Raw genomic sequence first — 143,293 nt, 5'->3', positions numbered from 1 at the left:
ATCCCTATATTTTTTCCCTCTCCAAATCCTACAATTTTTATTTAAAAAATTTTTTTATTTAACTCGGTGTTTCTGAGATATTTGAGTGGATTGTTTAAAATGGGACATCTTGTATTTCTCATTACTCTTGATAGCATTGCAGGCATAATAAATACAAAATATATTTTGTATTTATAAAAAATTATAAAGTAAGTAATTTTCCCAACTCGCCAATATACGCGCAACGCGCAAAAGTACAAGTACAGTGAGTATACAAAGTACAGTAAGTATATAGATACAAAAATAGAGTGTCAACTACTGTAAATTATTTTAACACTGTAAATAACAGGTGTAAAAAAAGTGGTACAATAGGGCTCCAGGTGACGATCCACTTAAAAAAAAATCGAACGCGCCATAAGTGGAACCTCAAAGGTGGTGCGGAAGACCACTACTTATTAATAGTACTAATAAAATTACCAATCTATATCTATTTGACTGCATTTTTAATATGCTACTGTGTTCCTCCACTAATCTCCACAGTACATGTATATGTAGTTACTGCTGTAATCTTGCTAATATGCAGTAGTTTAAAATAAATAATTAAAAGCTTTGCAGGCGTGTAATCTTTCATGTTGATAAATGTAAAATAACAAGCATGGCTAAACGAGTAAGGCGAATGGCAAGAATATTAAAAATCTCGTGTTTGAAAACTGTGATTTTGTAACTTTTTTTCCTTTTTCGATATTTATTTTAAGTAAATTATTAGATAATGTTTTTGGCTAAAAGAAATTATTTTATCTTTATTAAAAATATTCACATATGTTAAATTAGCACTTTGTTGCAACATTGTAAAATAACTTCATTTTTCTATTAACAATAGCAGATCTGTATTATTTCTAAAATTGTTAGTTTAATATATACGAATATTAATAATAAATAGAAAATATTATTTTTTTGGGCAAAAAAATATTATCTAATAATTTACTATGTTAGAAACAAATGTGGAAAAAAGAAAAAAAAGTTGCACGAAGCAGGTCTCGAACAGGTGATCTCTAATATTCCAGCCACTCGCCTCAGAATTTCTTTTTTGAATCAGAAACGCTTGCTTTTAACATGCAAGTAACATACATTTATCGTCTGTTGTGTCGGCTCGGTGGAAGGGAGACGTTCGCTCTCTTCCATTGGTTGAACGGCCGAGCTCACACGGATACGTGACGTAGCGCTTCTGTAAGGTTGTGTGAGGCAGCGGAGCCGGAACCGCTGTGGGAAATATCGCATCACTGCCTGTAACCTAACCGGCAAACTGCTTCTCACTGATTGGTTGATTTTCAATGCTTAACAGTAACCATAACCGTAACCGAACTCGCAATCTATAGTATGATTACGCCTTAACGATATTAACTCCGCCTTTTGCCCAAAAAGCGGGAAATTCAAATGTAAAATATCTGAGAATAAGTTAAGGTTAAATATAAAAACAATATCATTATTATCACAGACTTAATAATTTTATTATAAAGAAAGAAATAATGTTATAACGTTATTATAAAAATAAAATAAACGTAAATGCATTGTAACGTTATAATATAAAATAATAAAATAATAAAATAATAAAGATGTGTTTACCTTGTTGGTGTTAAGTTATTTTTAGATTTGTTCATTCTTTTTGGATCAAGATCTTGACCACTTGGAGACATTTCTGTCGTTATTTCTCTAACTTCGATATATTACGATTCAATTAGGCATTGATCATCATTGATCACATCTGTACTTAGCAATGGAATTTCTGGCGTTGCTGGTAATATTTCTATTCTGTAATTTACAATAATTATACTAACAGATTTACTAAATAATAGATGTTATAAATGTTCACTGTAATTGTAATTATATTAATTGTATTACGTTTGTTTTTGGGCACGTGGAAAAATAGATGGAATAGAATTTGGTTTTAATCGAAATTGTTCATAACCGAAACGTTCTATACACTCTGATGTAAAGTGTAATCAATCAACAAATTACCTTTTTAAAAAAAGGTAAAAAAAAGGCGCCAAGTACACGCAAACCTTCCAAAAAAAAGTTGTTGTATACACGCAAACCTTCCAAAAAAAGTTGTTGTATATATAAACACGCAAACCTTACAAAAAAGTTGTGTATTTTATATCAACAAATTACCTTTTTAAAAAAAGGTAAAGAAAAGGCGCCAAGTACACGCAAATCTTCCAAAAAAAGTTGTATACACGCAAACCTCCCAAAAAAAGTTGTATATATAAATAATAAATGGTAAAAAGAATTGTCATATATAATCAAATATTTTATTAAAATATGTTCACTGATGACGAAAATCTTTATGGATAATCAAATATATGTAAAAAAAAAGAAAATAAAGAAAGTTAAGCCAATGACACGTAAATTAGACAAATACAATGGCCTAGAAACGATTTGTTTGATATTTACATAATTATATATAACTTTATATTATTACAGCATTAATCAAAGAGGACCGTTTTATATGACGGGGGTAGTGGTGGGACTCTTTAGCAAAATCTAATTAATTATTTCACAATTGTTATTTCACTCTGAAATATCAATATAAAGTTTATATATTTAGTAATATTTTTACTGAAAAAAAGAAATGATATCCATCAATCAACAAATTACTTTTTTAAAAAAAGGTAAAAAAAAGGCGCCAAGTACACGCAAACCTTCCAAAAAAAAGTTGTTGTATACACGCAAACCTTCCAAAAAAAGTTGTTGTATATATAAACACGCAAACCTTACAAAAAAAGTTGTATATTTTATATCAATAAATTACCTTTTTAAAAAAAGGTAAAGAAAAGGCGCCAAGTACACGCAAATCTTCCAAAAAAAGTTGTATACACGCAAACCTCCCCAAAAAAGTTGTATATATAAACACGCAAACCTTACAAAAAAGTTGTGTATTTTACCTAACAAAAAAGTTGTTGTATATTTGAAAATCAACAAATTACCTTTTTAAAAAAAGGTAAAGAAAAGGCGCCAAGTGCACGCAAATCTTCCAAAAAAAAGTTGTTGTATACACGCAAACTTTCCAAAAAAAGTTATTGTATACCAAAAAAAAGTTGTTGTATACACGCAAACCTCCCAAAAAAAGTTGTTGTATATATATACACGCAAACCTTACAAAAAAGTTGTTGTGTATTTTACCTTACAAAAAAGTTGTTGTATATTTTAAAAACCTCCCAAAAAAAGTTGTATATATTAAAAATCAACAAATTACCTTTTTAAAAAAAGGTAAAGAAAAGGCGCCAAGTGCACGCAAATCTTCCAAAAAAAAGTTGTATACACGTAAACCTTCCAAAAAAAGTTATTGTATATATAAATGTTGTATACACGTAAACCTTCCAAAAAAAGTTGTTGTATATATAAACCTTTCAAAAAAAAGCTGTCGTATATATTAACCTTCCAAAAAAATTAATCTTCCAAAAATAAATGTCGTATATATATTAACAAACCTTCCAAAAAAAAGTTGTTTATATAAACACGCAAATCTTCCAAAAAAAGTTGTATATATAAACCTTTCAAAAAAAGCTGTCGTATATATTATATATTAACCTTCCAAAAAATTTATCTTCCACAAAAAAATGTATATATATTAACAAATAACAAACCTTTCAAAAAAAGTTGTTGTATATATAACCAAATAAAAATTTGCTATATATTCTGCCTATAAAAGACGTGATATCAGAAAATGACGCCAAGTTTAAATAAAAAACCTTTCAAAAAAAGTTGTATGTATATATTTGAAAAAAAGTTGTATATACCAAATAAAAATTCGCTATATATTCTGCCTATAAAAAAGGTGATATCAGATCAGAAAATGACGCCAAGTTTAAATAAAAAACCTTTAAAAAAAACTTGTATGTATATATATTACGAAAAAGGATTATATTTATTGCGCTTATTGCGCTTACAGCTTTTTAACCAATAAGCATCAATAAGATTGTATTTAGTTATTTTTGCATCTTTATCTAGTTATTTATTTAAAAATTATATTCATATCTACAATTAGTTAATTTTTTTTCAAGTATACATTTTAAAATAATTGCATCTGTATCTAGTTACTTTTGCTTCTATATCTAGTTATTTAAATTTAAAAATGATATTTGTGTTTATATCTATCTAGTTAATTTTTCTTAAGTATACTTTTTAAAATAATTGCATCTGTATCTAATTATTTTTTTTATATCTGTATCTAGTTAAATAAAATAATTTTTTAAATAAAAGTATTTAATTCAAAAATAAAAAAATTTTTCAAATTTAATCAAAATAAAAAAATATTACAAAATTTCGCAAAAAACTTGGCGCTGCTGTACTGAACTATTAACTTACATAAGATTCGCATCGCAATACTTTAACATGTTCCTAATCATTCCAACATACTTTAATCTATAGTATATGTGACGTAATACTATAGTTTAGTTTGGAGTATTAGAGCGAGTAAGAGCATGTTAGAGCAAGCGATGCAAACAAATTTCGGCTCAAACAGGGTTTGTTCGTTTTAGCTGCACTGGGGCAGCTCTGGGTCTACTCTAAACAAGATAATACAGGACAAACTATTTATCTGTCCTGTATTGTCCTGTGTAGAGCAGACCCAGAGCAGCCCCAGTGTAGCTAAAACGAACAAGCCCACAGACTAGAGCGACGAAGCGGCAAGTGGCGATGCTATAGCCAATCAACTTACAATTTTACCGTAAGAACAAGAGTTTAATTGGCTATCGCGTCGCCGTTTGCCGCTCTGGTCAGTTTGAGTCATTATAACACTTAATCATGTAAATTGTAAAATTATTGCTCATTTTCATTCTTTATAATATTTTAAGATGTATTTAACATGTAGTTCAGTACAGCAGCGCCAAGTTTTTTGCGAAATTTTGTAATATTTTTTTATTTTGATTAAATTTAAAAATTTTTTTATTTTTGAATTAAATACTTTTATTTAAAAAATTATTTTATTTAACTAGATGCAGATATAAAAAAAAATAATTAGATACAGATGCAATTATTTTAAAAAGTATACTTAAGAAAAATTAACTAGATAGATATAAACACAAATATCATTTTTAAATTTAAATAACTAGATATAGAAGCAAAAGTAACTAGATACAGATGCAATTATTTTAAAATGTATACTTGAAAAAAAATTAACTAATTGTAGATATGAATATAATTTTTAAATAAATAACTAGATAAAGATGCAAAAATAACTAAATACAATCTTATCGATGCTTATTGGATAAAAAGCTGTAAGCGCAATAAGCGCAATAAATATAATCCTTTTTCGTAATATATATACATACAAGTTTTTTTTAAAGGTTTTTTATTTAAACTTGGCGTCATTTTCTGATATCACCTCTTTTATAGGCAGAATATATAGCGAATTTTTATTTGGTATATACAACTTTTTTTAAAATATATACATACAAGTTTTTTTGAAAGATTTTTTATTTAAACTTGGCGTCATTTTCTGATATCACCTCTTTTATAGGCAGAATATATAGCGAATTTTTATTTGGTATATACAACTTTTTTTAAAATATATACATACAAGTTTTTTTGAAAGGTTTTTTATTTAAACTTGGCGTCATTTTTTGATCTGATATCACCCTTTTTATAGGCAGAATATATAGCGAATTTTTATTTGGTATATACAACTTTTTTTTAAATATATACATACAACTTTTTTTGAAAGGTTTTTTATTTAAACTTGGCGTCATTTTCTGATATCACCTTTTTTATAGGCAGAATATATAGCAAATTTTTATTTGGTTATATATACAACTTTTTTTGAAAGGTTTGTTATTTGTTAATATATATACATTTTTTTGTGGAAGATAAATTTTTTGGAAGGTTAATATATAATATATACGACAGCTTTTTTTGAAAGGTTTATATATACAACTTTTTTTGGAAGATTTGCGTGTTTATATAAACAACTTTTTTTTGGAAGGTTTGTTAATATATATACGACATTTATTTTTGGAAGATTAATTTTTTTGGAAGGTTAATATATACGACAGCTTTTTTTTGAAAGGTTTATATATACAACTTTTTTTGGAAGGTTTACGTGTATACAACATTTATATATACAATAACTTTTTTTGGAAGGTTTACGTGTATACAACTTTTTTTTGGAAGATTTGCGTGCACTTGGCGCCTTTTCTTTACCTTTTTTTAAAAAGGTAATTTGTTGATTTTTAATATATACAACTTTTTTTGGGAGGTTTTTAAAATATACAACAACTTTTTTGTAAGGTAAAATACACAACTTTTTTGTAAGGTTTGCGTGTATATATATACAACAACTTTTTTTGGGAGGTTTGCGTGTATACAACAACTTTTTTTTGGTATACAATAACTTTTTTTGGAAGGTTTGCGTGTATACAACAACTTTTTTTTGGAAGATTTGCGTGCACTTGGCGCCTTTTCTTTACCTTTTTTTAAAAAGGTAATTTGTTGATTTTCAAATATACAACAACTTTTTTGTTAGGTAAAATACACAACTTTTTTGTAAGGTTTGCGTGTTTATATATACAACAACTTTTTTTGGGAGGTTTGCGTGTATACAACTTTTTTTGGAAGATTTGCGTGTACTTGGCGCCTTTTCTTTACCTTTTTTTAAAAAGGTAATTTGTTGATATAAAATATACAACTTTTTTGTAAGGTTTGCGTGTTTATATATACAACAACTTTTTTTGGAAGGTTTGCGTGTATACAACAACTTTTTTTTGGAAGGTTTGCGTGTACTTGGCGCCTTTTTTTTACCTTTTTTTAAAAAGGTAATTTGTTGATTGATGGATATCATTTCTTTTTTTCAGTAAAAATATTACTAAATATATAAACTTTATATTGATATTTCAGAGTGAATTAACAATTGTGAAATAATTAATTAGATTTTGCTAAAGAGTCCCACCACCACCCCCGTCATATAAAACGGTCCTCTTTGATTAATGTTGTAATAATATAAAGTTATATATAATTATATAAATATCAAACAAATCGTTTCTAGGCCATTGTATTTGTCTAACTTAAGCGTCATTGGTTTAACTTTCTTTATTTTCTTTTTTTTTACATATATTTGATTATCCATAAAGATTTTCGTCATCAGTGAACATATTTTAATAAAATATTTGATTATATATGACAATTCTTTTTACCATTTATTATCAAAAGATATGATCAAATAATACCACCAATTACTTATCAATTTTCTGTAAGAAAATGATACATATATCTTTAGCGCCTCTAGGCCATTGTTTTTTTCTAATTTGCGCATCGTCAGCTTCAATCCAAGTATTAGACATTTCTTCTCTACATATACTTGTGTAATGACCATTTTCGATACATGATCCATGATGGAATATAGCACTCATAACTTTGTAGAATTGTCCAGCAATATTTATATTAGTTGTTGAGACAGCACGCAAAGTAAACTTATCTGTTTTTGTTGATATACCGTCTTGAATTGCTATTAAATGCATGACAATTATATCTCCGGTTAATATTAATTCACTTTTACATAATATGTCATTTCCTGTACAATTTTCACATGATTCGTTGTGTAATTGACACCAATGAGAAAATGTTACATTTAATAATTCATTAAGATCAAAACTTTTTTTCTTCCGTTTATTAACAGGAATTGAAAGAAGGATATTTTTATTAACAATAGTCGTCGTATTATGACAATTTTTACATCGTTTAATGGAAGTGACTTGATGCTCAACTAAATTTTTTATATAATCGTATTTCGTGCAAAGAGCTATAAGAAATTCACATGCATCTTGTTTAACATTTTTGGAGAAAAATTCTCCTAAACTTTGTCGTATTACATATGTATTCAAGTTAGGCAGTTTGTTTTCATATTGATTTATTAAAATACCTAAAATACTTAATTTATCATACTCAAATGTTAGTTTTCTAATAACATTTAAATGTAAAAAGCATTGCAATACTGCATTTGCATAACACGAACTCTTATCTATATTTTGAAAACCATGTGTGACCCAAGTAATATTTTTTCGAACTTTTTTATGTGATTCTTGAACAGAACTAATTATTTTGGGTTGTACCCATAAAATATCTTTTATTTTACGATACTTTTCTTTTGAAACAGAAATTATATCTGTTTTGGATTTGTGTATTCGTTTTAATCGATTATATTCAACAATAGCTTCTTCACTAGCTTCTATAGATGAAGGGTCAAAATTGATCAAATGGAATCCATCTGAAGATGTTACTCGTGACAATGCAACATAAACTTGGCCGTGACTAAATACAGAATTACCTATGTCCATAATAGCATTCTGCAAACTCAGGCCTTGGCTTTTATGAACAGTAATTTCGTAACTTAGACACAATGGAAATTGTTTTCGAATAACATATGCTTTCTCCATCACCGCAAATTTGACATTTACTCTTTCAATTAAATATTCTAAACCTGATGGCAAAAGAAGCTTAATTTTTTCTATATAACCGTTAGAAATATCTTGTACAACTGAAATGACTTTAGCAATTGTACCATTAACAAGACCCAAACTAGCATCAATATTACGCCTTATCATAACTTTTGCCCCAATTTTTATAACAATTTGTTTCGAAAGCCCAGCTGTTTTAGAATTATCATCATCATTATTTTCCAACACTTTTAATATTTTCTTTTTTATATATGGAATACATTCGATTGTATCTTCAGCAATTAATAATATTTCTTTCGAAGCAATACGACTTAACATTGCAGCATTCAAAACGTCACACATGTGACAAGTGGGCAATAAACAAACGGTATCTGATGGCAAATTGTTAATAAAATCACATAATTCATTTAATCTAGATTCGAAGGAATCTTCTGTAAAAGATATTTTCCTATTTTCCAAAATTTCATAATCAGACTTTGTTAATAAACCAATACGAATTCTTGACAATAATTCACGATAAGACTCATCTTCTTGCTGGCGCATATTAATTGTCAACTCATCGTAATCAAATAATGTAGTCCACAAATTTACAGTCTGTAGGCAACCGATATATTTGTTAACTTTTTTATTTGACAAATCTTTAAAGACAGAATCTTCATGTACAGGAGGCAATTGAAGCAAATCTCCAAACAAAAGAATATGCCTTTTACCAAACCAGCCATCATCACAATCACTTGAATCAAATATTTCAGACAATCGAAGATGTATGTACATTAAAGTCAAATTAGATATCATTGATACTTCATCGATTATAAAAAGAATAACATCTTTAAGTTCCGCTCGTAAAAGTTTTAACACATGATCAGACAATCGTTTATATTTAGGAGTATTACCATGTTCAACAGGTAATTGAAGCAATCTATGAACTGTCAAACCGTCTATATTAAACGCTGCTATGTCAGTAGGTGCTGCTACAGCAGTATCTTTTTTGAGATTTTGTTTTATCCAGCACTTAACAGTTTTAATTAAATAACTTTTTCCAGTACCACCTTCTCCACTAACATATAATCGCAATATTGATTTATCTGACTCTATAATAGTAATAACTCTATCGAATACTCTTTTTTGATCTATATTTAATTTCGCAATCATTTCTGATACATCAATATCTTTAATATTTTTATCACCGAGATCCTTAAAATCTTGCATCGCTTCACCAGCTTCTATATTTTGAACACCTATTGGATTGTCAGGATCATCTTGCGACTCATGTTTTTGTACTTCATCTAAATGTTGCTGCACTAACTCTTTAGCATTTTCAAATGCTTTTTGCAATTCTTCTAGTTTTTCGTGATATTGTAATGCTTCTGTTAAATGTAGTTTTACCTTGTGAAATGATTCTGCATAAGTATCACATCCATTTCTAAGCTCTTCTAATTCTCTCCACGGTTCGAACAGAAGTAATAACGCAAAGAAATACTTTTCCGGTTGTGTATTAACATTATATCTATAATGATTAATAAGATATCCACGCTGTCGTCATCTAAGATATCCATTTTTAAATTTATAGAATTCAACAAACTTATTTTGTGGTTTGATTTTTGTAATATCATACCATTTTGCAAACTCATAAAGAGACATACATTCTAATTCTTTTGGTCTCTGTGGATAGTGGTTATCTATCAAAGATTCACAAAATATATCTGTCGATTGATCATCAAGTACTTCAATCTCTTTACGAGTTTTCAATTTTCTACATCTTATTCGATTAACATCTAACCATCTAATAGTTGTATTTGGATCAGTTCCATATAAAGCAATACCCAGTAATGTATCAGCAGCTTCAAGAGCTCCACATTCTCTATTACTCGTGAATCGCAAGGCAATACTCCAAAGATAGCTCATCAATGATTTATTCGTATTAATAATAGTATCAGACAACTCACATTTTCCCGCTTTATTCATATATTTAGTAATGTACCAGGTAAGCAGTGACGACTTTTCGCCAATAAATTGTATATCCATATTTCCTTCCCATGCAGTAAGAAGAACAGGATTATAATCATTTATATTACTTTCATCTTCAGTTCGCGGAAGATCATAAAGCCTGCTTCTATGTTTTAATTGCTTTCTACCTGCTATGGCAGTTGTGACATCTCTTATACTTAACGTCTCAGTGACAGGACGAGGAAATCCAAAACGACATCTCCGAACAACTTTACGTCCAACTTTTTTAGAACGGAGACAGTAATCATTATGTTTGTGTCGTTGATGCGTATTAACACGTCTATACAATAATGGTGAAATATTTTTATCTGGCATTTTACAGCTTATATATTGTAAAATAAATTTGGAAACTTCTTCAATAGAAGATTCACCAAAAATTGGAGCATTTTTTATCCAAATTAATAAATGAAAATGTTGTATGCCTCTACCTTGGTATTCTCGTCGCCAAAAATAATGAGTGACTTCTCCGATCGGATGGTCTTTGGAACAAATAAAGTCAAGCATCGCACGAAACGTATTATCGAGAAATCTCGATGTTGACACAGGATCTCTAGCAACAAGTACACTGGTGCATGCCGAAGAATCGCACCATCCATTTACTTCACGAATATATTCACCTAACTCTTCCCATAACCATTCAGCGGGACTTAATGTTAGAAACCTTGTTGCAGGTCCGTAATGTTGTGTCATACAATTTAAATTATTTCGCGGTTTACTCCAAAATTGTTCCGTATTCCTTAGTGTCGAAAATATTGTGGTTAAATCGGATTCTAACAATTCTTTGGACATTGCTTCTAAATATTCCGCAGTCGTATAACGAACTTGTAGATTAGTTACATTCATCTTATGAAAAATTCCACGATTTAATTGACGGATATTCGTATTATTTAACAAAAAGAATAGGTATTGTTGATTTAATCTATACTGTGGATGTTTAGACATCAAACGACATTTAACAAATTTATGATCATGAAGCTTGACCTGCCTAGTTTCGTGCTGTCCATTAATACCAAAAGAATATAAATCTGGAAAACATAATAAATCCAAAGATTTCTCACGATTATCCAAAGGTAAATCATAGACTTTTAACATTTGATATAAAGCTGTTGCAGTTTTATTTGTTCTCTTTTCATATAATGGATATATAGTATATTGCTCATAATAACCATCATTTTCATCATTAATAACCTGAGTTAGTATTGCCTCATGCTGATTGAATGCAGCATCTTCAAGATTTTTTGTTCCCTGTATTTCGGTTTCTAAATTATTACTTAATGACACATGCTCCTCATCCAATACATCTTTTGCAACATTTTCATCTTCTTGCATCTGGAATTCCAGATTATTTAATTTTTCCAAAGATAATTCATTATGACTATTTGGTAATATTATTTCAAAATACAAAGGATTATTATTCTTTAACCATATTAATGCATCAAATACTTTTTTAACATTTACCATCTCTTCCCATATAATTTTTGATTTTGTGGGAATACCTCTGACTAAGATATATAATTCATGATTAATATTTATCGCATCGGTATTAGAACATAATTTGTTTAATGTCTCTTGTATAGGAAGTGGTAAATGAAATGTTCTACCTTTAACTTTTTGTATCATTTGCCTTTCAGGTAATTTTTTGTTCATAACAGTTGTCATTTTAACAACAGTTTGAAATGCTTTAGCTCTCTGTATAAGAATCTTTTCAAATGTATTAAGAGATGATATTACTTCAGGCACATTATTTGTAAAAAGATTATTCAAAATGCAATACGCAGGCATTAAACCTTGACAAAATTTTTGTTTACAATAAATACATATATATTGTGCATTAATTTGTTGTTTCTTCACATGTACCATTAAATCTTTCCAAACTGGATTATCTATTTTTGCTTTAATGATTTCAGAAACATTTTTTTTATAACAAAGCTTTTCGCATGATACACAAGCATAACGCGGTGTATCCATTAGACGTTTTTTCAAGGCTTTAAACGCATTCTTATACTTAAAAAAGATATCATCATCACTTATAATTGCATCGGTTTGTTGATGTTTGTATATATCTGCTTTCTCTTGTGCAGCAATAACAGTTTTATTTAATGCTTCCAAATCAGCACAATTTAATGCTTCATCTAAATTCAACATTTTTTGATACAAATTTATAAGTTGATAAATCAAACGCCTTATATTTCTCACTTTCGGAAAATGGGGCGATAACAATAGAATTGGTAGAAACATCGCTCCACAAATAGTGAAATTAATATAGCAACTCTGTGCATGACCAAGTTTCGTATTTGATGTTTTTACTGTACATGTACGAATACTTTCTATCAATCTAGGAACATTCTTTACAGTACATGTACTAACAGTTTCAAGAAATTTTTCATATCGTTCAATCAAAACTGGATTGTCAATTTTACATGAGGTACTGCACGACCACGATTTTTTTGCTAGTGCTGTTATCAAAGGTAACACATTTACAATTTGCCCTTCCATGTTCATTACTAAAGATTCTTCCAAAATTGCATTACGATATGTAGACTCTACAAAATAATTTTCAGATGATGCTGTGTGTCTAGATATCCCACATAACACATCTAATTTTTCATTAATTCCACAACACTTATCAACAAGAGTCAAGCATACTTCTGATTTCTTTTTAAGTACAGCTAATATATTATACATCTTGCGAATATAACTGTTCCTAATATGTATACACCAACGTATTATTTTCTCGGCTTCTAATTGTTTTTCGATCTGACCTGTAATATTTAATTTATTTGAAATATTTTTAATAATTATTGTGTGTCAAAGAAGTATGAAGTTTTATTGTTGAATTCTGACACTGAAAATTTTTATATTTTTTAACAATTTTATTTGCAACATTGCATTTATTTATTACAAATTTGCTTTTATTCTCTTTTCTTCTTTCTTCTCTTTTCTTCTCGTAATATTGTCTGTTACAACATTTACGCTGTAATATTTTTTGTCTACTTTGTTTGTTTTGCGAGCCTATAGCATAAAATATGCATTGTTGTGTGCTTTTTTCAACAAAATCTTCTTCATATCGCAATCTTTTTTTAGCGCAATTATTTTTTAAATCACTTTCATCTTGAGACCGTTTTTCAGAGCAACATCTTTCTAAATTATTTTTCTTTTTATATAGACGTCGTTTTTTAGCGCAATTTTCTTCCAAATTATTTTCAAATTGACGCCGTTTTAAGACATTTTCTACATTTTGTTTATACTGATCTTGATTCTTATATTCATTTTTATTTTTCTTTCGTAATTCTTTAAATTCAAGATTTTTTTGCAATCGATTTGCTTTTTGTTGCTCCGTCTCTTTTTGACGTTTTATACGTGCACGAGTTGCTAAAGCTTCTCTCTTTTTAATTATTGCTAATGGAAGCACTTTTTGAAGAGTATTATTTAAATCCTGAGGGAAGTGTTCAATCACATTAGATTTAAAAATTTTTATTAAATGAGAACGCATTAAACTATGATCATATCTCACTTTTTCAGGTTTAATATTAAATAATAATGAAATTGCAAAAGCTATAGCAAAAACACCGCAATCATTACTATTCGGTTGTTTTTGTACAGTAGGAAACTTGACAGGCCGCTCATTAAAAGGATAAGTTGGAAATAATTGTCTTAAGAACTTTTCATAATCACTGTGCAACTTTTTGTTATTTAATGAATCATAGATAAATAAATTTTTTCTATCATAATAACTGCATATCCAATGATTTGTGCTATGTAATATCTGTATAAGTTTTTTGTCTTCTGGTATAGGTTTTATATACTCAAGACGTTGCAATTTCCATGTCTCTTCAGGTCTATAATGTGAACAATTTTTTAAAAGTTGGTTAAAATGATCCATATGTTCATCGTTTAACCAACCGCCTTGAACAATAATATCTTTCTGATCTGATAACTGCGTAATCTGTACAGTTTCTGTTTTTATCTTACTAACTTTTTGATTTTCATGTTTATTTTTATTTTTCTTTCGTAATTCTGTAATAAATTCACGATTTTTTTGCAATCGATTTGCTTTTTGTTGCTCCGTCTCTTTTTAACGTCTCATACGTGCACGAGTTGCTAAAGCTTCTCTCTTTTGAATCATTGCTAATGGAAGCACTTTTTGAAGAGTATTATTTAAATCCTGAGGAAAGTGTTCAATCACATTAGATTCAAAAATTTTTATTAAATGAGAACGCATTAAACTATGATCATATCTCACTTTTTCAGGTTTAATATTAAATAATAATGAAATTGCAAAAGCTATAGCAAAAACACCGCAATCATTACTATTCGGTTGTTTTTGTACAGTAGGAAACTTGACAGGCCGCTCATTAAAAGGATAAGTTGGAAATAATTGTCTTAAGAACTTTTCATAATCACTGTGCAACTTTTTGTTATTTAATGAATCATAGATAAATAAATTTTTTCTATCATAATAACTGCATATCCAATGATTTGTGCTATGTAATATCTGTATATGTTTTTTATTTTCTGGTATAGGTTTTATATACTCAAGGCATTGCAATTTTCATACCTCTTCAGGTCTATAATCTGAACAATTTTTTAAAAGTTGGTTAAAATGATCCATATGTTCATCGTTTAACCAATCACCTTGAACAATAATATTTTTTTGATCTGATTTTAACATCATCTGTTTTTCTATTTTGATAGACATTTTTGTTTTATTAATATTATTAAAATTATTCTATATTTTCTATATTCTAACAGGCACACAACAGTCTTACAGACGCACAGCAGTCGATTTTTGTTGGCGCACAGCAGCCAATTTTTATAAGCGCACAGCAGCCTTGTATGGGCGCACAGCAGCCGGTCTTTATAGGCGCACAGCAGCCGGTCTTTATAGGCGCACAGCAGCCTTGTATGGGCGCACAGCAGCCGGTCTTTATAGGCGCACAGCAGCCTTGTATGGGCGCACAGCAGCCGGTCTTTGTAGGCGCACAGCAGCCTTGTATGGGCGCACAGCAGCCGGTCTTTACAGGCGCACAGCAGCCGGTCTTTACAGGCGCACAGCAGCCTTGTATTGGCGCACAGCAGCCGGTCTTTACAGGCGCACAGCAGCCTTGTATTGGCGCACAGCAGCCGGCCGGTCTTTACAGGCTCACAGCAGTCTTGTATCGGCGCACAGCAACCGGTCTTTACAGGCGCACAGCAGCCTTGTATCGGCGCACAGCAGCCAAACTTTATACCAAACGTTCTTAATGTGCACCTTCTTTTTAAATTCTGAAATATAAAAAAATTATATTAATTTTATATATTTATACATATAAACACCTTAGAGATAAACTGTTAACTTTATGTTAATAAACATCCCACTAAACAAAATTTCGTTGCAACGACATTGCAAGGATGTTACATTCAAGCTATGCGACTTTTGTTGTGTTGTCGTGGCGACGTTTATACAACCTCGTAACAACCAGAAATGTCCTCACACATTTACTATTTGTATGGAACGTTTCATTTGTGACGTTTGTAGAACGTTTAATAAACATACATATAATGTTACTATTCAGTTCGTGCACATCGTTCCACGTGCAACGTTTATAAAACGTTTATAAAATACATATAAAAATGTTACTAAAAAATTTATTTGCAACGTTCCATTCGTAACGTTTGTAAAACAATTGATAAACTTATTATTGAACGTTATTATAAAGTTTGTGCACAACGTTCCATATGTAACGTTTTTGAAACTTTGTTAAACAGTCGGGTTATTGCCAAAACCAGAGATAATTTTCTATTTTTTCATTATTTGAGTTGAGGGATAAAAAAGATGACATTTATTCTCCGGTAGAAAATAATTAACAAAAAATTATTTATTTTGTGTTAATTATTTTCTACAGACAATTAAATATCATCTTTCTTATTCCTTATCTCAAATAATGAAAAAATAGAGTTATCTGGTTTTGGCAGTAATATTCTTGTATAGGGAGTGTCGGGTGTATTCCGAAATTTATCGCCAATAGTGGAAATCGATAATATACGTGACGTGAACTATAGATATAGATATAGATTTTCAGTATTAGCAGTGAATTTCGGAATACAATCAAGATATAGCGCAATTGGTATATAATACATTTATTCATGTCATTTTATATATATATTTTTTTATATCTATCAATATATATTTTATAGACATCACAGTTTTATATTAATTTTTTAAATTGCATGAAAATTACTTAAAAAATACGAATACATTTAACAATATTATCACATATATGGAACCGCATATATATGTATATATGTCTTACAATTAGTCAATTGATTTCTCAATAGACTTCTCAATAGACTGGAGATAAAGGTAAGCTCGAAATAAGCGCATTTTATGTATCCTGAAGCATGATCGCTTGGCATTCCGGAAATTATGATAAATTGATAAATTCCAAATGGCCTCTTTTTCTCTCTCTCGATACATATTTTTTTTAAAAATTCATTATATTCAGTTTAATAAAATAAAATATATAAAATATAATGGAAAAATCTATGCCAATTTTTTCAATTAAAAAATAAATTTGGCACAAAAAAAAGTCTTAATTATAAAAATATAATTTATTAAATATAAAAAAACGTACAACGTGCAAAAATTTTACGAAAAATCAAAGAAAATGGAAAAAAAGAGAACGATCTTATTGTTACTTAAATTATAACGAGAAATACCATTTGAAGTAAATCAATCTGATAGGTCTGATTCGTTAGATTACTTATTATCTACTTATACATATATATTATTGTTAGATATATATATATATATTAAAATAAACGGTTTGTTTCTCTTCAACGTATGCTCTTTCAAAAAGAGGATAAATCATTATAAAAAAAACGTACAACTTGTAAACATTTTATGAAAAAACAAAGAAAAAAAAGAAAAAAAGAACAATATCTTATTGTAATTTACATTATAACGAAAACTCAAAAACATTATTTCCAAAAAATCAATCTGATAAATCTGAATCGCAATATAATTATCTACTTATATTTTGTCAAATATATATTAAGAATGGTTCGTTTCTCCACAACGTGACTATAATGCTCTTTCAAAAAGGGGAGAGATCATTACCGTTACACTATTTACCGATCGATATGGTCTCACTTTCTTCCCTTTATATCTATTCCCCCTTATTGTATCTATTCATCGATATTTTGGTCGATGTTTTGCTGTCGTTTCTCTTGGCCTGTAACAAATATAGATTTTTTTAATAGTGTTAGAAAATATATTTTGAGAACAATATCATGTATATTTATTAGTCATGAAAAATATACCTGCTTTTTCTCTCAGACGTCTAGTATTTGCGTATTTAAACCATGTGGATACATTATCTTGAAAGTTTCTGTTTGTGTACGTATGGAAATGTTTTCTTACTGCATCTATAAAAGTAATCAAAGATTATGTTGTTTTCATAATTAAAAAAGAAATTTGCAAAAAATATATAATTTTCTTATTTTTTTAACTAATAAGAGAAACGATAGCAAGCAAATGAAATGTATAACTTCCCTTTGTGTCATCAGTGACGAAATTGTTAAAAGTAAAAGATTAAATATAAGAGGAACAAAATATTGACTTCTACACATACTTTTTAAAATTTCCATTATATATAATGAGTTCAACTGATAATTTCCTTTGCGTCCAAACCAAGAGCATTTAGACCCCAGCTTGTTGGTAAACATTTTCTCCAATCCATTTTTAATTTGCATTTGAGCAGTATGTCCTCCTAATAAATAGAAAAACATTTCCTACACAAGAAAGAAAAAACAATTTATGTTACGTGTAGCATCAGACTTCATTTTTAATGTAATTATAATTTTTTTAAAATTATTTAAAACAATAATTAAAAGAATTTATATTAATTGTTTTGATGCGACTATATTTGCTCTCAAGTCATCGTCAAACTCTAACAATTTTCTATATTTATTAAAAGGCTTTGTGGGAATTGTATTATTAGTCATATGCTCTATGTTTGGGTTTGTTGCAACAACTGCGTTTGAAGCAGCATCGATATTGATTCGAGACTCTAATTGTTTTAAAAATTGATTTTGCTGTTCTACCATTCTCCTGGTTGCCACAACATTTTGTAAAATTTTTAATATTGCTTGATTATCTGAAAAATATTTATTAAATAGTACAATATTTGTTACATAACTATTTTGTAAGTTACATAAAATATAAAATGTATTTTTTATGTTTCACATTTTACACTTATTTAATAAGATATATAAAGCTTATTTAATAAGATATAAACATAATAAGTTTTTAAATATTAAAATTAATAATACCTGTTGGTAATTCTTCAATAATGTCCTCCATTGCATAATCTTCATTTCTATTTGGTGTTGCAGCAATATTATTTTCTTGGGTCCTTTGTTTGTTGACTTTATCTGATGTTTTTTCGGTTGGAGTGCCATTATTGTTATTGACATCACTCTCTTCTTCAATGGCAGTATTGTCTTCGATATTTTTATTATAATTTGATTCCTCTTCCCCGGTTTCTTCTATAATTTGATGTATTGAGTGTTATATGTGCAAAGACTAGATAAATAAGAAATAACAATTATTGTTTATAAAAATATATAATAATAATAACCATTATTGAGTTCTTACTGTAAGCGTTACGTTAGGTAATTACGCGATACGTACGATGCACCACCGATGGGTACGGCACGTACATCTACGACCGACACTATTCTCACAATAGCAATGGCGATACCGGTAATTACATAAATGTCCACTCGAAATTACTTATCGAGGATCTGTCAGGATCAAAAGGCAGGACGGTATATTAGGTGCAAACACAATAATACAATAACGATATTTATTAATATCATTAACACTCGCGTACATACATCGTGGTACTGATTACCGAAAAACACGACGGACGTGTTGTCACACGAACTGCTCAAACGGCAATTCCCCGGCACACATGCCGTGACACGCTCAAGGATCGCCTATTGCATCAGCTAATCCTGATTGGCCCTTATTAAGGATATTCCTACGCCTAGGTCGCTAGACGCAGCGCATTAGATAACTCGCGCGTGGTCGCGAGGACCGCGGGAAAGGGGGTACAGTGACGCTTAATCGGCGGCGCTGCACCGCATTGCTTACAGTTCGGCCAGCCTGCATTTACATTCGACCCGAATGTGTTCTGACCCTAAAGGGTTTACAAAATAACATATTGCAGGAACTTAAAAGAAATTGGAACTGATCAACAATCATATAAAGTTTAAGTCATAAGAAATAGAAAAACAAAACTTGCGTAAAGATAGGACACGATAGTGTACTCAAAACAGAAGTCAAAATTACGTAAGTAACAAAGGGAGAATTCCCAAATATAAAATATGAAATATCTGCTTTAGCAGAAACGCTGATATACTTAACCTAAATACAAAAATATAAACACTAAACTTAGGTCTAAAGAAACGCAATCTTAATTCAAATACAAATTTAAACTACAAACTAAATGACTGGTTTGACCCACGGCTTGATCCGATCGGGAGATAGTATCGAGTTATAAGGGCGAGGAGTTATATTAAAACCAGGGATGTCCTGTATCACGTAACGGTTATTATTTAAAACTTTTGTAACCTGGTACGGCCCTTTATAATTTGTTTTAAATTTTTTGTCCTCTCCGGATTTAATTATTGTATTGCGGATGAGAACGTAATCCCCGACGTTATACTGAGTGGGTTTACGATGACGTTTATCGTAATAAACTTTGTTGTAATTGCGGATCTTATTTGAGACTTCATGAGCGATTTCACGACAAGCGTCTCTTTCTTTGTCACAATCCAACTCGACTTTAGCGATCTGATTTAAAATACGCACAAGATGTGCATCGGAATGATTCCGAGCATCGTACCCTAAAAGAAGTTTAGAAGGGGTTGACTTTAGTGACGAGTGATAGGTGTTATTAATGACGTATTGAATGGCTCTAATTTTGGTAGACCATGACGTCGGATCATCGATAGCCTTTTTGAGCGATGATTTTAAGAATCGATTGACTCGCTCTACAAGACCGTTGGCCCAAGGAGCTGCAACAGCTACTAAGCGATGTGAGATGTTTTTAGAGTCTGTAAACTCAGAGAATTCACGAGAAGTGAAAGCCGTTCCTCTGTCCGAGACAATTGAGGAAGGATTTCCAAAAATATCAAAAACTTTCGTGAAATTTTTTATCACTTCTATAGATCCTGTTGATTTGACTGAAAACAGCCAAGTGAAACGAGTGAAGGCATCGATTAAAAGCAAGATATGCTTATGTCCTTCAGATTCGGTAAGAGGACCGAAATGATCACAATGCATGATCTGCATTGGATACGATGGAGATTCTACTTGCTGAATTTCTCCTTCACGGGAATGAACCGATGAATTTGAAATCAGACAATCTAGACAATTATCTAGATGATCACGGACTTTTTTACGTAGGGAAGGAAACCAGTAATTCGAAGAAATTCCTTCAACCGTTTTATCAAAACCACAGTGGGCTTGCTCATCGTGATAAATCCGAATGATGTTTTGAATCATAGATTCTGGGACAACAAAACGAGGTTTGTCTGGTCCTTTTTTGAAGATGAGACCATCAATTAAGTCGAATTTATCGTGGTCTTCAAATTCCAGTTTATGTACGATTTCCTTTAAGTAAGGATCCTGAAGTTGTTTAAACTCGAGTTCTCTTTCGAGAGGCATATGCTCAACGTAACTGGAAACGCGACTCAAGGCGTCGACGTGGCACATTTTATGGCCAGCTCGGTGAGAAACCTGGAAACGATAATTTTGAAGACGTAATGTCCAACGCGCAATGCGTGGATTTAAGTGAGCCTTATTCACGGCGTACACAAGAGCATGACAATCGGTAACGACCGTGAAATTCAAACCGTAAAGATATATATGAAACCTTTCGATTGATTTCAATACGGCTAGCATCTCCAGCTCAAAGCTGTGATACTTTGACTCAGCTTGGTTAGTTGTTTGACTGTAATAGGCGACCGGGGCCCATTTACCTTGACTTTGCTTTTGAAATAAGATTCCAGCCAGAGCAATGGAACTGGCATCCGTGTGCAGCTCAGTTTCTGCAACAGGATTGTAAAGACGAAGAACCGGAAACGAAACAAGTTCTTTTTTGAGAGTCTCGAAGGATTGACAACAATCACTATCAAAATTAAACTGAGTAGCTTTCCTCGTTAAATTATTCAAAGGCTTTGCTATGGCAGCGTAATTTTTAATGAACTTACGGAAATAATTGGTCAAGCCTAAGAAGCGTTGAACCTCTACAAGTTTTTGAGGCTGAGGAAAATTGCGTATGGCCTCAGTGTGGCAAGGACTTAAAGTTATCCCATCTGGGGAAATAATGTACCCTAAATATTCGATTGTGGTTCTTAAGAAAGAACATTTCTCATAATTGAGCTGAAAAGAATATTGTTTTAAAATCAAAAGTACTTCTTTGAGAGTCTTGAGATTCTCTTCCACTGTTTTGGAAGGTATTAATATATCGTCAATATAGACGATGACTTCGTCCTTTCGAATAAAGGGTTGTAAAACGTGTACTATACGTTTTTGAAATTCCGCGGGAGCTTCACAATATCCAAACGGAAGTTTTTTAAATTCGTATTGCCCATCAGGCGTCGCGAACGAAAAATACTTTGTATGATCTGGATGGACGTCTATTTGATGGAAACCATCTTTAAGGTCGAGTAAGGAGAAAACCGTTCGATCCGATAACCGTGAGAGACAATCCTCTATTTGAGGGAACGGATATTTTTGTTTCTCTACCCGATCGTTCAAAGACCGCAGGTCAACGCAGAGACGAAGAGAACCGTTCTTCTTTTGCACCGGAACAACCCGCGCACAATACGGCGATGAACTATACTTAACAATATCTCGGGTTAACAAATCATCGATTAGTTTACGCATCTCTAAACGCTCATTAAACGCGAAACGTCTTGGCGCAAACGCATATATTGAATGATCTTTCAAGTTTACTTTAACCGAGTAATTGTCTTTTATTGGCGTGACCTGAGAATTATCAACCTCAGTCAATACAGTTAACAATTTAGCTTTTATTTGATCATCAAAATCTGTTTTTAATTCAACAGATTCAAAGTCGTTTTTTAACGGCTGCTCAATAAAGGAATTAGCGAAAGCTATTTGACGGAAAAACTTTAAGTTATTTTCCGCGATTTTTGCAGAAGGCAAAATAAGGATGCTAATGTCGTGTTTATTAAGAAAGTCACGACCTACAATTAATTCAGCATTAAAAACATTATTATGTAAAACATTTAACTGAATTTGTCCGTTGAAATCTGGTAATTTCTCAAAACAAACAAAAGAATTTACAAAACCAGTTGTTTCAATAGGAAGACCATTTAGGCCAATCCACGAATCTGAATTATTGTTGATCAAAGTATTAGGTCCTTGAATAAGTTCTCGCTGTTTCTTAAAAGATGGCGTAGCGGCACTCTGTGCATGGAATTTCGTACGGAAACGCATCAGCTAAGTAGTACTATATGTAACCTCAAATTCTAGTAGATACAGTTTACCACAGTGTCAACCACGTGTTTAATTACCTATTGCGAAAATGTCTACTTTTGTGCCAAATAAAGTGTTTTTGCGGGGAATTTTATTGCACTGCTTTATTCAAAAGAAATCTGCAGCTGAAGCACACAGAATTCTTGTTGAAACATATGGTGACAATGCTCTGTCGAATACGACATGCAGAGACTGGTTTAGGCGCTTTAAAAATAATGACTTTGACCTTGAAGATAAAGAACGTTCTGGAGCACCGACAAAGTTTGAAGACGAAGAATTGGAGGCATTGCTTGATCTAGATCCATGTCAGACGCTAGTAGAGCTCGGGAAAACATTGCAAGTAGATGCGTCAACAGTTTCAAAACGTTTAAAAGCGTTAGGAATGATCCAAAAGTCATTTTGTTACATGACAATGCTCGGCCACATGTGGCAAAACCAGTCAAAACTTACCTGGAAACGCTTCAATGGGAAGTTCTACCTCACCCGCCGTATTCACCGGACATAGCCCCCTCGGATTACCACTTGTTTCGGTCGATGGCGCATGGTTTGAGCGAGCAGCGCTTCCATTCTTTCGAAGAAACCGAAAAATGGGTCGATTCATGGATTGCGTCAAAAGATGAATCGTTTTTTCGACGGGGGATTCAATTACTGCCAGAAAGATGGGAGAAAGTGGTCTCTAATGATGGACAATACTTTGAGTAAAGTTATTGTAAGCCTTATATTTTAAATTAATGTTTTTTTTTAACAAAAAAAACAGCGAGAACTTATTCAAGGTCCTAATATTTCGGTTAAAATATTTTTGATACAAGCGAGGACTTATAAAAGAGACTGGACTACCAGAATCTACAAACGCTAATAAATCGCACGCAATATTATTCAACGAAATAATCTTTACAAGAGGAGGATCAGATATCTCCAACCTTTTTTGTTGAACCACACAAGCTACCGTTGAGGAAGAGGAAGCGTCCTTTGAAGGCTGTCGATTCTCTGCACAAGAGACTGCAACGGGTGTTGGTTTGACGACTGGTTCGGCTGCTGCGACAACGTCAGAAATCGGTGATGTAGAAGACTGCTGCTCTTTTCTTTTGAGCTTGTAGCAATCAGCACGAATGTGTCCTTTAATTTTGCAATAATTGCAAATTATGTCTTTGTGCACTTTTGAAGAGTCACTGTTCCTTGCAGAAGTGTCACTATTCTTTACCGAAGTGTCATTTGAGTCTTTTACTTTCCTTTTGAAAGGCGGTGACTGTTTTCTGTTCACGTCACACATAACCGTAATGTCGTACATGTTTTGCAAAAATTCATCAACTGACTTAGCTCTTAATGAAATGGCAGTTGCTTTTAATGATGTACTACCAATTCCACTAATCAAAGCGTTAATCACATCACAGTCAGGCAGATCAAGATTCTGCATAAGCTCTATTTTATGAAGAGCATAATCTTGAAATGTCTCTTTCGCGAAGTTCTACTTACGCGCTTCGACTTTCTGCATGGTCACAAAGAACGGGACACGACGACGAAATCTATTCGTTACTGCTTGTTTGAGCGATGACCATGAGTCGTTAATTGTTCCAGCGTCCAAATCGAACCATTTACGCGCGGATTTTGTCAGCTTGCTAGAAGCAGCTAGCAAAGTGACGTCATCAGATACTCCATGTATTCGCGCGATGCGTTCTACTTTTTTCAACTACAGTTCCACGTTTTCTTCTTCCGATCCACTGAAACTGGGAATTTGTGACGCCAACAAATTGACTGCTTGAGCGGCTGATGCCGTTGAAAGAATAGAACCACCTCTTGACAGGCCAGAGGTGTTAAAGTTCGGAATAGCACTCACGAAACGATTTTGCCCACTTGTAGGATCAATGTTTTGATCAAAACCGTACGGTGAAATCGGCGGGTTAACGGGCCTTAGTGAGGCTTGCGGAATAATCGGCGGAACAACCGGCGGAACGACCGGCGGAAAAACCGGCGTATTAACGAGCCTTGATGAGGCTTGCGGAATTGCACTAATCGCAACTAGCATTTGTTGCATCATGGCGCACAAACGCGACAATTCACTTTGTGACGGCGCGGCTGAGTCACTCGGCCCTGCAACGGATGTTTCGGCACGAGGATTTTGCGTCGTTAAAGCGGCACTACCCGCACTAACCGTAATATCACTTCGCGGAAACGGACCAGCCAATGACGGCGGTGGATAAAGCGAATCGGTATTTTGCGGTGGCGAGACACTGTCCGTAGAAACCGCACTTTCATTTAATTGTTCATTGTCCTGAGACGACCCGTGTCGTTCGTAATATGACATGATTTGGTCAATGAGACTCGAACGCGAATTATCACGCGGTAATATCTGAAGGCGAAAAGCCTCAGCACAAAGCTCTTCGAACGAGAGTCTGTCCAAGTAATGACGATCCATCGTCAATTACTAATCACAAGCGTTTACTACAGAGGCGAATAAGTCACTCACACGAAATGGCGACTCAGCACTACGAACGCGACGTATCACGAAATGGCGATGTTCACACGACCACGTGTAACGCGCACAAATATTGTGTTTGCAGGACAAACGGAAAATAATCCTGGATAGGAATGACAGGATATTCCGATAAACGAACTAAGAAGACGGGAGGTTTAATAATAACAATTATCAATCTTATCCCACTTCTGAAATATTAACGTACCCGCTGTAAGCGTTACGTTAGGTAATTACGCGATACGTACGATGCACCACCGATGGGTACGGCACGTACATCTACGACCGACACTATTCTCACAATAGCAATGGCGATACCGATAATTACATAAATGTCCACTCGAAATTACTTATCGAGGATCTGTCAGGATCAAAAGGCAGGACGGTATATTAGGTGCAAACACAATAATACAATAACGATATTTATTAATATCATTAACACTCGCGTACATACATCGTGGTACTGATTACCAAAAAACACGACGGACGTGTTGTCACACGAACTGCTCAAACGGCAATTCCCCGGCACACATGCCGTGACACGCTCAAGGATCGCCTATTGCATCAGCTAATCCTGATTGGCCCTTATTAAGGATATTCCTACGCCTAGGTCGCTAGACGCAGCGCATTAGATAACTCGCGCGTGGTCGCGAGGACCGCGGGAAAGGGGGTACAGTGACGCTCAATCGGCGGCGCTGCACCGCATTGCTTACATTACGAAGGCAAAATTGCTTCATGGTGAAGTAATTTATCGCATGGATCTAAAAAATAGTAATACATATGTAAACACGCATGTATTAAATGTTGTTTATGATTTGGAAAAAATGTGAGTTATTATATTAGTGATATCTATTTGAATAAATTTCAATAATTGGTACATTATACCTGTGCATGTATCGTGAGGAATGGTTATAGAAGGAGGCGGTGTCATTCTCTGTGTAGATTCGCTATCGGAATGGTCAGTGACATCTTGGCTTTTGTGCTTTTTTCTTCGTTTACCTTTTCCTAGCTGGTAATATGATGTGTCCGTCTCTGAATTTGATTTCTTTTTCGCATAATTTAAAGCTTTCTGATAGGAATCTGCAATTAAAGAAAGTTACAGTAAAGACAGAAAGATATACTTTTAATGCATTTAGGATTGAAATCATTATTCGTGTTCTGCCTCTTGTGATGACTTATTTGGTTCAATTTGTATTAAAGACAGATCTTCGACATGTCATAAAGTTCTTTACAAATCATTGAATTATTAAATATAAAAATAAACTGGGTATTTATTTTTGCAATTTATATATTATCAACTTGAACAATTCTTACCACTTTGAATCAAAACTTGCACTCTGTACTCTTTCCAGCTGCTGTCCGGTTGTATATTGTTCCGAATATATTTCCTGGGATTTTTAGGCGGCCATTTACATAAAGTCTTTTGCTTATTCAATACAACTAGCCATGAAATTGGTACAACTTCTATTTCATGTAGTTGTTCCACAAATTCTACGACAGACCATATCTGGAACCCATATGCATTTAATTTCTCGCATATGGAGGCCATATCAAATTAAATTTTTAATTAAACTATATTAATATTTGAACTACTATATTAGTATATTTAATTACAATATTTAGTATTAGTTATATTTCATATTACATTTTATATTTTGTTATATTTTAAATATTTATATTTTAATTTATATTTATATTTTATATTTATATTCATGTTTTATTTATATTTATTTTTGTAATTATATTTTACTTTTATATTTATATTTTTAGATTGTTATTTTTGTTATACTTAATGTTATACTTTATATTTTTATTTATATTTCATATTTTATATTTCACATTTTAATATTTTAACATTCTGCAGTAAAAAATTATTTGAAAGCCTTTCTAAAAGTACCCTTTGTATTTTAATCTAATTATATTATTTTAATTATGTAAGTTTTAATTTTCATTTACACATTGGCTATGTATTATCGGTAAAATAATAAAGCCATTATTGTACGGATATTTGATGCACTTCATAAGTATATTATCAATATTAATTGTATAAGAATCATTAGCCAAGTTTTGCACATGTTGAATATGGAATAATTGAGAAGAACACGGTGAATTAAAAAATAATTTAGATGCGATAAATCTTTTTCCTTTTACAAATATTTCTGACGAATCATTATTTTTACAAATGTCTTCAATGCAAAAAACAGATTTGTCTTTCAATATGACACAATTATCTGGATTCGATGTATTTAATCTATACTTTTCAATATCAATCGCTTTAAAATAAGTATAATTTTGTCCATTCTGAACTTGGATTCTATATTGTTTCCGTAATATTGGATATTTCTCATCATTAACTTGTCCCACTTGTTCTTGTTCTTTGAGTCTGTTACAAATTTGCTGTAAAGGATATCGTGATGTGTGTTTTTTTTTAATTTCGAACAAATAATTTTCAAATTTGAAGCAGCTAAAATTTTCTAGTGGACCATGTTCAACACAATCTGCAGGCAAATGTATTAGACCATGTACGTTATGAGTGAGATATTCATGTCCATAAATTATTGTATATTTCTGTACAAAATATTGTAAGAGTTCTAGAGCATATTTATTATATGTTAAATATAATTCAGAACTGTTTAAAATTCTAATGGCACACGATAGAGCCAGAAAATGTTCATATACATTTTTGTTTGCTATGTTTTTTAATACAACAAGTCCGGTATACAATAGAAACAGTCGTAATTCTGTGGCTTTATAATATTCTATGTCTTCCAAACTTCTTGGTAATCTTACAAAGTCTGTTGGCAAATAGTTTCTAAATAATAATAGCTCATCGTTAACTTTTTTTTTATCACTTTCAGATAAACAAATATTTTTTTTTCCTTTTATCAACAATATTAAAATTCGTTTCATAACCCCCAAATATATAAGATGCATACCATCGAGAGGTACTTGTGATACTAAACCCATATTCAATTTTTCAAAAGGGCTTACACCTTTATGAAATTCTTCGTCCAATTTATCTTTAAAACTTATATCATTTCTTAGCTGTCTATTATTCTCTAAAAATACAACTTTTCCATTAATAAAAGTTCCTTCTTCGGTACATTTAGTACAACTAGAGTAGCCTGTGTGACCTTTAATGCATAGAACAAACGATTTTGCTGGAGCATCGCAGAGAAGTTTACTAACTTTTATTTTAACATTTATCTTAAAACCATTTTTTTCTAAGTTCACAAACTCGTTTATAAAAGCATTCATAAATTGATGTGCATCAGCTGGTTTTTTAAACCCATGGTAAATTCCAACAGTAAATGGCTTTCGCCATTTTTCACTAATAGTATACAAATTTATATAACAAAGAATTGGCCAAAATTGACTGCCTGAACTTCTCGATATTGGCAAACCATCAATATTTATGCAGATAGGTAATATTACTTCATTATAATCCAGAAATAGTTTTTCTAAAATAAAACTACTGTTAAGTATTCTGCGTAATCCATTTTCTATTCCCAGATGACAGTAAAAACCAGGATAGATATTTATAATTTCATAAGGACATGAAGTAGGTGTTTTCAAAAGCGTTCGCGAGTCTTTTGGAAATTGTGGAAATGGCAATCTTAGTATACTCAATAAATCATTTATAGCACATTGACTTAGTAAGTGTCTATATTTCAAGATCCATTGTTGAATCGCATTTATTATAAAATCATCAACTGCAGGAAGTGTGCCACATCGTTCTTCAAACACTGACGATTCATCTTTATATATATTATCGTCATCAATATTTTCAATATATTGTATCGACTCTAATAAATCATTATCGACTAAAGAATTATCCTGAGAAGCAGGAGGTGCTTCATCAACGGTATCGCTTCTTACATTATCGACGAAAACATTATCACCCGTTATAATATTGACGGAAGAGTTTTTATCACAAGAATTCTCATTTTGTATAAATTTTTTAATATTATCTGTTTGTATTATTTTCCGATTAATTTGTAACATTTGTATTAAATCTTTTTTTATTACTCGCCGCAAATGTCTTTGACTTGTAAAACATTTCTTGAATTATTATTTAGTCATTATTATATATTACACAGTCATACAAAAGTTGTTTAAATGTTTAATAAACGAGAATGCTAAAAGTACATCACACGTCGCACAATCTAGAATGATTGAAATATTGCAGGTTATGTATAAATCTTATACACGTGTTTACATATGTATTATTAAAAATATCAATTAATATCCTTACGTTTGCTGAATTCTGCAGGTTACTTGCACTATTCGAATGCATATTTATTACACGTAGATAAATTTTGGCTCTGTGTTTCTAATAAACGAGAATGCTAAAAGTACATCACACGTCGCATGACCTAGAGAATGATTGAAATATTGCAGATTATGTATAAACTCTTATACACGTGTTTACATATATATTATTACAAATATCAATTAATACTTACGTTCGCTGAATTCTGCAGAGGTCACTTGCACTATTCAAATGCCTATTTTATAAAACTTCACGGTATATAACACACTACTAAATGAAACTGCAATGCGTACCAAGGTGCCTTGCTACATACACAGGCTATAGATGCGCATAATGGCGGAGGCAGTGTCGCCACGCGCGAAAAACCCGCGGTCCGTTTAACAACAATGACTGAACGTTTAATAGCCCGTTCGTCTTGCTCGCTTTTTTGTTGAAAGCATCAGTTTATCTTTCTTGCTCATTACACAGTGAAAAAAGATAGAATGACACTTTCAGCACGAAAGCGAGCAAGACAAACTTAGCTTACTTGTTAAAACATTTAATCTAGTATTACTGATACTTAAGTATATTGATTAGTAATACTAGATATGTTATTGCAATGTTTTTCGATCTTCCAAAATAAACGTTTTACATGAAAGATTCATGTAACGTTCTATTATGAATGTTTTAGAAACGTTTCATATATAACGTTAAACTAACAGTTTTAAATGTTACTAATGACACGTTAAAAAGGAAATGTTCTCTAAATGTTGTAAAACGTTTACTATGTGACGTTACAAACTGGATGTTGCTTGAACGTTATGCAACGTTTCATTTTAAAAGTTCTAAATATTTTTTTTAATTACCGAAATGTAATATTCTTGCGACGTTCCATAGACTTTAGAAATAAAACGTTTTACCACAACTTCTATGCAACATTGCATAAATATTTATTATGAAATGTTTTAAATAAGATATATTTTTCTCGAATGTAACATCACCTGAAGGTTTCATGTTTAGTGGGTATAGTTTAAAATAGTATTTTTAATATTTATTTAAAATATAAGATTTTATTGTATAAAATGTATATATAAATTTTATATACCTTTTTCACTTGACTCTCCTTCTTTCTTTTTCTCCTTTTTCTGTCTTCTATTCTCTTTTTCTCTCTTTCTCTCTCTCTCTCTCTCTCTCTCTCTCTCTCTCACTAATATTCTTTATTTTCTTCTATATTCTGTCAGATTTTAATAAAAAAATTAAGAAAATGTACATTTTAACATTTTATATCATTTTTTTCTTTAAAATATAAAATTAATTTTAAAATTCTTAATTTATTAAATATATATTAGGTACCGCGGAAAGTTCGTGTCGTTTTTTCCGATGAACGACATCTCTTAGAAAAACGACACGAACTTTCCGCGGTACCTAATATATATATACATACATATATTTTATTTACCTTCTTTATTCGACCTTCTCTCTCTTTTTCCCTTTTCTATCTTCTATTTTCTCTTTCCAAAATATTAATTATTATATATATATAATATAATATATATACTCCAATTACTCCAGTAAGTGTCAAATCTGACGTGACAAATATATATTGTCAGGGAGCAGAATAAATAATGTCCGCGAAAACAATTTTGTTTATTATCGATTTGTTGTCATAGTAAATGTTGTCATAGTAAAATACAACAAACATTATTAATCAACATGGAAAGCGCACAAGCCACCAGCTCAAAAATTAATAAGGGAGGAATAAGAAAAAAGTAAGTAAAATAATAATATTATTTTACAATACAACTTTTATAATACAACATTTTATAATACAACATTATGTACATCTTTATTTTTCAGAATGTCAAAACTGGGGATAAATCCGGATAAAGAGTTATTGGAAGACGACCTATTAAAAGACGTAGACATGGTGGAACAAGACATTCAGCTGCACGATGCAGCTGAAAAAATCAAAAAACTTGAAGAAGAATTAGAATCTTTAAAAAAAATAGGTAAATACATTACACATATTAATACAAATGTTTGAACGCATTTTATTTAACTACAGATTTTTTACTTTTTGCTGTTGAGTTAAATAACGAAAAATATCAGGATTAATACACAATGATCTAGTCTTGCGCAACACGCAATTATTCGACAATCATTAATTAATATCTCAATTATTATTTTTAAAATTACAGAATAGCAAATGATTATTTATTATTATATTTTTACATTTGCTATTCTGTAATTTTTAAAATAATAATTGAGATATTAATTAAGAAGGATTGTCGAATAATTGCGCGTTGCGCAAGACTATATATATATGTATATATAACTAATTAAATAATTTTTTCAAAATTTACAGTAGCAAAGAAAAAGGAAAATGAAGAAAAAGGAAAGAAGGAAAACGAAGAAAAAGGAAAGAAGGAAAACGAAGATGAAAAAAAAAAGGAAGAAGAAAAGAGTAAAATGGAAAATAGATTCACAAGTGAGTAATACATAAATATAATATTAAATAAATAACAAATAATAAAATAAATAAAATATTAATAACAAACTTTTTATAGGACCAAGATGGAACAGAGGTGGTAGGGGTCAACGTAACAATAAGAATTCTTACAAAAAGCGCGGTGGACGCACATTTATTTTTAACATGTGATTTAACATATAATATTTTATATTTAACATATAATATTTACTCTGTATTATTAGGAATTATTTTATGTTCTGTATTTTGAGAAATTCGTAGCAATATTTTTTTAGGTTCTGTATTGTTTCTATTCGGTATTGTAGCAATCCATACATGTTCCAACGTATTGTTATCAACTAGTTTATATTGTGTATGTTGTGTATTATTAGCAATTTGTCCATATTCTGTATTGTTAGCATTTGAAAGAGTAATAATTCTCATAGCGATTAACACTAATTCACCATTTAATAAAAGTTTTCGGAGTACCATATTAATGTAATTTTGAATTCTGATCTGTAAGAAAAACATTGTAGTTTGTAGAAAAGAAAGACATATGTAACATTCAGTCCTTAATTTTTATAAAACAAGAAAAGATAAATATTGAAAAAAATTGCACTTATTCATGCCGTAAAAAATTTTATCAAAAAATTATGTAAGGAACATAATACACACTGAAAACTTTTTTTTAAACATAGAAATAGAGAACGTGGAATATATAAAATATACATAATTTTCGAATATAAATATAATAAATGTAATTTTAGTTTTTTTTTAAATAAACATGTTTTACAGACAACAAGGCTTCACACGCATATATTTTCTTAGACGAATGAGATAGACTCAATTTTTTTTAAATTGTTTCTTTAAGCTGGACGTAATTATCATATATGTGGCACGTACCTATATATTTGATTAACATGAGAAATTCATAGCTTTTAAATTTTTTGTAGTTTGTTTGTTTTTCTCAGGAATATACTTAAAGTATGCAAAATATTATCCAAATTGTTTGAAATTGAAAAATATAACTGTTGATTTTAGAAATATCGAACTAATGCATTCCTAATAAATTTATGATAAATGTTAAAATAATTTCTTCGACAAATACAATTAATCGTTGTGTATCTTGTCATGCAATGTAAGGATAAGAGAACAAATGTTAAGAGAAATATCAATGTCGGTAAATTTGAAATATGTGCTTTCGAGAAACTAAAACTATACGCGTGATTTATATGTATTCTTCTATATTTTAAAAGTGAAATATAGAAGAAATATAAAACAAAAAATTATTTGTTGTTAGTTACTCACCTATATATATTAATTAAAATAGAAGTGTTTGTTGCAATGCGCAAATTTGTAAGAATAATACGCCTAATACCGCTTCCAATTGGGAACGTCAAGAGACATATAAACCTATTCGCGATATTTCCATATCAAACAATCATCGAACACTGAGGAAGATATCGGTGACATACACACTTTATGCCATGTAAACAGCGTTAAGAAGCTCACACTGAGCATGACGCTACTTATCGATGGATGAGAATAGAAATTAAAAAATGTAATGAACATATATACGTAAAGTACAAAAATTAAATTGCCACGCAATTGTAATATTGAATATATAATATTTTCAAATAAAATTAACGTTTTGTGTATATAATAAAATTAATCATTCATGACAAAAAAATTTAATTTATTCAATTTCTTTATTGACTGAGAGCGTAGATAGTCTTAGTTTTTACAATATAATACAAATACCTTATGTATTATAAAATTAAATTCTAATGAAAATGGACTATTTTATCGTTGTCAGATGTCCGTCCATGTCCTTTGTATACGTATTTTAAATGATAATTGTTTTTGTCACTAACGTAATCCTTTTTCATTACTCATCAAAGAATGCAAATATCTGCGTTATTCAAAATTTATAGCATTAGAAATAGCAATAATATAAGGGTATTAAAAATAATTAAAAACAAAAATTAAATAATTATAAATACTTAGATATTATTTAATAAAATCGAAGAAAGAGAATTACAACAATTACCGATACATGATTATGGCTGAGAAACAGTGAAGTAAGTCTTCCACTGACTTAAATGTTTCGCTATTTATTATATTTACTGATACTTAAGTAATACCCGTAGTTGTTGACAAGTCTTACGTATTCCAATTTTCGTTTCTTTATTTTTTTTTCAACATCTCTTGCTATTTGATATCGCTTTTTCGATGAATATTTGGTTATCTAAAACAAATTTTTTGAATAATATCAATACATACAGATCTCTACATTGCAATTTGATAGAGTACAGTGCATAGTATTGTATACATAATTCACATCAAATATGTCATATATGTAATAAATATATGTAGACATAAAGCTTTATATTTAGATACCAGGAAATGGGTATGTTAGTGTAAAGTGCAGAAAGTATACCTCGCTCATGTGCTTTTGCTCGTGCACATGTGTAATAATTACAATGAATGTTGCAATTACTAGGTGCGCAACTAAGTTTCCGGGTTTCACACATGAATGGCGCTAACGATACATGTAGTCGATATACATGTCTAAAGTTGTGTTTTTTTATTAACTTGGACATCTGTCAACAATAACCAGTTATAATACCAACACATATCGCAACGCAAAAATTTTTTTTCTAACAATAAAGATGTCGAGTTTTGTGCCAACTAAACAGCATTTGCGGGAAGCTTTGCTTTTCTGCTTCAACTTGAAAGAAAATGCAGCTGAAGCAGGTCGTTTGCTTAAGAAAGCCTACGGCAAACATGCACCATCGAAAACTACCTGTAAAGATTGGTTTAAACGCTTCAGAAGTGGCGATTTCGACACTGAGGACAAGGAGCGCTCCGGAAGACCAAAAACATTTGAGGACGCCGATCTGCAAGCGTTATTGGATGAAAATGATACGCAAACACAAGACAACAACAACTGATAAATTTGAACCATGCATTGCTCGAAAAACGGCCAGAATGGGACACGAGACACGAACGAGTAATATTGCAGCACGACAACGCTCCGTGCCATCGCACTTCCATCGTCCAGGACACCATCAAAACGCTGAAATGGGATCTGCTACCGCACCCGCTGTATTCACCAGACCTGGCCCCTTCCGATTATCACTTGTTCCGGTCGATGGCGCATGGCTTGGCTGGGCTACACTTGGCCAATTTCGAAGAAGTGCAGAATTGGTTGGATGAATGGTTTCGATTCAAAGACGCGTCGTTTTATCGTCGCGGTATTCATGTATTGCCAGAGAGATGGCAAAAATGTGTAGCTAGCGAGGGACGATATTTTGAATAAACCGTTTTTTGTATTTCTCTTGAAATTTTCCATTTTGCATTGATAAAAAAAACCCGGAAACTTAGTTGCGCACCTAGTAAGTCATTTCTTCTACAAAAACAGAGAAAAACTAAAAAACTGATAAATTTAATAGTTGTGACAAATATTAATAAATAATTATTATAATATATTTAAATGATTAAGAAATATATACAGAGTATATTTAAGAAAAACGTATATTTAAAGAAAAATGTTATTACCTATTTGAATCGAAAGTAACTTTTTCAACAATACTGAAAACAAAATTATACAGTTCAACTTGTTTTGCATGTTTTGCAACACTAAAAAAAAATGCATATTCGGGCTGAGCTCTGCGCTGTATTAATTCCGTTAAATAATGGCGAATGATAGCAAGATCTTCAGAGCAAGATAGGTATTCTAAAAATCTTTCATCAAACGTTGCATTCCATTTCTTCCATATCTCGTTCCAAATAGCGTGGTTCATTGGTATTAAATTATGACAGTATGTTCGTTTCATCTCCATCGAATTTTTGCATTACAAAAAAATATCTTATTGCTACAAATTTGCTTACATTTTGAAATTTTAATTATAAAATAATTTATTCAGCATGATACAAAAATGCAACAACATTCTGATGAAATAAATATTATACTTATAAAGTAGCTTACGAGTTGTCTTCAGAATATTTAAACTCTTCTAATAATTTCGAAGCAGCATTTCTTCGGCACTCAGAAATACCAAGAATACATGCCCATTTTACAGCTTCTTGTCTTAAATATATAGTGAGAGTGTGGTCTGTCTATTCGTCAAAGTATCCTATTTTTGTAAGAAGTCCATCTATTCTGTTTTTCATTGTTTCCTAAAAATCGTTAAACTTCAATTTAACACTGTTTATTTTCGTTTATTTAATATATTTTATTTTATTTAGTATGTAAAATGTAACTTTTTTTTATGGAAATCTATCATTACCTACCATTATCAAATTACCATATTCAAGTGGAAACATACAAGTAAAAGATTCGAAAACTTTAATCATAGGATACCATGTAACAAAATTAGTATCTCGTATTACGAAGTTCGTAATATATATATACTTATACACTTATTTCACTTAATACGAATTTCTAACAAATTTAGTCACTCGCACTACACTGCTCTGGATACTCTTAAGTATACATAGTGCAAATGGCCAAATTTGTTAGACCGAATTCACTATAATTACTTTTTTTTTATTTTAACACTTTCTGCACTGAAAGGTTATGTAAATGCCAAACAAACGTAAGCGCGCGCCGCGCGGCTTCTCAGCGCCATCAGCGCACCTAACGTCAGAAACTTGCAGATTCCACCATCTGCACAAAGTACACTTTCTGTCCACTAATTAACTAACTACAGAATACTGAGAGTGTACACTTCTGCACTTTAAGATCGAAAAAAATTTTTTTTATGAAAAATACTATTATTTTTGATATACACTATCTTTATTCGTCTTCACAACACGTTATCGGTCGTAAAATGTATAAACATTTTACGACCGATACTAATATATAAATGTAATTAATATATACATCAAAACTGCGAGCTGACAGGTCTGAGCGCCGCCATGTTAGAATAACGCTGACCAATAAGACACGAGCGACATACATCTCAACGCGACATCCTAGCGAGATGATGATTTTCTAGATTTCTCGACTTTGAATGCATATATTTATTTTTATAAAGCACACAGAGCAAAAACAAGCAGACTTTTCTTATGTAATTTGGGTATGCGCTATCGATTGAGCCTATTGCCAACTTAATCGGCCCAGCCGTTATCGAGATCCGATAATCTCGGCTCGTCTCAACTTTCGGGCTCGCGTAAAGATACACGGTCGGTCTTGCGCTTGCGTTGCGCGCTGCGCGTGAACTTGGCGCGAGACACTACCGTATCTCTTGAAATGTAGATGCGACTACTTTTCGGTACATTTCGTGCACTTTCTTGTTTATTTAAAGTTACTAATGCTTCGATCCACTTCTCCTTAAGACTTGGATTGCTCGGAAATCTATTATTTATATGTATGTAATTATTCTCTCGAATTATATAAACATCACGTTATTTTATTAAGATATTTAATATGTTTATTATAATATGCGACAAGACAAAATAAAAACACTAAAATAGTATGTAAATGAATAATAATAACTTAAATTATTAATACTTTGACATTAAAAGTTAAAATTTCAGTGAGATAGATATTGATTTCTTCATTGATTTAAGCAGATAAATATTTTTACTTCGTAAACTACACATTTTAGAAAGTATTCTAGTATTATACAGATTAGAATCACACAAACTATAATATACCCAAAAAATCGCAAACTGATATCATTATCGTCATGTTGACGTTTATATTTTGAACTATTGCACCTTTCCACAAAACAATAACGACCCATTTTTTAATTGTATAAAATAAATAAACTGATGAGGACTCCGGCTGTTGATCGTTTTCGATCATGCTTTGTATTGTGTGACGCATGTGACGTCATGATATTTTAGTTCTTAGGTAAGGGCCATGGTGGCGTTGTTCATTACACTCTTATTTCACTACTAGCAGAGAGACTGAAGCCCCTTGCACAATGCCAGGCAACAGGCAATAGGAACAGGGAACAGGAATAAGAAATAAGAAATTATCGCTCCCAATGCAGAATGATGCGATAGCGACAAGAACCAACCAATCAGAACTTTTGAATTTTGTCGGCTGCTTCGTAGTGTTTATAATTGATCCCAGCAACGTGACGCAAAAATATTAAATATTAATATTAATATTTAATAAAATATTAACATTTTAAGGTTTTTATTGAACAAAGTAAGTTAAATATATACTCATACATACACACACGTGTATTTATATAATTCTGTATATATAATACTATATGGTTTTTTTATTAGTATATTTTCTTTAATATACTTTTTAGATAATTTTGCTATGAATGACGAAAACATGATATTATTTCTCTGTACAATGCAAGTAGCTAGCCTAGCATTGTACACTGTATGGAAGACGAAAAAATCCAAATGTTGGAGGAACAGGCGATGGTGGGTTCGTCCCATCAATACTCGACGTGCACAGTATGGTGATTTCGCAACTTTATTTGCGGAGTTGAAAAAAGATGAAGATATGTTTTTCCGGTATATGAGAATGGATGTGCCTACATTTTATGAATTACTGCGACTAGTGGGTCCGTTTTTGCAGAAAAGAAGTATCAGAACTCCGATATGTCCAGAACAACGTCTTGCAATAACTCTGAGGTATAGATTATGTGTTTTAAAATAATAAACTGTACATTTTATGCATGGATTGAATTTTGGAAAGTTTATCAACTTTGTTACAGATATTTAGCAACAGGAGACCAGATGCTATCTGTAGCTTTAGCATACAGAGTAAGGAGAGTCCACTGCTCATATGATCGTCAAGGAAACATGCTCTGTTATAGCGGATGTTCTGATGCCGATTTATGTGAAACATCCCACAAAAGAAGAATGGATGAAAATCAGCAGCGATTTTTTAGAATTATGGAATTTGCCAAACTGCGTTGGAGCAATAGATGGCAAGCACATATCTATCCAAGCACCTCCGAATTCTGGCTCAACATATTTTAATTATAAAAAGACTTTTAGTATTGTGCTGATGGCTGCTTGTGATGCTCGATATAAGTTTACACTGTTCAACGTTGGTGCGTATGGCAGTGAAAGTGATAGCGGAATTCTTTCTAGATCAGATTTTGGAAAATCTCTATACTCAGATACGCTCAACATACCTGGAGGCACTACTCTTCTACCAGGAAGTGATAAGAAAGTATTTTATTATTTCGTTGGGGATGAAGCATTTCAAATGTCTACACACATGATGCGACCTTATCCAGGGAGGTCTTTAAATGAACAAAAGAGAATTTTTAATTATCGATTATCCCGAGCCAGAAGGATAATTGAAAATACATTTGGAATCTTTACAGCCAGGTGGAGAATATTTCTAAGATCAATATGTGCTAGTCCAGATGTTGCTGACCGATTGGTGCTAGCAGCAATTTGCTTGCATAATTTTTTAAAAACTAAAAATGATGAAAAAGTCCCGCTGCAGCAAAGGTATTGTCATCCCCAATTTACAGACAGAGAAACGGAAGAAGGGGATTTAATAGAAGGAGAATGGAGACAACAGACACAAATTGATCAAATAAGACCTATGAGAAATGCAGGAGCACATCGAGCCACTAGAGAAGCATATACAATGCGCGATACTCTTTCATCATATTTCATGACAGCAGCTGGGGAAGTTCCTTGGCAATATGAATACATACGTCGAGGGCAACATCACGATGTACCTTAAAATTTCTATTTATATTTGATGATTTAATATTTTTTTCTTATTATCTAATATAACTTGTATTATATTCTGTAGTAAGTACTGTAATAAGTAATATTTAACTTTTTTTCCATTTATATATATATATATATTCCATTTTATATATTTTTTTATACTTTTATATGTGTGATTTGTGTATATAAATATATGTACATAAATATAATATGTGATGACTATTATATAGAAAAATACAGTAAATACTTTTATATGCAAAAAATAAAATTGTTTTTTATTAAAAGCCAAATAAACTTTTATTTCTAAGAAACTATAGTATTTAAAAATATATTTGTAATTAAAATAAATTTTTCTTGTATTGTAATGAAACTTAATTTCTCTAGTATTTCAAATTAAAATTAATTTCTCCTGATATTATAACAAAATTAAAACTTTTAAATTACATAATAATAATAATAAAAATAAAATATAATATGAAATAACGGATTTTAAATAAAATTAATAGAAATGTTTAAATAAAATTAAGAGAAAATGTTTAAAAGTATAGTAATTTCATAAATTTTTGCTTTAATTCACTTTTACGCAGTTCTATTGCCGCTTGAAGCTCTGCTGTGACGAGTTTTCCTATTAGAACATCTGTATCGTCGTTTACCGCTTTCTTCTGGGAACACACTTCAGCTGCCATTGTACTTAAAGTATGATTCATTTGATGGAACGCTGTTTCCACCGGGTCAAACTTCCGCTTTTTAAAAACTCTCTGCTGGTTCCCCGAAAAGCAAGAGAGTGGTGGACTGACTAAATCCGATCTCTCCGAAACAGGTGTTTGAGAACGATATGAAGATGTCGATGACTGCAAAGGAATATTAAAATTAGTAAATTTTACACTTTCTTAGAATCAGTTGATTCAATTACTCACGACTCCAAATTACTTACCAATGAAGTTTCTTCATTTGCTACAAGTGGCACTGTGTGGCTTATTCCTTTCGACAATGTATACTGGCCGGATATTGAAGCTGATGTCTTGTGCTGTAATGTGAGTAAAACGAATTTTCAAAACATATTTCTCTAGTAAGATAACATTGATAAAAAAAACTTATCGCACATTGGAGTCGTCATTGGCGAATATTTCATCTTTCTGAATGATCATTGAATGTTTATTTTTCAACAATGTCTCACTGATACTGCTTGATTGCTTCATACAGTTGACATTAGAAAAGCCTCTGAAATGATAAATCGTTGTTGAATATACTTTGTTCAAATTTATTAATAGATTTATGACTGAAGAAACAAAACAAACCTTCTTTGAGGTATATGTCTCTCTAAGAAATTGAGACTGTCAAACAAGACCCATTTTTGTCTTGTAGGTTTTTGAGCTCCACTCCTCGTCTCTTGCTCCCGCAGCTGCCTCTCTTTGCTGAAGCGTTGGCGAAGACGTAGCCATCGATTCTTGCACTCTATAACTATATTATACACGTCAAATATTAACAACTATAATCTTATGATATGTAAAATGGTAATGAGACAGAATGGAGACTGAAACGCAGAAGGGCTATCTCTGATAATGAGACTCAAAGTCAGTAAAAGGTTAAATTAAAGTTTACTTACGTGTAGTGTTCAAAGTAGTGGCAATTTCTGTCCATGCATTTTCCTTCATATTCGCATCTTTATAATTGTCTACTCTTTTATCATAAAGATATGGGCGAGCACGAACTAAGTCAATTAATAATTCATCACCATATTTTATATATTTATTGGAGTTTTCATCGAATGATTCCAATTCGTCGCTAAAATACCTTTCCTCGTCCTCGTCGAAACGACTGGAATAATCACGATGATCCATCATTGCTTCTGATAAAAGTCTTGTACATGTGCATACACGCGCCAAGAATTCGTAAATTAACCTATAACATCCGAACGCAATGATTGGTTGGCAACAGGCAACAGGCACAGAATTTCCGACGTGACGAAAATTCTATGTCTATTTCCTGTGTCACAGTCTATTCTGCATTGATATATAGTTTCTGGTATGTTGGTATTCCTTGTTCCTATTTCTTATTCCTATTCCCTGTTCCTATTGCCTGTTGCCTGGCATTGTGCAAGGGGCTTGAGAGTGGACATGCCCGCATTTTTCGTGTTCTGTGGGCTAGCGCCTCTATGTGCACAAAACGTGCACATTGAACTACGTAGCCAATGTCCACGAATCCCGTAGGTAATGTCCACGATCTTTTGGGTCTCTTTCGTGCTATGTCCACGACTTTTTGGTTCCGATATGTGCTATATCTACAAAGTGTCGGTAATGCATACTTGTAAAACATGATTATGTATATCAATCAGATTTGAAATATAAATACACACGTATTGTAAGTACATGTATTGTAGCATTTATTTTTGCATTTACAGTTTATTTAGCAAAAGATCAGTTATTTTCAATAACCTGTGTAATTTGAAAATGTACATTTAAATTATTTTAATAAATTACTTCTATAATTTCGTGTGTGTGTGTGTGTGTGTGTGCGTGCGTGTGTGTAAATAAAGTATTGCATTTTTGTTAATATTTCAAAAGATGATAAACTCTTATAGATATTTCATACAGTAATGACCAATAACTTATTTTGAATATTAAAAGCCAGGGTTGGGCGTTTACACGTAAACTATAATAGATGTAAAAATACATATTAAACACGAATGCAAGCTAGACAGTAAAAATAATCTTTTTATTTATAATTTGAGAGGATTATAGTCATGAACCGCCGCAAGCAAGTGTGCACTGCACAATGTTTCATTTAACAATTAAGTTTTAAAATCTAATTCTATATTCTTAACACTACACATACACAAAATTTTGTGTGCTTGTTCTGGAAAACTTTAATTTTTTCTAAAACAAATATTGTATATCAATTGAAAAAAACCGTGTCATAAAACTTGAAACTATATTGGTCGGATCGAATACTTGTTTATTTTTTAAAATATGACTACCCTAAAAATTGCTCTTTTTAAAAATTGTGTACTTACCAATCCTTTATAAATCAGATATTGTCAAAAATTATTTAAAAAATGTTATTTATAAAAGATTAATAAATAAAAATATGCAACAAAAATAAATGAAATAATGAGACAACAAAGGACTTTTTGAAATTTTTTAATTTGGAAATTCATAATTTACAGTTCAATATCACAGAATCGTAAAAAAAATTTGAAACATTGTGGTTTATAATTACAGAAAAGCAGGTCATAACAATTCTTTACACGATTTCACGTCACAAAATTATTCGCTCACGCTATGAACCGACTAAAACAAATGCAGTCTACTAACTTCGATGGGTATTTGTTTCTGATTGTTGCTTAAGATAGTCAGTATAACATAGAAAAGCATTCAGTAAGCATCGATTTTCATTTATAATTTCTCGTTTCAATAATTCATTATTATGGGCAGAAAAAGCAAAGAAACAAATCTTGAAGTTAGGAAATTAATTATTTTTTATTGAAAAAATAGTAAATCTTTAAGAGAAATTGGAAGTATTTATATAGTTTTTTAGTTTTATATTTAAAAAGTTTATGAAACATATTTAACATTTATTAAATAAAATATAATAAATAATCAGTGGACAATGGAAACAATTTATGATAAATGTGCTTATAAAAACTGTCGTAACGGACGATATACTACAGGTTCACATTTATTTAGATTTCCATCAAAGCAAGATGCAAGACAAAAATTATGGATACGCAACAGTGGTAAGTTTTGTTTATAAGTTATTTTTTAAAGGCATACTTTTGCATATTTTTGAAATCGTGTTTATAAAAATAAGAAATGTTTCTTTAAATGATATAAATATATCCATTGATAATGTGTTGATGTATATACATTTAACAGCAAAATTAAAGCATCACCCGTTCTGCCCTCCAAATTTCAAGAGATTTATAATTTCGTCAAAAGTAGGCATAATAAAATGTTCTGAGAAGCATTTTACAACTTGAAAGCTTTACTTTTGATCGGTATTTTAGTAAATGACTTACTGATTTTTTACAAAGCTACATTAAATATAAATAGAGATGCGTCAAATTTAAAAATTTTTTACTTTGAGAAGTTCCAATGCGTGATTTATAAATCGCATACAAATGCGGTTTACATTATTTGAAAGCGTAAATCTTTACCTTTAATTTATTCGTTTGAACGTTGTGCAATTTTTTCAACAAATTATTCAATGTTAAAGTAAAAAAAATCATTTTTGCTTCAATATTAACACTTTCAAAAGCTATAAACCGCATTTGTGTGCGATTTTTAATTTATGTCATGGAACTTTGTAAAGTTTATACAAAAATTTTGAAATTTAACGCATTTTGCATTGTTTATTTGTATCCGTATAGTTTCGTAAAAAATCAGTAACTTGTTTAATAAAGTACCAATCTGAAAAGTAAAGATTTCAAATTTAAAATTTGAATATGGAATATTTCATTATGATCATTTTTGACAAAGTTACACTCTTTCGAAATTTGCCTATTTTTAGAGAGCAGAATGAGTGATACTTTAATTTTGCTGTCGAATGTATAAGTAAAAATAGCAATCTTAAATTTGTTTACAAAATGATTTAAAAATGATACTCTTAATTCGAGTTTTGATATCTTGTGGAGCAAAGTTATTTGATATTTGATTTTTAATAGGCTAAAGAACGTATTACGAATTTATGGATAAAATAAATTAAGACTTTTGTTATTCTGATATTTTTCTGGTAATTATATATTGCCCAATAGAGAGGTGATCTCGGCATCTTTCGCGCATCAATATTGTTGCGCTCGCAGAACGATATTTCACGCACACGTTAACGGAACTCGCGAAATCAAGAAAATACAACACAACACTTCAAATAACAAAGAACACTTTAATATATAACACAGAACTCGACAATTAGTATCCGAAAATACAATTAAAATATCGGAGCCGTCGCACACGTCCGCCCGAGCAGACAGCACCCAAAAATCTAACGTCTCATAGTTTATTTACAAACAATCCATAGTGACGTCTAAACAAAATTACCATGGAGATTGTTTATAATATTTCAGCTGCTTGAAACAGCTTCTTGAACAGTTGCACGACCGATCGATATTATCGATCGGTCTCTCAGCTGACTGCACACAGCATCAGCAGTGAAAAAGCACGGGCGTAACAATATGTATTTTAGTGCTTGCTGAATATGTAAAGATTTCACAAAAAATTAAACTTTTTGATATAAAAAGTTTATAAAAAAAACATTAAAGAATAGTTAAATAAAGTACAATATAAGCGCGTGCGGATAAGATCAGCGGAATTTCGAGCCCAAGCACATCTCACGCACACACGAAACGCTGTACCTGTGTGACGCGCGCTCGGCTAAAAATAAGTTCAGCGGGTCGACCGAGCGTAACAGATAGATAGAATTGACGGCCCGGATCAAAGAATTCGCCCAGCGCTTGAAATCCTGTAAAAGTATTGTCCAAATGTCTCAGAGCATGAAAATTTTGAAAGTCGCAACATTAATTTTTTTAAATATAGGCTTGTAGAGATCGACAAGACGGAACTTTTTTCTATTTGCAGTATTGTTTTTTTGTTTGATGCTTATTTTTAATAATAAAAATAAAAAACTGAAAAATTTTTATCCCCAAATTCAATAAGATTTTAAGATATAAATCGTCGTAATTTGGCCAAATTTTATTGAAATTGTTTGAAATTTGATATACGCATGCAGTATAGTCTAGCGATGCCTACAAAACAATAAAGAAGCTGAAAATCGCCTATTGTTTAATAATAATTAATTGCAAATTGAGGCCAATCGGTAACCACGTTTTTTTAGTTTCGCCGACAAAAAGTATCGAGGGAACTTGAAATTTGGAACAACTTCCAGTGATACATTTGTTCCTCACTACTGAAGGAAGATTTCTGGAAATTTTCAGATTGATTCATTGAAAATTTGCGGAAATATGCATTTTATAAGAAAACATGCGACACCGGCAATGATAGCTTTGTGAGCGCTGAGCACCATCAGGCAGCGTACTCGCCGTTCGGATTTCCAGGACTCGATTTTATAATGATTTTTTAATGGTTATACATTTGAACAATCGCTCACTTCCCACGAAATATCGAAATGATGAACTATTATTTATACGATTTCTTAATTATTTGTGAGAAAAACTTTTTTTTAATATAATATATTTTTGAAAGTACAGTTCTTTGAAAAGGTTTTTTATGAGGAAAACTTTTTTTAAAAAAACAATTTTTTGGAAAGATTTTTTTATAAAGAAAACTTTTTTTTAATATAACAAGGCGTGTACTTGGCGCCCTTTTTTTACCTTTTTTTAAAAAAAAGGTTTTTTTGTGAGATATCATTTCTTTTTTTTAGTAAAAATAATTTTAATAAATATGATTCTTTTTTTTTAGTAAAAATAATGGTAATAATATCCCACCATCACTCCCGTCATATTTTCAATACGACGATCCTCTTTTTGATTATAGAAATCTTAATTTATACAAACCTAATAATTTTTTTTTATATTTCACAACATGTTTTATAAGAAAATTATTAGTGATTATAAAAAGGGTATAAAAAACCATCTGTATTTCTAAGTTATTGCGTTTTTTCATATATAAAAACAGATTACTTTTGATCAAATTTCTGTAAGAATGATAAAAACATCTTTAGCACCTCTAGGCCATTGTCTTTTTTTAATTAGCGTATCGTCAGCTTCAATCCAAGTGTTAGACATTTCTTCTCTATAAACATTACATACCTTCCGATTCCACCAATGTGCACAAAGTACACTTTCTGTCCACTAACTACAGAATACTAACAAGGGAACGTTCACAAGTGTCCCCTCCTCCGATTTGATTCTCCTTGAAATATGTTGTAAAACATACAATTTGAGGAGACACGTATTTTTTTATAGCGGCCCTAACTCAAATTTAAGGGATTAAACACTCCTTTGAAAAAAAAACGGTTTTTTTCTTTATGTGTAACTATCGCCAAAACCGTAGGAGATAAAAAAATATTTCAAATAGAAGTTGTATGGCTTGTAATGGGCTTTATAACTGTGTAGTTAAATTTTCAAAAAATAAAATTTTTATTAATTTACCTCCACCCCTTGTTATTATTTTTTCGAATTTCAAAATTTTTGTAATGACAAAAGTTGTAGCATTTTTTTACGCTGAATTCAACCATATATGATTTTATTATGTTTCGAAATTACATCTTTCAAAAATGAGTCATCAGTATCACATTATATGCGTCGTGCTGCATGACCGTTTATACCGCACTTGTGTTGTGCATAGTCGCAAAATAAATATAAAAATGACATGTTATTATATATTTGAGAAAGAAAAGTTAACTAAAATTGTTGCTAAAGCATCCCTTCCACATTACACTCTTATAGATAATTGCTGCATTTCGTGCGCAGCGCGTTGTTATATGCAAGTTAGCTATCAGCGCATATTACACTTTGAAGTTTTGCTTGCAGTGACCACGGGAAAATAATTTATGCAGTTGCATGTTGCAAACTACATATTTTTTCTTGAAAGCAACTATGTGTTTTCTTTATACCAATTGATTCGTCTCATTATTTTATGCATAAAAGTATTAAGGTAAGATTCCCAAAAATTGAATGTTTTACAAGATATTTTGTATTTTATGTCAAAATACTGTAATTTACAAGCCTCATAACTCGAAAAGTACTTAATGAAAAATAACTTCATTATAGTGTTTCGAAAAGCTCTTGACACCAGCTATTAGATTTTGGAATCAAAAATAGGGGTTTCTATTTAAAAAACCTAACCTAACCTTGAAATGACCTTGAAGGTCAAGCTCAAGGTCAAATTGAAGGTCACCGTTGAATTCCTCGTTGAAAATTACTTCAGAAATGACCTTGACCTTTTTCAAAAATACCTTACATAAGAAAATATTCAGCCGTCCCGGGACTTAATTGACACCCTGTATATATATAAAAGCTTATTTATTGTATCAATATATTATAATTATACTTATAATATACATTTTATATTTCAAGATTTTATATACCATAGTTTAAAAAAATCGTAGTAATTTAATAGAATGTAATAGTATGTAGAATATATCGCAGTATATTAAAATTATTGAAAAAAAGTAAACTGTACAGAATTTTATATTTCAATTCATTGTCAGTCAAGTCGGGCCAAGAGGGTAGAGTCAGGGTGGATATATGTTGAATAGATTGATTCATTCACTGTTTTCGTTTCATAAATTATTTTTCCGTGGTCACTGCAAGCAAAACTTCAAAGTGTAATATGCGCTGATAGCTAACTTGTATATGACAACGCGCTGCACACAAAATGCAGCAATTATTTATAAGGGTGTAATGTGGAAGGGGTGCTTTAGCAACAATTTTAGTTAACTTTTCTTCCTTAAATATGTGATAACATGTCATTTTTATATTTATTTAACGATTATTGCGCAACACAAGTGCGGTATAAACAATGCGTCATGCAGCGCGACGCATATAATGCGATACTGATGACTCATTTTTGAAAGATGCGATTTCGGAACATAATAAAATCATATATGGTTGAATTCAGCGTAAAAAATGCTACAACTTTTGTCATTACAAAAATTTTGAAATTCAAAAATATAATACCAAGGGGTGGGGGTAAACTAAAAAAAATTACATTTTTTGAAAATTTAACTACACAGTTATAAAGCCCATTACAAGTCATACAACTTCTACTTGAAACATTTTTTTATATCTCTTACAGTTTTGGCGATAGTTACACACAAAGAAAAAACTCGTTTTTTTCAAAAGGGTGTTTCACCCCTTAAATTTGAGTTAGGACCGCTATAAAAAAATATGTGTCTTCTCAAATTGTATGTTTTACAACATATTTCAAGGAGAATCAAATCGGGAGGGGACACTTGTGAACGTTCCCTTTAAGAGTGTTGTCAGCATGTGTGTTGCTACACTTCTGCACTTCAAGACAAGAAAAATTTTTTTTATAAAGAATACTATTATTTTGATATACACTATCTCTATTCGTTTCCACAACACGTTACATATACATTTTACGACCGATATTAATTATATCAATGTGATTAGTATCATCAAAGCTGCGAGCTGACAGGTCTGAGCGCCGCCATGTTGGAAAAGGACAGACATCTTTTTGAAATAGAAAGGAAAGAAAAAAGACGCTCTTATGCGGGAATCGACATTTCACGGGATGTAGAAAAGGACAACCATGTCGCATTTTGATGCTTCTAGTTGACAAAGGACAAACTTATATATTAGAGAAGGATGACGAACAGACGACGACCACGACGACGACCAAGGCTTACATAAATTTCGGCATATTTCGACTTTGGCGAACTTTGGCAATTAATATATTTTTTTAGAAAGCATATACAAAAAAAGTAAAGATACTTTTATTATGTAAATCGCATGTGCTCTATCGATTGAGCCTATTATAAATTCGATCGGTCCACGCATTATTGAGATATGAAAATCTCGACTCCTATCAGCTCATGTGCTCGCGTAAAGATACATGGTCGGTCTTGCGCTGCGCGTGAACTTCGCGCGAGACACTACCGTGTCTCTTGATGTTACTTTACTGCATATTTATCAGCATGATATACCACACTGCAAATTTGTTGTTTCTTTCTGCTGAACGCATTCATTAAATTATATGTTTATATATCTTATTTTATAATATTTTTAATAACGTTTTATTATAAAATGTCAGGATATCAGGATACAAACATTACATACCTGCACCAATGTGCATTCCACTAATTGCACTAATTCCACTAACCATAGATATACTAAAACATTATAAGAGTGTTGTCAGCATGCTTGCTACACTTCTGCACTTTAAGACCGAGAAAAATTTATTTTATAAAGAATAGTATTATTTTTGATATACATTATTTCTATTCGTCTCCACAACACGTTATGTATACATTTTACGACCGATATTAATTATATCAATGTGATTAGTTTCATCAAAGCTGCGAGCTGACAGGTCTGAGCGCCGCCATGTTGGAAAAGGACAGACATCTTTTAGAAAAAGAAAGGAAAGAAAAAAGACGCTCTTATGCGGGAATCGACATTTCGCGGGCTGTAGAAAAGGACAACCATGTCGCATTTTGATGCTTCTAGTTGGCAAAGGACAAACTTATATATTAGAGAAGGATGACGAACAGACGACGACGACGACGACGACCAAGACTTACATAGATTTCGGCATATTTCGACTTTGGTAAACTTTGGCAATTAATATATTTTTTTAGAAAGCATGTACAAAAAAAGTAAAGATACTTTTATTATGTAAATTACATGTGCTCTATCGATTGAGCCTATTATAAATTCGATCGGTCCACGCATTATTGAGATATGAAAATCTCGACTCCTATCAGCTCATGTGCTCGCGTAAAGATACACGGTCGGTCTTGCGCTGCGCGTGAACTTGGCGCGAGACACTACCGTGTCTCTTGAAATACTTTTATTATTATTATTTCGAAATATTTTACATACACTCCAGAGACGCGGTTTTTAGGACGATAGTAATTTAACAAATAACAATAGTTAAAGTTGTAAAAAATTATTATAAAATCGAGTCCTGGAAAACCGAACGACGAGTACGCTGCCTGATGGTGCTCAGCGCTCACGAAGCTATCATTGCTGGCGTCGCATGTTTTCTTATAAAATGCATATTTCCGCAAATTTTCAATGAATCGATCTGAAAATTTCCAGAAATCTTCCTTCAGTGGTGAGGAACAAATGTATCACTGGAAGTTGTTCCAAATTTCAAGTTCCCTCAATACTTTTTGTCGGCGAAACTAAAAAAACATGGTTATCGATTGCAATTTGCAATTAATTATTATTAAACAATAGGCGATTTTCAGCTTCTTTATTGTTTTGTAGGCATCGCTAGACTATACTGCATGCGTATACCAAATTTCAAACAATTTCAATAAAATTTGACCAAATTACGACGATTTATATCTTAAAATCTTATTGAATTTGGGGATAAAAATTTTTCAGTTTTTTATTTTTATTATTAAAAATAAGCATCGAACAAAAAAACTGCAAAAAAAAAGTTCCGTCTCGTCGTTCTCTACGAGTCTGTATTAAAAAAAATTGATTTTGCGACTTTCAAAATTTTCATGCTCTGAGACGTTTAGACAATACTTTTACACGATTTGAGCGCAGAGCGAGTTCTTTGATCCGCGCCCTCAATTATTATCTCATTTATTATTTGAAGATAAAATAATTATGTTTTGAAAGTACTTTCAAAATATTTACTATTTGTCAATCGTTTTTCATTACTTTATTTTAGGGAATATTAAATTAGAAAAATGGACTGTCAATTCATTTCGTCGTGCTGGTCTGTGTGCAGATCATTTAATGCTAACTCATTTAAGGGAGAAGGCAAGAAAACATTAAAACGCGATGCTGTGCCAATTCGATTTAATAATTTGATAAATTTAGAAGAAAAATCTGAGGCAGCTATTGAAATAGGAGAGATGCAAAGAGCAAAAAAAGAACAAAACCAAATAAAAGAAATGGAAGAAGTAGAAAATACATGTAATAACGCAATTGCAGGAACATCATTTAATATCGATCATAATGATAAAATAAATAAGCAATTATTAGATCGATTCAAACAAACTTATTTTCCAGCAAAATTAAATTTTGACAAATCATTAGAAGAGGAAGATATTACAGAATGAATGCATTTAGAACCTGTAAGATATGAAAACATTGATAAGTGTGATCTGTTAATGACAAAATTGTGAAAAAGAATATAATCCAGAAAAGATAATTAAAAGTTTAAAACGTGAAAATATTCGTTTGCGGCAGACTATAAAGCGTTTAAAATTGCGTTTACAACGTCGCCAAGTACCTAAGAAAAAAATAAATAAAAAAAATAACAAAAAGAAAATACAAAATTTAATTAATGAACAAAATCCGCATCCCGTTGCAAAAGCAATGATTAATTAACAACTCCATACTCCACATGCGGCATATACAGAGGAAGAAAAAACTTTTTTGAAACAGCTTTTTTATTATTCGGCATCTGCATTGCGTCGTTTACGAAAGGCAGGTTGCAATTTTCCTGCAGAACGAACTATTAGAAGATGGCACGAAAAATTTAATATAATGCCAGGATTTTGTGATGTTATATTCCGCAAATTGCAGGAAAAAATTTCAAAGTTGCCTGTAGAACAAAGAGTTTGTGCTTTAAAATGGGATAAAATGTATATGAAATCATATGAAGAATACTCATTTAGTCTGGATCAAATAGAAGGACTCGTTGATCTTGGGCCTTTAGGAAGGAAAAGTGAAAGGACAAAATGCGTATTTGTATTTTGTGTGGATAGTATAAATGCGCTTCATCCATGGCGTCAACCGCTAGCATATTTTCTCCCAGGAAAATGTATGAAAGCGGAAGAAATAGTGATTTTAATGAAAGAATGCTTAGATAGATTGAGCAAAACGGGTGCTGATGTACGACTTATAACGTGCGATCAAGGTCCATCTAATCAAAGCGCTTATGCTCAACTTGGTGTGCACTCAGATAAGACATATTTTATACATAATGAAAAAAAATATTACGCATCATTTGATTTTCCACATTTGATAAAAAGATTGGCAAGCTTGTTAAGAAAACATAAATATTTGTATTGCGATGGAAAAATAATAGCATCATATCCCGATTATGAAATAACATGGTCTATTGATTAAGTATGTACTGATAGGAATTATTAGAAAGAAAGGAAAAGAGAAAAAATATCAGGGCGCGAGTGGCTAAGCCAGGAAAGCTTCCCGGCTTAGCCACTCGCGCCCTGATATTTTTTCTCTCTTCCTTTCTTTCTAATAATTCCTATCAGTACATACTGATTCTCCATATGTGAGAACAATGTACTAAAATTTTCATACACTTTAAGTATCTCGAACCAGAAATCGGTGTACAAAGTTAACTGTCTCACGTAGACTAATAAATTAATTTCTTTAAGAAAAATTAAAATTCCGCACTAACATCCCGCGACGGATCTCAATGCCCTTCTATTATATTATGTGATAGCTATCATTTGAGCCTTTCCTTTATATGTGTTAGATTGTTAATTAAAAATGTATATTTTTGTTCATTTTACATTATGTCGTAATTTTTCGTAAATTGTACTCTAAAATTCAAGATTACAATTTGCACACTTTCTTGCGACGGTTCATAACTATAGTCTTTTCAAATTATAGATGAAAAGATTGTTTTTACTGTTTAGCTTGCATTCGTGTTTAATATGCGAGTATTTTTGCATCTATTATAGTTTACGTGTAAACGCCCAACCCTGGCTTTTACTATTCAAAATAAGTTATTGGTCATTATTGTATGAAATATCTATAAAAGTTTATCATCTTTTTAAATATTGACAAAAATGCAACATTTTATTTACACACGCGCACGCACACACACACACACACACACACACACACACACACACACACACACACACACACACACACACAAAATTATAGAAGTAATTTATTAAAATAATTTAAATGTACATTTTCAAATTACATAGGTTATTGAAAATAACTGATCTTTTGCTAAATAAACTGTAAATGCAAAAATAAATGCTACAATACATGTATTTACAATACGTGTGTATTTATATTTCAAATCTGATTGATATACATAATCATGTTTTACAAGTATGCATTACCGACACTTTGTAGATATAGCACATATCGGAACCAAAAAGTCGTGGACATAGCACGGAAGAGACCCAAAAGATCGTGGACATTACCTACGGGATTTGTGGATATTGGCTACGTAGTTCAATGTGCACGTTTTGTGCACATAGCACTAGCGCTAGCCCACATGGCGCTAGCCCACAGAAACACGAAAAATGCAGGCATGTCCACTCTCAGTCTTCTCTCTGCTACTAGCCCATACAGCACACAAAGATTGCATACACATTGCATTAATCTTTCATCGCAATGTTGCAATATTGCAAATTCACTGCAAAATGTTGTTGCATCATTGCTGTGGGATTGCAGCAACGTTAAAATGTCCGCTTTTAGGAAGATTGTAACGAAATATTACAGTGATATTGCAATGTAATGAATTTGCAATAATGCATTGTTATTGCAATCTTAGACTAATGTTGCATATATTTTTATTTATTCGGACATTTATCTGTCCAATTTTTGAACAATCAGTTCAATATCTGAATTCCCTGTGTCGAGATCGTATCAAAAAAATTAAACTGATAAAAATAATTACTATGTTTTTAATCTTACTAGCCACTCTTTGTAAGTTTCATATAATCATCATGACTAAAACTTAAATACGAGATAGATTTTGCAACGCGCGTCACATAGCGGTAAACGAACGAACTAGCAATTACCGAATGCTATTGCAATGTTATTGGAATGTTGCTGTCATATTCTCATAAAATATTACAATTACAGGTTGCAATAATGTCTCAACAATATTACATTGCAACTTGCAAGATTGTAACATTGCTGCAATGCAATTGCAATGTTCTGTGCTGTATGGGAGCAGTCCATATTTCTATAGTCAAAGGTCCCATGTAGCAAAAACGGAACGGAATGTCGCCTCGATCGCAAGTAAATGTACTTAATTACGTTAATATTTTGTTATTTAAATGTGGTTGAAGCAATTATATACGTAATTTCTGCAATTTTCTTGCAAATTACATTGCTATGAGTACTTAAAAATACTGAATTATTAGAATGAAATATATTTTGTAATTAGATTTCCGTTCCGTTTTTGCTACATGAGACTGGTAGAGAAATTTTTTACGGAACGGAACGGACACATGTGTGAAGAAACGTAAACTATATTTTGTAACAGACAGTTTTATATTAGACAATTTTAACCTCAATGCGACTAAAAATTCATAGAAATGGATAAAAAAAGAGTTTTATTAGTCATATTAAAAATACTGACACAAACAGCAAAAAAATTGCCAACTTGGTATGCTGTATCGGTATTTGAGAGAGTGCGAAAGTTGTATTTAAGTTATATTATTTTATTACAAAAGCAAGAAAATATCAGAATGCTGCGAAAATATTGGATACAGCATATATTTACACAAGAAATGAGGCGTTTACAAGGTGCAAGTGACAATTTGATTGTGGAAATGCAAACGACCGATCGTTCCGGACAGTTCCGGATGTTCTAAACAGACAGAAATACGCGTTCCGATCGGAAAAAATAGCAGGATGAAAAATTCACTAGAATTCTGATGAGAAATCCGATCTGTCATTCCGATTCGTGCTCAATGGGACTGCACCCTTAGACATGGAGATTAATGAAAAGCACTTATCTCTCATGTCGATAGACAACTTATATACACATTGTCCTAAGAAACAGAAAAGTCTTCTTAATCTATATGCTGCAGGTGTTAATGATATTGGGTGCGTTCCGAGTTACGCATTGCGACGTGAACTAGCCTCGGAATCACGCCAGATCCGAGGGAGCACGCCCAATGGAAATCGGCAACTGCGGTACTCTACGATCTTCGGGAGTTAGGTAACTTACGTGGCGTCGGCAGTAAATGCACGACTCGGTAACTTGCGGTATCGGCAATAAATGCTCGATTCGGTAACTCGCGGTATCGGAAATAGATGCTCGATTTGATAACTTGCGGTACTCCACGCTCGTCGGGAGCAAGGTAACTCGCGAAATCGGCAATAACTGCACGATTCGGTAACTCGCGGTACTCCGCAAAATTCGGGAGCAAGGTAACTCACGCGATATCGGTAATCGGAAATGGGCGCCAAATGCGAGTAATCGCACCGCGGTATCGGTAACTACTCGGTGTAACTTCAACAGTTCTCTAAAATGCTCGGCCGCTCCCCGTTCAGTATATGGCAGAAAGGCGCAGTTCTTTTATTTGACGTTAGATATCTGGAGTGAGAGGCGAACACAAGGACAACTCAATAATTAAGATTTAACAATAATGTATTTCAACGATTTGGTTACAAGGGTTAAAGATGAGTAGATCGTTCGGCCGAAGTCGATACGGCGGAAATAGTTTAATACGGCAGCAGTAAGGCAATTCGCCCAATAAATCGGTAACAAGAACAAATTTCGATAACTACATGAAATTTCGGAAACGCGATCACGATAATTCGCAGCTGATCCGACGATATTCAGCAAAACAAATGACTTGTATTACGACCATCCGACGCAGCCGGTGAAGGCCAAATAAATATGCTTTGAACGATGGTAGCCTAACGGCCAGAAATGAGATGTCGCGGAACGGCTATTTTCGCGAGCTTTCACGTTTCTCGCCGAGACGCTAACTTGGCGGTAACAACGGTCTCGCGGAGAACGTTCCCGAGCAAAATCCGTCCGCGGACATTTACCCACGGTACTTCCGGTACTGTGATAACGCGACAAAAACGGTAATAAAACGATATCGTAAGAAAGACGGTAGCAAATAGTCGGTATCTCCAAAAAAAGGGACGGTAACGGAAAGACGGTACGGTAACAAAACGGAACGGCAATCGAAACGGCAAAGAGAAAGAGACTGTTGGTGCTTGATTCACGCAAGACAAAGAGACTTTTACGCGATATCCGGAGCCGGCTGGACATGCGGTAACTAAGCGCCAAAACGCGCTCACGGTATCGAAATCGCGATTAGTCGTGTGAGAGACACTAAACACAGAACTTTAGACTTACGCTACCAGCCATAACCGGACGCAACTCTACGGCTACCCGAGAGGCGGCTTACATCGAGTCGGCGTCTTCGGCGTCGTTGGGCTGAATCCTGGCGTTGGTCCTCGCACTCTTGCGGCACACCGAACAGTGACTCTTCTCGGTTCTGCACGTTGGTCCTTCTAATTCCGCGTCGCCTTCTTGCGCATCCTGCCGATTTTCCAAAAAGGAAGGCCCCTGAAAACCGCCCACAGTTCATTTAGGGCGCCCCCTCCCGGGGGGGGGGGGCTTTCTGTGGCTTCCTCAAATCATCCGGTCGGTATTGTGTTGATGAGTCGATGTTCCCGGAAGAGACTGGTTAGGCTGGCCGGGCCATACTCCGGTCCTTCCGGGTGCAGCATCTTCGGAGTCCTCGGTGCCGTCTGCAGCCGGGCGAGGTCCGCTGCTGCGTTTCTTTGCAAGTGTGTGGCTAAAACCAAAGCGGAGTTAGTCGATAGGGCTGAGATGACGGAGGCGACGGGATCGCGGTACCTGACTTTTTGCTGTGGGGTCACTAACGCGTGACATCCGTTGATGATCCCCCGGCGTCCGGTCTCTATGGCGATGCTGAATCTTCACCCTGAGGCACAAAATACGCAACGCCGCCCGCACGGGGTCTCGTCTTACAACTTAAATGATAATAAAAATACAAAACGGGAACGACATATACAACAACGCACGAAAATGATGGAGTCTCGCGGATTGCTCTCTCAACGCGAGGAGCAACTCCAGGACTCTTTGCTCCCTCGGCCGGGCTATCGCCCTTGTGACGGCGCTCGAAAAGCGTCACGTCACAGCATGAAGCGCATACAGTGCATAGAAAGTCGGTCCGATTTAACCAATGCGCGCATTAGAAGCGCTTTAATAGCGCTGAAAATTCCCTAGTTTCCCATTTCTTTCAGCGCATTGACTGCTTCTATTTCGACTTGAGGCAGTTGATGCGCTTGATGCGTTCATGCATTCTATGCGCGCATTGGTTAAATCGGAACGAAAAGAAGAGACATTTTGAGAAGAGATATTTGGCTTTGAGAAGAGAAAGAATGGATCAGCAAGAAGAATTACACGAGTTTCCTGTAATAATAGAAGAAACAAATGAAATAATAACTTTATTGTTAAACAAAACAGATAAGGAGAAAGCAATACAAGGTAAAAAATTAATATTATGTTATTATTAAGAATTTATTAATGTTTAGGTTAATTATTGGGTTAATTTTTTTTTATAGATGCAGCATTTTTAACGAATCTTGTTGCAAAAGAACAAAATGGCAAAAACAACAATAATTTCGAAAACAACGAGCCGGAAGATGATACAAACGATGTTGTCGACAATAGCAATACCGGTAAATGTAAATTTTTTATCTTTGGTTTTGTTGTTTGTGAATACTTTTATTTTATGCAAAAGCATATATATATATATATTATTTAATATTGTTGACGCTTTTGCGCGTCTTGCGAGCCTACGCTGGCGAGTCGCGAGATCGGAGCGACACGTCAGCTCCGATTTTTGCTCTCTGTCCAAACAGAGTTGTTGTCCCGGTCGCGCTGGTGCTGAGCTTTTTTCCCGCTCTGGGTGGATCGAGTAGCTCGGGGCCGGGGGAGAGCTTTTGCATTCCTAAGCGCGGCCTACCGGCAGTCTTGCGGAATCGTTTCACGAAAAAGGCCGCGTGCGCTCCGCGTTCTGCGAAACGCGTATTTTTTGTGCCCGGCTCGGCTCGGCACCCCGGGTAAAATTTATGGTTATAACAATTCGCACCGCCGTGTTCAGGGGTTGAGAATTGTATCGAACGATAACAAATAAAGTGCTGTGAAACAAAAAAAAAAACAAAAGTTGCTCCTCTTTCGCGCCATCCGATCTGGTACATCCGAAAACTACAGTTGCGCTGGCTCCAACCGGCCATTCTACCGCACGGCGAGCCACCAACGAACATTCTGGTCCTTCGAGCCGGATCGTAGCCACTATCGGATCGGCATCGTAAGACCTTCTCTGAGTAAAATAAGGATTTCTCCGGTAAGTAAGACTCATTTTTTTTGGTGGACCTAAGGTGAATTGTGCGCGCACGCAACCACTTAATCTCCGCGGATCATCCGCGCAAAGGGGCCACGTGCTGCTCGGGCATTGCATCATCCGCGCACGCGGTACGAGGAAACCGCGTCTTGGCGAGATCAGTGCCGTTCCCCGCGAGTGCCGCGCCTACGAGCACGCCGCTCCGAGCCCCGCGTGCTCCGCGCCTACGAGCACGCCGCTCCGAGCCCCGCGTGCTCCGCGCCTACGAGCACGCCGCTCCGAGCCCCGCGTGCTCCGCGCCTACGAGCTCGCCGCACCGCGTTCCGCGTGCTCCGCGCCTACGAGCTCGCCGCCCCGCGCTCCGCGTGCTCCGCGCCTACGAACACGCCGTCCGAGCCCCGCGTGCTCCGCGCCTACGAGCTCGGCGCTCCGCGCTCTGCGTGCCCCGCGCCTGCGAGCTCGCCGCTCCGCGCTCCGCGTGCTCCGCGCCTACGAGCTCGGCGCTCAGCTGTTCGCGCGTACACGAACATTTCTCTTTCATTATAAAGTACGGTAGTCGGTACCTTGTGCTGCGACATGGATGCGGCAATTAAAAAACAATTAGCTACCGCCGGTTACATCGAACGTTTTTGGGACAACCTCGTCAAAGCCGGAAAGGACAAGATGACTCGTGCCTACCTTACCACCCGACTAGAGTTGCTGGAGTCGTACTGGACGAAGTTTTTCGACTCACACGATGCACTGTTGATTACGGAGAGAGTGGAGTTAACGGACTATATGAAGCAGGATGTATACGCCTCAACAGAGGAACATTACGTCACTGCCAAGGCTAGAATCTGCGCCTACCTTCAGACCACAAAAACGGCCGCCCCGACCACAAAAGAATCCGAGGCTGGCGCTGTGCTCCGGCAAGTACAGCTTCCAAAAATCAATCTGCCCACGTTTAACGGGGACCAGCTAGCCTGGGAAGGTTTTCGAGATCTGTTTAAATCCTTGGTGCACGACGTGGAGGGACTTGCGCCCATTCAGAAGTTGCAGTACCTCAAGGCTAGTCTCACTGGCGAGGCGGCAGCAGTCATTTCAAGTCTAGACATGACTTCGCAGAGCTATGCGTCGGCATGGGACGAGCTGATAACAAGATACGACAACCGAAGGGTGCTCTTGGCGTACCACATGCGAGCGCTACTTTCTTGCGCGCCGATCACTAAGACATCAGCCTCGGAAATCAACCGAATTCTCAGCACGGTCACCCAGGCAGCACGCTCCTTCCGGGCATTGGGCCGCCCTGTGGAGCATTGGGGCGACTGGTTTGTTCACATCCTGGTGGAAAAATTAGACTCGTCCTCGCGTCTCCTGTGGGAATCCTCACAGGAGTCAAGTCGCGAGTTCCCGTCTTTTGAAGATCTGAAGGGCTTTCTCCTGACTCGTGCCCGCGCATTGGACGCCGCCAATCCTCGGCTTGTCCAATCTGCGTGTGGCAACAAGGCCAGGCGAAACGCCCGGAGAGATGATGTCTCATCTCACTTTACGAGCACAAGCGAAGGACCTCAGTGCGTCCTTTGCAAGGTTCGTCATCCGCTGCGATCATGCAGCAAATTTAAGACTCTTTCTGCGGAGCAGCGCAGGGAACAGGTGCGGAAAACAAAAGTCTGCTTCAATTGCCTCGGACAAGGTCATCCGGCGGCCGCCTGCCCCTCGATCAACTGCTGCCGACACTGCGGCGAGAAGCACCACACGATGCTGCACCTCGGATCAGCGGACGCGGCGCCCCTGCAGCCTTCAATTCAGGACTCCAACAAAGAGGCACTGACGCCGGAGCAATCAGACGTTTCCGCGAAACCGACAAAGGTCGCCGCGTTGTCGAGTGCCACCAGCGGCACGGTGCTGCTCGCGACCGCCCTAATTAACTTAATTTCGGATTCCGGCAGAATAATGACTGCGCGCGCTCTCTTGGACTCCGGTTCAGAGGCATCGTTCGTCTCGGAACGCGTCGCACAGCAACTGCGGTTGCGACGACGCAAGGTGAACGTGACAGTCTCTGGCCTGCAAGGTGTAACCACTGGTCGAGTTTCTAATGCCGTTTCTCTCATGATCGGCAGCAGGCATTCCTCGTCCCTACGCATAGCCTTGCCCAACGCTCTAGTTATGTCCAAACTAACACCGTTTACTCCTGGCCGACAGGTTCGCATGGGTGACTGGCCGCATCTAAGCGGCATCCAGTTGGCAGATCCGAGCTACGACAAGCCGGCGGAAGTCGACGCTGTGCTGGGAGCAGACATTTATGGGATGTTGATCGAAGGTGGAGTCAAACGAGGATCACCGGGAGAACCCGCCGCTCATTCAACCATCTTCGGCTGGGTGTTGATGGGCTCGCTCTCGGCGACAGACAACTCAACGCAGTGTAACATCGCCAGCCTTCACACAACAGTGGAGCCTGACCTCCATCAAGACCTTCAGCGGTTCTGAGAGCTCGAAGAGTTTTCCACAAACAGGATCCTCACTCCGGACGAGGCCTTCTGTGAGGATCTCTTCAAGAAAACCTACGCTCGCGACTCTGAAGGTCGATATATTGTACGCCTACCGCGTAGACGCAATCCGCCGGCGGGACTTGGGAACTCCCGTCGCGGGGCATTGCGGCTGCTCCTGGCGAACGAAAACCGATTGAGGCGTAACCCGTCGCTCGGACAGGCATACTCAGAGTTCATGAATGCTTATCATGTCCTAGGTCACATGGAACCGCTTAACGGACCTGATAAGGAGGCTGGCTGTCCGTACTATCTACCGCATCACGCAGTGGTCAAGTCTTCGGATCCGAATGGGAAGATACGAGTGGTCTTCAACGCGTCTTTCCGAACACCTTCCGGGATGTCGCTGAACGATCTCCTCTTACCCGGCCCGAAGCTACAGGCGGACCTCTGGCTGGTTCTGACTCGATGGCGATTGCATCGCTTTGCCTTCACAACGGACATCGTCAAAATGTTTCGGCAGATCCGGATCCACCGGGAGGACGCTGACCTTCAGAGGATATTATGGCGGGCGGACCCTGCGGCCGAGATTCAAGATTTTCGGCTCGTCACCGTCACCTACGGTACGGCGCCGGCCCCGTATCTGGCAATTCGAACCCTTCTGCAGCTAGCCGAGGATGAAGAGCACCGCTTTCCGGAAGGTGCAGAAATATTACGCCACCATACGTATGTCGACGACATATTTGCCGGCGCCAACACTCTCCAGGCGGCTCTCGAGCGCAAGGGTCAATTGGAATCTTTGCTCCTGGCCGGCGGGTTCCGGTTGAGCAAGTGGGCCGGTACGCACTCTGCTCTATGCCCGGACGGCGATCAGACGGAGCGGCTGTTCACGGTCAACCAAAGTGTGGGGGCCTTAGGCGTAATTTGGACTCCAGCCGAAGACACTCTTAGCCTAAGGGCGGTTCCAACATTGGAAATGGAGAAAGAGCCAACTAAACGCTCCGTTCTCTCTCAAGTCGCCAAGCTGTTCGATCCAGCCGGCTGGGCGGCTCCTGTGATAGTCGCGTCCAAAATCTTCATTCAAGATCTCTGGATGGCGGCGCTCAACTGGGATCAGACCCTGCCACCAGGTTTGCGAGCACGCTGGACGCAGCTCGCTACGTCCCTTCCGGATCTGAATCACTTGCGAATACCACGTTGGACTGGTGTTCTAGGGCAAACGGAGTTACACGCATTTTCAGATGCGTCTGAGAGGGCCTATGCAGCCGCCGTTTATTTACGTGGTCTCAGCATCACCGGCGGGATACAAACGTCGCTTTTGGTCGCCAAAACCAGGGTTGCACCGATTAAGCCGGTATCGATACCAAGGCTCGAGCTTTGTGGAGCTTTACTGGCGGCACGGCTACTGCATCGTACAGTCAAAGGATTGCGCTTGGAAAACTGCAGTTTACACGCCTGGACTGACGCTAGAGTAGTTCTGGCATGGTTAAGGGACCACCCATCTCGATGGACCCCCTTCGTAGCCAACCGAGTAGCGGCTATCCAGGAGTTGCTCCCGGCCGATCAGTGGCATTACGTGCCCACTTCTGACAATCCAGCGGACTTGGCCACTCGTGGCATCTCGCCGATGGAGTTATATAACCAGCGACAGTGGTGGCGTGGTCCAACCTGGCTGGAATCCCCATACGACAGCTGGCCAGCAGACTATCTTAGTGACCAAGACGTGGCTGAAGAACGTCGCTCACACGCAACTACCACAGATACCGTCGCACTTGAAAACGACTTACTAGTGCGATTCTCTTCGTTTTCCAAATTAATCCGTGTCTTGGCCTTCTGTCTTAGGTTCCTGCGCCTAGCAGTGCGGCCACCAACGATCAATCTTACTGTCGATGAGCTGGAATGCTGTCGGTTACGATTACTACGCCTCGCTCAGCAACAGGACTTTGCTGAGGAGGGTCACGCTCTCAATCGAGGAGGGCAAGTCTCACGCCGATCACCCCTTTCGGCGCTACGACCTTTCTTGTGTCAAGGTGGACTAATTCGAGTCGGCGGACGCTTGGAGCACTCATCGCTAACTTTGCCGAAAGGCACCCGATCGTGCTCGCCAAGAGCAGCCACGTAGCACTACTACTAGTGCGAGACGCCCATCATCGGACACTTCACGGGGGACCACAGCTCACTCGCAGCGTCCTGGCTCGGCGTTACTGGATATTACAGGCCAACTCTCTGATAAGGTCTGTACTCAAACAGTGTGTAAAATGCGCTCGTTTCAGGGGCGCATCCGCTCAACAACAAATGGGACAGCTGCCGACCGACCGAGTGCGAGCTCATCGCCCCTTCTGGTCCACTGGCGTAGACTATGCGGGCCCAATACAGCTCCGCACCTCTAAGGGTCGCGGACAGAAGAGCTACAAGGGCTACATCTGCCTCTTCGTCTGCATGGCCACGAGGGCGATACACCTGGAAGCAGTGTCGGACCTCTCTGCTGGGTCGTTTCTGGCTGCATTTCGGCGCTTTATCGCTCGGCGAGGTCATTGTGCGCGTCTCACCAGCGACAACGGAACTAACTTCCAAGGGGCAGAGCGGGAGCTGCGAGAGATGTTCAGCGCCGCCTCAGACTTCTACGCAAACTGTAAGGTCCAACTGGCCCAAGACAGTACCGTCTGGAGTTTTATTCCCCCTTCAGCCCCGAATTTTGGCGGGCTGTGGGAGGCCGGAGTCAAGTCCACCAAATTTCATCTCAGACGGGTACTGGGCGACCAACTTTTAACTTTCGAAGAGTTGACAACTCTTCTTTGTCAGATAGAGGCGTGCCTCAATTCCAGGCCTCTCTACCCCCTGACTAGCGATCCATTAGACAATACGGCGATAACGCCAGGACACTTTCTCATCGGGGAAAGTCCGATCAACCCACCGGAACCACCCTGTCCTCAGGGTCTTCCTCACTCGGCCACTTCTCGGCACCGATTAATTACTAATATGCGTGATCATTTCTGGCACAGGTGGTCACGAGAGTACCTCCAGCATCTTCAACAACTTGGCAAGTGGCGACGGCGCTCATCCAATCTCTCGATTGGGGACTTGGTCCTCATCAAGGACGACCTGCGGCCCCCCACGAAATGGCCACTGGGGCGAATCATTCGGGTGCACCCAGGGGACGACGGACTGGTACGCGTGGTGACGGTGGAGACAGCCGCGTCGCAGCTCCGACGGCCGATCTCCAAGATCTGCCCTCTTCCGATCAGACCGACGGAAGACGAGGCGAGGAAGGAGAAATAGCTCTCCATCTCACAATGACTTTCCACGGCAGGCGGATCTTCTCAAGGTCTCATCTCATCTTAGGAGGTTCTTGTTTCGCCTTACGGACGAGGCGGGCGGGATGTTGACGCTTTTGCGCGTCTTGCGAGCCTACGCTGGCGAGTCGCGAGATCGGAGCGACACGTCAGCTCCGATTTTTGCTCTCTGTCCAAACAGAGTTGTTGTCCCGGTCGCGCTGGTGCTGAGCTTTTTTCCCGCTCTGGGTGGATCGAGTAGCTCGGGGCCGGGGGAGAGCTTTTGCATTCCTAAGCGCGGCCTACCGGCAGTCTTGCGGAATCGTTTCACGAAAAAGGCCGCGTGCGCTCCGCGTTCTGCGAAACGCGTATTTTTTGTGCCCAGCTCGGCTCGGCACCCCGGGTAAAATTTATGGTTATAACAATTCGCACCGCCGTGTTCAGGGGTTGAGAATTGTATCGAACGATAACAAATAAAGTGCTGTGAAACAAAAAAAAAAAAGAAAAGTTGCTCCTCTTTCGCGCCATCCGATCTGGTACATCCGAAAACTACAGTTGCGCTGGCTCCAACCGGCCATTCTACCGCACGGCGAGCCACCAACGAACAAATATATTATTACTAATTATTACTAATTATTATTAATATATTATTTACAGTTATGTTTATTTTTTAATGTAATGTTTTCAGATCAGGATAAATCAAAGACATTTGTATGGCCAGACAAAGCAATTCTATTATTATTAAAACTGTACAGAGAAAGAGAGGAGGATTTCTCAGGTGGTACAAAACGTACAAATAAAATTTGGACAGAAATTTCAGTACAGATGAAGGAGGCTAATCCAAAATACATAGTAACTTCACAGCAATGTGCCACAAAAATGTCCGGCTTAAAAAGAACTTACAAAAATATCGTTGACCAGAATAAGAAAAACGGTAATCATCGAAATTCTTGGGTATTTTTTTCGGTGAGAATGTTTTGTCACGTATATCAAAAATATATATTTTTAATATATTTATTAAATATTTAGTAAGATGAATACATTATCCATGTACTAGGTTATGGATTCGTTGTTCGGTGATAAAGTTTCAATCAATCCACCTGCAATTGCTACAAGTGATGGTCCATCGGATCCAACTAAGAGCGGACCGTCAACGTCATCGTCTATAATTTCTTCTCCTGATTTGAAAAGTAAATAGTTATTGTTACTGTTAACGGGTTACAACATAGTTTTATATAATTATGTTTTTGTCATAAAGGCGATTAAAAAATAGTTTGACTTGTTTTGTAGTTGGTGTGTTAATTTTTAATAATATAAATTTAATTTCATTCTTATTTATCTTTTTTGAATTATTTATTACAGGTCCACCGAAAAAAAGAAAGAGAATCGAAAATATTATTGAAGAATTTATGGAAAATATTGCGGTTGAAAAAAAAGAAAAGAAGGAAGAAATGAAAAAAAAGAAGCACGTCGAGAAATGATACATGAAGAAAACAGAAAAGAACGCGACAGAAGGAATAATGAGCAAATAGAAATTCAAAAATCATTAGTTTCCATATTACAGCAATTTCTTCATAAAACGTAATTTTCTTAATGATTTATCTTCCATCTAGACTCATAAGAAAGAAGTTGAAAGTTAACTGTGATTACCGTTAAGTTCATATTGTTTTGTTCATATTGTTCAGCGTGATTATCGCATTAAATGTTATTTATTCTAATGTTACACTAATGACCAAAGATAGATCCCAATCAGCAAGGAATATTTACTTCTAAACATAACAATATTTTTAATTATTCTAAAAATTATTTTTATTTATTATACAGTTAAGATTTTGAAAACGCTTAAAAAATTTTATTCTGTAATTGTATTTTAGTTAGTTTTGTTCACATTTTACATAAAAAGAAATGTAAAATACGTAAAATATTTATAAGATTTTTCAAAATATTTTTTTGCTTATTGGGGATAGTTTATAAAGTTTACAATACTTGTATAAGACTGAAGATTATTATGGTGACAAAGTCAAAAATAAAATATAAACAAATGTTTATATATTATAGAAAAAAATGTTTATTAATAAAAAAAATAATATATAATCTTTCGTACAAATTTATTAATAGATCCTATAACTTATGTAAGATATTTAAAAACTTATATTTATAACATATTTATAACTTATAAATATATATATTTAATATATATTTAAAAACTTATGTTTATAACATATTTATAACTTATGTAAGATATTTAATTAAAATTGAAAGTATTTCAGACTAAAAGATTTATAAAGAAAAGGCTTTATTTTCAAATCTATAAAACAATTACAAATTAATTGACCAACTTACAAATTAATAATTCATTAATCAACTTTATAGTTTCATTTGCAATGCATTCATTATTCTATTTCTTTTTGCATTTCCTTCGGCAGTATTATCGTCGCGAACAAGTATCTGTAATTCTTCATATGGTTGGACGCCAATAGTCATTGTATCATTTTGTAAAATGCAAATGTTATGTAATACGTAGCATGCAATGATAAATTCTGGAATTTTTTAAATATCTGTCAGTGGTAGACAATCCAATAGAATTCTAAAGCGTATTTTTAATTGCCCAATCGCACGTTCAACTGCCATCCTGGTTGCCGACAAGCAATAATTGAAATTTTTTTGCCGATTTGTCAGATGTCCGTTATCTCTAAATGGAACCATGACGTGCGGATTAATTCCATATGCAGCATCTCCAATAATATGAGAATTGTTAAGAAAGTACACATCAGACATCTGTAGAAAACCTGCTATTGGGGAATTTCTAAAAACTCGAGCGTCGTGAACACTTCCTACTTCCCCTGCATAGCAGTGTGTAAAAAGGCTACGTGAATCACACACTACTTGCACATATAAAGATGGAAATCCTTTCCGGTTTATATAAGAAACAGAATCGATTGACGGAGCTCGGATCTTAATATGTGTTCCGTCTATCGCACCGATCACATTTGGAAAGCCACACGTCTTTTTAAATTGTTCCATGATATTGGCAGCAATAACTTCATTAGGCCATTGGATAAACCGAGGTGCAATACAATGAAGTGCATAAGTAACGCGTCGTAGAGCTCTGAAAGCTGTTGCTTTGCCAACTCCAAATTTCACACAAACGGATCTATAAAATTCAGAAATCAAGTATTGAGTAGCTGGTTACAAAATAATTAAACTATATATGGTAAAGGCAATAGAATGATTACACGAATACCTGGGTTTTACATACCTGTATGAATCAGGAGTAGCCATAAACCAGAGAACAATATATAATTGCTTCTCTGCTGAAATTGGTTTTTTACCAAATTCGATTCCTGTGGCATTTAGCGCAGGTCCAATTAATGACAACACCATTTCAAATGTTGCTGGATACATCCTACAATGTTAGATTTTAAGTGACATGAATTCGACTGGCATAAATTAAAATCGGAGCATAAGTCGAATATAACGGGAGCGAAACTTATAGGAAGCGAAAATTGAGATAATAGAATGTAAAAGAAGCATTAACGCTTCCTTATATTTCTCATTATATACTCGACTTACGCTTCAATTTTCATTTTCGCCAGAGATGATCAGATGGAAAATATGTCAACTTTTATACTTTAATAATGTTTATATTTAAATACTTACCTAAAATGTTCTTTAAATATAGTATTGGTGTAATTTGGAATTACACGCTCTACGTAATCCGTAATTTTTTTATTTGAAATTATTTCTCCACGTGATTTATTTATCATTAACATAGAATATAACGTTTGCATATCATTAGAAATGTCTTCGACAATTTTCATTTTCACTATCGCTTGATTCGGAGTCGTCGCTTTCCTTTTTACTTAAAAGTATTAACGAAGATATTACAATTGATACTGGAATTTTTTTGTTGACGTCTCATGCAGCGTCCATTTTCAATACACACACAAAGCGTACAAAAATCAGCAATCTTTTAATAATTTGGAAATATGAATAAAAATTATAAAGAGTGATGGCAAAAAGACCTGTTTTTTAGCCCATTTTTTGGACCTCAAATTTCAAACTTTTTTTTATGCCAAATAGTACTGTATGATAGAACATTAATCTCAGAGAAATTTTAAGATGAGCATAAGCGCGGTTCCGGAGATATAAAGGGTTGAAAGTGATGATTTCTCATAATCCATGAAAGTACATGAAACTCTTTAAGTATCCATACCAAGGAATAAAATATATATAACGAAGTGAAACATACCATTTCTTATGGATTTTTATGCCGGATTGAAATATGGCCTTAGTTTTCGTCTAGCATAAAAATTCCCCGAAATAGATGGAGTTGAAGTGACACGTGACACCGCCTTTCACGGATCGAGATGCTTTTCTGCTGAGAGTCCCCTTGCCTCTTACAGATTGGGGTGCTTTTTTAAGGTGAGTCCCCTTGCCTCTCACAGATTGGGGTGCTTTTTTAAGGTGAGTCCCCTTGCCTCTCACAGATTGGGGTGCTTTTTTAAGGTGAGTCTCCTTGCCTCTTACAGATTGGGGTGCTTTCTTAAGGTGAGTCCCCTTGCCTCTCATGGATTGGGGTGCTTTTTTAAGATGAGTCCCCTTGCCTCTCACAGATTGGGGTGCTTTTTCAAGGTGAGTCCCCTTGCCTCTCACTATGCAGGGTTGTTTTGTAAATCGTGATAGATACATTGCATATTTCAGGATTGGGTATTTGTATCCCATGGTATTGAGCAAATCCAAGGAACCATACAATTGTCATTACATGACTGCAACAACCTGCAGTCCGAGCATCACTTTGACAAGTACAATAGTACTCACAAATAGAATTTCGTCCAGTTTTTGCTTTATCTATCAAAACAAAAATGTAGTGATACTGACCACCACGAGATTTCATATGCGCCTTAATCAATGTAGGTTCTTCAACTGAGATACCATACTTCTCACAGTTCAAAGCTGCTGACGGGTGCTTCGGTCTTGGATTAAACTTCTGCACCAAGAATATTCCTTCTTTCTGATGCTCTGCATAGTATAAAATTGCATTGCGTATTTGATAAGGTCCGAGACTCAAGTAGTACAGATCATCCATCGAAAGTTCAGGAAATCCAATGAGTCGATTATTTTTCTTCATTATCAAGTGATATATACTCGACTCCAAAGAATGGTGCTCTCAGTTGAAAAAGATTGAATTCTTGGACGATGATTTGCAAACGATTAGGGACGTTAAGTCGAGATTTCGAAGTCTGTGCTATGCCTTCATGCATAATATCACTCAGAATTGGTTTGTGGAATAAATTCAAGAGGGCAAAAGCGATATAGAGAGAGTCGAGATCGTGTTTGAGAGTTCTATTATGTGCTGGCAAAGAGAAAATTTTGAATTTCTTCTTGAGGCGACCGAAGACTTGCTCTATCTCCCAGCGACATTTAGTTACACATCTTGAAGCATTTGCTTCTGCGGTATTGAGTTGGCCAAGTCCTGGACAATAAGCTTTCAAATTCTTCTCTTCAGTTAGGAAATTCAGCATATCACGAAAATCTCTATCAACTAATATCGTATCATCCTCATGAATAGTATGCAAGTCGTTCGCGTATCTCTGGAAACAATCCCGTAATATTGTCGCATCATTATGCGTTGCGTCAAATGGTCCAAAAACGTATAGAATGAAACCATCTGAAGAGCAACCTACTGTAGGTTTGACCAGCGGCATTTTTTTCTGCTCACTCCACATATGTTTTTGTCCTGCATAATTCGCAGATTTTTGTGCTAGGCGATAGATGGCATCGAATACTATGCAGGCTTTATCGTCGGGAATGTCGAATAGTACTTTTGACATTGGTGTCGTATGAGCAAGGAATATTAAGCGATCATTCCGATTGATGAATTGTGGAACGAAGTTTTTATGGAAATCTTCTCTTGCTGAATTCATATGATTTTCAATAGTCCTCCGACAAACACCGAATAAGAATGAAAGTTGTTTATCAGAAAGAGAAGTGCATTTTGCATTTTACAAAGTAAAACAGCAACATGCTTAGGTTGACATGTTGAAAAACTGCATACAGTTTGAAATTGTTCTTTATCGAGAGCAAACCAATTTTTGAAGGTCGTAATATCAATGAAGTCGATATTATCCACATCGAATATTTTTTCATTTTTCCCTTTCAGCTCTTGATAGTAAATAAACATAAGATCACTGACTGTTTTTTGTTCTTCAGCACTTACTTCTTTTGTAATTTGCTTCACAAGTGGCCAAAATGTAGAATTATCGACATGATTGCTACACATACGAGCATTATATTTGGTCAAGAATTTATAATCCATGAGTAGTTTACAACGGATAATTCGGGGAATTGCGATCAACTTCGAGGGGTTTTCGCAGCCAAAAGTGCATCGCGAATGAGAATTAATACCTTGACGATAAATCGAGAGATCAAGTATATCTGGATCATCATCCATCTGGGATCTTAAGATGATTGTTGACTGATTACTAAATTCGTAATAGTTTTTACATATTTTGCTCTGTAATGGAATGTGATTCAATTCTTCTAATTTCCGTTTCTTTGGATTATTTTTCCGCAAATTGTTAACCATCATCAACGAATTTGATGTGTCTTCGATAGGAAAAAACTTATCATTTTTTGATCTTTTTTGGTCATTACAGCCTAAACATTTAGTGAAAGGCATTGTCTTATTGAAGAATTAACGATCGTCAAGATATGAAAAAATATACCTGAAGAGACAAGAGAATGTAGAAAAAATTAAGATGAAACAAGAGAAAAGTAGCGAGAAACCATAGATATATATAAAAATAGACCGAGCGCTTGTATGACACAAGTTAAAGTATCGTACAAACAAAAAAATGGAAAACAAACAAGCAAGAATAGAATAGAATACATTAGAATAGTATGTAGATAGATTCTTGGAATATACTTCATGTGATAGTACAGTATTTCAACTGCGAGAGAACTTGTTAATGCGTCATGTAGCGAGACTCTATCTTTCAGGGTGCTTTATAAAGCACGCCTCCCCCCCCCTCTCCTCCATAAATGAAATAGCGGTGAATAGTAGATCGTTCATTCTCTAAACAATGAATTCATTTGATAGAATATATCCTCAATATTACATGAACTTCAGCCACGTATTTTTCCTTATGCGATATACCCTGACTGGAAATCATCACTTTCACTCCCTTGTATCTCTGGAATTGTGCCTATGCTCATCTTGAAATTTTACTGAGATTAATGTTTCATCTAATAGTACTATTTAGCATGAAAAAAAGTTCGAAATTCGAGGTCCAAAAAATGGGCTAAATTTGCCATCACTCTTTCAAAGAAAACTGAATCGGAAAGCGTACGAATAAAAAATACAAAAAATGGTACAACGACGTTGCTCGTAACGTCGTCTCACAAATATTTAAATTCAAGCGACAGGAAAACGTTCCGAATTACTAAAGCGCTCCATGCGCATTGACAAAACGGAACGATTTTGAAGCACTACACAGCAGTAATGCACTCTATGCGATTCATGCGTAACTCGGAACGCACCCATAGTTAGTCCCTCGACATCTAATACGCAATAATAATGTTTAAAATAAATTTAATAGTATTTTTTATATGATACAAGAAAAGTAATTGTGTGCTACTTTTATTACAGAGTTCTTAAAGTGAAAAATCACCAGAACGAAATTTAGCAAACCAATTTTGACACTTCTTTTAATGCTTCTTTTAATGCTTTATCACCATACACAGCACATAACTCCTTATGAGCTTGAGATACGTTCATTCCTTTACGGAAGCAAAAAAGCAAAATATGAAAATGCTCATTTCGACTTTCCATGTTTCAACAGATGCTAAACAAAAACTAAACATTCTGTTGTGTGTCGAAAGACCACAACGTAATAATTATAGGTTAATTAGGCAATAACAATAATAAACATTTAGAAGGCCATTAATCGAGGCCACTTCTCGAGAATCCTGTGACAAAAGTTATTTAATTATTAAACAATTAGGCGCTGACGCGAGCACTCGTTCTTAGAAGCCCGAGTGTCACTTGCGTCTAAAGTAGGTTAAACAGATCAGCATTTTGGTAACACAATGGATCGATATAGTTCAAGTCTCATTGTGTTCCGAATACTGATCCGTATAAATTAAGGCGGCACACAAGGCGCCGCGGGTTTTTATCAGCAAATTTCCGGACGAAGCACGACACGTCGCGTACACGCGTAACCACGGTAGTACGGTCGCCGAATAAGTGAGGTGACAAGTGTAATAAGAAGATACCAAATAAAAGTTATTCTATCTATTCAGAAGTGCTTAATTATTCTAAACTCTCCGAGCCAAAGCCCCCTTGACCAGCACGGCAAATCCCGAATCTTTACGCAGCGCCTACCGCTACCGAAGTAGGCGCAACAAATTGGTGGCAGCGGTGGGATTCGTCATTTTTACCGTTTACCTGGATGTTCTGAATACCCTGATGATCTGGGCACGGCTACAGCTAGACCAAGAAGCCTAACTCGAAGAGTTAGAAGCACAGGCGCCAGAGCTAAAAAAACGCAAAACGAAAGTTAAAGTGTTGAAACTGGTGACCAAGAAAGTGACAAGGCCGAAGCAACCCGCAGCAGCAAGCAGCAGAGGGACAGCGTGAGCCTAGCAGAACGCCGCAGGAGCTGAATCAGCGCAACCTGAGCAGAGCGGCCTTATCGCAGAGACGAACCGCGACCTGCCTCAACAGCCGACAGCCGGACGCAGAAGACAGTCCGACGCAACGGCACGAGCAGCGATTCAACATGCGAGCGATAATAATTCTGTAAGTTACTGACAAAAATTGTACACTAAAAGTTAAGCGGCGTTAATGTCCGAAGAACGCGATAACCCCAACGTGCAACTTAATCGATCCTGGCTATTCAGCAGCCAGGGCCAACGAGCGATAAGCGCACTTATAAACCCGAATCAGGGAACACAGCGTGCGACACACGGAAGTCGCGAACTCGAAACACAGAGTTCTAGTACCGAAAACGCGAGCGAGAATCCGGAAGTCCACGAAAATATAGAAATAAATCGACACTACTCTTTCGGGGAAATAGATACTAGTCTAATACCCGAAAGCGAGGATAGGAAAACGCGTCGAAACAGACAAATAGGCAGTAGAACACCGAGTCGCGCGTCAACAAATAGCGAGTCCGAACTGACCTCATACGATAGCAGTATATTCGATCCGCGCAAGATAAGATACGGGAGCACGATGGCCCAAGCACCGCGCAACATAACTGCCAGCGCGATAGACGAAGATATAGAATCGTTACGTAAACAACTAAGTAACGAAGGCGAAGAGACCGTAATAGAGGCCGGAACGCATAGAAATCGCGAAACTGAGCAGATGGAAATAATGGTCGAATTTATGAGCGACATGCGAGTTCAACTACAAGGGATACAGGAACACTTCCACACGCAAATACTACGCTTACAAGAGCAGTTCGTCGATCTACAAGAACAGCAACGCGATATAAGAAACACGATCCGACCAGTCGCGTTCGGGCCTGATAATAGGGCACAGGTTTCACCACGACGTGTAACAGAGACGAACGTAACATACGGACGTGGCCCATCCGATATACGGAGTAGGTCCCTACCCGCGACCAGCTACATGCAATTAAAAGAGGCGCGGAGTATAATACCGGAAATTGACGGTACCTCGCAGCACAAAATTCAAGAATTTTTAAGCGCAAGCACATATGCAATGGAAAGCATAAATCCTACAGAAGAGTCACAGTTACTCAAGGCCATATTGTGCACTAAACTAAAGGGAAAGGTCATGCTCGATTTCCAGACGCGAAACATACAAACGTTCGCAGAACTGAAGCAAGAACTCGAGGCATGCTATACGACCCGTAAAAGCATTGCTCACCTGCAGTTAGAGTTTAACACACTCAAGCAAAAGCAGGGGGAGGGCGCTCAAGCATATGGCCTGCGAGTGGATCAGCTCGCAATGAAACTCTATGAGTCAACGATTGAAGGCAAGGGACACACCGAGGTCGAAAAGAACACGATTAAGGGAACAATACAAGGCCAGGCCCTGCAAAATTTTCAATTAGGATTGCAGGAGGACATAAAAATAATAGTCCGATCGCGGAACTACAGCAATCTGCAAGAGGCGATAGCAGTGGCTGCCTCAGAAGAAAAAATGAGAGGCCCAAACGTAATAAATAAGCCTAATTACAAAACGGTAGGTACCACGCGAGAAAAACCACCGTAATGTGCAAAATGTGGCAAATGGGGCCACCACGGACGCGAATGCCGCACAAGTCGCTTCGCTAACCGATTCAACTTACCCAAGGCGGACGGGCAAAGAGTAAACGCTCTTGAAAAATATTGCAAGCATTGCAAAAAGACAGAACACTTGCGCGACGAGTGTTGGCTGCTAAACGGCGGACCCGAAAAGGGGGCCAACTCAAACGATAATGTACGCCCAAGAGCCATTAAATACACTAAAAGTGATAAGGGCAAGGGCGACGATAGCGACAACAAGAGCGAGGTCACTGCCAAGAGAACAGCTCGACCAGCGAAAACTCTACAAGTCGCACATACTGATAAAATAGCGCAAACAAACACGGATTTGGATCTGATTAAAATCCCTGTTAAAGAAGCAAAAGGAGAAATATCTACCATGCTAGTGAATACCGGCGCTACATTAACATTAATAAAGTTAAAGCATCTGAAGGGAGAAACGCTAATCTATGACGAAAAAATTACATTAATCGGCGCTACCGGAAGAAAAACGGAAACTTTGGGGATAATTGAAGGCAATATACCCATGCGCAACAAGTGCATAAGACACAAGATACATGTGGTGGGAGATGATTTCCCCATAACACATGAAGGAATTCTGGGCGCAGATTTTTTGAAACGGCATGTGACGCATTGGGAGTACCCCACTAAGGGCCACTTTTTCCAACGTCGGTTAAGCCTAACCGTCCGTTAACTTTTCAGAATAGCCAACTTCGAAACTTGTAACTAAAATACACGTCATCGATTCTAACTGATCCTAACCTGTAATCTTTTAGCACGGTGACGGCACGTTAAATACACAATAAAAAGAAAGTGATATAAAAGTGAAAGAGTATATAAATATATTAACAATTAAAAATAGATAACAATGCAACGATCAAGAAACTTCACAACTAGTGATAAAAATAGTTTATTAGACATTATTTTTTTATATCGACACATAATAGAAAATAAAGAATGCAATAATAATATAATTTTAAAAAAAGATGAAACGTGGGCAAATGTTACAAAGGAATTTAATGCACGTAATACGATACAACGAACAGAAAAAAATTTAAAATATTTATGGGATAATATAAAAAAAGAAACAAGAAAATATTGCGCTACATTTAAGCGAGAAATTTATAAAACAGGTATAAATGTTATATCGTGCCTTTTATGTCAAAACCACGAATGTGCAAATTTTAATCTCATTTTTCTTTGTAACATTTATTTTGTATTATTTGATTTTGTATTTACAAAGCTTCAGAACTAAGTATTTAAAATATCCTAGGATATTTAAAATATCCCCCTCTGAAGCTCCTAGCTTTGTAAATACCTTATCAAGTAGTATAAAATAAATTTCACAAAGAGATTAAAGAAAATTTGCACATTTATGATTTTGGTATAAGAGGGACGATATGTATATTAATATAATTAATGGTATTATATTATTATATTAATGTTAAAATTAGAAAAGTATTATACTTTGTTATCGAATTTGTAGGTGGAGGTGTGTCTAATTTAGAAAAAAATATGTTATATGAACGAGCTAAAGAAATTATGGGGGAAACAGCAACAAATGGATTATTAAATCCCTATGATTCAGATTTCATTTATAATAAAGAAAACATTATAACAGTTGATGATATTTTACAAGATACAAATGATGAAAGCAATTCAACTGAAGTATTTACAGTAAATTCATAACTCAATAATACAAAGTTATTAACAAAATATAAATATATAATATTTAACACAAAACATTTAAAATTTTTAGCATTTAATAAAGAATAAAGAAATTAATGATTGGACAATTTGGAATAGCAAGAAATTAAAATCACAAATAAGTTTTCCGTTACAAAATAAAGAAGAGGATATACCAACAACATCAACATGTACTATTGGTAAAAAAAGGAAGCATGATGAAATCAGCCAGTGCAATAAGATTTCAAAACTAAAAAATACTGAAATAGCATGTAATAAAAAAGCTAATATAGAAGAAAAAGAAATGTACGAAATGGAAACGTTAAAGAACAAATTAGAAACAGAAAAATTAAAAGTAGAATTATTAAAATTATCTATAGAAAAAGAAAAAATATTAATAGAAAAAGAAAAACTGATAAAACAAAAAATTGAGGAACAAGAGGTAATATCTTTAGAATAATATGAAAATAAACTTTTAGTTTATAGTTTACAATATTTTTATTGATTAGTTTTTTTTTTACTCGAATTTTACTCGATAAGATTGAATTTTTTATTTCTATTAAGTTTCTTTGAAGAGATAATCTTCTGTACCTGAAATATGTTTGTTTTGTTCATTGAATTTAAAAGTTGAATTTATTTAATTTCTTATTTAAAACATATTTTTAGTTTATATTATCAGAGTTTGATAAACCAGATTATTAAATACGACAAATGCATTATATTAAAAAAATAATATAAAGGTGCTGTATTTTTTATTGTATTTAATGTTATTACTATTATAAATACATCTAAAATGTCATTATTTTTTGTAAAAGGTTATTAATAATAACAATTTCTTTCTTTAAGTTGATAATCTGTTTTTATTTATTTATATTTAAAAAATTAATAAAATATATTATTGTTGCCTTTAATGTTTTTTTGAAGTTTCTTTGACATGCTTCAAAGTAACCTGCAATTATTAAATTTGTAGATACATAATTTCATATTATATCTTATTTGTAATAATTTCATATATATATATATATAATATATATAATTCATTTCAATATTACCTTTTAAAATATTCTAAAATTAATTTTTCTCGTTCATTATTATTATTTCTAGAATTTAAATCAGCATTTTGTATTTGTATAATAGTATTATCACATTGTTCAGAATTACTAATTAAGTTTGAATTATGTTCCTGTTGGGCAATATTATGCAAAACGGCTGTTGCTATTATAATAGGAAATGTATTTTCAACTGTGCGACATCGCATTCCAATTGATAAAATAGCAAATCTTCTTTTCCAAATGCCAAAACATCTTTCAATTCTTGTACGTGTTCGAATTTGAGCTTCATTATATAAATGTTCTTCTGGTGTTGTGGGATGTAACAACGGTGTCATTAAATATGGTAGATTTGGATACCCAGAATCTGCAAGAAGTAAACTGTCACCAAATGTATGTGCATCAAATAAGGTTTTAATTCTAGAATGATTAAAAATTGTAGAATCATGTGTTGATCCTGGCCAACGTGCTACAATATCAATTATTTCTAATTTGGCATTTATTATGACTTGCACATTTATAGAAAAAAAGCCTTTTCTATTGCGATATAATTCGCAATTTTCTCCTCCTAAAATACAAATATATTATTTGTTAATTACAAATATATAATTTTGTAAGCTAAGAATAAGTTCAAGTATTACATACCAAATGATTCCACTTTAATATGTGTGCAATCCATACAACCAATAACACGAATAAATTTGGCTACTTTGAAAAATTTTTGTTCATTTTCTCGAATTTCCTCAGATAAAAGAGGTAATTTTATAAAATCGTTTCGTAATGCAGCAATCTCAGGAGATACTCTATGAATAATTTTGTGAGCGCTTGTTTCACTAATTCCACAAAAATCAGCAGCTGTTATTAAAAAGCATCCAGTTGCATAAAATCTGAGTGCAACCAATAATTGAATGACTGGTGGAATAGCAGCATTACTGAAATAACACATAAAATGATATTAAAATATTGTTCATAGAAACGTAATTGTGTACACTTCTTTTTTGGAAAATTTATTTTATACTACTTGGTTTTGTATTTATAAATATTATTATTTATACCGATTAGTATTATATTGTATTTTATTTTCGATTTTTTGTAATAACATTTCAAAACTTTTTTTTGATATTACAAATCTTCTTTGAAAATCTTTTTCTTCACAAATATTAAAATAATTGTTGCGTAATTTTATAATATGTAATTTTTTGAAATTTTTTTTATTTAAATTATCACACTCATCACTTTCATCATTATAAAAATTGTCATATTCCGAAAACCAATTATCATTAATAATATCCATGACAGCAGCTCAACAGTTGTTTAGGTTATGAGAGAAATTTTCTCTTTCTACTACAATATTTTGTTCTTCATGTTGGCAATCCTGTAACAGTCGGTTAAAGTTAACCGACGTTGGAAAAAGTGGCCCTAAGCGATTAACCATAGGAGAAACTACATTCAAGCTGTTTCCTTTTAAGAAAATAACATTGGCACCACGAAGTGAAACAATCGTGCAAGCCACGACAAGCGAAAACGCTCTAGGAGTTGTGCACGTATTGGAGACACGACCAGGGGTGATCATCGGCGGTTGTTTAGTAAACGCCAGTGACTATAGCTGTCCCGTAAGCGTAATAAACATCACCGACGAAGAGATCGAAATACAAGCCCCACACGTCGATATTGAGCCCGTAGAAAATAAGGTGGAAGCACAAATCTTAACCACCGGAAAATACGAGGAGGAGGATACAGTACCTTTATCGCGTATTGGAAAAATAAAGAAGTCAATAAGGACCGAGCATATGAATTGCGAAGAAGAAAAAGCAATATTGGCAATCTGCGAAGAATACAGTGACATATTCCATTTGGACGGAGAACCCCTGACCTGCACCGAGGCACTGCAACACGAGATCGTAACTCGAGTCGGTACGGCACCCGCGAATACGCGACCGTATAGATTACCGGAGAAGCATAAGGCCGAAGTAAATAGACAGGTACAGGAAATGTTAAGAAACGATATCGTACGTCCAAGTTCGAGTCAATGGAACGCACCACTTTTGGTGGTACCGAAGAAAACAGACGCTTTGGGAAAACCTAAAATGCGAGTCGTGGTCGATTTTCCGAAAATTAAACGACCTAACAGTCGGAGACTCTTTTCCACTGCCAAATATAACAGATATTTTAGACCAACTAGGGAATTCAAAATATTTTACAACGTTAGATCTGGCATCGGGCTATCATCAAATACCCATGGCAGACAGAGATAAGCAAAAAACGGCTTTTTCAACGCCCTACGGGCATTATGAATTTAATCGGATGCCGTTCGGGCTAAAGAATGCCCCGGCAACGTTTCAAAGATTAATGAATACTATTCTGGCGGGCATACAAGGAATACGGTGTCTGGTCTATTTAGACGACATCGTGATATACGGCGCTAGTTTAGAAGACCACAACCGGCGACTATTAGAAGTATTACAAAAAATACGCGACAATAATCTGAAATTACAGCCGGACAAGTGTGAATTTCTTAGAAAAGAAGTGGCATATTTAGGACACATAATTACCGAACACGGAATTATGTCTGACCCTAGAAAAATCCAGGCAGTAAAGAATTTCCCTACGCCAAAACGAGTCAAGGATGTGCAATCATTCATAGGACTGGCGGGCTATTATAGACGGTTTATCGAAAATTTTTTGAAAATAGTCAAACCACTCACGAAATTGATTAAAAAGGGAGTAAAATTCGAGTGAACATAAGAGCAGCAAAGAGCTTTTGACAATCTAAAAAAGAAACTAATTACCGCTCCCGTCTTGCAGTATCCAAATTTCAACGATGAATTTATACTGACTACCGACGCATCGGATTTCGCGATAGGAGGTATCTTGTCACAAGGAGTGATAGAACAAGACCGACCAATAGCTTATGCTAGCAGAATTCTTTCTCGTGCAGATCAAAATTATAACACGACGGAAGAAGAATTACTCGCGATTGTGTGGGCGGTCAAACATTTTCGACCGTACCTATACGGGACCCAATTTAAAATTGTCACCGACCATAAACCGCTAATTTGGTTGCTTAACGTGACCGATCCAGGATCTCGTCTAATTAGATGGAGACTGAAATTGAAAGAGTACGACTATGAAATCGTACACAAAGCCGGAAAATACAATACAAATGCTGACGCACTAAGTCGCAACGTCGCTCACGATATATATAATCGATAAGGAGAAAAAGAGTGACGAAGAGGAAGAAGAAAGAGATAGCGAAAAAGAGATAAAAAGGTACACAGAGGAAGAGAAACAACAAATATTATATGAGTATCATGATGCACCGATAGGCGGGCATCAAGGCGTGCAACGCACCATAAATCGAATCCGTTTAACTCACAATTGGAGAGGGTTAACAAAAGACGTAAAACGATACATTGCCAAATGCGAGCATTGCCAAAAGAATAAATTAAAACGGCGAAGTAAAGCGCCAATGATTATTACCGATACTCCGGACAGGCCATTCGAAAAATGCGCACTAGATATAGTAGGACCGTTAACCGTAACTCTAATCGGAAACAAATACGTACTAACATTCCAAGATCATTTTACGAAACTGAGCAAGGCAATGCCCATCGAAAATCAGAAAGCTGGTACAGTAGCGAAGGCATTCGTTACAAAAATAATTTTGGAATACGGAGTGCCTGATAAAATTCTCACCGACCAGGGAACGAATTTTATGAGCGAAGTGTTTAAGAGCACTTGCAAACTGTTAAAAATTGAGAAGATTCGTACAAGCGCGTACCACCCGGAAAGTAACGGCGCGCTCGAAAGATCGCACAGGACACTAGCAGAGTACTTGCGACACTACATAAACGGAGATCAGACCGATTGAGACGAATGGCTGCCCTACGCGATGTTCACATACAATACTACACCACATACAGCGACAGGTTATACGCCATTTGAACTGTTGTACGGACACCAGGTTACGCTCCCTACGGTCCTGACATGTCCATCGAAATTAACGTATACGTATGATGACTACGTATCCGAGTTCAAAGAAAGATTGCGCGCAGCACACCAGGTAGCGAAAGCGAACATGCAAGAGGAGAAAACAAAATCAAAAGAATGCTACGACAAAAAGGCTAATATAAGCACGTTTAGAGCAGGCGACAAGGTATTGCTATACGATGAAACACTGCGCCGTGGACGCTCTAAAAAATTAGAATCTTTATGGAGAGAACCGCATACAATAATTAAACAAAATTTCGACGTGAATTACACTATAAAAGCAGGGAAAAAAAGCATGGTCGTTCATGCGAATCGTTTAAAATTATTTGTGGAACAATAAACACTTACCTCTCCGCCTCTCCTTGCTTCTCCATGCACTTTATCATATGCGCTACCGGCACGCCAAACCGGAAAAATCCCCGGAGAAAACTGGGAGGCAACTCCCCCCTCAAATTTGGCCGTTATTAGAAAAATTGACCGCTATTATGCGAATGACACTGTGTACACTATATTAAGATTTCCACTTGTATCTTATCCTAAGTATAAGTTAATAAAGATAATTCCTCTACCTGTCCATAACCATGGCGAACTATTTACCTTTACGGAAATAAACCAACATGTAATTGCCGTTAATCTGGAATTACCCTCCTATGTAACCATGACGGTAGAAAATTTAAGTGTGTAAAAATCGTAAATCAGTATATTTGTAAACCAGACAGTCCAGTATACTTTATAAATCCGAGAGCCCTCTGTGAAGTACAGTTGTACGCGGGACTAGCGAAAGAAAATGCGTGCGACGTTAGATATATTAAATCTAACCAAACAATTTGGATAGCTCTAAGCAAAGAAAATTCGTGGCTGTATTCGACTAATAAAGAACAGGAAATAATTATACAGTGCAAAAATAAAAGGGATATGCGAATCAAAATCGAACGCACAGGTAGAATTACATTAGTAAATAATTGTAAAATAATTACAACGGACATGACCATCAGGACTTTAACGTCAACAAGTGACACTAGTGTTCGTGCGAATATGATATGTTCGTGCGAATATGATATAGAGCGTGCGAATCGATATGCGCGCGCCATCTCTGATGATCGAGGCGTGGCTCGGAGCGATTATTAATCGCGATCACACTTGATTTCCGTTTTAAATCATCATGGATCCGGAAGGTCGTAGCGACACTTCCGAATGAGAGCGCTCTTCTCTTCCGCACGCCGTGCTGAGTCGACGTATTTTTCACGTATCGTGTCGATATCAGTTTCGTGTCCGTTGTAATTCACTGTTCCGTCTAATGTGTGTTTACTCGTGTCGAGAGTATACGAATGTACTTGACTGTGCGGAATAAACATCTGGACTGTCACGAGGAGCGAGTTATTCATTTCTCAGCCTCGTCTATTGTCGCCGTGCAATCCACCATTTTTCCGACCGCGTGCTCCGGTATTTACCGCGCTCTCCTTTATATTTACGAGTGACGCGAACATGGTCCTTCGAGCCGGATATAATACGTGCGTCGTTGAAATTTAAAGTGCATATTCTATAGAGTGCACGTGCTGCAAATCGGATTATCACCCTTATTCATGCGCATTCGTGCCATAAAACGCGATAGACTGCCACGTGGTCCTTCTCTACGTGTCTTTGAAATCGCGCCCAGAAGTGATTGATCGTGATTGTGGCGAACAGACACCTGAACAGTGAAATACAGTGACACGATCGGAGTGATAGTTTGACTCCATTTATTGCGACGGTTCAAGTCCATCGCTTACGTGACTCGCCCGTCATTCTATTGTGATAGTTTATCACACGGTTAAATAATTCTTTGAAGAATTATTTCTTTCTCCTGCCGTGCATTGACAGTTGGTCGATACATAATGCCTGGAGATACCCTCAAAGTGCCGACGGCGACTCAAGGGAGGACCCGTACACGCTCTCAAGGCAGTGTCACAGCGTTACTCGTCACACAGCGTGATCAAATACGCTCCGTGATCCGTACTTGCAATTCGGCCGCGAAGCTCACGGCCACGTCAGCCTCCATGACGGTCTCAACGAAGCTCCAAACATTGATGCATCTGTGGGATGAGTGCCGATGTACTCATAAGGAGCTGCTAGAATATTCGACGGAGACTGACGTCCTTGCGTATCTTCAAAGCTCGGAGTACGGTGACGTGGAAGACCGAGTTCTTGACGCGACGGACACGCTCACCGCTTTGCAGAGCCATCAACCTTCGACATCTTCCTCGGGGAGTGACGCTGCCACCGCATCTTTGACTTTGAGGTTCACCAATCTCGTGCGCATTCCACTGCCGACATTCAACGGAGATCAGAAGGAATGAGCTCATTTCCGAGATATGTTTGACTCGATGGTCATTCGTGAGTCTGGATTGTCTAATGTACAGAAGTTTTATTATTTAAAGAGTAGTCTGACCGGTACGGCATTGTCGTTAATTAAGAATTTACCCATTACCGATGCGAATTTCGAATCGGCTTGGAAATTAATAAATGATCACTATCAAGATGTGCAAGTTTTGACATTTTCTCTTATCGTACGTTTATTGAAATTTAAGCCAGTAAACGGCGATAATCCTGCCGCATTAGAAGCTCTAGTTAATCAAACTCGCGAGATACTTGTTTCCCTCGAAAACTTAAATCAATTGTCGTGGGATTCAATATTAGTTGTTATGACGCTTATGCGTCTAGAACCGACGATGCGAAAGAGTTGGGAAGAGAGCATTGGTAAACGGGAAATGTTTCCGAAATACGAGGAACTTGAGCAATTTCTGAACGGTAAAATACACGCTTTGAATGTGGCCTCGATTAAAAGCGGAGTCACATGCCTTAACGACAATGCCGGAACGAAAAATATTAGGAGTAAGAACGGTGTTGACTCTAAGGTTACATCGCACGTTGCGAATACTGATACTTCAGTTTGTCATTTGTATTCAGCTACTCATCACATATCGAAGTGCGCGAAATTCAAGGCAATGTCTGCAAGCGAACGTTTAGTTTCCGCCAGAGCGGTACATTTGTGTTTTAATTGTCTCACTAAAGGACATTTTCCGCCGAGCTGTAAAGGCAAATCGGGTTGCGATAAGTGTAAGAAGCGGCATCATAAAATGCTTCATGAAGCATTCTCGCCGCGCCCATCAGATCCCGAGTTACGACACAGTAACGCACTTACTTCCGTTTCGAATGTCGATTCCGCGAATTCATCTAATTTAACTTCGTGTCATTCGGGAGTCGCCAAGTCAAAAACTTTAAGGCCGGTGTTGATTGCGACCGCGTGGGTGTTCGTGCGCACGACTGAAGGTCGGGAACTGCCATTCCGCGCAGTTATAGACTCGGGCTCCGAGTGTTCGTTGCTATCCGAAGCAGCTGCTCAAGCATTACGCGTTCAACGACATGCATGTTCTGTTTCAATTTCGGGTACCGGCGCCACCGTTTCCGGGATTGTGAAGCACTCCACACGCGTTGAGTTACGGTCGCGAACGAATTCTGAAGTGGTCGTCGTGATCGAGCCTTTTATTTTGTCACGGCTCTCTAATTATGTTCCGCGACGAGTTGTTAAGGCCACTGAGTGGACCGGCGTCGGCCAACTGACATTGGCTGACCCCGACCCCTGCAGTGACAAACCGATCGATTTGATTCTCGGTGCGGATTGTTATAACGAGATAATACTTCAAGATCGGGTGAAGTTTCCCGGAGAACCGTACGCTATTCATTCACGATTCGGGTGGGTGCTGCGCGGCCCGGTGGACGACGGTCCGATTAATATCTTGTCGTCACATACGACTATTTCTTCGTTACACGTTACGCCTAATACCGATCTGACTCGAGCAATCGAACGCTTTTGGGAAGTTGAGGAGATTCCTACATCGAAACAGTTATCCGCTGAGGATAAATATTGCGAGGAACTCTTCGTCGCGACCACTAATCGTGATGCGTCCGGAAGATATAATGTTGCGTTACCCTTTAAGGAGGATATCCCAATTAATATTGGGGATTCTCACAAAAATTCGCTCCGCATGTATGAAACTTTGGAGCGTCGCTTAAGGAAGGATCGACAGTTATCTGTTGAGTACAATAATTTCTTATCCGACTATTTAAGATTGGGGCATATGAGCCCATATACACCCGCGGACCTCGAGGAACAGAGATGCTTTATCCCGCATCATCCTGTATTAAAACCGAGTAGCACTTCGACGAAGGTGAGAGTCGTATTCAACGCGTCTGCGCGCACTGGCAATGGGCGGTCTCTCAATGATTGTCTCCTTATTGGACCAAAGTTGCAAGCTGATCTTTGTGCCATATTATTACGTTGGCGCTGGCCCCGGTATGTGTGTGCCGCCGACATTGCGAAAATGTTTCGACAAATTCGCGTGCACTATGATCATACGCGTTTTCAATTAATTCTCTGGAGGAAATCGGAGAAAGATGTGGTTACTCCTTATCGGTTACGGACGGTGACTTATGGCACCGCTTCTGCGCCTTTTCTGGCACTGCGCGTCTTGCGACAGTTAGCAGAGGACGAGAAGCATCGCTTCCCTCTGGCTGCCGAGAACGTCGTCTTCAATTCGTATGTTGACGATATATTTTTTAGCGCGTCGGAGATTGAAGATTGTCGCGAGATTCGAGAGCAAATGATCGGACTGACCAACGCGGGCGGGTTCCCTCTACACAAATGGAGTTCCAATTGTCCGGATTTAATCTCCGATCTATCCGAAACAGTTCGCGACCCTGCACAAGACATAGATTTTAAAGAGGATGATCAACTGAAAATCCTTGGCATTTATTGGGCACCACTTGAGGATGCCTTTAGCTTTCGTATTGCTTCAGAGATTCCGACTCATTTAACTAAACGCACCTTTCTCTCGCATATATCGAGAATTTATGATCCATTAGGTTGGCTGTCGCCTGTCATCATCACCGGTAAGATCCTCATTCAACAGCTATGGCTGTCTGGGATCGGGTGGGACACGACCCTTCCTTCGGACTTGAATGATCGATGTCAATCTTTTTGCAACGGACTCACTACGCTTGCTACTATTAGTATTCCGCGCTGGGTGAATACCCGAAGGGACTCAAGTATCGAGATTCACGGTTTCGCGGATGCGTCCCAGGCCGCTTACGCTGCCGTGATTTATCTCAGAGTAATCTATACTCACAAAGTTTATGTATTTTTGTTAACAAGTAAGAGCAAGGTTGCTCCTTTGAAAACGGTCTTGGTTCCACGTTTGGAACTCTGCGCCGCCGAGCTCTTATCGCGACTCATTGTTTGGACAACTACAGCGCTGAATGTGGAGCAAGTTCCCGTCTACGCCTGGACGGATTCCACGGTCACATTGGCTTGGATTAATAAGCCTCCGACTACGTGGAAGGTTTTCGTAGCGAATCGGGTGTCTCTCATTCAAACGCAATATCCTAAAGCCAATTGGCGACACGTTCCTACGCAGGACAATCCTGCGGATCTAGCGTCTCACGGAGTCTCTCCGACTCAATTAATAGAAAGTCCACTATGGTGGTATGGGCCCTCATGGCTCTCCGGTGAGCTCGAAACTTGGCCCTCTGTTGGCGCTTCTGATAGCCTGCCGACTTCTGATCTTGAGGCTCGGTCAGTCATTATTCATGTCACCAACGTATCAGAGTGGGAACTATCCACTCGTTACTCTGAATGGAGCAAACTACTCAAGGTGACCGCGCTGATCTTACGCTTCGTGAAGCTGACAAAACGACAGCTTCCCCGTACGAAGCTATTATATACCACGCAGTTGATGACGGAGGCCAAGACCTTTTGGATCAAATCTATGCAATCGTCTTTATATACGACAGAACTCAATTTATTGCGAGCCGGGAAAAGATTACCGCGGTCGAGTTCGTTATTACCATTGGGTCCGTTCATTGATGATGACGGAGTTATTCGTATGGGAGGCAGATTGATGCACGCTCCATTGACATTCGCTCAGAAGCATCCGATAATCCTTAGCCAGACACCGCTAACGCGCATAATAGTGCGTGATGCACACTTGCGCTCTCTACATGGGGGAACGTCGTTGACATTACGTCTACTCCGGGAGGAGTATTGGATACTACGAGCAAAAATAATTGTTCGATCGATTATTGGTCAGTGTGTCATCTGCTCTCGACATCGGGCAAACTTGAGCAAGCAGAAAATGGCTCATTTGCCTGAGATACGAATTAATGTGGCGCGTCCGTTTATGAAAGTCGGGATAGATTATGCCGGACCTTTGCCAGTGCGCGCCTTCGCCGGACGTGGTCATCAATCCCGTAAGGCCTATATGGCCCTTTTCGTATGCTTGATCACCCGTGCGGTGCATATAGAACTCGTTACCGATTTGTCTTCCGCTGCATTCATCGCCGCTTTTCGACGATTTTGTTCGCGCCGTGGGATTCCTGCGATAGTATTAAGCGATAATGGAACTAACTTCCGTGGCGCGCAAACGGAATTGTACCGTATGTTTTACGCTGGTATGTGCGATGGTGCCGTAGAATCGTCTATGGCCTCGTTAGGCATAGAATGGCACTTCATTCCAGCCTCAGCTCCGCACTTTGGCGGCATTTGGGAGGCTGGAGTAAAGTCGGTGAAACACCACTTGAAGCGGATAGTTGGCGTCCACACACTTACCATTGCCGAACTAGAGACACTGTTGTGTCAGGTGGAGGCCTGCTTGAATTCGCGACCAATCGCTGGACTCTCGAATTCACCCGACGATCTATCTTATTTGACATCCGGTCACTTCCTGACCGGCGCTCCACTTCTAGCGTTGCCTGATGCTTCGCTCTTGGAGCGTCCGGAATCGAGATTGTCCAGATATCAGCTCATTCAGCAGATGCGCGACAGATTTTGGCATGTTTGGCGACTGGATTTCCTAAACTCATTATAAAAGCGTAATAAGTGGCACAATCAGTGCGCGAATATGAGAATGGGTGACATTGTCATCATTAAGAACGACAACGCGCCGCCCTCTCGATGGGAATTAGGTCGTATAACTCAATGCTTCCCAGGTGAAGATGGGTTGATACGCGTTTGCGAAGTGAAGACTGCTACCTCCACCTTTCGTCGACCTATACACAAACTGTGTCTTCTTCCGATCGCTGATCGAGACGAAGAGGATCACAATTTGTAGTTCCGTTTTCTTGGTATTATACCTTACGGCGGGCGGCGATCAACGCCCACCAATATGAGTATATTATGTCTCTAGATTAAGATTAGAGTAATTAAGAAAAGTATGTAATTTAGTATCTTATCTAGTTAAACTGATGTAAATAATAATTAGTTTAGTATACTTGTTTATGTCGCTTATTAATAAGCGAGGCGAGCGGTATGTTCGTGCGAATATGATATGTTCGTGCGAATATGATATAGAGCGTGCGAATCGATATGCGCGCGCCATCTCTGATGATCGAGGCGTGGCTCGGAGCGATTATTAATCGCGATCACACTTAATTTCCGTTTTAAATCATCATGGATCCGGAAGGTCGTAGCGACACTTCCGAATGAGAGCGCTCTTCTCTTCCGCACGCCGTGCTGAGTCGACGTATTTTTCACGTATCGTGTCGATATCAGTTTCGTGTCCGTTGTAATTCTGTTCCGTCTAATGTGTGTTTACTCGTGCCGAGAGTATACGAATGTACTTGACTGTGCGGAATAAACATCTGGACTGTCACGAGGAGCGAGTTATTCATTTCTCAGCCTCGTCTATTGTCGCCGTGCAATCCACCATTTTTCTGACCGCGTGCTCCGGTATTTACCGCGCTCTCCTTTATATTTACGAGTGACGAGAACAACTAGCATTCAAGCCTTTTTGCCGAAATTTAATTTAACTCTAATAAAAGAGACGGTCATAAATAAGCCAGAGGAGGCAATCAGACCAATAAAATTAAAGAAAATCATCCAGAGCCCTAAGGAACTCATGGACTTAGAAAGAGAAATAAAAGAAATTAATAAGGAATTAGAAGAAAGTAATGTTGTGCAATTCAAAAAGCCAATATTTATTTATCCTATGGTCACTAGTTCTGTAGCCATCGTAGTTATTGTGTTAACCATATTAATAGGAATGGTAATTGTTCTAGCGAAAAGAAAAAGGGAACCTCGAGAACTCTCGCAACCCCGGAATGCGTAAAATTGTAAATCATTATAACATGCACTACTCAGGTTACTACTGAGACAACTGCACTAAACAAACGAAAACTTCGTACCTCCGTTTTCTTCTTTTAACGAGGGAGGGATGTTGTGTGTCGAAAGACCACAACGTAATAATTATAGGTTAATTAGGCAATAACAATAATAAACATTTAGAAGGCCATTAATCGAGGCCACTTCTCGAGAATCCTGTGACAAAAGTTATTTAATTATTAAACAATTAGGCGCTGACGCGAGCACTCGTTCTTAGAAGCCCGAGTGTCACTTGCGTCTAAAGCAGGTTAAACAGATCAGCATTTTGGTAACACAATGGATTGATATAGTTCAAGTCTCATTGTGTTCCGAATACTGATCCGTATAAATTAAGGCGGCACACAAGGCGTCGCGGGTTTTTATCAGCAAAGTTCCGGACGAAGCACGACACGTCGCGTACACGCGTAACCACGGTAGTACGGTCGCCGAATAAGTGAGGTGACAAGTGTAATAAGAAGATACCAAATAAAAGTTATTCTATCTATTCAGAAGTGCTTAATTATTCTAAACTCTCCGAGCCAAAGCCCCCTTGACCAGCACGGCGAATCCCGAATCTTTACGCAGCGCTTATCGCTACCGAAGTAGGCGCAACAATTCGATTGATATAATTTTTTTACTGAATGACAATTGACTCACACGGAACATAATATCCAATGGACGTCCATATAATCTCCATAACTCCATACTACATCTATCTCTACGATGGATATTAGATAGGTTTCTATTAAAAATCCATATTATTTCCATGATAAATGACGATATAAATTCATCATAAATGTCTATTAGACATCTATAGGAGATTACATAGATATCTAATAGAGGTTTCGAATTTCCATGATGGACATCTAGTGGATATCCATTAGAGGTTTTTGTTCCGTGTGGGGAAGTACCAGCTGTCGAATAACAATATGAGTTTGACACTTCGAAAACGTTAAAGTATTAAAAAATTCAACTAACACCATCTATCAATGAAATCCGCAATTACTTAGTTGCCAACCCAATAGATAGTTTTTAGTTCTTAAAGCAGTAGCGTCACAGTGTGTCGTATGGGCTCTCTCGCCAAGGTCTTCTCAGTGTATAAAATATACTAAAGTGATTATTAATTCTGGTTTTCTTTTATCAAATACCCAACATATTATAGTCAATGTACTATTCATAATTTGTTATTCGATATTTTTATAACGGATAATGGAGGATTCACACTGCGTCCGATGTCCAATAATAGAGTTTGTTTTTTAGAAATTCTAGCTACAGATATTTTATTATCTAGAAAACAAGCTGTATTATTGAATATCGGACGTCGTACGTCGGACATCGGACGCAGTGTGAATCCTCCATAAGGTTTGTTTGCGTCGTATGCCTCAACATGCTCTTATATCGCTCCAATACGTTCCAATCTATAGTATACGTAACGTATACTATAGATATAAAACTGACATTTTTAAAGTATTCATATTTTTATGAATATTTTAAATTGTAAGAAAAATACGTAACGTATACTATAGATTGGAGCGTATTAGAGCGAGTAAGAGCATGTTGGGGCTTGCGACGCAAACAAACCTATAAAAAAAATATCGAATATTTGATAATATCGACTAACGTTAAACATTTCTACTCACATGGGCTGCGTTCATAAGCGCATTACGGAATGCAGCCATACATACGTAGTGTTGTGGGTCCAAAGAACCACAACCAATTATTAGTAATAAAATATATATATATTAATAAAATATAAGAAGATATCTATGACATATCAGATTAAGATATCTAATATTCAGTTTCCGGCTCATGCGAGACACCGGATGAAATTTTCGCGCAGCGAAAATTAAAACCTAATTCACTTTTTACGCGACAATGCTGACGAACGATCAAATTTCGTCAGCAAGTTAGAGTTAAAACTGCAATCAAGTGCAGTTTCGCGTATATAAAATCGCCGTCGCGAGATCACGACGGCAGGTCTAAAACTATCAGTCACAAGAAACGGACGTATGTCCGTTGGGACCACAAATCTAGAAGAACGTGAATTATAACAATTCGCTAAAAGCGAATAAGAGTAACTTGGGGCTCCGTAATACTAAAACTAAGGCAAGGATTCCTGACGGAACTTAGTTTATCTACTAGTAAGGGAATTTGTAATGAATCAAGAGATCAATAAACATGTGGAAGATTGTTTTATTACGAAAAAACTAAAAAAGATTATTTCCGGATTCCCGGCCTAACTCCTTGGCAGATCCCGAACCGTGCCCTATTACCAAGGGCACAACAGTAGCTTGCGCATGTGTGCGGTTACCCCTCCGTTCATGCTGCTGCTGTTCCGCTTCAAATCTGACCACACTGACTCAGTGCTCATTTCAGTCAGAGCTACCAGTTTTCCCCGGAGAGTTCCATATGCACACAACCGAGACCCGTTGACGTCATGTGTCCGTGTGCGCTCGGCTGTCGGTCTGGTAAAAGTGAGCAAACCTATGTTTTGTATCTCCTTTCCACCAAACCTAGCATCAAACCGGTTTTGAGGCTCGCACGATTTCTTCTGCCAAGCGTTGGCAGCGAAAATGCTTTCCCGAATTTCACTCCACGCGACTAAGTCGACTAGCGAGCGGCGTGTTGCTTTCGCGCGACGCGATATTTTTTTCTGAGATTTACAGTCTTTTATAAAACATATATCATATTTATATTAATAAAATATTTTAACATTATGCATCTGCAGAATATAATTTGTCACGTTAATGTATAAAATAAGAATAAAATAATAAATATTATATATTGTTAACGATCGAACCACGCACAGCGTGCGTCATTTAATTTTTATATTTTTTTTCTCATTTTTTGTATTAATTAAGTAGTTATCTCACACATTGTAATCAATTCATATTAATATGCAGAATATTATAATGTTTGATTTTCGAGCATTCGCTTAGAGAAAACAGCTGAAAAACGTGCCTCTGTAAACAATCTTGAGTGAGCCGATCGTATTATTTGTATTTTTCTTCCTAACAACGAAGGCCATGAGAAGAGCGTTGAAAAGAAAATTGAAACCGAAAATTTCAAAACTATAGGAGATAGCGTTCTCCTCTCCGGCGCTTGAATTTTAGATCTGCACGAATTATCATAGATTTCCGGCTCTCTCTCCGCCGTGAAAAAAGCGTTCGCACGCCGATCCACAGGACAATCGCTCACTATTTCAATTTTGCGAAACCAGAAGCCTTCTTAAATTGTGAGTGAAAAGACGCGCCAAGTCTCCGTGAGCATTAGCTCTTTTACCTTTCGAGCGTACGAGATTAACTTTTCGGGCATCGGAATTGGCCTTTTCACGATTCTTACGTCTCATTGCGAGATTTAGACTTTTGTCGCGTGAAACTATTTGACGGGCTTAAGAGGATGCTGAAGTGACGGGCGAACTCCGACGCGAAAGCGCCATCATTTCGATGGTACTAAAAATGAAATGACATTATCGGCGCAGCCTACGGACCTATGCCGCGTAGGTCCGTGTGTACGCATTTGTTTGTAGTGGTGACTCACTACACTGACGTGTGGTCTGTGTACGTGTGTCATCGGAAGTTTGTAAACAAACGATGCTTGCGCTTGTTTCCTCGACTGAAATTTCGTCGCAAGGCTGCAATATAATGTCCGAGAAAACATAGGCGTATACAAAGTGTCAAATAAATACAAACTAAATATGACAACATAATAAATGAAAAATATACATATAATACTATATATATCATTGAACAAAAATGTCATATACTTTTCTTACTTTTATTTTTATGTAGTAAATACTAAATAACTAATTAATTAATTAATATATACATATACACATATATTCAATAAATAGTTATCTTTATTTTGTATTTTATATGATAATGACTGAAATAATGAAAGTATATATCATTTCAGTTATATAAAATACAAAATAAAGATAACTATATTCAATATGTATATGTATGTATTCAATAATTAATTAACTTGTTTATTTATTTTGTATTTATTACATAAGAATAAAAATAGGAAAAGCATATAACATATTTTTCCAATTAGATATATAGTATTATACATACATTTTTCAAATAAAATATTTTATCATATCTAACTTATATCTATTAGACACCTTGTATAAGTCTATTTTGTCTCGTATGTACATCATTCAGCCATACGATAGAATTTCAATTGCGAGAAAAAAGGTTAAATGACCTTATAAATTATCTGATAAAATATAAACAGACCACACGTGCAGTAAATTGCTAACTAAAATAAATACGTATTTCTTCAAATCTGTCAGCTGACGTTAGATCGCCTATGACAATATTTCTTAAAATCTGCCAGTTCACGAATAAATCGTCTTTAGCTCTCTTTTTTCTAAACTGTCAGCTGACGTTAGATCGTCTGTGACAATATTTATTTAAAATTGTTAGCTCACGATAGATCGCCTCTGACAATATTTCTTACAATTTGCCAGTTCACGAATAAATTGTCTTTAGATCTCTTTTTTCTAAACTGTCAGCTGACGTTAGATCGTCTGTGACAATATTTATTTAAAATTGTCAGCTCACGATAGATCGCCTCTGACAATATTTCTTACAATTTGCCAGTTCACGAATAAATCGCCTTTAGCTCTCTTTCTTCTAAACTGTCAGCTGACGTTAGATCGCCTCTGACTATATTTATTAAAAATTGTCAGCTCACAATAGATCGCCTCTGACAATATTTCTTACAATTTGCCAGTTCACGAATAAATCGCCTTTAGCTCTCTTTTTTCTAAACTGTCAGCTGACGTTAGATCGTCTCTGACTATATTTATTAAAAATTGTCAGCTCACAATAGATCGCCTCTGACAATATTTCTTACAATTTGCCAGTTCACGAATAAATCGTCTCTAGCTCTCTTTTTTCTAAACTGTCAGCTGACGTTAGATCGTCTGTGACAATATTTATTTAAAGTTGTCAGCTCACGATAGATCGCCTCTGACAATATTTCTTGCAATTTGCCAGTTCACAAATAAATCGCCTTTAGCTCTCTTTCTTCTAAACTGTCAGCTGACGTTAGATCGCCTCTGACTATATTTATTAAAAATTGTCAGCTCACAATAGATCGCCTCTGACAATATTTCTTACAATTTGCCAGTTCACGAATAAATCGTCTTTAGCTCTCTTTTTTCTAAACTGTCAGCTGACGTTAGATCGCCTCTGACTATATTTATTAAAAATTGTCAGCTCACCATAGATCGCCTCTGACAATATTTCTTACAATTTGCCAGTTCACGAATAAATCGCATTTAGCTCTCTTTCTTCTAAACTGTCAGCTGACGTTAGATCGCCTCTGACTATATTTATTTAAAATTGTCAGCTCATGAAAGATCGCCTCTGGCTTGTCTTATTCTATATTGCCAGTCCACGACAAAGCCGCCTCTGGCTTGAAGACAAGAATAAGAATTTTCTTCTAATGCCAGTCCACGAGAAAACCGCCTCTGGCTTGTCTTATTCTATATTGCCAGTCGACGAGAAAACCGCCTTTGGCTTGTCTTATTCTATATTGCCAGTCCACGAGGAAACCGCCTTTGGCTTGAAGACAAGAATAAGAATTTTCTAATGCCAGTCCACGAGAAAACCGCCTCTGGCTTGTCTTATTCTATATTGCCAGTCCACGAGAAAACCGCCTCTGGCTTGTCTTATTCTATATTGCCAGTCCACGAAGAAACCGCCTCTGGCTTGAAGACAAGAATAAGAGTTTTCTAATGCCAGTCCACGAGAAAACCGCCTCTGGCTTGTCTTATTCTATATTGCCAGTCCACGAGGAAACCGCCTCTGGCTTGTCTTGGTCTTTATTGTAAGATACTTTTATTACGTCATATGCTTTATGTATATATATATAATGTATATTATATGCTCCACATTATCTATATTCATATCAAAATATCTTTCTAAGAAATTGACATCATTTTGTATACTCTTTTTACAAAAATGTATATGATATATGCCATATTTTTTATTTCTTAAGCATGAAATATAAAGATATTTTTATTTTTTTGTGTCTATCATTTGTAAAAAAATCTTGATAAAAGAAACAACATTAATTTTTCGACTTGCAATAATCTGTTTCATTATATGCTTCTTTTAAATATACTTACAATTAGCCTTATTTTATGTGATTAACTTGGTATTTAAAATACGTATCAAAATACGTATTTAAAATACGTTATCAAAATCGAAAATGTATTTCTATTACAGTAGAAAAGAAACATTCTTGTCTTACAACAGAGAGAAATGGCAAAATATAATATTGTCTAAACCAGTGCTCGGAATTTGTCTGAACATTTCAGCCGATTTCCGTGGTATACGCCTCCTTTCCTCTCCTTACCGCGCGCGCCGCAGCCGCTAGGGCCAGCGCCGCCGAGCGTTAGGAGCGGCACTATCCGATTATGAGTGGGTTCTTCTCCCTATTTATTAAAATTTAAAAAAATTTATTAAAATTTATTAAAAATAAATTTTTTATTTTTAAATTTATTAAGTGGAAATATTTCAATAGATTTCCACGTCACCCATGAGGTACTATTGCTAACGCGTTTTTTTTTTCAAGTGGTTTCCCCAGTAGGCCTACTCCACTGAAGATAAAAATAACAAATTTTTAATTAAAAAAAAAAAAGAGATTTTCTTAATTAGGTTTTCTTGGCTTTTTTATGAGAATGAACAATTGATGCAATATCTACATCGATACTTGATGAACTGGTTCGCATCAATGAAGATAATGTCGCATCATTTAAACTAGAACGTTTATCTGTTTTTGTATATTTCATTTTAGAAAATGAGCATTCGCATAGGTATGTGGATCCAAACATAGAAAAAATACGAAGACCAAAGTTTCGTAAATTGGGATATACTAATTTATCTAAAATTTTGAAAAATTCTATATCTTTTTCTAGCCGCGATTTTAAAGAAAAATCATTTTGCAAAGTACAAAGTTCCTCCTGATATTGCAAACTTTGTTCTTCAATCTGTACGGTAAGAGGATTTTCAAATAAAATTAAATCGTTTCGAAGCGTAAAAAGATCGTTGAAACGCGTGTTAAACTGATCTATGATCGTATCAAGAATATAAATATGGTTTTTAAAATTACAATTTATACTGTGTTCATTAAAAAGAATTTGGCAACATGGATAAAAATGGAAAATATTTTTTTCTAAGTGATTTTTTAATAATAATAATTTTCTCCGAAAAGAATCAATATGAGTAACTAATTGTGAAATATTTTGATTATTTTTTTGTAACTGCAAATTTAAAATATTAAGTTGATTAGTTAAATCTGTTATAATCGCAAGTTCAGAAAGAGATTCTAAATTTTCCAAAAAAAATTTTAATTCTTCATATTTTGGCACTGATATTTCTTGTAAAAACAGGAGGATTTCTTTTCGTATTGCAAAAAATTTTTCTAAACATTGCCCTGCACTAAGCCAACGAACCTCACAATAAAGGGGCACATCCGTGTAGGTTGCGTTATGTTCTATAAGAAATTGTTGAAACTTTCTATGACTAAGAAATTTGTGGCCTCCTTTAATCAAATTAATAATTTTTGTGACCGTTTGCATTGCGGTGCACAGTTTAACAATTTTTCCACATAACGCTTCTTGATGTATGATACAATGAATGACAGGGATTTCTATATTTCGTTGTCTTAATTGGCCAAGAAAACCAGTTTTTGATCCCGTCATTGCTTTCGCGCCATCAGTAACGATAGCTGAACATTTGGAGAAATCAATTTGAAATTTTTGAAGAGTTTTATCCACGGCTTTAAAAATATCTAAACCTGTTGTTGTACCATGTAATGGCACTAAATCCAAAAGCTCCTCGACACATGAAAAATTATCCTGTACTATTCTAACAAAAATGCTAAGTTGACTCACGTGCCGATTATCGGTGCTTTCATCGAGGCATAATGAAAAAGAAGAACACGCTAGTAATAAAGACTTTAATTTGTCCTGAATATGAACAGCAATATTTTTTACTCTTAATGCTACAGTTTTATCACTGAGAGGAATACTGGCAGCATTTTCAAGAGTTAATGAGCCTCCAAAAGCTTTAATTGCCTCCATGAGGCATTTTTTTACAAATTTACCATCAGTAAATGGTTTCGAATTTTTTGCGATCAAATGAGAAATAGCAAAAGATGCAGTGAGAGCATTATTTGAAGATGTGCTCTCATAATTATCAAGGGAAACCGCGTCATTGCTTTGTTCATAAACTAATTTTAATCCCTGAATTAAATTATGCTTTTCTTGATCCACATACTTAGAATACTCATTTGAATGTTTTATTCTGTAATGTCTTTCTATTGATTGTCTTTTTACAAAGGAAGGTTTAAAACCGCATAAAATACAAATAGTTACATTACCAATTAAACTAAAAAAATAATTTTCCCATACCTTGTCAAACTGTTGCTCGTACTTTTGCTCACTATCAGCCATCCTTCTCAGATTATTTATATATTTATAATCACTAATTGTAACACTATTATACACACAACATTTTTTTATAACACACTTTTATTCACTTATCACTCGCACTCACAATTATATCACTGTAATCGTATTTCAAAAATTAACAGATTCTACGTCCTTTTAAATTTTTATTGATCACGTCACGCAATAAGACTGCACGTCAAGCTTCTGTGAAAACGATCTGTTAATAAACAAATGCTAGAAAATCTGTTAGAAAACAAATGAGCTCTATTAGGAAACATATGAAAGTCCGTTGATAACTTGTTTTTATTTTTAACGTTTCGTGACGTGCAGTTTTATTGCGTAACGTGATCAATAAAAATTTAAAAGGACGTAGAATCTGTTAATTTTTGAAATACGATTACAGTGATATAATTGTGAGTGCGAGTGATAAGTGAATAAAAGTGTGTTATAAAAAAATGTTGTGTGTATAATAGTGTTACAATTAGTGATTATAAATATATAAATAATCTGAGAAGGATGGCTGATAGTGAGCAAAAGTACGAGCAACAGTTTGACAAGGTATGGGAAAATTATTTTTTTAGTTTAATTGGTAATGTAACTATTTGTATTTTATGCGGTTTTAAACCTTCCTTTGTAAAAAGACAATCAATAGAAACGATTTTGCAATACGAAAAGAAATCCTCCTGTTTTTACAAGAAATATCAGTGCCAAAATATGAAGAATTAAAATTTTTTTTGGAAAATTTAGAATCTCTTTCTGAACTTGCGATTATAACAGATTTAACTAATCAACTTAATATTTTAAATTTGCAGTTACAAAAAAATAATCAAAATATTTCACAATTAGTTACTCATATTGATTCTTTTCGGAGAAAATTATTATTATTAAAAAGTCACTTAGAAAAAAATATTTTCCATTTTTATCCATGTTGCCAAATTCTTTTTAATGAACACAGTATAAATTGTAATTTTAAAAACCATATTTATATTCTTGATACGATCATAGATCAGTTTAACACGCGTTTCAACGATCTTTTTACGCTTCGAAACGATTTAATTTTATTTGAAAATCCTCTTACCGTACAGATTGAAGAACAAAGTTTGCAATATCAGGAGGAACTTTGTACTTTGCAAAATGATTTTTCTTTAAAATCGCGGCCAGAAAAAGGTATAGAATTTTTCAAAATTTTAGATAAATTAGTATATCCCAATTTACGAAACTTTGGTCTTCGTATTTTTTCTATGTTTGGATCCACATACCTATGCGAATGCTCATTTTCTAAAATGAAATATACAAAAACAGATTAACGTTCTAGTTTAAATGATGCGACATTATCTTCATTGATGCGAACCAGTTCATCAAGTATCGATGTAGATATTGCATCAATTGTTCATTCTCAAAAAAAAGCCAAGAAAACCTAATTAAGAAAATCTCTTTTTTTTTTTTAATTAAAAATTTGTTATGTTTATCTTCAGTGGAGTAGGCCTACTGCTAAAAAAAAACGCGTTAGCAATAGTACCTCATGGGTGACGTGGAAATCTATTGAAATATTTCCACTTAATAAATTTAAAAATAAAAAATTTATTTTTAATAAATTTTAATAAATTTTTTTAAATTTTAATAAATAGGGAGAAGAACCCACTCATAATCGGATAGTGCCGCTCCTAACGCTCGGCGGCGCTGGCCCTAGCGGCTGCGGCGCGCGCGGTAAGGAGAGGAAAGGAGGCGTATACCACGGAAATCGGCTGAAATGTTCAGACAAATTCCGAGCACTGGTCTAAACTACAGTCCAATAAAAACGGTTAAAATTGAACATTTTATAAAACCACTGTGATTCATGAAAAATCAGAATTATTATTTCAAAAATATAGACATATTTCATTTGTGTGTTTTAAACTGCACTACACATTCAAAATTCACAGAATAAATTTATTTCTGCAAAGTTGTGTATAATGTCAGTGGAAAAGTGATTTATTTGTTATTACATATACATGATATTTTACCATTCCTCTCTGGTGTAAGACTACAATGTTTTTTTTCTACTAAACTAGAAATTAATTTTATATTTTGATGTGTATTTTAGATACCAAGGTAAACGCATAAAATAAGGCTCGTTGTAAGTATTTTAAAGAAGTATATATTGAAACAGATAATTGCAAGTCACAAAATTAATGTTTTTTTTATCAAGATTTTTTTACAAATGATACATACAAGAAACTAAAAATACCTTTATATTTCATGCTTTATAAATAAGTTATATGACATATACATTTATTATAAAAATATATACAATATACAAAATGATATTAACTTTTTACATAGATACTTTGATGTGAATATACATAATATGGAGCACATAATATACATAATATATACACATAAAGCACATGAATAAAAGTATTTTGTAGAAATTAGAATATGAATGTATGTAATTAAATAATATAAATGTTTGCAAAAATGTTGCAAAATTTATATATTGGGTTGTTCAAAAAGTCATTGCGTTTTTTTCCAATAGATAGCGCTGTTCACGTTTATTTGTATCTGAGCGTGACATGAATGTCACATGTTTATGCGCATTTTGTTGTTGACACTTAACCTAAAAACCAAAAAAAAGTTGACGCAATTCGGTCGAGTTTTGTGTTTGTAATTGTGGTTTAAACATGGAGAATTTTGAAGAGCATATTCGCCATATTTTGCTTTATTACTTTAAAAAAGGGAAGAAAGCAACTGAAGCATGGGAAGAGTTGCGTCAAGTTTACGGCAGAAATGTCATCGAAAAATGTCAGTGCCAGAACTGGTTCGCCCAATTCCGTGGTGGTGATTTTTCAGTTAAAGACGCTCATCGCTCCGGTAGGCCTTCTGAGATTGACGACAATAAAATCAAGGCATTGGTGCAAGCAAATAGGCATTCAACGGTTCGGGAGCTTGCTACCGCTCTAAAAGTGTCCATTGGAAGTGTTCATGGTCATTTGAAATCGCTTGGTTTCATGAAGAAGCTCGATGTTTGGGTACCGCATGAGTTGAAAGAAATTCATCTGACGAAGCGTATGAACGTCTGCGATCAACTCACCAAACGCGAAGAAAACGATCCGTTCTTGAAGCGTATGATCACGGACGACGAAAAATGGATTGTCTACAACAATGTGAACCGAAAAAGGAGTTGGAGTAGGCGAGATGAAGCACCGGAAAGGCAAGCAAAGGCGGACATCCACCAAAAGAAGGTGATGCTGTCAATCTGGTGGGATTGGAAGGGACCAGTCTTCTATGAGCTGCTTCCAAAGAATAAAACGATTAATTCCGATGTCTCCTGTGAGCAGCTACAGAAATTAAGTGATGCCATCGCACAGAAACGTCCCGAGCTGATCAATCGTAAGGGTGTGGTGTTTCACCACGACAATGCGAGACCACACACAAGTTTGGTCACTCGGCAAAAATTGTTTCAGCTTGGTTGGGATGTGTTGCCACATCCACCATATAGCCCAGACCTTGCGCCATCAGACTTCCATTTATTTCGCTCTTTGCAAAACTCTTTGAATGGTAAAACGTTTGCTTCTGAAGACCTCATCAAACAGCACCTTGACAAGTTTCTCGCAGAGAAAGATAGGAAGTTTTATGAACGCGGTATTATGAAGTTGCCCGAGAGATGGCAAAAGGTCATCGAACAAAACGGCCAATATAGTATTGATTAATGTTCATTACGTATATTAAATAAACACACCTAAAAATCAAATGAAAAAAACGCAATGACTTTTTGAACAACCCAATATAATACATACACTTTTTTATCTTTCAGAGTGCCTTCAACCCATTTTTTTCAGCCGGGTTTCGTAGCACATAACACACACACACGCACAACTAACATACACATAACTAACCTAAAAGATTCTGTATATGACAGATAGCACTGAGAACTGTATAGCGCCTCTATCCCAAAATCTCGGAACTAATCTATAGCTGTTTTTTACCTTATTCATTCTATATTGCACACATGCTTTACATAAATCTGGAAAAGGGTGGCGTTTTGAAAATAAGTCTCTAAGCTCTATTTTTTTGGTTTTCCATTATTGTTTCATACGCTCTTCTTCGGCACATGGTCTTGTTTTGCAGATTGAAGCAGTATAATTTTGATATAAAAGATATAATTCTTTGAGGTGACATTGTCGGTAAATTTAAAAAATTTTTTTTATTTTTTGGTTTAAATTTGACCAACTGCCGAAAGATTAGCATATGTACTTTATTTACACCAAAGGATTTGTAATTCTATTAGGACCTTGAATAAGTTCTCGCTGTTTTTTTTGTTAAAAAAAAACATTAATTTAAAATATAAGGCTTACAATAACTTTACTCAAAGTATTGTCCATCATTAGAGACCACTTTCTCCCATCTTTCTGGCAGTAATTGAATCCCCCGTCGAAAAAACGATTCATCTTTTGACGCAATCCATGAATCGACCCATTTTTCGGTTTCTTCGAAAGAATGGAAGCGCTGCTCGCTCAAACCATGCGCCATCGACCGAAACAAGTGGTAATCCGAGGGGGCTATGTCCGGTGAATACGGCGGGTGAGGTAGAACTTCCCATTGAAGCGTTTCCAGGTAAGTTTTGACTGGTTTTGCCACATGTGGCCGAGCATTGTCATGTAACAAAATGACTTTGTCGTGTCTCTGCCCGTATAGTGGCCGCTTTTCTTTTAGAGCTCGACTCAAACGCATCATCTGAAGTCGATAGCGAGCTCCCGTGATAGTTTCATTAGGTTTCTTCGTCTTCAAACTTTGTCGATGCTCCAGAACGTTCTTTATCTTCAAGGTCAAAGTCATTATTTTTAAAGCGCCTAAACCAGTCTCTGCATGTCGTATTCGACAGAGCATTGTCACCATATGTTTCAACAAGAATTCTGTGTGCTTCAGCTGCAGATTTCTTTTGAATAAAGCAGTGCAATAAAATTCCCCGCAAAAACACTTTATTTGGCACAAAAGTAGACATTTTCGCAATAGGTAATTAAACACGTGGTTGACACTGTGGTAAACTGTATCTACTAGAATTTGAGGTTACATATAGTACTACTTAGCTGATGCGTTTCCGTACGAAATTCCATGCACAGAGTGCCGCTACGCCATCTTTTAAGAAACAGCGAGAACTTATTCAAGGACCTAATATTAAAGCAATAAAAAACGCCACCCTTTTTAGAAAATTGAAGTTTCGGTCGGTAACAATATGACTTCAGCATCTTCTTAACCGCAAGCAAACTGTTTTTGTTGGTTATTTTCTTTAATTATTTTGTTGAAATAAAGTGCATTATTCTGCGGACATCAACGTTTTACAAGCATTTGTCGCGTCTATTCGATTTTGTCCGTTTTCGCCTCGTCCTCGTTTCCTCAACTCTCGCTCACTTCTTTCTTTCTTTATTTCTCTCTCGCTCGTTGCCGCTTCGCGTGAAAGCCAGCGTTCCTTCTCTCTCTCCCGCACCTCTCGTCGCTCGCTCTGCACGTTTCCTCTCCGCCAAATCGACCCTTCGCTCTTTCTGAGCGCAACCGGCAATTCTCCGTTCCAATCAAAATTTTCATATCGATCACGAACATATATTGTTAATAAATTTTCTATTATAATAAAAAATTATGTGTATTGCAATATATAAACAAAACAAGTAACATTTCTACAATTTCAGTAGAAAAACATTTTTCCTATTAAAACATATTAACATGAGTTAATTGCGACGAAAATAAGCTTTAAGCATATTTAATATACAGGGTGTATAAAAAGTACCGGAACCCCAGAATACCTCAAAAAATATAAATTTTATAAAAAAATGTTTTAGATAAAAATTGTAGGATTTAAAAAGATCTATTTATTGATCTTATCAGTTTGACTTTAGGCGAAGACGCTTCGAAAATTTGAAAATCATCTTTATTTTTTTATATAAATCGATTCCTCGGAATGTTGGGCGTAAGAAGTTATAAAGGTAGGATGGCCAAAAATTGAATAGTTTGCGAGATATTTTATATTTTAATTAGACATAATTTTACACAAACTATGAAATATCTCGTTAAATATTTATTTTTCAATTATCATACCTCAACACTTTTATTCACAAAATAATGAGAGAAATTGATCATCATAATTTTTAATGACGTGCTTGGTGTACAAAATCAAAGTGCATACAGCATTTTTTTTATTCAAAAAATTATGGGCGTCCTCATTACTGTATAGATTTTTAAGAATAAAAAATTTAATAGAATTAAACTTACAAAAAAAACCTATAAAAAAACATAATAATACAAAAACAAACAAAAAAATCTTATATTTAATAAAATTAAAATAAAATATATGTATGTATAAAAAGCAAAAGATCATAACATTTAGAATATATTCATGTAAGAAAAAAACATTTTAAAAAACAAACATGGTAATAGGCATTGAAGCGGATACGGATGAGGTGCGCGTATAGTGATATAGAGGTATTTCTAGCTTATATCTGAAAAATGCGTCTTTGGAATACAACTTTATCGTACATGATTGAATTTGTCGTTAAATATGCTACAAATTTTGCGATAAGACAAATTTTAAAATTTTCAAAAATTGAGAGGTGGGGGAAAAATTTCGAAAAAATGACATTTAAAAAAAATCTGAGTACACTGTTATAAAGTACATTAAAAATCATAAAACTTTTATTTGAAACTTTTTTTTGTATCTTTTACCGACGGTATTAGCTCGCGGAAATATAAAAACCGATTTTCTTCAAGAGGGTGTTTCACCCCCTTAATGGCCGTATGGGAACGTATAAAAAAATGTGTCTGTTATTTTGACCTAGACTACAACATATTCAAAGCTTATCAAAATTGAAGTGTAACACTTGGGTAAGTTTACTTGTTAGAGCAATAATATGCGATACTCCAGCGAGAGCATTTGTCACTTCAAGGAAAAGGCACAATGCTTACTTTGGTTGTAATAAGTATACTGTCGAAGGTGACTACCGTAACCATAAGATGCTATTTTTAGAATTGGATGCACCACTGCGAACTGACGAAGATCTTGTAAATCGTGCCAATGAAGATCACATTAGAAATTCACCATTTCAAGCAGCAGGAGTTGCAATGGTCACGCAATTTCTCCTCGATTATATGCACCTTTCCTGTTTAGCGTTACAAAAAAATTTATTTTGTTGTGGAAGCGGGGTCATCATCGTGCAAGATTAAGTGCTGAAATATACGAATAATCGCAAGATTTAATAGAGCATTAACAGAATGGATTCCGGCAGAATTTGTGAGAAAACCAAAAAATATCGAGAAGGTGGACCGATGGAAAGTGACAGAATTTCGCTTGTTTTTGATATACTTGGGTATAGTTTTAGTAGGAAAATATATGCCAGAATCATATGCACTTAATTTTTATGCGCTCAACTGTGCTATGCGTATTTTGAGTCATAGCGACGACTGCGTGCGCAATAACAAATTTACAGAGGAATTACTCATTTACTTTGTCGATGAATGTAAAAATTTGTATGAAGAAAAATGCGTAACATTCAACATTCATAGTATGATACATCTTCCTTGTGATGTGGCAAAGTTTGAGCCTGTAGATTCTTTCAGCGCATTTTCCTTTGAAAATTATATAAGTAAAGAAACGTATAAGGAAAGGAGAAAAACCATTATCTCAACTACATTAAAGAATTGTGGAGGAAAAAAATTGCAGTTGGGCTGTAATACGAACTTCAACAGTGAAAGGACCCAGTTTATTGCGAAAAAACAAAAAGTAATTATTAATGGAATGTTCGGCCTCGTACGACAAATTGATGTTTCTTAATTTCGTTATATCGATATTAAAAAAAGCCGATTCATATTGTTGTCTAAGAAGTAACAACATTATGTTGGTTAAATTTATTGGTAAAAGAAACAATAAACCAATTTTCATTGGAAAAGTATTGCGCAATTCAAAAAATTATCCTAATTACCCCTGTGTGTCCAGCAATGTAGGAATTTTGATAGGCAAAGAATGGTCTAATCTACAAATGGTTTAATCTAAAAGCGTTGTAGCAAAAGTAATGGCTCTTCCTTTCAATGGTTCCATGTGTTTTCTTTCGCTACTTTATTCATCTGTATAATATATATCTTGTGAGTTTATTACATTTAAAAATATTGATAATTGCGTTTCATAAATTCATAAATATAATACAATGCATGTAGTTGTTTATTAATTATATGTTTTCTTTATATTAATACAACATTTTCTCTTACAGATATACCATGTAGTAATTGTGGCAAACTGGTCATCTGTCATACCAAGCTGCTGGCTTGACGAAGAAAATGGAGAATGCCGATGGCCACCTAAAAAGACGCAGTCAGCCACTGCTATCCTAAAACGCACTAAACCTGCAGAAAATTGGAAGACGTTGCGATATAAAAAATTGCTTGGACCATTTCGCTTGTTTTAAATTTCGCTAAAAAATGTGCACATGTACAGAGTGTTGCATATACATATTGGGCAGTACGACGGGTTGCGCGGCATACTTTGCAGGGATAGGCGCGGTTCAGTGGGTAATGACAGCATATATACGTACCATCATAACTTATTGATCGAATTGATTGCGCGCATTTTTACTAATTTTGAGTTTACAGCGTTTCAATTATGACGGACTTGAATAATCGTTGCGATTATTACTAGAGAAGCTAAAACACATTAAAGATGAAAAATTAAATTTTAGAAAGTTAACACGTTAAAAGAAACAAATATGATACAACAAAATTTCTTTCTTTACCGCTCTATCAAAATTTACAACGCTAACACGCGCGAAAAGTAAAGCGGTAAAAAAAGAAATTTTGTTGTATCATATTTGTTTCATTTAACGTGTTAACTTTCTAAAATTTAATTTTTTATCTTTAATGTGTTTTAGCTTTTTTAGTAATAATCGCAACGATTATTCAAGTCCGTTATAATTGAAACGCTGTAAACTCAAAATTAATAAAAATGCGCGATCAATTCGATCAATAAGTTATGCTACGTATATATGCTGTCATTACCCACTGAACCGCGCCTATCCCTGCAAAGTATGCCGCGCAACCCGTCGTACTGCCCAATATGTATATGCAACACCCTGTATGTGTAACACCATTTGACTGATTTTGATATTTGTAAAATTATAATTATTTAAACTTTGTTTACAGAGTCTTATATGCGACTGCTAAGACAGTCGAGGCAACGTCGATTGATATTTCGTCATCAGATGATGCAAGATTTACGAAGATCTCCAAATATCTTCAGTCATCGCAACTACCTGAGAAAAGATTGATAAAACGCACTAAATTCCACGACGAATCCGTAGGCGTAAGCGATAAAAGTGATGAACCAAAAGAAAGTACGTATACATTATATACATATAATTTATATGAAACTGTAAAATTATAAATTTTTCTACTGGGTAATTTCTGATTCTGATTATTTCAGAAACTCCGATAAAAGTTAAGAGGGCTATGCCTACTTCCTACCCACCAGTTGCAGACTCAAGCTCTTCAAGCTCTCAGTTCAACTTAGAACTGCATGTGAATACGGAAAACCAGATTCCCCTTTCTCAGAAAATGATTGCGTCAAAAAAGCCGGTACGAAAGGAAACATCTTTTAGAAGAGATTCAACATCGGAACAGGAATCAAACGATGCACTGATAAACAATGTTGAGGTCGTGAATCTACCAATTTCCAATGAATGTGCTTGCAGTAAGTTCTTGTATTTATTTATATTACATATTTATTTATTTATTTTTTAATATATTAGATTTGTTTGCGTCGCATGATCCAACATGCTCTTACTCGCTTTAATATGCTCCAATCTATAGTACTACGTTACGTATACTATAAATTGGAGTGTATTGGAGCGAGTAGGAGCATGTTGGACTTGCGACGCGAACAAACCTATTGTGTATTGATTACATATTCTTAGAGCAGAATCGACTGAAACCAAAATACTTGAGGTTGTGGCAAAAGAGATGTACACTTTGTAAGCTTTGTAATATATATATATATTACAATATATATTTATATATTTAAATATATTGTCAGAAGTTTGTCATAAGACGCTTGCCAGTATCCATAAAATGGTAAGCAAAATGTATGCCCGGAATTTAACAAATAATACTACATTTGAAGTACGCAGGGCAAAGGATGATAAGAATGCATCATTACTGCCACCGATGTCACTGAAATTAGTTAAGGATTTTGACGAATTTGAAGCATTGTTGGCAGAAGACCCTCAGACTCGACGTCAATTGGTATGTTCTTATAATTTATGATTGTTTCATTATTATTCATTATGTTTCATTATTATTTACACATTATAATTAATATAATATTAAATAGAATATAAGGCTCTGGTGATTTTTAAATCAATAAGGAGCATAAAGAGCCATAATGCTAGGTCTCCGTGCGAAGGTTATAATATATTCATTAAAAGTGTTTACAGACGTTTCGGCCTGCCATCAGGCCTTCTTCAATGTACAATAAGTAACAACAAAATAACAATATATTCGCAAAGATTACAAGAAAAAACGATGTCGAAGACGTAATAGCAATTCTTTCTCGACCATATTGAAGTTCGTTAATTATATAGGACTGCAATGTAAGGAGATAAAATAATAGTAGAAAAAGGTAAAATTACAAAAGATAAACTTAAAAAATAAAAAATAAAACATACTTGTGTTAATACATGATGGCGAAGCGCTCGCTCGAGTAAAAGGGGCGAGGTGGAAAAGTTAAAAACAGAAGACTTTCCATGTTGAACTTCAATTTCATACTGATTGTAATAAGTTGATTGTAGTAAGATTGTAATAAGAATTCCGAAATAACGATTGACCGTAGGAAGAGAGAAAAAAAGGGGAGGGGAAAGAAGACAGTGGAGAAGGAGAATTAGAGGAAAAAGGAGAGAAAAGAAATTTAAAGAGGAGGAAATAAATTAATGATCGGAAGATAGGCAACAGGTAAATGGTCCGTATTATTTTGATTGTTGAGCCCTGCATTTTGTCTTTTGATAAAAACCATTTCAGAAATGAGTCTTTTGGGGTAAGAAGGTTTACCGTCCAATATTTTAACATTATTCCAATTGAAATTATAGGAAGAATCAATTCTATGTTTGGAAATGACAGAAGAAGAACTGCTCTTCTTGTTAATGTCGTTTTTATGTTTTTTTATTTTGGTGTTGAGTTGTCTTTTAGTCTGTCCAACGTAAGTCATGTTGCAATCTCGACACGGAATCATATATACAACCTGACAATGTGAAAATTTATCTAACTTATCTTTTTCTGTCTTGATAAAACATTTCAAATTATTCGTAATTGAACATGCCAATTGAAAGTTAAAAGTTATAGCTATAGAATTAAAATCTTTATATATAGAAGATATGTATGGAATGGTTAAAAAAGTTTTAGAGTCATTTTTGTCACCGTCCTTGTTAGAGTTAGTTGTTATAAAAATGTCGTCAATTTTTTTGTTATGCAACAAAAACTTAAGTCTCTGGTGAATGGTTGAAAAAATAAAATTTAAAGGATAGCAGTTGTTTAATAAAATGTTAATTATCGAAGTGAAATTCTTGTGATGGAATTTAGGATGGGAAAGTAAAAAGATCCTGTCTATTAAACTTATGATAGTCCCCTTCTTATGTGAAATAGGATGGTGGGAATGAAAATTCAAATATCTACCAGACGAACGTAGGTTTTTGATACCAGTCAAACGTGATTCTATTGTCTTCACAAATTACTATAAACACTTTTAATAAATATATTATAAACTTCGCACGGAGACCTAGCATTATGGCTCTTTATGCTCCTTATTGATTGTAATTAATATAATATTAATTTTATTGTGTAGATTTATTAATTACGTATAATATTTAAAAAATGCTATTTACATTTTTTTGCAATAAAAGGCACATTATTTTTTGCATTGTTTCAATTTTTAGCGCAATAAATTCATTCGTATTGGTAGAAAATGCGCAGCAAAACAAGCTCGGAATATATTGTATGCTTCTCTGGAAAATAACGTCGCGTATAAATTGTCTTGGACGAGGCAAAAGAATACCAAAGGCATCATGAACACCATATTTGCTGACACTATAATAGGCATATTTTGCGTGCATTTATTTTACACATTATATAATTTTATCGATCTTTACGTACACTTTTAGAATGAATGAATGAATGAATTAATTTATTTATTGTTCCCCTTAGGGTTACAAGTTTGTTCTTTTTCGCCATACATTTCCTTACATCTATACTTAATCTATACTTAATCTATACTTAATCTTATCTTAACCTAACCTAACCGCCTTTTGGAGCAGGAGCGTGAGCCTTATGTGCCCACTCTTCTCCTCCCCTCCTCATACACACACACATCTTGCAGCTGGGACATCTGTTTCCATTGCTTTTTAAATATCTCTAATGTCCTACTACTCGCCCCTTCTCTCTCTCTCTCTCTCTCTCTCTCTCTCTCTCTCTCTCTCTCTCTCTCTCTCTCTCTCTCTCTCTCTCTCTCTCTCTCTCTCTCTCTCTCTCTCTCTCTCTCTCTCTCTCTCTCTCTCTCTCTCTCTCTCTCTCTCTCTCTCTCTCTCTCTCTCTCTCTTTCTCTCTCTCTCTCTCTCTCCCTCTCTCTCTCTTCTTTTCTCTTTCATGCATCTCTCCTCTTTCACACATTCTCTCTTTCTCCTCCATATGTCCTTTCCTTTCTTCCTTTCCCTTTCTTTCTCTCTCTATCTCTCTCATCCACCGTTCCCCTTCTCCCTCCTCCCCTAATACCCAGCCTACCGCCCCCTGCCAGCTTTCTCCTCCCTCTTTCCACTCTCTACACTCCTCCCATACGTGTTCCCATGTTTCCCTCTCTCCTCCACATAGTCTGCACCTTCTTTTCTCCTCCTCCTCCCAGTACCTTTCCTCCCTTACTTTATTCCCCAACCTGAATCTTACCACTTTTTTCCATCTGCTTTCACCCCATCCTTTTTTTAAGTATTTCGGTATTCCTTCCCCTTTTACTTTCTTATACCATCTGCTAAATTTCGATTTATTTATTTTTTCCCTTCTTTCCTTTCTCTGTTTCTCTTTGTCCTTCCTCTCTAATTCCTCATACCACGTCTCTCCCTCCTCTTTCTTCCTTTCTACCTCCTCAATTGATATCTCTCTTTCCTCTAAGAACTTCCTCCTTTTTTCCTCCCATTCCGATCTTACTCTTCCTTCCTTGAATCTTTCTTTCATCTCCTCCCTACATTCCCTCGCTATCTCACTCTCCCTCCCCTTGTCTAATCTTTTTTCGAACCCCTACGCCCTCCTTTCCGCTCTTCCTCTTAGTTTCTCCCTTTGCAGTTCCTCTCTCACTAAGTATCCTGGCGTCCTCGCCTCTACCCCCAGTACCCATCTCAGATATCTCTCCTCTGTCCTTTCCATTTCTTCCCTCTCCTTCCATCCCCATATCTCTACCCCATACCCCATCACCGTCCATACCCATTTGTCGAACAATCATACCTTTCTCCCCCAATCCCTCCCGAATCTTTTCCCTATCCCCTATACCTGCCCCATCACCGATGTCGCTTTCCCCACCCTTTCCCTGATCTGTGCCCCCTGCCCTCCGTTTCTCTGTATTATGTATCCCAAATATCTAAATTCCTTCACCTCCTTAATTGTCTTCCCTTTCCATCTTCATACCTTTTTTTCCATCTCCCTCCCCTCTTTCTAAACCTTATGATTTTTGTCTTTTCGGTGTTCAGTTCTAAATTCTTTCTGTCTAGATATCTCTCCAACCTTTCCATCATGCCTCTCATCTCCTCTTCCTCCTCTGCCATCAAAACCATATCGTCCGCATACACTAAGGAGTATACCCTGCGCCCTTTTAACTTTACTCCTCCCTATTTCACCTTTCCCATTTCCTCCTCTATATCTGCTAGCATTATATTAAAAATTAGTGGGCTTAATGGGCACCCCTGCCTCACTCCTCTCGCCGTCCAAAAGTTCTCCCCCTCCTCCCCTCCACCCCTTACTTTACTTTTTGTCTCCTTCAGCACTTCCTCCACTCTTTCCACCAACCCTTCCCTTACCCCTCTCTCTCTCTCTCATTGCCCCCACCAATATTTCCCTATCCACCGAGTCGAACGCTGCCTTTAAATCTATAAACAACGCCGTCATTGTCCCCTTCTTTTTCCCCAGCTGCCTGTTTACTAAATAATTTAATACATATATGTTGTCTAATGTCCCCATCCCTTCTCTGAAACCTGTCTGACTGTGGTACTATCCCTTTTTCTTTCACTTCCCTCCTTAGCCTCTCTGCCAACGTTATTGTGTATATCTTGTAATAAAAACCCATTAATGTCATCCCTCTTTAGTCTTCCACTTTCTCTCCCTCTCCTTTTTTCCTGATTGGCACCACTACTCCCTCCTTCCATCTCTCCAGCCATCCTTCCCCTCTCCATACCCTGTTACACCAACTCCAGACCCACTCTTCCACTTCTTCCTCTCTATATTTCCATGCTTCTCCTGGTATCCCGTCCACCCCCATCGCCTTCCCATTTCTTAGCCTCTTTATCGCCTCCTTTATTTCTTTTCTGCTAATCTCTTCCTCCTCTCTCTCCTCCCTTTTCCTCCTTTTTTCCCCCTTTACTACTTTTTCTTCCGTCCCCCCTAGTAGCCTCATGAAGTATTTCTTCCATTCCTCCATTCCTATCCCATCATTTATCTTAACTCTTCTTTTTCATTCTCTATTTATTATTTCCCATACCTCATTCTTCCTTTTTACTTCTCTTGCTCTTTTTTCCCACTTTTCATTTTCTTCTTTCTTTTTTCTTTTACACGTTTCTTCATATTCTTTCTTTTTCTCTTTGTACTCTTTTCCTTCTCCTCCTTTTCTTCTCCATTCTCTTACCTTCTTCTTTTTCTCACATTCTCTGTTCTACCATACCCTCCTCTTCCCCTCCTCTTTCCCCAAATCCCGCTCCACTTCCTTTATCGCCTCTTTCATCTTCCTCTCCATCCCTTCCCATTCTACTCTCATTTCTTCTTCCCCTGATTTTAATCCTTCCATCCTTTGTTTGAACTTGTTACACCCCTCCTCATTCCATACTCTTCTCCATATTCTTTCTTTTCTCCTACTCCCGCTCCTCTTCCCTTTTTGTCTTTGTCTTTCTCCCTTAACCCATACCTCCACTGGCTGGTGGTCTGACTCTATATTGTCTTCAATCTTTAGCCTTTTTATCTTTTCCCTCGTATCCGCATCTGCTATTACGTAGTCTATTACCGTATTCCCTTTTCCCCCTGTGAACGTGTACTCCCATTCCTCCTCATCCTCTGTGCATCCGTTCAGTATTCCCCATCCTTTTTCCTCCACCATCACCCTCCCTTCCCTATTCATCTTCCCATCCTTCGATTTCCTTCTCTTTCCCTCCCTCTTCTTTCTTCCTTCCTCTCCCTTTTCCCCTATTTCTATACCTCCTCCCTTTGCCCCTGTTCGCGCATTAAAGTTCCCCCCCATTATTGTACTCACTTCCACCTCCTTCTCCCCTACCTACTATTTTATGCTCTGTAACATCTCCATATTCCCATTAACGTATACCCCCACCACCCTCCATTTCTGTTTTCCTTTTTTTATCTTTTCTATTATTAGCCCTTCTCTTTTCGTTACTATTTTCCTCCCTTTTTCTAACATCTCCTTTCTTATCCCCATTATCATCCCTCCCATTGCCCTTCCTTTTTTATTCTTTTTCTCCGCTATTTGTACTCCCCATTCATACCCTCTTGGTAACTTTTTTTTCACCCTTTCCCACCCTTTTTTATTCATCCATGTTTCTATCAGTACCATTACATCCCATTTCTTTAGCCCCTCCCAAAATTCTTTATCTTTATTTCCCACCCCTACCATTCCAGAAGCCTATTCTCCACTCCCTCTTTTTCCCGTCTTCCCGCCTCACCTTTTCGTCCCTTTCCCTTCTCTCTTCTATCCTATGCTCCCCTTCCTCCCCAATCTCCCTTCTCTCTGTCCCACTACTTTTGTGTTACCTTTTCCGTCTTTTAGCACCTCCTCCTCCTCATCCCACTTCCACCATTGCCCATTTATTCTTACTCTTCCATATCCTATCCATACACTTTTTCCTTTCCTTTCCTCTTCCCTGGCTATCTCCCCCAATTTCCATTTCATCCTTTTTTCCTTCCATGTCCAGTCCTCTACTATTCTTTCCTTTCTACCCTTAAGCATTTTCTTCTTCTCCCATATCTCCTTCCTTTTCTCCTCATTTTTTAACCTTATCCTCACTATCTCTCTTCCTTTTTCTCTATTCTCCGCTATCCTCCATATCTCTTTTATCTTTACCTTCGCTTCTATATCCTTCATTAATCCTTCTGCCCTTCTTTCCTTTTCTCTTCCTTTACCTCTATTCCTTTTATTACCAGATTCCTTTTCCTCTCTTCCCTCTCTTTTCTTTCCATCCTCCTTTCTATCTCTTTTATTCTTATTTCTATTTTCCCTCCTTCTTCCTTCCTTTCTTTTCTTTCCCCCCTCCCTCTCATCTTCTCTGTCTCTCTCCATCTCTTTTATTCTTCTTTCCAATCCCTTTATATGTCTTTTTATTTTTTCTCTCTCCTCCCTTCTCCTTCCTCCCTATCTCTAATCCCCTTCATTTCCTTTCTTATGTCTTTTATTCCCTCCTTCATTTCCTCCTTCATCTGTCTCATTTCTTTGTTCCACTCCTCCAACTCTAACCTCATCACCTCCTTTATTACCCCCTTCATCTCCCTTTTATATTTCCTTATCTCCTCCTCTCCCTTCTCTATCTCCTTCTGCTCTCCCTTTTTCTTTTCCTCTTTTTTCCCCGGTGACCTCGTTGTTTTCTTACTTTTATTGAATATGCCTTTCTCTTCCTCTTCCCCCTTTTCCCATGCCTCCTCCCTCTTCCTCTTCCACATCTCCTCTATGCACCCATAACTTCCGCGTCTAACTCTCCCCCTTCTCTTAATCCTTCTTCCATTTCCGATTCCAATTTCCTTACCATCCCGCTATGTCGCCACCTGTCACCCTCACCTATTACCTTCTATTCTCTATGTGTTCCTCGCTCTCTCTTCTAATCCCGATCGTGTCCGTCTCTATATCTTATGTTCTATGTCTATCTGTACAACTTCTTTTCCCTTGCCCTTTCCCTTTCCCCCTTTCACAGTCTGCGCTCCCCTAACTCACACACACTCTCTCCTCCAGTCACTCTCACTTCTCCTTCCGTTCTTCTCTCGCTTCTCACGTCACCCCAAGAATTTCTCTCTACGCCACGTGTCGCTCTCTATCGCATTGGAAACAGAAGTCACGTACACTTTCAGACTGCGTTCTAATAATAACAATAAATTTATCATTATTTATAGAATCTGTGCTTCACATAAATCAAAACACATCAATTGCCTATATTCAAGAAGCGATCAAATATTGGCTGCAGCATGTAGGTTATCGCATAAAGTATGCTGAAAAAAAAGTACAGCGATGATAAAACCGCTCATCATTTTATTATATCTAAATTTATTTGTCATCAAATTCCGGACATACATTTCGCTCACCATTTTATGGATACTGGCAAGTGTCTTATGACAAACTTCTGAAAATATATTAGGTTTGTAACGGTGCATGTTTTTACGCCTCACGGGCGGTGCGTATTATTATTATTATTATTATTATATCGTAACGGGGGGGCGTTCCTCTTTTGAAGCGCCGCCCGCGGCACCCAGACATTGTCCATTGTGCCTCCCTTCATAAACTTACTCATGAGAGACCTGTTTTTCTCCAAAAGAGAATCAGATCCCTCACTGACAGCTCCTTGATCTGCTCGGGCCCAAGTAGTGCTGAGCCCAGCATCCTGTGTCTCAACCCTGCATGTGCAGGACAGTCGCTGAGTACGTGAAGGCTTGTTTCCTCGTCGTCTCCACATGCCCTGCACCTGGATGTATCGCTACGCTCAAGCTTGTACATGTGGTAGTTTAAGGTGCCATGACCCGTCAGTATGTGTACCGCTGTCCTGGCATCTCTCCTACTCAAAGCCCTTATGCTCCAAGCCAGTTCCCTATTAGGAGTATCTCCCATCAGAGCTCTAACCTGTCTGCATTTGGACTCAGATTCCACTCTCCAGTATCTTAGGTGTTCTCTGCGGAGCCATTCTTTGATCCTCCCCTTTCCTAGACAAAAGGGGATTCCCAGAGCCGGCCCCAATCCTACCATCGTTGTCTCTGAACCCGCTTTTGCCAGCTGGTCCGCACATTCTTTACCCTGGATGCCTGAGTGACCAGGCACCCATGTAACGGTGACTTCTCTCTTTCTCTCACCAATTCGTTCAGAACGCTTCTGCACTCCTGAACCAACCGCGACGTTATTGTCGGAGCCCCCAGCACTTTGATAGCTGCCTGGCTGTCCGTACAAATTCTGATGTGCTCTCCCGCTTCTACCCTACTTCGTACGGTCTGAGCACAGCTTAGGATAGCCACAATCTCCGCTTGGAATACCGTGGCATAACTGTCGAGAGAAATGCTCTCCTTCCATCCCTATCGACTGCCAAAGAAGCCGGCCCCGCAGCCCGTGTTCGTCTTGGAGCCGTCCGTATACCAGACATCTCTTCCACGCACTCGAGCCACTAAGTTTCTACCTTCCTTTTCCCACTCCTCCGGCCTTGGTATATGCACTTTGAAGCGCCTATTAGAAGCCCGAATAATAGGTATTCTGTCCTGTCGCATCTCGAATATCGGATCCAGCAGAACGTCTTCCGGCAGCCTCGTATGCCGGGCTCCCTTCTTCCATTTTAATTCGCATCTTAGACGGTATGTAGCCACTGCTGCCGCAGCCACTACCACCTGATGAAATGGTTCGATGCCGAACATTACGCCCATCGCCGCCACTGGTGTCGTAACCATAGCACCCAAAGCTCCTCTCAAAATCAGAGCCCTGACATGCTCCAGCGCAACTTTGGCTGTTTTCTTTTGCACCCTAGTCTACCATACTACGGCTGCGTATGTGAGTCTGGGGCGAAGTATGGCTGTGTAGATCCAGTGTATCATACTCGGTTTCAAACCCCAAGTCTGGCCAAAGGTCCTTCTGCACATCCAAAAATACTGGCACAAGCTTTTGCACCGGTTACAAAAGTGCTCCTCCCAAAGCAGTTTCCTATCCAGGATAATTCCCAAATATTTCACTGATTCGGTCGGAACTAACCTTATTCCTCCAAGAGTGGGTCCCACAATGGTGCCCACCTTGTATTTGCGAGTGAAGACAGTAAGACCGGTTTTTAGTGGATTCACCGCCAAACCCGTCCTCTGACACCACTCTTCTACAACTTCCAGTGCCCCCTGCATGAGCTCTAGAAGCGTCTCTAGAACAAGGGGCCTCGCACAAGTATTACCACGTCGTCCGCGTAGCTTTGTGCAGTGAAGCCTCTATCGTCCAGTGCCTTTAGTAAACCGTCTGCTACCAGGCACCATAAAAGTGGGGAAAGTACTCCGCCCTGCGGGCAGCCTTTTTCCACCCACCCACACACTTTCGCAATTCCCAGCGAAGTCATCACACGCCTCCCTAGCATGCCCCGGATCCACTCGACGAGCTTTATTGGGACACCCCTTCTGGCGGCTTCCTCACACACTACCTCCTGCAGTGTGTTGTTAAAGGCGCCCTCTATGTCCAAGAAAGCACCCACTGCGTAGCTCTTCCTTTCCAGCTGCTCCTCAATAAACGCTACCGTCTGATGTAGAGCAGTCTTGGTGGAATAGCCCGAACGATACGCGTGCTGATTTTTGTGGAGAGGGTGACTCCACAGAGTTGTCTCCTTCAGATACGCGTCCACCAGCTTCTCCAATGTCTTAAGGAGAAACGATGTTAGGCTTATTGGCCTGAAATCCTTTGCCTTGGTATAGCTCGTTCTTCCCGCTTTCGGGATGAAAACTACCCTGGCCAGTTTCCATGCGCTGGGTGTGTAGCCCATCGCGATACAAGCCTTTAAGGTTCGGGTCAGTGGGCCCACGATCTGTTCCAGTCCCTCTTGTAGAAGAGCCGGAAAGACGCCATCCGGTCCCGCTGACTTGTAGGGCTTAAAGGTGTTAATTGCCCACTTGACCTTCTCGGGCATGACAATCTTGGCCGCCATTCGCCAGTCCGCTTGTCGGGCTCTTCTGAGTGAGCCCGGCTCCTTATATGCAAATAGCTCTCCCGGCTCCCTATGGAAGCCCGGAAAGCTCACTTTCAGTAGATGCTCCAGACATCGCTCTCCAGTCACCACCGTCCCATCAGGGAGTGCGATGGCTTCCAGAGTCGCATCCGGGTTCCTAGCGAGGATCCTGCAGATTCTTGCCGTTTCAGGCATTCCCTCTACTTCCTCGCAAAACTTCCTCCAGCTTTCCAGTTTCGCCCTAACCACAGAGTCTCTATATTCCTTCTGTGCCCTCCTAGAGAGCTCCCAGTCGGATTGGCGGCCCGTGTTCCTAGCTCTGTTCCAGGCCCTACGAGCCGCCACTCTGAGACCCTGCAGTCCAGGGGTCCACCAGGAAGTTCCTCTACTAATTGTAACCGTTCTTTTGGGGCAATTACTTTCCTAGCAGTTTACCAGAGACCTCTGCAAGTAGTCCACACGGGTCTCCAGTTCGTCCTCTGTCCCGTGCTTCTTAGGGAAGCCTATGAGACTGCTGGCCAGGTCTTCCTTATAGGAGTCCCTCTTGGTTTTCCTCGGGTTCCTGAATTTGACCTCCTTCTCCCTAGCCTTAGCTATCCTGAAGGTGATCTGCCTATGGTCAGAGAGCGAGGGCTCCGTCAAGACCCTCCACTCCACTACCTCCTGTATCAACTGCCTGGAACAGACAGTGATGTCGAGCACTTCTCTTCTCGCTGTAGTACAGAAGGTGGGCTCGTCTCCTGTGTTGAGAATCTCCAGATCCGTAGATGCTAGAAACTCCAACACTTTTTTCTTTCTTTCGTTGGTGTCCGAGCTTCCCCACGCGGTGTGATGCGCGTTAGCGTCACATTCCATGATCAAAGGAAGCCGTTTCTCCTGGCAGTATTTTGCCAGTTTTATCACCGGTGCAGGCGGTACCGCCCCCCCCCTCCCTCGTCATGAGAGAAGTAGGCCGAGCAAATAACCATTTTCTTCCTGTCACCGGAGTCATCAGTGAAATTCACTTCTACAGCCGCAACGTCCCTGGAACACAGGTAAGGTATTAGTTGGGCTTCCATACCCTTGACGGCCACGCAGGCCCTGGGCCGATCCACTGATGGGGCCCTAAAGAGCCTACCGCAGGCCGCCAAGCCCTTGATGCAACCCCGGATTAACCAGGGTTCTTGCATTAGTGATATGCATGTTTGCCTCCCAGCTTGTTGCCTGGCCAGAGCAGCCGAGGCCCCTTTGCTGTGATGCAGATTAATCTGGGTGAAGGCTACCCTTTTCGATCCCGCCATTTAACTACGAGACTGTTTTAGGGGGCTCCTCCTTATCCCCCCTTACCCCCCCCCCCTGGGCCCCACTTACCCGAAAGGCAACCCTGTCGAGCCCAAAGAATGGTTTGAAGTCCAGTGTCTTCAATTTGAGGACACTGGACTCCGGGACACCGAGGACCAGGTTCCCACCCTCCCTGGTGGCCCCTACCTCCTCTGCGAACACTTTCCAGCTCCCGGTGACGAGACCTGGGTTCTGCTTCTTTAGCCGCTTCAGACCGTGGCCGCGCCTTCGGGAGGTCCCGAGACCCAAACCACCGACCTGTGCTGCTTTTGAAGCGCGTCCATGCCTATCACCTTGAGCCTGGCGCCCTCCCACGGAATGATGCCGCCGATCCGCCCCACGAGCCAACCCAGCGACGCCTCATCCGCGCATCTTACCACCACCGCACCACTCCTTAGAGAGGTGCCGTGGAATCTGGGCACCGGACCCTCCTGGATCCCGTCGATCTCCTTCGAGACCGCACCCCTCAACAGAGTCAACTGCTCAGCAGTGATCTCTGTCTCGGGGTAGTCCTTCGCCACAATCACCCTCGCCAGAGGGTCAGCAGCGTCCGAGTAGGCATGGTGCCTGTCGTGAGCCCTTTGCCTCTTCAGCGGACGGCCGCCCGATGGAGGGGTTTCCTTGGAGCCCCTCCGACGTTTACCATCGGTGTGCCCCTTCACCACCTCCACCGGCGTACAAGGGAGAGCCACGGGAAGAGAGCGAGCCCCTTCCAGAGCCGCTGCTCTTATCCGTTTCGCCCTCCTTCTTTCGGCCCCGCACCGATTCTTCTTCGCTGGAGGTGAAGCCTCCTGCCGCGCAGCCGGGCCGGCCTCACTTCCGGAGCCCTTAAGGGTCCCGTCCATCACCACCGTCCCGTCACACCTCAAAGTAATGAAATTAACATGTAGTTTACTGTAGCAGCGCCAAGTTTTTTTTCGTTTTTTAATAAATATTTTTATTTTTTAAATATTTTTTTTATTTTTTATAATATATATAGTATATCTAATAATATATATAGTATATATAGTATATATAGTATAATATATGTAAAATATGATAAAATATAGTATATAATATAATTAATTATTGTTACGCCGTGCCCGTGACTCAAAGATCTCGTCGCGGGCCAACGCAGGATTCGGGATCCGTCGTGTAGGGCCAAGGGGGTTGATCCAAGGGAGATAATTATTGAACGATGTTCAATGAGAAATAAAATATCTTTATTCACTTAGCACTCGCGTACACTTTATTTAACGGCTTCCTCACAGTCGTTACGATCGCGTAAGATACAAACTCGGAGTTCGCGATACCGACGTGCAGCTCGTGCTTAGATCAAACTTAAAAACCCGTGGTGACGATCGAGTCACCTTCTTTTATACAGATCAGTATCAAGGTTAGCAACGTCTGCTTTCCGTGAATGCTGATCTACTTCGCTTGTTTGTGAGGCAATCCGCCGATCGTTTCCTCATGCGTTTAACGCCTCAGCGTTTAATTATAATCGATTGTTACTTGTCTAAAGAATAGCATTGGTCAATATCTTTGTTAATTTTAAATACCTTATTCGTCTTTCTAAGAACGTGCTTCGAGTTGAAAGTTTTATTTGCTAATTCTTTAAACAATAGCGTTGCTAAATTAAAATATCTCGTTGTAGTCTTTCGACACACAACATCCTTCCCCCCGTTAGAAAAGAAAACGAAGGTACGGAGTTTTCGCATCTCTTATAAGTTTATATTTTTAATTTTTATTTCTTTTCTTAATTAACACTATAATTACGCCTATTGTTACGCTTATTATAATAATTATGACGGCTACTGAACTTGTGACCATAGGATATATAAACGTTGGTTTATTAAATTGTATCGTCTCACTGTCTTTTAGTTCGTTATAAATATCTTTTGCCTTTTCTCCTAATTCCATAAGTTCACTAGGATTTTGAATAATTTTCTTTAATTTTATCGGCCGTATTATTATTTCATTGTCTTTCTTTGTGGCCGTCTCTTTTATTAATGTTAAATTAAATTGCGGTAAAAAGGCTTGAATGCTTGTATCCCGCATTTTCGAAAAGGCTTTAATGGTCATGTCCGTCGTAATTATTTTACAATTTTTTGTTAATATTATTCTACCCGTGCGACTTATTACTACTTGTACATTTTCACGATTCTCGCATTGTATCGTTATTTCCTGTTCTTTATTCGCGGAGTATAGCCACGCGTTTTCTGTGTTTAGAGCAATCCAAATCGTTTGATTCGATCTTATGAATCTTATGTCGCACGTGTTTTTCTTAGCCAGCTTCGCATATAATTGCACTTCGCACAGTGCTCTCTGATTTATGTTATATACTGGACTATTTGACTTACAAATATACTGTTTTCCGATTGTTTTACATTTATCTACATTTTGTTCGGATAGAGTTACATAGGAAGCTAGTTCTAGATTGACAGCTATTATATGCTGGTTTACTTCGGTAAACAAAAATAGTGTTCCGTGATTAAAGATAGGTAGAGGAATTACCTTTATTAATTTGTATCTAGGATAGGATACCAATGGAAATTTTATTATACAATACACAGTATTATTTGCTACAAACGCAGTTACAGTAACAACTTGCTCCATTAGATGCCAACCGCTATTTTCTAAAACGAAGGGAAAGTGCGTTCCCTGAGGTAATTTTGGCGTAATCGCTCGCAGTTCGTTAAGAATTTGTTCTGTTGGGGTTACTCTCAGATTCAACATTCCGTGTCCTGCGTACGTTATAAAATCATAGGCGTCTTGTACGTCGCGTTGTAAGTCTGTTAACATCCTACTAATAATGGTGTAATATTCATTTATTTCTTCGCTCTTAATAACTAACAATGTGCCATTCCAAATTCGTGCATCTAAGTTATATAATCTTTTATTATTCTGTTCGATGGTTTCCTCTACGTCACCAATGTGCGCTATCGTGGTATTCAGTACCTTCAGTTGATTTTGTGTAATATGTGTAATCGTTTTTTCGTTATTTCGTATTAATGCTAATTGTTCATTAATTCGTTTTTCGTCGTCGGCATCCATGGTACCGAACAATGACTTCGCTACTGTGCCTAAGCCATTTATCAAACCGCGTCTTTTGTCCGCTGTGTCCCCGTAGATTCTACTTATTTTATTTATTAACAAGCCTAATTTATTCTCGTCTTTTTTAATTATTGACAAAAGGTTCGCGAATTTGCTACTTTCCTCTTGCGTCGGATGAATTGTTTTCTGCGCGGATTCAGCTAGTTCGATCCAGTTTTTTATTTGGTCGTGGCGTTGGCCTAGTGACGATACTTCTAGCTTAATCACTAATTTCCAACTTGAATCTATTAAATTTAAATCGCCTATTTCTTCATAATACAGTCCGGGTTCCTGCGAAAATCTTTCTATTCCCACCGGCAGGCCCGTTTCGGGTTGCGTCGCTGAAGTCAACGTTCCGCTTAGCGCGAGGTACCTACGAGCGAAATTCTCTTTATTTTATTATCTTCTGCAGGCGCAGCATTTTTTATTCTACCTGTCGCGAAGCTACCGAAAGAAGGTTATTCATTATGTGTTTGACCATGCCTTCGTACTCGTACGTAGTCTCGTTAGACGTAGCTTCGGGAACACGGCGTGTTTTGGCCGTGCGTTTCCCAACTATAACTCGCGTGTTCAGGCTGCGTGGTGCACAATTCGAGGGGGATTTGCCCCCTAGCTTTACGAGTAATCCCAAGCCTCCCAGCTCTGTGGAGAAACCGGTCGCGACGGTAGTTCCTTATATTGTTCGACGGGAATCTCCTCCGTTGGTGCTACTTGAGGAGGATGACTTTGTGCAGATGTGGGCGGATTGGGGTGGTTTATAAGTGAGTGTTTTTATTATTATATGTTATTATTATTATCCTGCATTGTTATAATAGTATTGTTTATTCTTCTATGAATAATTTTAATCTGTTAGCATGTACGACCAAGCTTTTTCTGGCTGCTTTTATTGTATAATTTACGTCCGAATTCTTTTTAATTATTAAGTACGGACCTCTCCATAACGCATCTAATTTTTTCGACCTGCCTCGTCGTATAGCAGCACTTTGTCTCCTGCCCTAAAACTATTTTCTTTAGTCTTCTTATCGTATGTTTGTTTCGCTTTTATTTTTCCTTCCTGTGCATGAGCTTTTGCTACTTGGTGTGCCGCGCGCATTTTTTCTTTTAATTCTGCTATGTAATCATCGTACGTGTACGTGTTCTTTGCTGGCTGCATCAGAGCCGTAGGGAGTGTTGCGCGGTGCCCGTATACCAGCTCGAATGGAGTGTATCCCGTGGCTGTATGTGGCGTAGTATTATACGCGAACATGGCGAATGGTAACCAGGTATCCCAATCGGTTTGATCTTCGTTTATATAATTGCGTAAATATTCTGCTAATGTTCTGTGTGATCTTTCCAGTGCACCATTGCTCTCTGGGTGATACGCGCTGGTTCTAATTTTTTCAATCTTCAACAACTTGCATGTATCCTTAAATACTTCGCTGAGAAAATTTGTTCCTTGGTCAGTCAGGATTTTTTCAGGGATTCCATATTCTAAAACGATTTTTGTCACGAATTCTCGCGCTATCGTGCTTGCCTCTTGATTATTTATAGGCATTGCCTTACTGAATTTCGTTAGATGATCTTGGAAAGTTAATATGTACTTGTTTCCGCTTTCCGTTTCTGTCATTGGCCCTACTATATCCAATGCGCATTTTTCAAACGGTTTATCCGGTGTATCTGTGAGAATCATGGGTGCTTTATTCCTTATCTTTAATTTATTTTTTTGACAATATTCGCATTTTGCGATGTATTTCTCGACGTCTTTCGTCAATCCTTTCCAATTATGCGTTAATCGTATGCGCTTGATAGTGCGCTGGATTCCTTGATGCCCGCCGATCGGTGCATCGTGATATTCATATAATATTTGTTGTTTCTCTCCCTCTGTATATATCTTTCTTTCTTCCTTCTTATCTTCCTCTTCTTCTTCTTCCTCTTCTTCGCTTTCTCTCTCTCCGTCGACCGTGTGTATGCCGTGCGCGACGTTGCGACTTAACGCGTCAGCATTTGTATTGCTCTTCCCGGCCTTATGTACGATTTCATAGTCGTATTCTTCCAATTTTAATCTCCATCGAATTAATCGTGAGCCTGGGTCGGTTACATTAAATAACCATACTAGTGGTTTATGGTTGGTTATGATCTTGAACTTTGTACCATATATATACGGACGAAAATGTTTGACCGCCCATACTATCGCCAGTAATTCTTTTTCGGTCGTATTATAATTTTGTTCCGCCTTTGAGAGAAGTCGGCTAGCGTACGCTATTGGACGATCTTGTCCTATTTTTCCTTGAGATAATATTGCGCCTATCGCAAAATCAGATGCGTCTGTCGTGACTATAAATTCATTATTAAAATCAGGGTAATTTAATACCGGTGCAGTAATTAACTTGCTTTTTAGATTTTCGAACGCGTTTTCTTGCTCTTGCGTCCATTCAAATTTTACTCCTTTTTTTGTCAATTTAGTGAGAGGTTTCACTATTTTAGAAAAATTTTCTATGAATTTTCGATAATATCCGGCTAATCCAATGAATGACTGTATATCTTTTACTTTTTTCGGTGTTGGAAAATTTTTTACCGCTTGGATCTTTCCAGGGTCAGGTTTAATGCCTCCCTCTGTTATTATGTGGCCTAAGTAAACTACTTCTTTTCGAAGAAATTCACATTTGTCCGGCTGTAATTTTAAATTATTTTCGCGAATTCTGTCGAATACTTCTGTTAAGCGGCGATTATGGTCTTCTAGACTAGTGCCGTAAATGACAATATCGTCTAAATATACTAGACATCGTAAACCTTGAATTCCGGCCAATATTGTATTCATTAATCTTTGAAATGTCGCTGGAGCATTTTTAAGTCCGAACGGCATTCTGTTGAACTCGTAGTGTCCATACGGCGTCGAAAATGCTGTTTTTTCTCTGTCTTTTTCCGCCATTGGAATTTGATGGTAACCAGATGCCAAATCTAACGTTGTAAAATATTTTGAATTTCCCAACTGATCTAATATGTCAGTAATGTTTGGTAACGGGAAAGAATCTCCGATCGTTAAGTCGTTCAGTTTTCTAAAATCTACGACAACTCGTAATTTGGCTTTTCCTGATGCATCTGGTTTTTTAGGCACTACTAAAAGTGGCGCGTTCCACTGACTCGAGCTTGGCCTTATTATTTTGTTATTTAGCATTTCTGTCACTTGTCGGCTCACCTCCTCCTTATGTTTCTCCGGCAGCCGATAAGGTCTCGTATTCGCGGGCGCTGCTCCGGCTCGCGTGGCGATCTCATGTTTCATCGCCTGTGTGCTAGACAGTGGTTCTCCGTCGAGATGAAAAATATCGCAATAATTTTCGCTTATTTCCAATATTGCTTTTTTCTCTTCTTCATTCAAATGGTCTATTCTTAAAAGATTTTTGACCTTGTTTTCACGTGACCTTGGAGTTGTTTCTTCCTTAACAGTTCCAATCGTGTGTACTTCCTCTTTTAGTTCCTTGAATTTTTCAATGTTCACGAAGGGCGTTTGAAAGTCTATTTCCTTGTCCGTGGTATTAATGACACTAACCGGGCAACAGTAGTCCTCTGCTTCCACTATGCAACTACCGATGATCACCCCTGGTTGTGTTTCCATTGCATGCACTATTCCCAGCACATTTTTGCTTGTCGATGCTTTAATTATTGTCTCGCTTCTGGGAGCTAGTTTTATGTTGTTATGCTGAAATAGTTTGAATGTCGTTCCCTCGACCGTCAATTTCTTTACGGGATAGTCCCATTTCGTGACGTATTTGTTTAAAAAGTCCGCTCCTAGAATACCTTCGTATCCTATCGGAAAGTCGTCTTTTACTACATGCATTTTATGCATTATTGTTTTATCTTTTAATGTTATATGCGCTTTTATCACGCCTAACGTGTCAGCTTTCTGTCCCGTGGCACCGACTAATGTTACCGTTTCGTCATATACGGGTGTTTCTTCTAATAGACTTTTTATTTTAATCAGAGTTAGTGTAGCTCCAGTATCCACAAGCATTGTTGCGTGTTCGTTTTTCGCTTCCACTATTAATAACGCGATTAAATCTAGATTTGCGTGTATTTTAGCTGTCTTATCTGTATGTGCTAACAACGCTTTTATGGGCCGTGTCTTTTTCTTGTTTGCTGCGTCATCTTCTTCGTCGTTGTCGGCCTTCTTTGCCTTATTCTCTTTAACTGTTTTATGTTGCGCGTTCTCTTTCGCATTCCCTTTTTCGGGTCGACCGTTTAATTGCCAGCACTCCTCCTGAAAGTGTCCGGGCTTTTTGCAATATTTGCAATATTTTTCTAATGCGTTTACTCTGTGTCCGTCAGCCTTCGGTAAACTGAATCGGTTCGCAAAACGACTTGTACGGCACTCACGCCCGATATGCCCCCATTTTCCGCACTTTGCACATTGCGGTGTCTTTTCCCGCGCTTTATTCGTGGTTTTATAATAGGCATTATATTTATTTAACGCTGGGCTTGGTCCTTGTAATTTTTCCTCAGCCGTTGCCACAGCAATAGCCTCTTGTAGCGTTCCGTAGTTCCTTGCGCGTACAATAGTTTTAATATTATCTTGTAATCCTATCTGGAAATTTTGTAACGCCAAGTTTTGTACGGTGTTTTTAATAGTGTTTTTCTCCATAATCGTGTGAGTTTTTCCCTCTATCATTGATTCATAGAGTTTCATAGCGAGTTGGTCCACTCTCAAACCAAAGTTTTGAGCACTTTCACCTTGTTTTTGCTTCAGGGTATTAAACTCTAATTGTAGGTGCGTAACACTCTTATGTGTAGTATAACCCCTTTCTATTTCCTGTTTTAATTGGGCGAACGATTGAATATTTCTCGTTTGGAAATCAAGTAAGATTTTCCCTTTCAGTTTTGTGCACAGTATAGCCTTGAGTAATTGTAGCTCCTCTGTTGGATCTATGCTTTCCATCGCGTAGGTACTAGCACTTAAAAACTCCTGTATTCTATTTGGTGCTGTCCCGTCGATTTCCGGTATTAGGCTTCGGGCTTCTTTCAACTGCATATAATTGTTAGAATGGGTTGGCCTATTCCTTACGTCAGCGGGGCCTTGGCCGTACGATACGTTTACTTCTGGTGCGTTCATCGCTCCACGTGACGCGTTATTTAGTTCACGGTTACTAGTTGATCCTTGTTGCTGCCCTTGTATACCGTATATTTGTGCGTTAAATCGTTCGTGCAAGTTAAGTATCTGTTGGTGTAAATGTTCTTGCAGCACTTGCGTTTGCGCTCGCATCTCGTTTATCGCGTCTGCTAGCACTCCGATCTGTGTCTCTATTAAATTCTCTTGTATGTCGCTTGTGGCATTGGTCACATTCCCGTCTATGTTGATCTGTCGCCGCGGAGGCTCTCCGTCCTCAATTCGTGCGGTTACGTCGTTTGGCGGTTGTGCCATTGTTATTTCGTTGTTTAATTCTCGCGGATCAAAGATACTACTATCGTACGTAGTCGATGCAGTCTCAGTGCGCTCCGATATTCTACTCAATGGCCTCGTGGGTGTAGGCCTATCCTGGCGCGAATCCTCGCTTACTCCGGATATTAAGCTGTTATCTAATTCGCGGAAAGAATATTCTCGCGTTGTTTCAACGTTTTCGTCGACGTTCGCGACGCTTTCGTCTCTATCGTTTACTACGAATTCTCGCGGTGTTTCGCGCGTTTCCCTCTCGGGGTTACTCAAGGTGTTTATTGCGCGTCGTCCTTGGTCGCTTAACAACCAGGATTGATTCGGTTGTAAACTGGGGTCGTTTTGACTCGGATTACCGCCTAGCCAATATGGAAAACCGTGTCCTTCGCGTCTTTCGGACATTCGCTCTTATTTTACTAATGTGTCTTTATTTCGACTTACATTAATACGCTCGCTCGCATGGTGTTGCGTTGCTCGCTGCCCAGTGCTTCGCGGTGAGGTCACGTTCCGTTCTCGCTGTGCAGTGGCTCTTGCTCGGATTTCGCTGACTCTGCTTGGTCGTTGTGCTTCGTCGGACTTTCTCAGCTGCTTATTGCTCGAACTGCCTTGACTGGACCGCTTCCTCGTGGAGATTTTATTTTCTTTTCTCGCTTTCACTTTTCGCACTTCTAGTTTCCGTGTTATTTTCGGCCACGCTGTTCCCTTGGGTTGATCGTCTTGGTCCTGCTGCCGTGCCCAGGCCACCAGGGTGTCCACCAACAACCGGACTACGGTGAAGAAGACGGATCCCACCGCTGCCACCAAAATTGTTACGCCGTGCCCGTGACTCAAAGATCTCGTCGCGGGCCAACGCAGGATTCGGGATCCGTCGTGTAGGGCCAAGGGGGTTGATCCAAGGGAGATAATTATTGAACGATGTTCAATGAGAAATAAAATATCTTTATTCACTTAGCACTCGCGTACACTTTATTTAACGGCTTCCTCACAGTCGTTACGATCGCGTAAGATACAAACTCGGAGTTCGCGATACCGACGTGCAGCTCGTGCTTAGATCAAACTTAAAAACCCGTGGTGACGATCGAGTCACCTTCTTTTATGCAGATCAGTATCAAGGTTAGCAACGTCTGCTTTCCGTGAATGCTGATCTACTTCGCTTGTTTGTGAGGCAATCCGCCGATCGTTTCCTCATGCGTTTAACGCCTCAGCGTTTAATTATAATCGATTGTTACTTGTCTAAAGAATAGCATTGGTCAATATCTTTGTTAATTTTAAATACCTTATTCGTCTTTCTAAGAACGTGCTTCGAGTTGAAAGTTTTATTTGCTAATTCTTTAAACAATAGCGTTGCTAAATTAAAATATCTCGTTGTAGTCTTTCGACACACAACATTATATATACGACAGCTTTATGTACAAGAGTTTTATAGAAGAGTTTTATAGAAATAGTGTACAAGTTTTTTCATAGTTCTTTAGTCCCACTTGGTGCCATTTCCTGATATCATATTTTTTTGTAAGAATTATATAGGATAGCTTTTTTTGAAAATTTTAATATACATGACAGGTTTTTTTGAAAGGTTTAATATATACGACAATTTTTTTGAAAAGTATATGATGCTTACGTGGTTTGATATAATGTGATGTCCAACATTCTTGATGTCGTCATTCCAAGCTACTACTTGGACACATCTCGTATTATTATTCAAGTAAAATTTATGAAACTTATATTGCTGGTTACTCCCAACCAAACGGGAAGATTCCATTCCACGTATCCAATTATCTCACTGTAAGAAGAACAGTAAAATAAACATGTAAATAAAATAAACATGTGTAACATATATTTAATTAAATAAATAAATTAAATTAAATATTATAAATATAATAAATTGCAAATTTATAACAAAAAAATTATATTTCTTTTTTTAAAAATATGTTTAAAATTTAAAAAATAAGCTTATAATGTGTACTTACACTGTTGAATCGAACTTTTTTATATTGTCGAAAACTTTATTTGGAGTTAATAAGTCTTCAACAGACAAATTTTCTGCGTTTAAATCTTGCTCGATTGAATTCTGCTCACAATGCGTTCACACATACATACAACTAATATAAAACGCGTAATATGCCAAAACTATACGTAGTATAGCGTGTGTTCGAGCTGGTGAGAAAAGATAAAGCTTTGTTCGTAGAAATATATTTATTTCTTAGTCAAAGATCTATGTGCAGTTGTGTTTGTGCCTTAAGTGCGCCAATGTCGCGTTCACGGCAAGGTGTAAGGCCGTGAGTTAGAATAAAAATAGGCGGGACCGGCCACGTTTTGATATAGATTACCGGTCCTAAAAAGGATGGCTCTATTGAGAATGCACGCTGCAACCCTTTCCCTGGCGTCGGAGGTATTCCGTCGGGGAAGTGCTCCTCGGTATTGCAGCTACTTTCCGAGCAAGCCCTAGGTGGCGAGGTCTGCGTAGCGATGGAACGTGTTTTCGATGTCACTTGTACTGCCGGGGCCTCGGTTTCTGTCGGTATGATCCGTCTGGCGAGCCGAGGAGAGACTAGTCTCCGTATGCGGATGTCTCCCGGTGCAAGAGTGTCCCGTGCAGGCCGGGTTAACTAGCAGAACTCCAAGGAAATGAGTTTCCACTGTGGAGCCTGCGGCGGTAACGGCGATGCTGGTGTGTCAGCGGGCCGCAGAGGAATATTCCTCGGTGAAGTGTACGGCCATTGCTGAAACTGAGTCTTTCGCTTTCGCGTCTTTCGAGACACTGTGAGAAAGCTAAGAAAACTTGTAGCGAACTAATCGCTAATTACGCTCTTTCAAAACAGAGCTACTACTTGAATCAAGGGCCCTTGTGTAGAGCTTGCCTTGAAGCGAGTGAGTGAAGAAAGAATCGAATCGACGCTCTTTTATAGTGAGTCAATCGATTCTTAATCGCGAGATAGTTTTACACCGCTTGCGCTATCTAGCCGTAAGCGTAGAGTTTGACTGAGGGCCTGCGGCGCGTAGTGGCATTGCGGTGTACTACACCGCTTCGGTACAGCGATCATAGAACTTATATATACAGGGTGTCCCAAAGCACCCTTAACAACTCTCGTGAGGTGATAGAGGAGATCGAGACAAACAAAAAAGTCTAATACCATTTTGCGATATTTGCAATAATAACAGAGATATTTAATGTTAAAGTCAGGCGAATAAGAGCGCGCCGCGAGAAGCGCTCGAGCCGCCTGAGCCGTAGGACGGCCCAGTGTGTATCATTATAGGCCGTCGGCGCGCGGTAAGGGGAAGGCAGCGCACCACTGCCCATGGTTACGTCGTCGTTCCCGCGTCTTACCGCGCCGCGCCAAAAGACTCGATAACCGATAGTACAAAATAATAAATAATGAAAATAATAATAAATAATAACAAATATAAATTAATAATTAAATAATAATATGTATAAAATGTTTGAGCACGTTTTCCGTAAAATATCGTATAGTATTTCAATACATGAGATAACGATTACAACTTGCATTCTGCTCTGCTTCACATAATTCTAGTGTCTACAGAATTGGCAAAACGTTCTACACTGAAAGAATTTTCTCTTAGACTTTATCCTGAAAATCATACACATGTTTGATTAACTTTACTAAACTACATAGTAAAATTAATCAAACATATTTTATATTTTATTGTGATAGATATTTTTATTTTTTATTGTGATAAATATTAATCATAAAAATTCTTATAAAATTCTTTCCAAATTGTCCCACGATTATCATGATTTTTAAAGTATAAATTATAAGAGAAAATTCTCCCTGTGTACGAATTAAAAAAAATACTAAGAGTTCCAATAGCACTTTTAATAGTTTTTCGATAAAAATTAAAAGATTCTATGTACATACACATTTCTTATTAAAAGAATTAAAAAATTAATTTATTAAAAATTAAAATTAAAAAATATCGTTTTAACTTTGTAAATCTAACACGACATTCTCTTCCCTAATTACTAACACGCATTAAATATTATAATTTGTAGCAAGACTTCCTGATAGCTGTTCAACTGCCAAAATGCTTTTTGCCAAAAATGATAGTATTTAATGTGTTTTAGTGCTTAGAATTAGAGGAGAGGAGTACGACACTTCGCAAATCTAACGTCGTGTTAGATTTGCGAAGTTAGAATATTTTTCAATTTCGATTAATTTAAAATAAAGAATGTGGAACTTTATAATTTTTATCGAAAATTGTAGAACTATAAAAGTGATATTAGAACTCTTAAATTTTTTTTTTAATTTGTTAAACGTCGTGCCTTCTCTCTCTCTCTCTCTCTCTCTCTCTCTCTCTCTCTCTCTCTCTCTCTCTCTCTCTCTCTCTCTCTCTCTCTCTCTCTCTCTCTCTCTCTCTCTCTCTCTCTCTCTCTCTCTCTCTCTCTCTCTCTCTCTCTCTCTCTCTCTCTCTCTCTCTCTCTCTCTCTCTCTCTCTCTCTCTCTCTCTCTCTCTCTCTCTCTCTCTCTCTCTCTCTCTCTCTCTCTCTCTCTCTCTCTCTCTCTCTCTCTCTCTCTCTCTCTCTCTCTCCCCCCCCCCCCCTCTCTCCACAGATAAATTCTATTAATATTTTTTCGAAATAAAATTATTTCGTAGCAAGAAAACGCTATCGTTTCCACACCACTCTGAGGTAGATAGCTTGGCGCGTTTTTTTTATAGTGGTTTCTCCAGTAGACCTAATCCACTCTCAAAATTTAATTCAATAATTGTTCGAAGTGCCTTTCTCGTGCTTGTAAGCAGAGGTCGGCTCTTCGAACAATTTGTCGCGTTGCACGGTGCGCTATATCGGGGGTAATAGTGTTGAAGGCTGCTATGATCGCCTCGCGTACCTCATCTTCGGTACCATTGCGACAATGTTCTACCGCAGCTTTTATGTATCCCCAAATAAAGTAGTCCAGCACGTTCAAATCTGGCAAACGTGCTGGCCAATTGATTGGGCCGCCACGACCTATCCACCTGTCAGGATATCGCGCATCTAAAATTTCCCGCGTACGACGGGAATAATGTGCGGGAGCTCCATCATGCTGATAAATCAGCCTTAGCCGCGTTTGTAAAGGTATATCTTCCAGAAGTATGGGCAATTCATTTTCAATGAACTGCGCGTACGTCTGTCCGTTGAGACGCGGCGGAAGGAAATATGGCCCAATCTCAAAATCGACAATAGAGATACATTATACAAGGACATTACTCGAAAAAAATTTTTCAATTAACAAAAATATATTTACCACTTTATTCGCAATTACGCTTGCCCATACATTTATCGTCCATCGATATTGAAAGGCGCACTGACGAATGGCGTGAGGATTCGCCTCTTGCCATATTAAAAAGTTCTGCGAATTAAATACGCCATTTGGCGTAAATGTGGTCTCGTCTGTCCACAAAATAAAATCGGGAAATGTATCATTTCGCCGACATTGTGCGAGAAATCTTGCGCATGTTTTATTAATAATTACTGAATAATCTACAATAAATTTAATTAAAAAAGAAAAATTAAAATTATAATAATGAAAATACCTTCGCAAAAGGTGATGCGTTGTATTTCGTCTCTTGGAAGAAGTTGTTGCACCCGTTGATAGTGGAATGGATACAACCCATTCTCCTTTAAAGAGAAGGCACGACGTTTAACAAATTTAAAAAAAAATTTAAGAGTTCTAATATCACTTTTATAGTTCTACAATTTTCGATAAAAATTATAAAGTTCCGCATTCTTTATTTTAAATTAATCGAAATTGAAAAATATTCTAACTTCGCAAATCTAACGTCGTGTTAGATTTGCGAAGTGTCGTACTTCTCTCCTCTAATTCTAAGCACTAAAACACATTAAATACTATCATTTTTGGCAAAAAGCATTTTGGCAGTTGAACAGCTATCAGGAAGTCTTGCTACAAATTATAATATTTAATGCGTGTTAGTAATTAGGGAAGAGAATGTCGTGTTAGATTTACAAAGTTAAAACGATATTTTTTAATTTTAATTTTTAATAAATTAATTTTTTAATTCTTTTAATAAGAAATGTGTATGTACATAGAATCTTTTAATTTTTATCGAAAAATTAAAAGTGCTATTGGAACTCTTAGTATTTTTTTTAATTCGTACACAGGGAGAATTTTCTCTTATAATTTATACTTTAAAAATCATGATAATCGTGGGACAATTTGGAAAGAATTTTATAAGAATTTTTATGATTAATATTTATCACAATAAAAAATAAAAATATCTATCACAATAAAATATAAAATATGTTTGATTAATTTTACTATGTAGTTTAGTAAAGTTAATCAAACATGTGTATGATTTTCAGGATAAAGTCTAAGAGAAAATTCTTTCAGTGTAGAACGTTTTGCCAATTCTGTAGACACTAGAATTATGTGAAGCAGAGCAGAATGCAAGTTGTAATCGTTATCTCATGTATTGAAATACTATACGATATTTTACGGAAAACGTGCTCAAACATTTTATACATATTATTATTTAATTATTAATTTATATTTGTTATTATTTATTATTATTTTCATTATTTATTATTTTGTACTATCGGTTATCGAGTCTTTTGGCGCGGCGCGGTAAGACGCGGGAACGACGACGTAACCATGGGCAGTGGTGCGCTGCCTTCCCCTTACCGCGCGCCGACGGCCTATAATGGTACACACTGGGCCGTCCTATGGCTCAGGCGGCTCGAGCGCTTCTCGCGGCGCGCTGTTATTCGCCTGACTTTAACATTAAATATCTCTGTTATTATTGCAAATATCGCAAAATGGTATTAGACTTTTTTGTTTGTCTCGATCTCCTCTATCACCTCACGAGAGTTGTTAAGGGTGCTTTGGGACACCCTGTATATGGAACAAAAATTGTCTAATTGGCGTGTAAGAGCCAAGATCTATAGAGAGAAGGTTACCTCAGTAAAACCGGTTGAGGGCGAGAGACGATGAAGTAAGGGGGGAACTAGAAACAGCTTGATGGCGAGGGGCGATGAAGGAAGGGGAGATCATCATTGCCCCTCTTGCCGTTCGTCCCTCTCTGCATTTGCCCCTCTTGCCGCTCGTCCCTCTTTGCGCATGAGGTAACCTTCTCTCTATAGATCTTGTGTGAGAGCATGAAGAATAAAGATCAGGAGGCCGAACTAGGCTTTCAGAAATGCGACCAAAATCAGGTTTCTGAAGTAATACTGGTGGTACTCGATAGGCGGCGTTCGAATCGCAAAACTCTTCACATATACATATACGCTTGCGTATACATACACAAGAACAAAAGATGTAAAGAATAGAAAGGTTATTGAGTGATATTAATGACTCCGGAAAGTAGTTTGGCTTCGGCCATGTTACAAGCAACATCGTTACGTCATTTTTTGCAACCTAACGGTTTTCTTGTTCGCAGTTTGCTGTGAACTTTTATGTCCCTGCCCGACTCGTGCTTTCAAGTTTAATCTTTTTTACCTACGACCCCAAATCATATGGCTGCAAGGGGAGTAATTCCCCAAAGCCAAAACATCATTGAATTGAATCAAACTCCGGAAAGTCACTTTCCTTGCGACCATTTGGTTGTAGAGAGGTTATTCTTTGGTAAGAAAACGTAAATTGTAATAATAATAAAATTGCCTAAATAATAAAAATTTTTTTATTATTTAGGCAATTTATTTATTGTTTTATTCTTCCTACCATATAATTTATTATTTTTTTTATTACTTGAATTTCCCAATTTACAACCGGGAAATGAACATATACGCGTCATTTCTATCTTCTGTCGTGTTTCTATCGTGTTCAATCGTGTTGTACCAATTTCAACCTAAAACTTTGTAAAATTGAGACGAGCAACCATGCAAACTGTGAGGACGGTGTCGTGGAACGCAAACGACATCTCGATTAGCATTTTGATATAATTCAGATAACCACTTTTGAGCTCATAATCTGACGCCATCGCCTATTAAGTTCGGCCTCCTGATCTCTATTCTTCATGTGTGAGAGCAACATCTAAAGGACAGAGATATATTTCTGTTCTTTGCGCGTCCTATTCGACACGATACGCATGTGCGTTAATTAGCCGCCAGTGTAGCGTATAAGATTCACAAAGTGCATGTCGTCAGTTCAAAATCCGTTTACACCTTTTTTTATTTTTTTTTATTTTATATAATAATTTTGTTGTTTCCTCTAATTTATAAGTTCTAAATATATGATACAAAAAATAAAATAGACGTAAAATAAGTTTTTTCTGTCTTTTATTCGTGATAAAAATGTATTAGTTTCGTGTACTTGTACGTACATACTTGACGTACATACTTTTTTTTTTCATTATAATTAGACATTTTTGCCTCGTGATACAATCGAATCTTAATATATACATATGTGTATGATACATTTAATTAATTGAATATTATTAAAAATTTCTTGGTTTCGAATGTGTTCAACCATTTCATCTTGAATAAAGCAACGAGAAAGAATATTATTTATCACTTTCGAAGCTAAGAAATCTTTCACATTTTTTTTTGAAAAATATTTTTATTTTCCCTAATAATTTTTTCGCACGCATTTGTGATGATAATAACATTGTTACTTGGAATAGTTAAATTCCCTCTATTTTTTTTTTCTATAATTCCATGCAAATTATTATTAGATACTAAAAAACGTGCACACGTTACACACATGTTTCTATTTCGAGTAATTTTGCGCACGATAAATCCACTAATATGTGTAACAACGTCTTCGACATATGGCGAAACTGACCGCAGTGCTTCGAAATAATCGTGATCCATTATATTAACTTCAATTTCTGTATCTCCGTCAACCGTATCGGCATACAGTGGTTCGTAAGGTTTTTGTGTGGTTGAGGATGCAAACAGAATACTTATATCATTAATCAAACAGTTATCCTTTTCTGATGCACTTATTTCATGCCTGACTAATAATTTTTTATATGCGGCTTCAAATTGTTGAGCATTTGGGTTGTTGTTAAAACCTCCTCGACTTCGGAGAGCACTAAAAAACGTTTCTAAGTGGTCTTGGCTAAGTTTAAATGTTAAAAGGTATTTTAATCCGACCTCCTTTGAATCTTTCCACAGTTCAAAAATGTTTCTTAAGCATATAATAAATCCCTGGAACCCTGTTTTCCTAATACCATAAATCATTAATTGATTTTGTGAATTTTCGAGTCTTTCAATGTAATTGATAACTTTTTACGTAATGTAGTTACTCACCGGTGATAAAAGACTGACTTTTCATGATTATCACATAAAATGCAATAACGACCCATTGCAAATACACCAGTATTAATAATACATCATAACAATATAACAATACACCACATATCACGATATAATAATCCGCCGTGGCGTTAGGTTAGGTGACAGGGAAAGGACGAAGAATCTAAACGCTCATTGGCGAAGCGCGATCATGCGCACAACATCAGGTAGTACGCGCAAAGGACAGAAATATATCTCCGTCTTTTAGATGTTGCCCTCACTTTTGCGCTGGTATTCCTGTTCCATATATATAAGTTCTATAGTGGCGGTATGCTGCCACACGTAGTTTTTAATATAAACGCGTAACAGAAACGTGCAACGCTTCTGATTGGTTACGCGATACGCGTTCCGCCGGCGGTCACAGCCCTAGCGGGGATGCTCCTGCTGGAGTTCCTAGCCGAAATGTACGGTGATGTATATTGGCGTACAAAGGAACTCCGGCAAACTGGGAGACACACCCAGCAGGAACCCGGGGCTGTGACAAGAATGAGGAAGCGAGCCCGGATGAGGGCAATCGACAGTTGGAGAAACCAACTGAACGATCCCAATATTCCGGGCCGCCGGACCATCGAGGCCATTCGGCCCTGCCTATTGAAATAGATAGACAGGGCCTGCGGGGGGTTGTCCTATCGCCTAGCACAGGTGCTCTCCGGGCATGGATGCTTTGAGGAGTACTTGTGCAGAATAGGCAAGGTGCCACCACTGTGCGGCCGACCGAGACTCGGCGCAGCATACACTGGAGAAGTGTCCAGCGTGGGCAGATGAGCGTCGAGCCCTGGTCGCAGTGGTTGGGCAGAACCTCTCCCTTCCTGCAGTTATGAAAACGATGCTGGAGGGAGAGGAGAATTGGAAGGCGGTCCTCTCCTTCTGTGAACAAGTAATGTCACAGAAGGAGGAGGCAGAAAGGAAAAGGAGAGGAGAGAACATAACTCCCCTCTCCAGCAGAGCAGGCAGGGGCGGGGCGCCGAGAAGACGCCTCGCCGCCTACCTAAAAAGAAGGAGAGTTTAGAACGGGGGAGGAGCTCTCTCTATCTCCCCCCTCAAAGGGCTCTCAAAATAAGAAGAAGAGGGAGACGAGAAACTCGGCGCCCTGCTCCCAAATACGGAAGCATGACCTGGGAGTGGAGAGCCAGGCGGATAATCCGTCGGCTCCCTTCCCAGGACAGAACAAGGGGGTCGATGCCCGGACGGGGGTCCGGGCATTGATCTCAAACCCCCTCCAAGGGGAAGATGAGGGAGGAGCAGAGGTGACCCTGCTTCCCCTCCCCCCTACAAGATAACTGAATAACGCCCCCATAGGGCAACCTGGGCAAATCACTGCCCAGACGGGTAAGGGTCGTGGATTATGCGACAGACCGGGGGGGTTCAGGAAGAAATGCCACAGGCGGTTCCCTGGACCCCCCCAAACAAGGTCAGTGCGGGTCACCGGTGGAGTTTTAGTGGGTATGCCTGGGAAACTCATTCCCAGGAGACTCCCACATAACCCGTGGTCCTCTCCCGAGGATCATGGGTATCCATAAAGGATTTCTCCATCTAAAAAAAAGAAAAATACGCGTTCCGCGAAAAATATATGCCATGGGACATCAATACTTAAGACCAATGTTCACAATGCTAGAAATCGGTCCGAGATTTCGATCTGAGAAACATATAGCTAATCAAATTGCCATTTTTCCATAAAAACTGTAAGTTGATTGGTTATACATTTCTCGGATCGAGATCTCAGACCAATTTCTAGCACCATGGACATTGGTCTTTACGCGTTCTCATTAGAGTGAAGTCCCATGGAGCCAGCGTACGACGTACCGGCGTATGGCGTAAAGGAACTTGGCCAATCACAGGCTGCACGACCGTTTCGTTACGCCAACACAAACATCGGCTGTCCTATGGAGCGTATTTACGCGGCGTAAAGATTAATAAACCAATCACAATGGCTTTTTACAAAGCTCATTTTCAAAATGGATACTCAAGGGATCTAGTGATTGGCTCATTGATTATTACGCCGGTGTAAATACGCTCTATGGGACAGCCGATAAAATTTTCAGCGTGACGTTTTAATACATACATTCATACATGAAGTCAAAATAAATGTGCATAATTTCGTTAAAATGTTGGACTCTGAGTTTGCGTTAATTAATTTAATAAAATACTTGAAAATTTACAAATACCCGGAAAATACTTTGTGCAAAGAAGCTATTTCTAATATGGGGACGCGCGCGCGCACTCCTGCGGTTCCTAGCTTTAATCCTTCATAACATGGCTAAAAAGTAAGATATCGAAATAAAACAATGCATTTTATAAAAGATGAACAATACATTTATGATTTCTAATCAGAATTTCAAGATAACGTTAATCTTTCTTACAAAAAAATATCAAATATCGCAAAAAAACCCATTTTTTACTTATTAAACCTCAATTATTTTGGAAACCTGACGTGCTGGTGAAATTTGGTTTGCGGCATCGTTTTCAGCATCCAAAAATCTATAAGAAACAGCTTGTTTGGTTCAAAATAATTTTTGGCTGTAAACTAGTGTTATTTTCGAGTAACACCAGAAACATTTGAAAAACTGTTGCATATTGTTTCACCACGTATACAGAAACAACTTGTTATTCGTGAGCCAATTTCTGCTTATTTTAAATTGTGTTCAATTTTTTTTCACAATATTATTTTTTTATTAGGTTAGGAACTATACTTTTCACAACTGTATATAGTATATATACGTGTATGCGTGTGTGTAGCGTAAACGATGGAATACTGCACAAATCAGCGTGATCTGTGCTGGCGTAACGAAAACGGATATAAAGTCTGTGATTGGCCAAATTCTTTAACGCCATACGCCGGTACGCTGTACGCTAGCTCCATGGGACTTCACCTTTAGTCTTTACACTTTATTTCGGATAACGCGTATTATTACTGTTCTTTATAGCTGAACTGGCTGCACTAGTTCAGCTATAAAGAACAAACCTAATGCTGGCTTACCATGCACTTTGGACTCAATAAAGTTCATGTAATTGAGTGTGTGTATTCCCAGTAAGCAAGAAATCATTGATATAACGTTATTTTAACGATATTTAGTAATATGTAACATTGTTAAATATGTTGGTTTTAACGTTCTAATCGACGTCATTATAAACAAACTTTGACACTGATTTTAAGGTTTCAATAACGTTGAAATGGGAGTGTCTTAATATTACGAATAATGTTGTGCAAATGTTTTTTATAATTTTAATATAATGTTTTTCATATAACATTAAATAAATGATTAGATTTAAACTTACTTTTAACCTTATTTTATCATTATTTCAACATTGACACAATATTAATATTTTATTATTTATTTCATATTCTTAGTAAATACAAAGTAACATAACATCAATGTTATAATTTTCCACTCAATAAAGTATAGCAAGGTATGTTATATTGCAGTTAATTGTTTATAACATTGATGTTATGTTACTGTGTGTTTACCAGAAATATTAAATAAATAATAAAATATTAATATGGCGCCAATGTTATAATGATAAAATAATTATTTAATTTTTATTATAATCAATAATTCATAAATTATTTTAAAAAGTTACTAAAATGTTTCAAAATATATTTTTTATATGTAAGGATACAGAAAAAATCTTGGTACATTACCTGATGAGAATTATTTTATGGTCATCTCGCTAGGAAAACGAAACAAATTATTGTCAGGCAGTATATATACATATGCAGGAAGAAAGTTTTTTCTATAAAAATAGATTATTATAAATTAAAATAAAATAAAAATGTAAAAGAATGTAAAACAATAATTAATTAAGAAGTTAAAATATTTTTTTTTATTTCTAATATTATTACAAATATATTATATATTTATTTCGTTTTATATTCTACGTATAATATGTATTGCATATAACATATATAGTAGCAATGCCAAAAGTCAAAAGTATCACAGTATTATAACATTGCATTGCATAATATTGTATTTTAAAACAAAAAATAAAAGTTTTTAAAATAAAAATTAAATTACTTTTTTTTTAAAACTAACATTACATAATAACTTTACGTGGCTGCTTTTTTAAATTCCTCTTTTTTTTGTTTGCAAACATTGGCAAACCTGAACCATTCCATGACAAAATGTTCGAAATGTTTTTCAGTTGTGCGAGGATATGCTGCTCTAAAAGCTTCTGAAAAAAGAAAAATATTATAGATAAAAAGGCAGACAACAGATACATTAATCTTATCTTTTTTAATGAGATGCAAGTGATTAAAATTTTAATATCATGTGATATATCATGTAAAAATAAGTCTAATTTTTCAGAAAGTTTATTAAATAATTATGAAAATCCAAATCTGTGATCTGTGAGAGAACATTGCGTTGAACAGAAAAGTTTAATTAATATCTCAATAGCTATAGTAAAAATTGCACAATGGTGTAGGACTTTTCTCTGTTCAACACAATATGTCTTTTACTTGCTCGTGACTGCTTTTCCCATGTACATATTATCAGACACACATACATACCATTGGTTTTTATAATGATTTAATAAACTCTCAAAAATTGGAATTGATATAACATATTACATATCACAGGTACATTTTATATATGCAGATTTTGTTTCCTGCTTATTTTACTATCTTCATCTTTTTATATTACAAAAAAATGTGTTAGAAAGAAGTTGTTTGTCGTTGAAAAAAATAATTTTATGATAAACAAATTTCTCATTTTTATCATTTTAAAAAGTATTTGTTTTTCGTGTTTTAGAGTCATTAACATTTTTTGCATAATAATAATAATACAATAGTAATACAAATTAGTAACATTATTTTTATTATTTTCTTTTTATAGATCACAAAAAAGCGAATTCAAGCATGTATCATAAGTTCTCTTTAAAGAACTCTTACTCTTTGATTTTTTAATTATAAAATATTATAAAATATTATCTTTCCGACAATAAGTTCTTCGTAACTTTTTTTTTATGGTACCAAGATGACGAAAATATTAAAGAAAGTGCGATAAATGAAGTATCTTTTATAAATATATACATGCAGTAGGTAAGGTTGTAACATGGGCTTAACCCATGTTACTAGTCGCGCAATCGGCCACGATGATCGGCCGCGCATCAAGCCGCCGGCCGCAATACGTCACCGGAATGCGGCCGCCGGGTGGGACGGCCGGGTATATAAGGCCGTCGCTCCGGCCAGTAGGCACCGATCCCGGTCTGCAGTGAGCACGCTGCAGATCTCCCGAGCCACCGGGGAGCACTCCAACTCGGCTCTTCCTAGCAATCCGTTCCTATAAGGACAGGGAGCACTCTGTCCACGCCGGGAGCACTCGGCATCCGTTCACCGTCCCTTTCAAAACAGGGAGCACTCTGTCTCCGTCGGGAGCACTCGACGTCCGTTCACCGTCCCTCTCAAGACAGGGAGCACTCTGTCTCCGTCGGGAGCACTCGTCCCGTATACACCGCAGTTCCTCCGTAGATTTAAGCATTCTTTAGTTCACACTTTCTAGCTTGTATCCTCTAGTTTGTATTCTTTCGTTTGTATTTTCTAGCTTGTATTCTCTAGCTTGTATTCTCTAGCTTGTATTTTCTAAGCTTGTATTCTTCCGCGGCGTATCATAACCTTTTAGTTACTCCCGCTTTTGTGCGCTCATCTTGCGCTTCCCCGCTTTAGACCGCTCAGCTTGCGCTCTCACTTACGCACCGCTTATTCCGCGCACACGCTAATTCAACGGCTATCGCTTGCGCCATTTAATTGCTTTGTAAATGTATTACCAACTCTTTTATCTAAGAATATAGTTATTTTGTTACCCTAACTGGTCTACTTGATTAGAGTCTCCCTATCTGACCGCTTATCCCGGATCCTGGCACCGGCGAGCTATTCCGCGCTTAACTACAAGACCGCGAGATAAATTCGAACCGTTACAAGGTAAAGCAATACATATATATAACGAGCTTTACAATCTGAGAGAAAAAAAACATTTTTATGCAACTATTAATAAAAGCAAAATTCAATTAACAAAAATAAGCAAATAAAAAATGATGAAGTATGAGAATATAAGTTGAGTACAAGTTAATGATTATCATATTATTCTTTTTTTTATTGCATTAAATATCATTTCTGATTTCCTGATTTGTTAATTAATTTTTCCTTAATAATTAGATAATGAAT

General features: G+C 36.7%; 10 protein-coding genes, 2 long non-coding RNA genes and 1 pseudogene across 15 annotated transcripts; 8 read left to right on the top strand and 5 right to left on the bottom strand.

Annotated features, from left to right (window-relative positions):
* Positions 1-1,768: 1,768 nt before the first annotated feature.
* Positions 1,769-30,293, bottom strand: LOC105668082 (uncharacterized). Of its 2 annotated transcripts, none has more exons than XM_067358361.1 (5): positions 29,926-30,292; positions 29,715-29,835; positions 26,774-26,966; positions 26,345-26,539; positions 1,769-1,788 (listed from the first exon to the last, which is right to left on the bottom strand). In XM_067358361.1, the coding sequence occupies exons 2-5, from the start codon at positions 29,754-29,756 to the stop codon at positions 1,784-1,786; spliced, it is 435 nt and encodes a 144-aa protein (XP_067214462.1). In that variant the 5' UTR covers positions 29,757-29,835; positions 29,926-30,292; the 3' UTR covers positions 1,769-1,783. The 2 variants fall into 2 exon arrangements, with proteins under 2 accessions (XP_067214462.1, XP_012215688.2); XM_012360265.2 differs by lacking the exon at positions 1,769-1,788 and adding an exon at positions 25,869-26,220 and having other exon boundaries at positions 29,926-30,293.
* A 453-nt stretch (positions 30,294-30,746) lies between these two features.
* Positions 30,747-32,420, top strand: LOC137000835 (uncharacterized). 2 transcript variants are annotated; one of them, XM_067358362.1, is made up of 4 exons: positions 31,376-31,480; positions 31,569-31,720; positions 32,077-32,199; positions 32,279-32,420. In XM_067358362.1, the coding sequence occupies exons 1-4, from the start codon at positions 31,425-31,427 to the stop codon at positions 32,368-32,370; spliced, it is 423 nt and encodes a 140-aa protein (XP_067214463.1). In that variant the 5' UTR covers positions 31,376-31,424; the 3' UTR covers positions 32,371-32,420. The 2 variants fall into 2 exon arrangements, with proteins under 2 accessions (XP_067214464.1, XP_067214463.1); XM_067358363.1 differs by lacking the exon at positions 32,279-32,420 and having other exon boundaries at positions 30,747-31,480; positions 32,077-32,255.
* Positions 32,421-36,606: 4,186 nt separating this feature from the next.
* LOC137000698 (uncharacterized) lies at positions 36,607-39,512 on the top strand (annotated as a pseudogene).
* A 505-nt stretch (positions 39,513-40,017) lies between these two features.
* Positions 40,018-41,127, bottom strand: LOC137000836 (uncharacterized). The gene is made up of 3 exons (XR_010891006.1): positions 40,956-41,127; positions 40,787-40,879; positions 40,018-40,703 (listed from the first exon to the last, which is right to left on the bottom strand). It is a non-coding gene; the product is annotated as an uncharacterized lncRNA (long non-coding RNA).
* An 18,027-nt stretch (positions 41,128-59,154) lies between these two features.
* On the top strand, positions 59,155-61,044 carry LOC137000697 (uncharacterized). The gene has a single exon (XM_067358037.1). The coding sequence runs from the start codon at positions 59,155-59,157 to the stop codon at positions 61,042-61,044; it is 1,890 nt and encodes a 629-aa protein (XP_067214138.1).
* Positions 61,045-61,281: 237 nt separating this feature from the next.
* Positions 61,282-63,165, top strand: LOC137000696 (uncharacterized). Its single transcript, XM_067358036.1, has one exon. The coding sequence runs from the start codon at positions 61,282-61,284 to the stop codon at positions 63,163-63,165; it is 1,884 nt and encodes a 627-aa protein (XP_067214137.1).
* A 34-nt stretch (positions 63,166-63,199) lies between these two features.
* On the top strand, positions 63,200-66,288 carry LOC105669670 (uncharacterized). Its single transcript, XM_067356650.1, has 4 exons — positions 63,200-64,368; positions 65,004-65,281; positions 65,373-65,505; positions 65,678-66,288. The coding sequence occupies exon 1, from the start codon at positions 63,339-63,341 to the stop codon at positions 64,320-64,322; it is 984 nt and encodes a 327-aa protein (XP_067212751.1). The 5' UTR covers positions 63,200-63,338; the 3' UTR covers positions 64,323-64,368; positions 65,004-65,281; positions 65,373-65,505; positions 65,678-66,288.
* An 8,983-nt stretch (positions 66,289-75,271) lies between these two features.
* LOC105675549 (uncharacterized) lies at positions 75,272-76,637 on the top strand. 2 transcript variants are annotated; one of them, XR_001101280.2, is made up of 3 exons: positions 75,272-75,729; positions 76,083-76,264; positions 76,356-76,637. It is a non-coding gene; the product is annotated as an uncharacterized lncRNA (long non-coding RNA). The 2 variants fall into 2 exon arrangements; XR_001101279.2 differs by having other exon boundaries at positions 76,083-76,273.
* A 693-nt stretch (positions 76,638-77,330) lies between these two features.
* On the bottom strand, positions 77,331-78,699 carry LOC137000324 (putative nuclease HARBI1). Its single transcript, XM_067356477.1, has 3 exons — positions 78,387-78,699; positions 77,977-78,263; positions 77,331-77,899 (listed from the first exon to the last, which is right to left on the bottom strand). The coding sequence occupies exons 1-3, from the start codon at positions 78,623-78,625 to the stop codon at positions 77,331-77,333; spliced, it is 1,095 nt and encodes a 364-aa protein (XP_067212578.1). The 5' UTR covers positions 78,626-78,699.
* A 5,303-nt stretch (positions 78,700-84,002) lies between these two features.
* Positions 84,003-88,223, top strand: LOC105669668 (uncharacterized). Its single transcript, XM_012362725.2, has one exon. The coding sequence runs from the start codon at positions 84,003-84,005 to the stop codon at positions 88,221-88,223; it is 4,221 nt and encodes a 1,406-aa protein (XP_012218148.2).
* Positions 88,224-88,316: 93 nt separating this feature from the next.
* Positions 88,317-97,967, bottom strand: LOC137000695 (general transcription factor II-I repeat domain-containing protein 2A-like). Its single transcript, XM_067358034.1, has 3 exons — positions 97,926-97,967; positions 96,775-97,346; positions 88,317-88,434 (listed from the first exon to the last, which is right to left on the bottom strand). Exons 1-3 carry the CDS (start codon positions 97,965-97,967, stop codon positions 88,317-88,319), a joined length of 732 nt encoding a protein of 243 aa, XP_067214135.1.
* Positions 97,968-99,477: 1,510 nt separating this feature from the next.
* On the top strand, positions 99,478-101,786 carry LOC105680021 (histone-lysine N-methyltransferase SETMAR-like). The gene has a single exon (XM_012380428.2). The coding sequence runs from the start codon at positions 100,625-100,627 to the stop codon at positions 101,651-101,653; it is 1,029 nt and encodes a 342-aa protein (XP_012235851.2). The 5' UTR covers positions 99,478-100,624; the 3' UTR covers positions 101,654-101,786.
* A 30,809-nt stretch (positions 101,787-132,595) lies between these two features.
* Positions 132,596-133,751, bottom strand: LOC137000694 (uncharacterized). The gene is made up of 3 exons (XM_067358033.1): positions 133,730-133,751; positions 133,127-133,500; positions 132,596-133,048 (listed from the first exon to the last, which is right to left on the bottom strand). Exons 1-3 carry the CDS (start codon positions 133,749-133,751, stop codon positions 132,596-132,598), a joined length of 849 nt encoding a protein of 282 aa, XP_067214134.1.
* Positions 133,752-143,293: the final 9,542 nt, after the last annotated feature.

This window comes from Linepithema humile, chromosome 6 (assembly GCF_040581485.1).
Source record: "Linepithema humile isolate Giens D197 chromosome 6, Lhum_UNIL_v1.0, whole genome shotgun sequence".
Lineage (NCBI taxonomy): Eukaryota > Metazoa > Arthropoda > Insecta > Hymenoptera > Formicidae > Linepithema > Linepithema humile.
The sequence above is the reverse complement of the archived record's forward strand: the minus strand, read 5'-3'. Positions and strand labels throughout refer to the sequence as shown.

What these genes read in the sequence shown, in the direction of transcription:
- LOC105668082 (XM_012360265.2), bottom strand. Translation starts at nt 29,756, where the DNA reads ATGCATTCGAATAGTGCAAGTAACCTGCAGAATTCAGCAAAC. An exon ending in ACCTGCAGAATTCAGCAAAC is followed by an intron (nt 26,967 to 29,714) that starts GTAAGGATATTA and finishes TATGGGTTCCAG; the next exon opens with ATATGGTCTGTCGTAGAATT. An exon ending in GCAAGTTTTGATTCAAAGTG is followed by an intron (nt 26,540 to 26,773) that starts GTAAGAATTGTT and finishes CTTTAATTGCAG; the next exon opens with ATTCCTATCAGAAAGCTTTA.
- LOC137000835 (XM_067358362.1), top strand. Translation starts at nt 31,425, where the DNA reads ATGGAAAGCGCACAAGCCACCAGCTCAAAAATTAATAAGGGAGGAATA. An exon ending in AGAATCTTTAAAAAAAATAG is followed by an intron (nt 31,721 to 32,076) that starts GTAAATACATTA and finishes CAAAATTTACAG; the next exon opens with TAGCAAAGAAAAAGGAAAAT. An exon ending in AATGGAAAATAGATTCACAA is followed by an intron (nt 32,200 to 32,278) that starts GTGAGTAATACA and finishes AACTTTTTATAG; the next exon opens with GACCAAGATGGAACAGAGGT.
- LOC137000697 (XM_067358037.1), top strand. Translation starts at nt 59,155, where the DNA reads ATGGATGCGGCAATTAAAAAACAATTAGCTACCGCCGGTTACATCGAA.
- LOC137000696 (XM_067358036.1), top strand. Translation starts at nt 61,282, where the DNA reads ATGAATGCTTATCATGTCCTAGGTCACATGGAACCGCTTAACGGACCT.
- LOC105669670 (XM_067356650.1), top strand. Translation starts at nt 63,339, where the DNA reads ATGGGACAGCTGCCGACCGACCGAGTGCGAGCTCATCGCCCCTTCTGG.
- LOC137000324 (XM_067356477.1), bottom strand. Translation starts at nt 78,625, where the DNA reads ATGGATATTATTAATGATAATTGGTTTTCGGAATATGACAATTTTTAT. An exon ending in ATACAATATAATACTAATCG is followed by an intron (nt 78,264 to 78,386) that starts GTATAAATAATA and finishes GTGTTATTTCAG; the next exon opens with TAATGCTGCTATTCCACCAG. An exon ending in TATTAAAGTGGAATCATTTG is followed by an intron (nt 77,900 to 77,976) that starts GTATGTAATACT and finishes TTTGTATTTTAG; the next exon opens with GAGGAGAAAATTGCGAATTA.
- LOC105669668 (XM_012362725.2), top strand. Translation starts at nt 84,003, where the DNA reads ATGACGCTTATGCGTCTAGAACCGACGATGCGAAAGAGTTGGGAAGAG.
- LOC137000695 (XM_067358034.1), bottom strand. Translation starts at nt 97,967, where the DNA reads ATGGCTGATAGTGAGCAAAAGTACGAGCAACAGTTTGACAAG. An exon ending in ACGAGCAACAGTTTGACAAG is followed by an intron (nt 97,347 to 97,925) that starts GTATGGGAAAAT and finishes TGTGTCGAGGAG; the next exon opens with CTTTTGGATTTAGTGCCATT. An exon ending in CTTAATATTTTAAATTTGCA is followed by an intron (nt 88,435 to 96,774) that starts GTTACAAAAAAA and finishes CGTCTCGATCAG; the next exon opens with CGATCGGAAGAAGACACAGT.
- LOC105680021 (XM_012380428.2), top strand. Translation starts at nt 100,625, where the DNA reads ATGGAGAATTTTGAAGAGCATATTCGCCATATTTTGCTTTATTACTTT.
- LOC137000694 (XM_067358033.1), bottom strand. Translation starts at nt 133,751, where the DNA reads ATGCTTTTTGCCAAAAATGATA. An exon ending in GCTTTTTGCCAAAAATGATA is followed by an intron (nt 133,501 to 133,729) that starts GTATTTAATGTG and finishes TTCTCTTTAAAG; the next exon opens with GAGAATGGGTTGTATCCATT. An exon ending in GCGTAATTGCGAATAAAGTG is followed by an intron (nt 133,049 to 133,126) that starts GTAAATATATTT and finishes GTCGATTTTGAG; the next exon opens with ATTGGGCCATATTTCCTTCC.